This window comes from Zalophus californianus, chromosome 7 (assembly GCF_009762305.2).
Source record: "Zalophus californianus isolate mZalCal1 chromosome 7, mZalCal1.pri.v2, whole genome shotgun sequence".
Lineage (NCBI taxonomy): Eukaryota > Metazoa > Chordata > Mammalia > Carnivora > Otariidae > Zalophus > Zalophus californianus.
Genome location: NC_045601.1, coordinates 79233552 through 79377730, shown reverse-complemented (window position 1 = coordinate 79377730; position 144179 = coordinate 79233552). Strand labels below are relative to the sequence as shown.

Genomic DNA, 144179 nt, shown 5'->3' with positions numbered 1-144179 from the left:
CTGGGTTTTAAAAGATTTTGTGTATTTTGTATAGCAGTCTTTTTTTTTTTTCTTTCAAGCTTTTATTTAAATTCTAGTTAGTGGGGCACCTGGATGACTCAGTTGAGTCTGACTCTTGATTTCAGCTCAGGTCATGATCTTAGGGTCCTGAGATTGAGCCCCACACCAGGCTCCCTGCTCGGCAGGGAGTCTGCTTCCCCTCTGCACCCCTCCCCACCCCCATTCACACGTACTCTCTCTCTCAAATAAATAAATCTTTTAAAAAAATTCCAGTTGGTTACCATAGAGTGTAGTATTAGTTTCAGAGGTAGAATTTGGTGATTCATCACTTGCATATAACACCCCATGCTCATTCCAGCAAGTGTCCTCCTTAATGCCTCACCCTTTACCCCATCCCTCCACTCTCCTCCCCTCCAGCAACTCTCTTTCTTCTCTATTGTTAAGAGTCTCTTATGGTTTGCCTCCCTCTCTGTTTTTGTTTTAATTTATTTTTCCTTCCCTTCCCCTATATTCATCTGTTTTGTTTCTTAAATTCCACAGCTGAGCGAAATCATGGTATTTGTCTTTCTCTGACTTACCTCGCTTAGCATAATACATTCTAGTTCCATCCACTCATTGCAAACGGCAAGATTTCATTTTTGGATGGCTGAGTAATATTCCATTATATATACATCTTTGAAGATGTGGTATATTTTGAATAATAGTCCTTTATCAGATGTCTTTTGCTAATATTTTCTCCTAGTCTGCAGCTTGCCATTTCATTCTCTTGACTTTGTCTCACAGAGCAATATTTTATTTTAATTAAATCCAGCTTATCAATTCTTTCTTTCATGGATCTTGCTTTTCGGCATTTTATCTAAAAAGGTATCACTAGTCCCAGGGCATCCATCTAGGTCTACACTTTTCTTACTCCATCTCTTAACAGCTTACAACATAGCTGGCCAGTTGCTCATGCCCTCTTTCTTGAAACACTCCCCTTTTCACTTCTTTGACACCACACTCATCTGTCACACTCACTACTCGCTCTAGTCACTTTGCTCACTTTCTCTACTTTGTTTGAGCTACAAGTGTTGGAGTGTATCTCTGGTTACCTCTAACTTTCCTCTCATCTGGTCCCATGGCTTTACATTTCATTTTTATTCCTGCTATTCTACATATGTATCGTGACCCCCTAGTTGAGCTCCAGACTACTAAAACCAGTTGCATACTTTACCTCTCCACACCAATATTCAATAGTCATGTAAAACATGGTCACATTAGAATTATTCATCTCCTAGATCCATTCCTATCCATTCAGCTGTATCTCAGTTAAATGGAAAACCACTCATTTAGTGACTTAAACCAAGAACTAAAGGTCTTGTGGCTCCTGGGTGGCTCAGTCAGTTAAGCATCCAACTCTTGATTTCGGCTTAGGTCATGATCTCTGGATAATGGGATCGAGCTCCACATAGGGCTCCATACTCAGAGCAGAGTCTGTTGTCCCTCTCCCTCTGCTCCTCCCCCTACCTACAAGCTCGCTCTCTCTTAAAAAAACAAAAACAAAAACAAAAAAAACTACTTGATTTTTCACTTTTCCTCATATCATCCATCCAATCTATAGAATCCTATAATTCTACATCTAAAATCTATCCTCAATCCATCTACTTTTTTCATTTGCAATGCTAATACCCCAGTTTTGCCACCATAATCTCTTTATTGAACTACCGTGATCATCTCCAAACTTCTTCCTATCTCCCTCCCTATAATCCATTACCCACACAATAGCCTACATGATCTTATAAAATGTAAACCAGATTATGCTGAAACCTCCAATGGTTTCCTTTTGTACATAGTAAAAAATCCAAATCCTTCAGTATGTCTCACAAGGCCCTTTATCATTTAAATCCTGACTCCTCCTTGGATGTCCCACCTTGCCACTGTACTTCTTACTCACATGATACAGTTATCTTTATCATCTTTTATTTCCTTAGATGTGCCCAACCTTAATCCTGTTTTAGTTTCCTAATTCTTGCTCTTCTACCAGAAATGCTCTGAACGATATTTTCTCACAGCTGTTTCTTTGTTATTAAACTCTGATTTCAAATGTAATCTCCTCAGAGAAGTCTCCCCCATCACCCACCCTACCTAGGGCCACATTTTTTTTACATAAACTTTGTTTTTTTCATAGCTCTTACAACAATCTGAAATTATCTTAATTAGTGCTATTGTTACTGTTTATTGTGTGTCTCTATGTCTCTACTAGAATGTGAGTTCCAGGAGGACAAGTACTTCATCTGACTTGTCTCATTATTACTGTTTCCTCAGCTTCGGGAACAGTGTTTGGCACATTATGGGGATTCAATATATTTTTTAAATGAATGAATGAATTCACTGAATAAGCAAATTGATAAAGGGCCATAAAAACTACGATCCTTGTTTTTGTAGTGAAGCAGATCTAGTTGAGTTGCATAGGGTCATAGATCAAAGCATCTGAAAGATCTTTATGTCTGTTTGCACACACAATTGATTTTTTATAGAATTTACAGCCTTAATTACAATGTTAGACAACAGATACTAGGAGATTGTATTTACTTGATTTTGCAAATGAGCATATTGACATATATAGAGAGAAGAGTCAATTCTTTAATGAAGTTAGATCTCTGTAGTGCTAACAATGTTGTGCTATTATGCTTTTTCTAGAAATGTGGCCATCTTCCACTGAATGACACCCATCTTAGTGCAATATCCAGGAAATATACCCAAGAGTTAAATTACTGATACAGAAGATAGTCCAGGAGATAGCCCAAATCAGAAGAAGGTTATATCATTATTTCTAAAATACTGCTTTGATTTTATTATTCCCTGCTCCTCAACCCACAGCAGCATCTACTGGCCACTCTGACTTTGTCAATTGGCATATGCTGGAAGTAAGGTTTATCAAAAGTAATTATTTCATAGATATTTGTAAAAGATTATGGCAACATTTATAATTCTCCAAATCTGACTCTATCTTCAGTACCAAACACAAGGTGAAAATTAAAGTAAAAACTTTGAACAAATTAATTTTGGCTTGGCAATACTTTTCAATGACTGAAATAATTCTGAACTGTAAGTAAGTGTTTTACATGTCTTATTTTTTTCTAACTGGAACACATTTCAAAAAAATTATTACTGTTCTCCACACATTCCTAGAGCGTGCTATATAGAGTTGATCACCTCAGAAACAACCCGGTGAATATTAGCATCTAGAAATCCATTATCTGCCCTTGAGACTTATTAATCATGGTGACACAGGCGCTTGCTAGGAAATGCAAACAATTGGAAAAAAGAAAAGGGTAGTTCTAGAGAATTAGTTGTATCACAGGGAGAAAACAGAGTGTGCTTTAGTGCCCTCACTTGAAAATGTTGAGGGAGTGACATCTGGTGCTTACCACCAGGAGCAACAGTCCCAGGATGTCAGCCCACTGCAGGTTTTGCTAGTGTTGGGGTCACCAAGAAGACATGACTCACACAGGCAATGGGTGGAGCACCACTTTTCTCACACAGAGAAGAGGCAGAGGAAGATCAACTTCAATAGTGAGCATCGGTTACCCCATAGTCAGCAGATCTCATCCCACAGCTGATGTAGGGAGAAGGTCTGCATGCATCCTTCTTGTCCTGCAGGTGAAGGACCCCTACCCTCCCCAAAAGAACTGAGAGAACAACCATATGAGCACATACTTAAACTGAACAGAAAAAGTACACATCAGACCTGGAACAGGGAAAAATAATTCCAAACAGAGAGAAATATCCAGCTTATGCTATAAGGGTTTTTTATCTTTCTGCAAGGAAATGTTCCAGGCCCAAGGCTACTCTTAGGCAGCTGTGTAGGGATTGAAAGACACTCACTCATGAGTTCCCAAAAGAAAATTTACTGACTATATTCAATGTTATTTTATGATAACTGAGAACCAGATAATTAACTGAAGCTTCTTTCTCAAACTCTACCCCCCATATATCTTTTTCCCTACTATTCTTCTCCCTCACCATTTAGGAAGCAATAATACCTTTCTATACATCTGTTCCTTAGGAGGATGGTTGATATAGTTATGGAAAAATATATTGGATTAATGTTCTAAATATGCTTTTTAGAGTTATAGCAAAGAAAACAGTCTTAAATGACAAACTATATTTAGTCTATAGAATCCAGATGGTTAAGACAGAAAACTCATTTTGTTTGTGACATTTCTGAAACCCGATTTTAAATATGAAGAGAAAAATACTAAAAGCAGTAGAACTTAGGTAGAACTCTCTAAAAATAAATGTATTAGTTTCAGTAATACTAGCTGCTATAACAAACAAGCTAGGTCTTTTAATATCACCATGGGTGTTGACATCTGACCAGAAAGTGTTGAGATTATACACTTGTTCCTTAACTGCCTTAAGGGTCTGGAAAGAAAATGAATGTCTTCCATTTACCTTTCTGCAAGAATCAGTCACATGGCCCTAGCTAGACAGAAGGGGTGCTAGTGAATGGTCATTTCCCAGGGGACAGTTCTATTCTCTGGAAGCATTTTGAAATAAGAAGTCCACAAAATGAGCCAGTGGTGGTTGTTTCCTAGAAAAGCAAACAACCCCACCCCTGTTAATTCTTTATGTTTTTTTAAGATTTTATCTGTTTATTTGAGAGAGAGAAAGCATGGGGGGGGGCACAAGCAGGGAGGAGGGGCAGAGGGAGAGGGAGAATCAGACTCCCCACTGAGCAGGGAGTCCAATACAGGGCTTGATCCTAGGATCCTGGGACCATGCCCTGAGCCGAATGCAAGAAGCTTAACCGACTGAGCCACCTAGGCACCCATCCTCTGTTAATTCTTAATACTGAAACTTCAATAGGAAAGGCCAGGAGAAACTGATAGATTTAGGGTTCAGAGAGCAGAGGGTGTTTGTGCCCAACTTCCTGTATGGAACTCAGAGGTGATATAATATCATGAAACACTCAGTACTAAAATGGGTAGCATCAGTGGAATTGAAATGGTGGTAAAGTACTTCTAATCAGACATACAGCTTGAAATAACACTCATGTCCAAACTATCAGAGGTCTATAAAGGTACAGGAGAGCATCTAAAGGTAGTTTGTTCTACTCCACATTGATGTAAGGTAGGCTAGAGATGCCTTTCAGTTATGAAAAGAATAACACAGAATAAACAGCAGGGGTCTAATGACTGGAGAATGGGGCCCAGCAGACTTTGGCAGCAGGTTTCAGCAGGGATGGATGCGAAAAAATCAAAGGAATGTTTGCATTGGTGGGTTTACATTTCCTTCTTCTGAGAAAAGAGCTCAGTTAAATAAAGGTACAGAAAAATTAATAATGTCGTTTGATTGTAGTTTGGTAGCTCAAAATACATGCCTCATACATCTAAATACTGAATATTAAAGCATTAGTGACCATCTCAAAAACTCTGGAATTTTAATAATTTTCTCCAGTGATACTTGACAATTAGAAAAGTATATGGTTTTAGATTCATCTTTCCATTTCAGAATTTTATTTAGTAAGATATCTTAGTCATTAAATCAATATTAGATTCTGTAGCATAATCAAGTTGAGGCTTACATATTTGAGATCACTGTTTTCTTTTCCTCTTCCATAACATCTTAATACATTTGGTGTTTTTCTTCCAGTTGGCAGCCAAGTATTCTTCCCACTAGACATTCCTTTTAGCTGATTATGAAAGAGCATTTCTCTCATGGTTGGTAACCATGTGGACCTCTCACGAAACTGTAGTGTCAGTGGCTCTCAAAGATACCTGTCTGTCTTCAGGTGCCCAAGCCTTTCTCAGTTGCTTTTGAGAGAGCTTGCGTCTCCCTTTCTACCTCTAAATGGACAACCTTTGGTTCTGTCCATGACACTGCTTTTCTCTTTTTCTTTTGGAGTTGCCTCCAAACAGTTGTCTCTGCCATATTCCCACAGCCCTTCTAAAGTGTATACTTTAAAAAGGTTTTATTTTAAGTCAGACCCTCATATATAGACGCTACAAAGTTGGTGAAAATATGTATGGAAGTTTTCCCATGGTGGCAAGATAGATAGGAACTTATTTCTCAACAGATTCACTCAAGTTAATATCCACATGGCCTCCCCCACACAATAGCCCACTCCATTTGTATACCTTGAAAATTTTGGGTCTTTTCTCTGACCAAAGCGATCTTTATTATCCTTTCCAAACTGCACTTTCCTCAACATTGAGCCTTCCTACCCCAGTGATAGGTTTCATTCCCAAACTGACCTGTCTTTTATAGAAAATGTTATTTTATTATAAGAAACACCATTTAATAGACTTCATCATTTCCATGGGATTTGATTATAAATCTTTACTAAATATCCTTGAGGGTGAGAGCATTTTACATATCTTTTTTTTAAATCTTCCAAAACAATTGGTATAGTGCTAAGTTCATATCATCCTGTAGATTAATCAAGCCACACAAAAAAGTGAAACTGAGTGTGACTATGTCAGTATGTTACTGTGGCTCTTTTTGAAGAATAAGGATGGATCTCTGAAATAGGAACATAAAACTCATCAATGCAATTATGACATTTCAAGCTTCTGTGCCAAACTGTGGAAGGAGCCGAGATGCCCTTCAACAGACAAATGGATAAAGAAGATGTGGTCCATATATACAATGGAATGTTATTCAGCCCTCAGAAAGGATGAATACCCACCATTTGCATCGACCTGGATGGAACTGTAGGGGATTATGCTAAGTGAAGTCAAGCAGACAAAAACAATTATCATAGTTTCATTCATATGTGGAACATAAGCAATAGCACAGAGGACCATAGGGAAAGGGAGGGAAATCCAAAGGGGGAGAGATCAGAGAGGGAGATGAACCATGAGAGACTATGGACCCCAGGAAACAAACTGAGGGCTTCGGTGGGGGGGGAGGGTAACAGGGTGATGGATATTAAGGAGTGCACATGCTGTGATGAGCACTGGGTGTTATACGTAACTAATGAATCATTGAACACTACATCAAAAACTAATGATGTACTTATACAGTGGCTAACTGAACATAATAAAAAATAAATTAAAAAAATAAAATAAAGAAAAATAGTCCTGCTAATCATGGAGAAATAATCTTTAATATCTAATTATATGCCTCCTTGATAAGAAAAAAAGTATGATCTCCAATTTTATGATTTTTCACTTTCTAATAAATTTAGTGTAAAAAAGAGATCAATGCAATACCAGGCCTTTATTCCCTATCCCAATGAGTAGAACTTGAAATTTCATAGTTCCTTATTGTAAAAAGGATATTTTCAGCCACAACTTACTTTTTACACTTAGACTATTGACAATAACTTCATAGCACTTGTAAGATGATCATGCATCTTGTCTTGTAAAGGGGGACATCTTTTCTTCAGTTTGTACTGAGTTCCAAATTTCATAGTAAATGTCACTAAGACTTACTGTTTCTCACAGATATTTTATGAGCTAGCTCCTATGTTTATCATCATCATTGCTTTCCAACAAATTTCTGCCAGTGGTTACTTCAAAGGAATAGCCCCTCTTCAAGGACAGGTAACTTGGCACCAACTCAGCCACCAAGGTATTGATTAAAAAGACTTAACCAATCAGTGTAAACACCCTTCTCTTCACTGAGATGTACATTGTTAGAGAATAAAATTAGAATCCAGAAAGAGTTAGGGATCATTTGGTTACAAATGTCAAAACTCAAACTTCTTAGGTGGAAGAATTTACTGGTTCTTTAATTTAGTAGGAGGAGAAGGGATAAAATTCAGACACTGAAACCAAGGAATCCGAGGCAAACTGGACTCAATCTCCAATTCTCATCTCTGCTTCTTGCTAGATCTTGCCTTCATTCTCTCTGTTACCACAAGAAAATGGCTGAAGCTCACTTTTGTACCAAGGTGAAAAATTCTAATTAAGTGCTCTTACTGACCATGGAATCATGGATTAAATACTCTCTTGTTGCTGATCAAAGGATGACTGGGATGGCTGCAGTAGGCCAATGGCAGCACCCCTCACAAACACATCATTAGACTTGGAATAGGGGTGGGTGAGCTTTATTTGACATTACAAATAATAGACAGTCACTGTCAGAACTTACAAAAACTTGCAATCAGCAATAAAAGGGCATTTATATATTGACACAAATGATAAAATGGTAGTTTTGCTTTGGTTTAGTATTCTACTTTTTTTTTAAAGATTTTATTTACTTATTTGACAGAGACACAGTGAGAGAGAACACAAGCAGGGGGAGTAGGAGAGGGAGAAGCAGGCTTCCCACTGAGCAGGGAGCCTGATGCGGAGCTCGATCCCAGGACCCTGGGATCATGACCTGAGCCTAAGGCAGACACTTAATGACTGAGCCACCCAGGCGTCCCTGGTTTAGTATTCTAAAAATGTATTACTTAATTATTGAGTAGCATAGTTTTATAATTATGTAATTCAAGGAACCAAGAATGAAAGAAGATCACCTCAAATCTATATAGTGTGATGGCTGCATTTCTGTCTTCATGCTGTAAAGTCACTGATGAATAAAACAAAATCACTTAGAATTTTGTCTATTAAAAAAACTATTGAGCTTAATAAAGAATTCATATCCTTTGATAGAAAGGTAATGTTAAGCAAAAATAGGCTCATATAGATAGCTATTTAGGAGATCAATAAAACAATGATCCTATCTCAGTAAAAAGTCAGCAAAAAAACAATATTCATATTACAATTTTCATTGATGTTGAATTTACTTCAAAATTATTTTTCTGTTAAGGCCAGAATATACTTTCAATCTGGACAATTATAAACAGATTATCTTAAAATATTAATATAATGAATCACTGAACAATATCTAGTAATGATCACTAATGTAAGGGAATAAAGTATTTATCTACATTACACTATAATATTTTTCTCCTTCACCTAACCAGAAAGAGATTTATTTCCCCATGAGAATTTTCATCAGTGCTTTCTCGGCTGTCTTTTCACCAAACAAACACCACATTATTCACTAGTGCTGATTACACATATTTGCAAACATTTAATTTTAGAATGTAGTAGACACTTAATGAACATTTTTTGCCATAAAATGTATTACGATTAACCTTCTTTATAGGATTTATTCATCAAGAAACATTGCTGAACTCTTAATACGTGAAGTCTTGCTCCAACTGGCTATAGAGGGATGAATATGAAATAATCAGGAAAGACAAGCAGTGTTCAGAGAAATAGGCTTACTAGACTTACTCTGCCTGAAAAGTGAGGAACTGCCCCTTAATGGTAAGCCCTTGCTGTGACTCACACTTAGCTGGGGCCACCAGAGAACAGCTGACAAAGGCCCTGCTGTGGGTGCTCTAGTCTGCAGCCTTGAGAGACCTATGAACAGCTCAGTAATGTGCTTTAAAAAAAGTGTGGACAATGAGGCTTATCATCTGTCTGCACCATCTGATAAACAATTACCAAATTTCTCCTTTGAGTTGTCAGGAACTCACATAATGCCATGGGACAGGCAGACCATTACAATGAGAAACTGGAATCTGGGGTGTCCCTACCTCAATTTTGCCAGAGTTAGGGAGTTTCTCTAGAGTCATCAGCTTTCCCATACTCTTTTTGAGAACTTTTGCCATGAAGGGCAAGCAGAGAAATGGAGGATGACCTTGTAGGAATACAGAACTTAGATTCACATATTTGCCTTTTTTCTTTTCTTTCAGTTTCTTTTCTTTTGCAGTTGAGAGATAATACAGCATGTTTGCAGGGTTCATGGGAATTATACAGAGAAAGATATCATGCTGGTGAGGAAAGGGAAAATTGCAGAGTGAATCTCTGAGAAGGTAGGAAAGGACAAGGGGTTCTGAAGCACAGGCGAAAGGTGAGGATGCAGGGGAGGAAGGGACTTCTTCCACCTGAACAGGGAGGGAGGGGCAGTGACAGGGAAGGTGCTGGTGCAGTTCTCAACATGGCAATGAGAAGGTGAGAGAGCTCCCTTCCAATAGTTCCTATTTTCTTTTTCACTGACATAGAAGACAGTTGTATCTTCTGCAACACAATGAGGAAGGTAAAGAGAGGTTTTAGAAGAGAGGAGAAGGTATGAAATAATCATCCAGGATAGTGTTTCTCAAATTATCCAAGGTAATAGACCATTTATTTTTAATTTCCCATCCACCATGGACAAATACTTTTATAAAATAAAAATGAAATACCCAAAAATTTAATTTTTAAAAAGTCAAACAAAACTGAAACAAGACTTGTTTAACATTAGATTCAAGAGAATTAAACTTATTCCTTGACATTGCTCTAAAAGTTTGCAAATCCTTACTATCAACAGTTAAAATTCACTTGTCATGGACCACTAATAAATACTTTATAAAAGAGCAACAGTTTCTGGAAAACACTTTAAGGAGCACAGGTCTGGGAGAGAGAGACTTGAAGCTTACTAGGAATGCATTGTAGACTCTCCTTCCAGTGTTACACAAAGATTTAAACCAGCTATCCTGAATTATGTAATTTTTCTGTGCAAAATTCAGCTGTTTAGGGTACAGACTAGAATAAGCTGGATGATTGGATTCAATAGGAGTTGGACTACCTCTGGTGGAGAACAAACATGACAGGGCTTTTGCAAGGGCTAAATAGACCATGGAATATAAACTGAGCAAAGAGTAGAATGAGATGTGAAGAGGAATGATAGTAAGAAAATTATGGGGTTAGTAGAGTAGCAGCTTCAATATTAAGGAATCCTATCAGTGGAACTGGATGATAGAGGATGTTGGGATGGAAAGCGAGATGTCTGAAATCACACTTTCAGAGTTTCTAGGAATAGCAATGGCTAAGAGGACATTTTAGCAAGTAAAAAAGAGAACTGGGATAAAATACCATTGGAGAGACTCAAATGACAGAAAGAGTGGGGTGGAGAAAGGGATTTTGAGTCAAGAACTGAAGACTCTACTGAAAGGAAAATTCACGGAGAAAGGGAAGAGACTAAATAGTCAAATATCACGAATATCAAAAGAATAGCAATGACCACTTGCTAAGAAAATAGCAAGTATCAATAAATTTCCAAGAATGAAGTCATAAAGGTTCATTCTCTGACTACAGCTGAATTAAGCTCAAATCAATACAACATAGCTAGAAAGCAGCCAATAATTTAGAATTTTAAAAGTACATCTAAATACCCAGAAATGGAAAAAAAAAAAACAGATCACAAATGGAAATTGGGAAATTTAAAAATCGAATCAAAACCTGTAGATGCAGCTAAATCTGTGCTTAGAGGAAATTTATAGCTCTAAGCATATTTGTAAGTAAAGATGAAAGGCTGTTCTGAGTATCACAGGAAACTGAAAATATAATAGCAAATTAAAGTCAAAGAAAATAGAAGGAAGAAAATAAGAAGTAAAATAAATGAATTATTAACAAACACAAGAGAAAGAATCAGAGTAAAAAGTTGATTCTTTGAAGATTCAAAACTGATATACTCCTGGTAAAACTAATCAAGAAAACAGAGAATCAAATAACCAAATATAGGTGTTTCAATATTTAAAAGTCGTAAGATATTACAGACAACTTCACTTTAATAAATTTTAAATATTAAATAAAATGGATAAAGCCCTTGGGTAGCCAAAAGAGATGGTTTCTTTTTCTTTCTTTTTTTTTTTAAGATTTATTTATATGAGAGAGAGAGGGAGAGAGAGAGCACGAGCAGGGGAAGGGGCCAAAAGAGAGGGAGAGAGAGAATCTCAAGTAGACTCTGGGCTGAGTGCGGAGCCTCACACAGGGCTGGATCCAACGAACCTGAGATCACGACCCCAGCTGAATCCTAGAGTCAGACGCTCAGCCAACTGAGCCACCCAGGTGCCCCCAAAAAGGATAGTTTCTAATGCATTGGTGATGGCACTGGCTTTAGACTTTATCAATTGTAATAGGTGAAAAAATAGAATATGTGAATATAGATTTCGGCGTTAGTTTTTGTCCTGTTCTGGTTTATTGTCCTAGACTTGTTACACATCCAATGATTGCTGTGTCCTCTTTGCCTGTACTAGGACCTTCATTTCTTTATGTGTTCTTGTTACTGAGTTTCCAATTTTGCTTTAAGAAATAAAAAATAACAAACAAACAAACAAACAAACAAACAAAAAGAATAGTGAAGTTTTGGCAAGATAGAGTAGAAGACAAATGATCTGGAATTAGCAATGTGAAGAAAAAAAGAAACCAACTCCACTTCCTGGCCACAGGTACCTAAAGAGTGAAACCAAAACAAAACAGAACACGTCTTCATTCTGCAGACACAGCTTGGTCCTCAGAACCTTGTTAATGACAGAGCAAGAGTTCCAGAGGGCACCCTGGAAGGGTTTATATGTGCTTAGACCCACAATCATGGCCAGCTAGATCCAAACACCCCTCCTTCTTTTTTGCAATAAAATCAGAGATAAAGCAAAATATACTGCAGATATATATCTTTTAAAAACCGATGTCATGATATATGAGACTATTCTCCTAAAATGAAACATCTCAATAAAATGTTTGGATGCTAATAGACTAGAAATATTTTATGTAAGTTGAATTTCAATAACAAAGTAACTGAAAAAGTTTAATCAAATAAATTATGGTTGAAGGTTGACATAGGAATTATATATGCACTCAAAAAGAGAGTTTCAGCCAAATAAACTATGTGCTTATGCTCACAAAATGGTAAGAAGAACCTTAACTACATCATCAGGTTTTTGTTTATTACTTTACAAATGTTTTTTGTTAACAATAAAACATGATAAATATGATGTCCTTTGTTTTATTATTTTAATCATTCTTTCTCCCTTGAACTATAGAAATAAAATAGAATAATACCTATATATATAAATGTTACTGGAACTTTACAAATGTACCTATAAAATTTAACAATGATGAATCTCAAGTCCAATATAGTAAGTTAAAAGAATTTTCCAAATATATGTTTGAGCAGAGTAGTTTCCTGATATGTAAAGTGGGATAATAAAAGCATCAAACCTATAAGATACAATGAGATTGAAATGAGACAATTATTGTTGTGTTACTGAATATTTGTGTTCCCAATCCCCTCAAATTCATATTCATATATCTCCAATGTGATATTTTTGGAAGGGGGATTTTGGGAGGTAATTAGGTCTAGATGAGGTCCTGAGAGTGAGGGGCCCCCATGATGGGACTAGTATCCTTATAAGATAAAAAAAGCCCAGATCTCTCCCATTCTCTTTTCCATGTGATGAAAAAGCCAAAAGACAGCCATCTAAGATCAGGAAGAATCCCCTCACAGCAAATGAATTTGCCAGCACCTTGATCTTGGACTTCCCAGCCTCCAAAACTAGAAGAAATAAATGTCAGTTGTTTAAGCCACTCAATCTATGGAATTTTGTTATGGAATCCCAAGCAGATTAAGACAATCATGTAAAGAATGCAATGGCATGACTAGCATCCATTGGCCTATAAAATGTTACCATTGCATAAAAATTCAAAACTTTACAAAACACCATAAACCCAATTATTTGCACTATATAGTAATAATAGGAGGTTACTGTACACTGGACATTGTTAGAATAATCATGATAATAAAGTAAAAATATTAATAACACTTGTAGTTACATAGCAGTGACCAAATGCCAAACAACATTCAGATCACTTTACATATATAAAAGCAGTTAGTCTCATAATAGCGCTATGAAATGGCATGATGATTATCCTCATTTCATGCAAGAGGAAATTTAGGAACAAAGTTTCTAAATATTTTACATGTATTAAGCCTTTAACTTTGCTAGTAATAATAAGATATGGGTAGTATTACTGTCCTCATTTTATAGATGAGAAAAGTGAGGAAGTGTTAATAAAATTGGTCCATGTTTTTCAACAAATGGATGGTGGAGTTGGAATTTGAGCTTACACTATCAGGCTCAGACCTATGTATCTAGTTATTACATGATATTATCAAGGGGCTGATGGTCTGTTCAAATCTCTTACAAACAAATAAGAGGACGTTAATACTTCTGGAAAATGGGCAATGAATTTGAATAGATAATTCACAAGTGCACATATCTCTTCTCTTCTTTGAAACTCTCATCACATCTATGGTTGGTTGCCCGGATAGCTTTTTGTGCAGAAGCCTAACCCATTAAATACAGAAAAAAAATACAGTACTGTAAAAATCTGGGTGAAAATAGTCATCTCCAAGGTGGGCAAAAGTATTAAAGGGAGTGTTAAAATCTCAGATCGCTTATTAAACTGAATGGAAATTTTAATTTATCAGAAATACATACCATTTATAAAATTTTTATTCTTTTAAAATGTTTGTTTATTGTACAAAACTCATGTCAAACACTTGAAAATGACTGTGCAGATCACTCTGTACATCACTGGTTAAAAATGACTGAAATGGAGAAGTTGAAATCTACCTTTTCCACCTTTTTATCCAGATCATTGATCTTCCATTATGCTGGCAAAATAAATGATTAATACATCATGGAAGCATCACATAGTTTACATAGAGTAAAAGACAAAGTTTAAATGTTATCTATTTTAATATCACTCCTTTGAATTTTTATTTCATAATTACTAAAGTGGATATTCACTATATTCTTCCATTACTTTCAAAGTTATCTCTTACTGATGGGAAGGCATCAATATAAAAATATTTTAACATATGATTCTCTGCTCCTCTCCTTTTGACAGACAGCTGCATCTTCTGCTGCAGGGCACCCATGTCCCTGAGACATGAAGGTGAGGGTTGGAGTAAATGGATTTGGCTATATTGAGTGCCTGGTCACCAGGGCTATTTTAACTCTGGCATAGTGGATACTGTCAGCATCAATGACCCCACCCACGGCAAATTCTACAGCACAGTCAAGGCTGAGAACAGAAAACTTGTCATCAATGGAAAGCCCATCTCTATCTTCCAGGAGCAAGATCCCACCAACATCAAATGGTGGTGATACTGGTGCTAAGTATGTTGTGGAGTCCACTGGGGTTTTCACCACCATGGAGAAGGCTGGGGCTCACTTGAGCCCCTTCTGGTGATGCACCCATGCATGTGATAGGTGTGAGCCATGAGAAGTATGACAACTCCCACAAGATTGTCAGCAATGCCTCCTGCACTACCAACTGTTTGGCCCCTCTGGCCGAGGTCATCCATGACAACTCTGGTATGGTAAAGGGACTCATGACCACAGTCCATGCCTTCACTGTCACCCAGAAGACCATGGACAAGCCTTCTAGAAAGTTGTGGTGTGATGGCTAAGAGGCTGCCCAGAACATCATCCCTGCTTCTGCTGGAGCCACCAAGGCTGTAGGCAAGGTCATCCCTCAGCTGAATGGGAAGCTCACTGGCATGAACTTCCATGTCCTCACCCTCAATTTTAATTTATTAGAAACACAGGCCATTTATATTTTTTATTCTTTTAAAATTTTTGCTTATTATACAAATAATACAGGTCAGTCGCAGATCTAACCTGCTACCTCTCAAAGACTATTTTGTCAAGTTCATTTCCTGGTATGACAATAAATTTGGCTACAGCAACCAGGTGGTGGACCTTATGGTCCATGTGGCCTTCAAGGAATAAGAGCCCACTGGAACACCAGCCCAAGCGAGAGCAAGAGGAAGACAGATGCCCTCAGCTGCTGGGAAGTCCCTGCCCCAACTTATCCCCCAACACACTGAGAATCTCATGACCTCTACACAGTTTCCATCCCAGAACCCCTGAAGAAGGAAAAGGGTTTGGGGAGCCATACCTCGTCATGTACCAGCAATAAAGTGTACTGTACCCAGCCAATAAATGAATAAATAATAAAAAATATAAATATAATGAAATTTTACCTACACAGTAAATTGGAAAATTAGGAAGTAAATCAGGGAGAGCATTTTAATTCCTGTTCAAATACAATTAACTTAGAGTCATCTATAGAGTAAGAAAATGAGGATTTCTGATATTAATTACATAAAATCAATATATCTGGAAAAAATAAACCAGAACACAAAGTCTATTATCAGGTAACAATTTACTCAGTTGAACTGGAAATACCTTAGTTTACTGTTTAACAGTAGAGCTAACCAAGAATTTAACAAATATCAGAAAAATCATTTGTCCATCACTACATACCCACATATTTACTGAAAAGAAAATTTATTTTTGCAGTGTACTTCTGGTATTATTTAAGAACCTCTTAGTGCAAGGTATAAATATACAAATGTATTGAAAGTAGTTTGTTCAAGCATAAAATACATGAAGCAGTGAAATCTTCAAGGGATGCCCAATCTCAGTTTAAGAGATTTTCTCAATTCCCAACTGAACCTAAAATCCAGGTAAGCTTTTTTTTAATCACATATCTATAAAGAAATTTTTATTCAGAATATGTAAACAACTCTGAATACTTAATCATAAAAAGACAATAAACCAATTAAAAATAAGTAAAGAATTTAAATAGACATTTCTCCAAAGAAGAATAAAAAACAGTCCTTAAGAATATGAAATGATGCTGGAGGGGGGAAAAGATGGCGGAGGACCAGAATTGAGCTGGATATCTACCAGACCACTCTGAACACACACAAAATCAGCCTGAGATGTAAGAAGAAAGATCTGGGTCTCCACAAACAGAACATCGCGGGCGGTTGGTTTCAAGGTACGAAGAGGGGAGCCCTGATTCCACAGGCAGATATTGGAGTATACACGGCAGTGGGAGGGAACCTGGCCGTGGGGATCCTGCACCGCCAGTGAGCATAGCCTCCCGCGCTGGAGATGGGGCACAGACTCACAGACCGGTAGCAGTGGGGAAAGGACTTTAGATGGAAACCGGAGCCACAGGGCCATGCCTGCAAACTGGGGGTGGCTGGCGGTTTTAGAAGCACAAAGGGCAGAGAGGAGCCCAGACCTGGAGGCGAGGACTAGGAGCATGGCTGAGGGGCGCACAACCCAGGAAGCTGCAGTTTATAGCAGCACAGACAGAAACAGAGATAGTGTGGCCTAGAGAGCTCACTGAAGAACAGACTGCAATCTCTATGCTCTGAGGCAGAGGGTTGGAAATGGTCTCTTCTGCTCTGACTTGAAAGTGATGCGGAAAGCCACCAGGGAAAGCCGCCACAGAACAAAAGCCCCCCAAAACCAGTTTTCACTGAGCCCATTCCCCCCACCCCACAGGGGCAGGGCAACTCTGCCCAAACAGGGATGCCTGAGTAGCAGCCCAGCAGGCCCCTCCCCCAGAAGACAGGCTGGGGAAACAAGAGACCAGCAATCCTAAACTCCCTATAAAACAGGTGCATCTTGCTTGGGTTGTGGTCAATAATTTGGACTTTATACATTCCCTCAACCACCCCTCAATAGAATGACTAGGAGGAGGAATCCCCAAAATAGGAAAGACTCAGAGATTATGACTTATGCCGCAGATTTACAAATGGATTCAGATATAACCAAAATGTCGGAGATGGAATTCAGGCTAGCAATTGGGAACACAACGGCTAGAATGGAGAAATCAATTAATGGTAACATAGAGTCTCTAAGGGCGAGAAATGAAAGCTGGATTGGCAGAACTTAAAAATGCTATCAATGAGATCCAATTTAATCTAGATAATCTAACAGCTCTGTAAGCAAGGCGGAAATGAATTAATGACCGAAAAGACCAATTAATAGATAAAAAGGCAAAAGAGGAGGCCAGGGAAAAATAACTCAAAATCCATGAAAACAGAATAAGAGAAATAATGACATCATGAAACGTTCCAATGTCAGAATTATTGGAATCCCGGAGGGGGTGGAGAGAGAGAGAGAGGACTAGAAGATATATTTGAGCAAATCATAGCTGAGAACGTCCCTAATATGGTGAATGAAACAAACATTCACGTCCTAGAGTCAGAGAGGACCCCTCCCAAGATAAAGAAAACAGGCCAACACCCCGGCATGTATTAGTAAAACTTGCAAATCTTAGAACCAAGGAAACCATCTTAAGGGCAATTAGGGGGAAGAGATTCCTTACGTAGAGAGGAAGGAACATCAGAATAATGTCAGACCTATCCACAGAGACCTGGCAAGCCAGAAAGGCCTGGCAAGACATATTCAGGTACTAACTGAGAGGAACATGAAGCCAAGAATATTTTATCTGGCAAGGCTGTCATTTAGAATGGATGGAGAGATGCAGAGCTTCCAGAACTGGCAGAAACTGAAAGAATATGTGATCACTAAGCCGGCCCTGCAAGAAATATTAATGGGGGTTCTATAAAAGGAGAAAGACCCCAAGAGTGATAAACAACAGAAATTTACAGGGACGATCTATAAAAACAAGGTCTTCACAGGCAACATGATGATAATTAATTCATATCTTTCAATAATCACTCTCAAAGTGAACGGTCTAAATGCTCGCATAAAATGGCACAGGGTTGCAGATTGCATAAAAGACAGGACCCATCCATATGCTGCCTACAAGAGACTCATTTTGAACCTAAAGATACATCCAGACTGAAACTGAAGGGATGGAGATCCATCTTTCATGCCAGTGGACCTCAAAAGAAACCTGGGGTAGCAATTCTCATATCAGACAAATTAGATTTTAAACTAAAGACTGTAGTTAAAGACACAGAAGGACACTATATCATTCTTAAAGTGTCTATCCAACAAGAAGATCAAATAATTGTAAATATCTATGCCCCCAACATGGGAGCAGCCATCTACATAAGCCAAATGTTAACCAAAATAAAGAGTCATATTGATAACAATATGTTAATTGTAGGAGACCTCAATACTCCACTCTCAGCAACAGACGATCATCTAAACAGAAAATCAACAAGGAAACCAGAGCTTTGAATGACACACTGGACCAGATGGACCTCATAGATATTTACAGAACATTCCACCCTAAAACAACAGAATACTCATTCTTCTCAAGCGTACATGGAACTTTCTCCAGAATAGACCACATACTGGGTCACAAATCAGGTCTCAACCTATACCACAAGATTGAGATTAGTCCCTGCATCTTCTCAGACCATAATGCTTTAAAACTGGAACTTACTTAATCACAAGAAAAAATTTGGAAGAAATTCAAACACTTGGAAGCTAAAGGCCACTCTGCTCAAGAATGTTTGGGTCAACCAGAAAATCAAAGAAGAACTTAAACAATTCATGGAAACCAATGAGAATGAAAACACATCGGTCCAAAACCTATGGGATACTGCAAAGGCAGTCCTAAGGGGGAAATACATAGCTATCCAAGCCTCACTCAAAAAAAAAACAGAAAAATCCTGAATTCACCAACTAACTCTACACCTTAAAGAACTAGAGAAAAAGCAACAAACAATACCTAAGCATTAGAAGAGAAATAATTAAGATTAGAGCAGAGATCAATGAATTAGAAACAAGAAATACAGATCAATGAAACTAGAAGCTTGTTCTTTGAAAAAATTAATAAGATCGATAAACCACTGGCCAGACTTATCCAAAAGAAAAGAGAAAGGACCCAAATTAATAAAATTATCAATGAAAGGGGAGAGATCATGACCAACACCAAGGAAATAGAAACAATTATTAGAAATTATTATCAAAACTACATGCCAATAAATTGAGCAACCTGGAAGAAATGGATGCCTTCCGGGAAACCTATAAATTGCCAAGACTGAAACAGGAAGAAATTGACAACATGAATAGACCAATAACCAGTAACGAGATTGAAGCAGTGATCAAAAACCTCCTAAAAAACAAGAGTCCAGGGCCTGATAGATTCCCTGGGGAATTCTATCAAACATTCAAAGAAGAAATAATACCTATTCTCCTGAAGCTGTTACAAAAAATAGAACAGAAGGAAAGCTTCCAGACTCATTCTATGAGGCCAGCATTACCTTAATCCCCAAACCAGGCAAAGACCCCATCAAAAAGGAGAATTTCAGACTGACATCCCTGATGAATATGGATTCCAAAATCCTAGCTAATAGGATCCAACAATACATTAAAAGGATCATCCACCATGACCAAGTGGGATTTATCCCCGGGATGCAAGCGTGGCTCAACATTCTCAAATCAATCACTGTGATAGAACACATTAATAAGAGGAGAAAGAAGAACCATATGGTCCTCTCAATTGAGGCAGAAAAAGCATTTGACAAAATACAGCATCCTTTCCTGATTAAAACTCTTCAGAGTATAGGGATAGAAGGAATATTCCTCAAGTTCATAAAATCCATCTGTGAAAAACCCAGAGTGAATATCATCCTCAATGGGGAAAAGCTGAGAGCCTTTCCCTTAAGATCAGGAACACATCAAGGATGCCCACTCTCACCACTATTGTTCAACATAGTACTGGAAGTCCTAGCAACAGCAGTCAGACAACAAAAAGAAATAAAATGTACTCAAATTGGCAAAGAAGTCAAACTCTCTCTTTTCACAGATGACATGATACTTTATGTGGAAAACCCAAAAGACTCCACCCCCAAATTACTAGAACTCGTACAGCAATTCAGTAATGTGGCAGGATACAAAATCAATGCACAGAAATCAGTTGCTTTCTTATACACTAACAATGCAACCCGTAGAAAGACAAGTTAGAGAAACGATTCCATTTACAATAGCACCAAAAAGCAGAAGATACCTCGGAATAAGCCTAACCAAAGAGGTAAAGGATCTATACTCTAGGAACTACAGAACACTCATGAAAGAAATTGAAGAAGACACAAAAAGATGGAAAAACATTCCATGCTCATGGATTGGAAGAATAAACATTGTTAAAATGTCTGTGCTACCCAGAGCAATCTATACCTTCAATACCATCCTGATCGAAATTCCAATGACACTTTTCAAAGTGCTGGAACAAACAATCCTAAAATTTGTATGGAATCAGAAAAGACCCCGAATCACCAAGGAAATGTTGAAAAAGAAAAACAAAGTTGGGGGCATCACGTTGCCCGATTTCTAGCTATATTACAAAACACTGATCACCAAGACAGCATGGTACTGGCACAAAAACAGACATATAGACCAATGGAACAGACTAGAGAGCGCAGATATGGACCCTCAACTCTACTGTCAAATAATCTTTGACAAAGCAGGAAAAGATATGCAATGGAAAAAAGACAGTCTCTTTAATAAATGGTACTGGGAAAATTGGAAAGCCATATGCAGAAGAATGAAACTCGACCATTCTCTAACACCATACACAAAGATAAACTCAAAATGGATGAAAGACCTCAATGTGAGATAGGAATCCATCAAAATCCTAGAGGGGAACATAGGCAATAACCTCTTTGACATTGGCCACAGCAACTTCTTTCTTTCTTTCTTTTTTAAAGATTTTATTCATTTATTTGACAGAGAGAGACACAGTGAGAGCAGGAACACAAGCAGGGGGAGTGGGAGAGGGAGAAGCAGGCTTCCGCGGAGCAGGGAGCCCGATGCGGGGCTCAATCCCAGGACCCTGGGATCATGACTTGACCTGAAGACAGATGCTTAACGACTGAGCCACCCAGGCGCCCCCAGCAACTTCTTTCAAGATACATCTCCAAAGGCTAGTGAAACAAAAGCAAAAATGAACTTTGGGGACTTCATCAAGATAAAAAGCTTCTGCACAGCAAAGGAAACAGTCAACAAAACAAAGAGGCAACCCACAGAATGGGAGAAGATAATTGCAAATGACACTACAGATAAAGGGCTGGTATCCAAGATCTATAAAGAACTTCTCAAACTCAACACCCAAAAAACAAATTATCAAGTCAAAAAATGGTCAGAAGACGTGGACACTTCTCTGAAGAAGACATACAAATGACACACGAAAAAATGTTCATCATCATTAGCCATCAGGGAAATTCAAACCAAAACCACACTGAGATACCACCTTACACCAGTTAGAATGGCAAAAATGGACAAGGCAAGAAACAACAAATGTTGGAGAGGTTGTGGAGAAAGGTGAACCCTCTTACACTGTTGGTGGGAATGCAAGTTGGTACAGCCACTTTGGAAAACAGTGTGGAGATGCCTCAAAAATTAAAAATAGAACTACCCTATGACCTAACAATTGCACTCCTGGGTATTTACCCCAAAGACACAGATGCAGTGAAAAGAAGGGCCATATGCAATGTTCATAGCAGCAATGTCTGCAATAGCCAAACTGTGGAAAGAGCTGAGATGCCCTTCAACAGATGAATGGATAAAGAAGATGTGGTCCATATATACAATGGACTATTACTCAGCCATCAGAAAGGATGAATACCCAACTTTTGCATCAACATGGATGGGACTGGAGGAGAGTACGCTAAGTGAAATAAGTCAAGCAGAGAAAGTCAATTATCATATGGTTTCACTTATTTGTGGAACATTAGGAATAGCATGGAGGACATTAGGAGAAGGAAGGGAAAAATGAAGGGGGGGAAATTGGAGGGAGAGATGAGCCATGAGAGACTATGGACTCTGGGAAACAAACGGAGGGTTTTATAAGGGAGGGGGAGGGGGGATGGGTTAGCCCGGTGATGAGTATTAAGGAGGGCACGTACTGCATGGAGCACTGGGTGTTATACGAAAACAATGAATCATGGATCACCACATCAAAACTAATGATGTATTGCATGGTGATTAACGTAACATAATAAAATTAAATTTAAAAAAAGAATATGAAATGATTCTCAACATCATTGGCCATTTAGGAAAATACAAATCAAAATCAAATAGATACCACTTCACACATAGTAGAATGACTATAAAAGGGCAGATAATATTAAGTGTTGGTGAGGATATGGAAAATTCAGAAATTTATGCCCTTGTTAAAATCATTTTCTACACTGATTCACTCATCCTCTGCAATAATCACTGGCAAAAGACCAGTACTTCTTAAGTTCAACTTCTTCTTTATACTACTGCTGGAGAAATTTGAAAAAACTGTGCTGAATGATGTCACTTAAATATTATGATCATGAATCTTTGACAGGCACTCACCATTCACCATATAATCTTGTAAATTTTTTAAAATATACTTTTCCTTGTGTTTTGGACTAAATTGTGCCCCCCACCATCCCTACTTTATATGTTGAAGCCCTAATTCCTAGAATGACTATGTTTGGAGATAGGGCCCATAAGAAGGAAATAGAGGTTAGGCTAGGTTAGGTTAGGTCATAAGAGTAAGTCCTTGTAAGAAGAGGAAGAGACAGGAGAACACTCTCTTTACAGAAAAGGCCATATTGAGGACACAGCAAGAAGCTGGCTGCCTATAAGCCAGGAAGAGAAATCTCACCAGAAACCCACCCTGAGGGCACCTTGATCTTTGATTTTTAGCTTCCAGAACTGTGAGAAAATAAATTTCTGTTAGGTAAGTGTGAAAGAATAAGAAATACATATATTGGTCTCTATGCTTGCTTGGTTCCTGGCACAGAGCTCCAAAAGTCCCTTGTAAATATGGGTGCTAGGAGAATCTTTTATTCTACAATTTAGTCTTTTACCCCAGTTCCTGATACAGAGATCCTAAATCCTTTGGAACTTTTTGGGTGATAGCAGTGTCTTTGTTCTAAAGAGGTAGTTCTTGGATGGGGCTGGTCACCATAAAGACCAAGCCATGATTGGAAGCTTGTGATTTTCAGTTCCACACCCCATTCTTCAAAGATGGGAGAGGGACTAGGATTGGATTTAATAATTGATCATGCCTGTGTGATTAAGCCTCCATAAAAATCATAATATATCTTTCATCCTTACCTTACCAGCCAATAAAATTGTTTTTATCAATGTAACCAGTTACCTTCATCTTTTTAGATGTAATGGTCAGTTTATTGCCTTTTTAAATCTTATAAGAGTTAAGATATGATTTTCTTCTTTTTAAAAAAATCTTTATTAAAATATACATACCAAAAATCCAGCCTTTTAAAGCATATAATTCAATTATTTTAGCATATTCACAATGTTATATAACCATCACCACAGTCAACATTAGAATATTTTCATTATTTCCAAATTAATCCCCCACCTATTAGCAGTCATACCCCACCCCCCACCCCCGGCCCTAGATAAGCACTAATCATTAATCTCCTTTTTGTTACTATAAATTTGTTTATTCTTAACATTTAATATAAGAGAATCAGGGATGCCTGGGTGGCTCAATTGGTTAAGCGTCTGCCTTCTGCTCAGGTCATGATCCCAGGGTCCTGGGATCAAGCCCCGTGTCCAGCTCCCTGCTCAGTGGGGAGCCTGCTTCTCCCTCTCCCTACACCCCACCCCCCCAAACTCGTTTTCTCTCTCTCTCTCACAAATAGATAAAATCTTTAAAAAATATGTAAAGAGAATCATACAATATGGGAAATTTGCAACTTGCTTTTTTAACTTAAAGTTTTCAAGAATTATTGATGTTGTGGCATGTATCAATATGTCATTCCTTTCTTGGCCTAGTAATATTCCATTGAACAGGTTAGGTTTTTACACAAAATCCACTAATTTTACCTCCAAAGTCATTTGTCTCTTTTTGCTAACAATGGAAAAGAAAAGACAAATGTTAAGGAAAAAGCACATGGAAATAGATTAACTGGACAATCAGCTTCGAAAAATTGATTCTAATTGACATCTTTAGGCTCTAGGTAAGTTCACATCTGGAATAGACCATTGAAACACTTTGGAAATCCCCCCGCCCTTTTTTTTTACCTTTGTACATATTCACAACTATAAGGAAATAATATTTATTCATTTTTTAGTCACAACTGGTAACTTTAGATTGTTGAATAATTAAATATATTTCTCTACCACTAAAAAAATTAGTTTTCGATCTTGTTTACTTACCCAACATATAAAAATTCCTTCTCCTTTATCATTTTATGCATAGGAACTCAGCTTCTCTGATAATAGAGTTCTGGTTTTGTCTTTTCACAGAAGTATCTATTTTCTAATTCATAACATAACTACTTCAATTTTCTCACTCTATATTTGGTTATAAATTAGCTAATATTTCAACAGGGATAAATACCTCTCCTCCAATTTCCTTTCTAACTTTCTAATTTACTTTTACCTTAGATTTTGCATTGTTCTTTGATGACTACAAATTTAAAAAAGGAATCACTGAATACTGAACTGAATTTGAAATTACAACATAGTTAGCAATATTTCACCGGAATATTCACTGAGTATATTATTCAATCTAACATATATAGACATTTACAAAGACACTATTTCCAGAGCAAAACATAATTAAGTTGGTACTGAGACATTCACATAAAGTTACCTGATTTGGGGACCCCAAATGAAAATTCTATTGTGAGAATTATTTGAATAATACGTTTAGCATCTACTTCACAGTTAATAGCTAATTCTTAATACCAGTGATTGACTAATAACCCATTACACTGATATTCATGTTCCTTTCGAAATCAATACAAAAAATACACTATTTTATAAATTGGTACTTTTATAATTAACTGTCAATGAAAAAGATCATTTTTTTCTATCAAGTCTAAAAAGTTCTATGAGTTATATTAAAAACCTCAAGGAAATTATCTTTTCTACTAATTCCATCTTAAAAAATTGAGAACTATTATTTAATATACTGCAGTGAAGATTTTCACCTCATTTTTCCTCACACTTGGAGAAAAGCTAACATTTCATATGCCCCAAATTATATTCTTTTGTTCTTACTTTAAAATGTATTTAGGGGCACCCGGGTGGCTCAGTCAGTTAAGCAGCTGTCTTTGCCTCAGTTCATAATCTGGGGTCCTAGGATCGAGCCCTGATTCTGGCTCCCCGCCCAGTGGGGAGCCTGCTTCTCCTTCTCTCCCTGTCCCCCCTCCCACTCATGCTCTCTCTCTCTTGCTCTTTCTTACTCTCTCAAATAAACAAATAAAATCTTTTATTTTTTTTATTTTTATTTTTTTTTAAATATTTTATTTATTTGCTTTTCTAACCCTGGGATCATAGCCTGAGCTGAAGGCAGACGCTTAACCGACTAAGCCACCCAGGTGCCCCATAAATAAAATCTTTTTAAAAAAGTATTTATTTTCCTCTTGGAGAGGAAAATTTTATAGCTACCTTCTTTTAAAAGTATTCTAAAGATTTTATCTCATTTGAGTTACATTATATTCTGTACTTATTTTAAAACAGAGTATTTCTAAAATATGTTTTTAACTCTTTCAACTATATTTCTTTGTTCTAATGCAATAAGAACCCAATTCCAAGCACCTGGTAATGTGTGTTGCTGTAAATTCACTTAGTGCCTTGTGTTTATCTGCTTCAACTGCCTTCCTCAGTCATGAATCCTGTAACATAAACATCAATCTTTCTTTCCAAAGTTGCCTACAAACTACCAAATAGATCTAAGAATTGCACAAACTGACCCTACTGACTGTATCCACAAAGCTGGATATTTGAAAATTATTTATAGTATCAATTATATTATATTACCTGATGTTTAATATCACAGCTAGCAAGAATTGGTGCTGCCAGAAATGAAATGTGACTGTTCTAAAGATTAATGGTTGTTAGCCATCTATTTGGGGCCTCTATATTTTGGAATTGGGTATCTATGTTTAAGTGACAGCTATAAAATTCCCTTTTAATTATCCTATGTGTACCTTGAATTCACTTAAGTAGAATCAAATATCTAGATAAACAACATTCAAATACCTCCATTAACCTAGCTAAGAGAAGATAGTCAGTAAGAATGGGGGGGGGAAGGAAATTAGAACCTCAAGTCTGTGTTCCAGGGACTTCTTTGACTTTCAAGAGTGGGTCAGCCTTGGGCAAGTCACATGATTCTGAGATTTTCATTTCTTCCTCCGCACAACAAGGACAGTGAACAAGAAAGTCTTTGAGGTCCCTTTAAATTTAAATTATCTTTAACTGTACTGTGAAATTGAATAAAGGAAAAGTCATCATCAGTCTCAGACCCCAATAGGACGAGAGGTGTCTTGCATTCCCAACAAGAAACCTATACTTTATTGCTCCAGCAGGGGTTAGAAAGATTTCTTCCTTGACCAGCAATAGCCCATCCAATGACACACTGTCACAACTCAGTCAATGAAAAGCCACTACACTTTGAATTCCCAATTTACTCCAATGAATTTTTTGTTTGCAAGAGCCCCTCCCAACTCCTCCCTTTCCTCTATAAAAGAACACTCCTCTCCTTTGTTCTCCAGACTTGCCACGGTTTTGCCATAGCTTGCATGTCCTGAATTGCAATTTTTTGTTATCCCCAAATAGTCCATTTTGCTGATAATATAACTGGCTATTTTATTTTTAAGGTTAACAATACACTAAGTTAATTAAATAAGGAGGCCATTAGACTGATGTGACTCTAATGTCATGGTGGCCTACATAAGCATACCAAAATCTAATCCTGTAAATGCCTCCAGGTTATGAAACCAAAATGCTATTAGGACAACCATCATAAACAGCTAACTAGGCTTTAACCTAGAGCCAATCAACAATTTCCTTACTTTGCATCCATCTTCTCTCTATAAATGTCTCTGTGAAGGAGTGCTCCTAATCACTTCTAGTTTGGTGTTGCTCAATTCAAATCAATTTTTTTCTCAAATAAACCCTTACATTTTTAATATGCCTCAGTTTAATCTTTTAACAACACTCAGCTATCTGAGCAAGAAAGGCTTAAAGGGCAAAAATTTATCTCAACAGAGAAGAGCATTAATGTAACAGAGAAAATGAATACAAAATAATGATTTGTTGAATAGTGGGTGAAGATGAAGAAGAGTTCTAGAAGTCTTTCCCATCACCAAATAATTCAGTTTTTAATAAATCCTTTCACTGACATGATCAAAAGGGAAAAGAACCTATAAAAGAATTCACTGGCAACTTTTACAGCATTTTGCAAAACATACTGTCATAGCAAAGTCCCTGCTTCCTTAGGTTTCCACATTACCCAGTCTGTGTCACAGCTAATAGAAAAGACTATAGAAAAATAACGAATGAAGGCTCATTCTGAATCATGCAGAGGGTTTGGTCCTCTGCAGAAGGAGCAAATAAGAATTCTCTGCTTTTAGAATACAAAACCTAAGACAAGCAACAATTCCAGTGTTTCTCTCTGTGCAGTGTGGTCAGTCTAGCATGGGGTTTCTGCAGGGAGCCTATGGGCTATGTAGAGTCCAGTCTTATAACTGGATGAATTCACACACATGTAATTTAATCTTACGGGAGGATGGGAACTGGCAGGACCACACTCAGAGTATATATTTATATAAACAGTACTCAACAGTCTGAAATGTATACACATTTAATCTTATTCATCTATAAATAATAATAACTCACTCCATTAACCTTCTCCACTAAACTTTTTTTAAAGATTTTATTCATTTATTTATTTGAGAAATTGAGTGGGGGAAGGAATAGAGGGAGAGAGACAAGCAGACTCCGTGCTGAGCGCAGAGCCCGACAGGGGGCGCAGTCTCACCGCCCTGAGATCAGGACCTGAGCCGAAATCAAGAGTCGGATGCTTAACTGACTGCGCCACCCAGGCGCCCCTCAACTGTATTGTTAGGTTACTTAAATAAGAAGGCCATTAGACTGAGGTAGCTTTAATGCGTCGGCAGCCTATGTAAGCAAACCAAAATCTAAGCCTATAAATGCCTCAAGTTTACAAAATCAAAACACTAGGGACAACCAATCCCAAACAGCTAACTGGGCTTTGAGTCATAGCCAATCGAATAATTTCCTTTCCTTGCTTTTAAACATTCTCCATATGTCTTTCCCTAGAGCTCCTGTGAGCAAACACTCCTAAACACTTCAGGTTTGGCATTGCCCAGTTTGGATCTATTTTCACTCAAATAAACTTAAATTTTTAATATGCCTTGGTTTATATTTTAACGCTTCAATGTCTCCCAAAATTAAAATGGAACCTTTTGATTATTTTCAGAGCTGTGTGCATTAAGAAGCGGGACCTATCTTAGAACTACAATAAGGTTCAGTTTTCCAGAATGAGAAGACTGATGAACGGCCCCACCCCCAAAAGAATGCAGTCTGAGCAGGCTACATCCAAGAGATGAGTTTCTCTCCAAAGACCCGAGTATGTCAAAAATATAGAAGTCTGTATTTTTGTTTATATGGAAAATAAATGGCCTGTTAAGAGGCTTACAATTTTACATAGGACAATAATATACACATTGATATAAAAGCCTTGTTTATGTGGTAACTTAGGAACGTTTTTATTCTTTAAAGGACCAAACAAAAATAGCTTGTTTCACATCCACATCTCCCATGGCTCTCGGATAAAGGTTTTAGAGAAAAATGGTTGTTTGAATACAGAGAATTCATTTATTTCTCTTCTAGTATAATAATAAAAATTAATCATTTATTCATACATTTGGATCTTTTTAAACTAAAACCATCAGTTTGAAGCTTGCTTTCTCAGTTCAGATTAAAACTATGGAGTGTTTGAGGAATTCATGTAGTTTGTAAATATTTGCTTTTAGAGACAAATGATAGTAATTAAATAAACTGCTGTGTGTTTTACTGAATGAACAATGTAAGAATATTTAGGCATGTAGATCCAAAGGGTAAATCTCTTCATTTTAAAAGCATTTTACTATTTTACATCTTTAATGAAAGTCTTGATTATTGGTGATGTACTGTCACCAGTTTATACTCAGGTTAGTTAACCATATTTTCTTAACTAATCAAATTGTTAACAACTCTTAAGCATACTATGCCTGCTACATCTCTCATAAAGAAAAACTGCAGGAAGAATAATGAAGTTCTGAGTATAAAGTCAAATATCATTTGGCTTCGTGGGGTATAACCCACTACTGGATATTAATGGGTGTGCACGTATGTGTGTATCTTCTTTCCAGTGGAAAGATCACGGACTTTCTTTTCAGACATCTTTGGATCTGAATTTAAGAATAACCTTCCTTGGCTGTGTGAAATGGGGTGAGTTATCAGGCTCTTGAAACCTCAGTTTTGGTTTTGTTTTAATCTATAAAAAAAGGAACTACAGACATATAGTACATACAGTTCATAATCCTAAAGATGAAATGACAAATTCTCAAAGTTCCCTTTCTTTTTATGTCTTCTATTCATTTGTCAACATGTTTTCTTCCTCCTCACTGCTCTTCCACATTCTCCTTTACTATTGCTTGTCATTTCTCTTTGATGTGGCAGAGCCGGAAAGATCTTCCACCACAGAACTTTCCCATTTCCTGTTGAGCTCACAACTACACCTCTCAGCCCCCCTCCCCTGGGAGTTAGGTGCAGCCATGGAAGGGAGGCAGAGGTGAAAACACTACTTCCAGGTCTGACCCACAGACGCCTTGATGTCACTGCCTGCTCTCTTTTTCCACTCGCCGGCTGAATGTACACGACTCAGAGGACGAGGAGGGCAGATTCAAAACCATAGATGAAAGGTGCCTGAGTCCTTGCACACTTTGTGAACACCAGCATTGAACTGTAATCAAAACTAGAGTTCTTTTATATAAAGCCACCGAGAATAGGGATTATTTTTACATAAACGGGTTACTTTACTTTGTGCAGAAATCGGTACCTTGAACTAAGAAGCCGTGGTTGCACTGCCTTAGGGATCACGTGGCTGTTAGCAAGAAAATGGCTATGGAAGCAGGAACCTGGAGAGCCACACTATGCTGTGGGAAACATGTGGCAAAAATGCCACCTGAATTAACATAATAGGAAGCCCTAGGCCTGTAACTCTAGAGAAAAGAGGCTGAAAAACAAAATGCTAGGTTTTCTACCAGCTAGTATTAGCAATACAGAAGGAAGAGATAACCCCAGGCAAACAAGGAGCAGTCTGAAAGTTAAAAAATAAAAAAAAAGAAAAATTTTAAAAAGAAAAGAAACAATCCAGAAATCTGAGATCTCACAGTTAAAAAAAAAAAACAAAAAAACAGCTTTTATACCTCAGACAGTATAAAATAAGACTAAGAAAGGTTTTAGCAACAAAACTACGTAAACAATCAGCCATGTAGAAAAATTCAGACTAATGTTTCTCTACCTAAACACACTGAATCAGATAGCCCTGAAGTAGCCATCAATGACTTGAGAGAAACATGTGAAAGAAGGTTTTAAAAAAAAAAGTAATCAGTCTTAAGAATTACACTTAGTAAAGAATTTTGGGTATAGTTACTGGCACAGTAGCATATAGAATAGCTTAGAAGCCTATAAATTAAATATCTAATCAGACTATGGAAGGAATTTTTAAAGAAATTATATTGCCCATGAAACCATAAACCTGGATAAAAACAAACAAAATTTGGCTATGTGGATAGTTAAATAACATTCAGGCCTCCAAAAGGGCATGAACAGATAGTGGGCTGTTAAAAGTATAAAACCATAGAACAGACAAAACATAATTCCCATTACTTACTTTAGATTCGGCCAAGGAGGGGGATGAACATGAAAGTTGCTCTCAGAACACCAGAGAAGGGAGTGCCTCTCCGGAAAGCAGAATCAGGGTCTAGTCAGAGCTGATTAGGAAGGACTGTGCAGATGTAGAGGCAGGGAGAGCCAAAGGATCCTATTAAGTCCGAGTCTTGAACTCTTGAAGGTCACCTGCTGAATATCTTCAATAAACAGTTGCATGAACAAGAAATAAAAGTGGTACTCAATTTAAGGGTGTGTCAGCTCCCCCAGGGGGCTTGTTAAAACACAGATTGCTGTGCCACATCCCCTAAATTCTGATTCAGGCATTCTGGGTGGGGACCCAAGAATTTGCAAGTCTAACAAGCTCCCAGGTGCTACTGATGCTTCTGGTATGGAGACCTTTTAAAAACTACTGATGCAGATGTGGGTTTCTGAAAGAAATTTGAGATTTCTTGTCAGTCACACTAACTAGTCTCAGTGTAAGGGGTACACAACATACATTTTGCATTCCTTCAAATCCTCTGTCTCTTCACATTTGTGTTCTTACTTTTGCCTCTATTACTTTTACCCACACCCCGTTCCTCTTCCTTCTTTATCCATTCTCTGACTTTTTCATTTCTACTCTTTTTCCCTTTGACTATCTTCCTTAGAAAGATTTTCAGTCGACTGAATTAAAATGTATGTCTCAAAGTAAAAATTTCCAGGAATCTAGAAGTCTATTTTAAATACCCTTCTTAAAAGAAAATTATCACTAGCTACTTAAAGCAGGCATGTACTCTTATAAAGTGGTGCTCTACTTCCTACTAGATACGTCACCAGAAGCAAGGAAAACAAAAGCAAAAATGAACTATTGGGATTTCATCATGATAAAAAGCTTCTGCACAGTGAAGAAAACAATCAACAAAACTAAAAGGCAGCCTACAGAATGTGAGAAGATATTTGCAAATAGCATATCTGATAAAGGGTTAATATCCAAAATCTACAAAGAATTTATCAAAGTCAACACCCAAAAAACAAATAATCCAGTTAAGAAATGGGCAGAAGACATGATTAGACACTTTTCCAAAGACACACAGATGGCTAACAGACACATGAAAAGATGCTCAACATCACTCACCATCAGGGAAATACAAATCAAAACCACGAGGAGATACCACCTCACACCTATCAGAATGGCTAAAATTAACAACACAAGAAACAACAGGTGTTGTTGAGCATGCAGAGAAAGGGGAACTGTCTTGCCTTGTTGGTGGGAATGCAAGCTGGTGCAACCACTCTGGAGAACAGTATGGAGGTTCCTCAAAATTTAAAAATAGAACTACCCTAGAATCCAGCAATTGCACTACTAGGTATTTACCCAAAGGATACAAAAATGCAGATTCAAAGGGGTCCATGCGCCCCAATGTTTATAGCAGCACTATCAACAATAGCCAAAGTAAGAAGAGAACCCAAGTGTCCATCAACTGATGAATGGATAAAGAAGATGTGGTATATATATATTTATATATATAGGTAAGCTTTTTATCATAATGAAATCCCAATAGTTCATTTTTGCTTTTGTTTTCCTTACTTCTGGCGATGTATCTAGTAGGAAGTAGAACACCACTTTAAAAGAGTACATACCTGCTTTAAGTAGCTAGTGATAATTTTCTTTTAAGAAGGGTATTTAAAATAGACTTCTAGATTCCTGGAAATTTTTACTTTAAGACATACATTTTAATTCAGAAGATAGTCAAAGGGAAAAAGAGAGAACCCAAGTGTGTCCATCAACTGATGAATGGATAAAGAAGATGTGGTATACACACACACACACACACACACACACACACACACACAATGGAATATTACTCAGCCATCAAAAAAGGAAATCTTCCCATTTGCAACAACATGGATGGAGCTAGAGTATATTATGCTAAGTGAAATAAGTCAGTCAGAGAAAGAAAAATACCATATGATCTCGCTCAAAAGTGGAATTTAAGAGAGAAAACAGATGAACATATGGGAAGGGGGAATAGAAAAAAGAGAGGGAAACAAACCATGAGACTTAATGATAGAGAACAAACTGAGAGTTGATGGAGGGAGGTGGGTGGGGAATGGGCTAGTTCGGTGATAGGTATTAAAGAGGGCACTTGTGATGAGCACTGGGTGTTGTATGTAAGTGATGAGTCACTGAATTCTACTCCAGAAACCAATATTGCAATGTATGTTAACTAGAATTTGAATCATCTATTGCTTTACTAATCAAACTCCAAGAACTTTCAGTTTTCTTGGTAGGAGCTAGGATGAACTCTCAAACAAGAAATAAACAGTAAATAATTTTTCCTGCAAAATGATAGTTGCTTGTACTATTCTCTCTTGAAAATGGTAGTGATCAGGGAAACAAGGGCAAGAGAAATGTAGTTTAAATTAAATCTTAGATCTCAGGCTGGTGAGATCGAGACCCGATTCTGGCTCCACGTTCAGTGCAGAGTCGGCTTGAGTTTCTCTCTCCCTCTCCCTCTGCTCCTTCCGCTCACTCCCGTGTTCTCTCTCTTTCTCTCAATAAAATAAATAAATCTTCAAAGACTAAAAGTAACCTTAACATAAGAAGCTAGCCCCGCAAGGTTCTGAAAGCCTTGCTTCCAAAGTCCTTAGAGACTTAGGCTATCCCCTAACCACCACTAACTAAAAAGTATATAACCAGTCACTCCTCACAGCCCCAGTGCCACTCTTTCTGCCCATGGGTCCTGGCCCCCTGCTTTAATAAAATTACTTTTTTGCACCTTAAGGTGTCTCAAGAATTCTTTCTTGACTGTTGGGCTCGATAATCCAACATCAATAGGAGTAGCATTTTTTTAATTTTTTATTGTTATGTTAATCACCATACATTACATCATTAGTTCTTGATTGGAGTAGCATTTTTTTAACTACATATTGGAACATTTATATTAATTTTTAAAAACTTCCTCTTTGTGAGTCCAAGTAAATGTGTTTAGCAATCTCTAATGTGTGTAAGGTTCTTCTTGTATCCATCCCAAAGCTCTTCTATTTCAGTTGTCAACCTTAAAATAATAAAATAGCCAGTTATTATGTCAGCAAAATGAGTTTATTCAAGAATGACAGAGTAACTGCTGTTCAGGATATTAGGTAGAAGCTAGACCGGAGAGCAGAAGGAACGCCCAGAGGCAGAGTCCCAAGTCCTTGAAGGGGAATGGGAAAGACATGAGCTGGAGGTAAGGACAGTGATAAAAACAAAATAAAGTAAAAAAAAGAAGAAGAAGAAGAAGCAGAAGAAGCAGAAGAAGCAGAAGCAGAAGCAGAAGCAGAAGCAGAAGCAGAAGCAGAAGCAGAAGCAGAAGCAGAAGAAGAAGAAGAAGAAGAAGAAGAAGAAGAAGAAGAAGAAGAAGAAGAAAAGAGCTACATATTATAAGCCCCGGAGCTCAGCATCCTTACCCTGTGGCTTCCAAGACCTTGGTCCTGACAGACCGAGAGCCACAGGTGCAGAGCCTGCACTCTCCTTTTCCACCTCTGCCCCAGGGTAACCCCTACATTCATTACAAAGCCTTCGTGTTGCAAGAACAGCCAGCTGATGGAGAAAGGCTGCCATAATGGTTCTGATAGAAACCTTGCAGGGTTAAAAAGCTCCCCCAACCCACTTGTGGGAGGAGTCCCCCAAATGGTTGGAAACAGCCTCCATTAGAGACCACCCCACTACAGTCACAGCTCCTCCCAGCACAGAAAGACCTAATAATATCCAATCCCAAAACAACCTAGGGGCACCTACCCGCTCTCCCACCTTGAGAGTGTACTTTTCGCTTTAATAAACTGCTTTGTACTTGCTACTTTCCTTCTGGCTGTCTATTCTGAGGGCAGATCTTCACCTAAATCTTTTGGTGGAGAATCCAAGGACCTAGATCTTCATTCACACAACGCAGACTGTCTCTCTCTCCTAACAACCACAAGCAAACCATGGTGAAGCATAAGCAAGTCTAGAAAACAAAGGAAAAAAAAAAAACAGAGAAAAAAAGGGGAATTGGGACCGGTTTCTCAGAAGTCCAGCGGAGGAAAATGAGAGCTCCAAGTGGGGCGGCTTCTCATTGGCTGCAGGCAAGGGCACCTTGCTGTTGCTGCGCTGGGAAGAAATCTTCCTTCTTCCTGCTGAACTCCTCAAGCTGTAACCAGTGTGTGACAGTTCCCCTATCAGGGCTTCCCAACTGCATTTTAAGTGAGGTTTCTTTTATTCATTTTCACACAGTGAAGGCACATTTCTTTTCATTCTGTCTTCAGGATGTAGATTAGGAGGTTATCATCCTCTTCAGATATCTTTCAAACATATAAAGACAACACTTTTTTTTTTTAAGTAAGCTCCACACCCAGCATGGAGCCCCAGCAGGGCTTGAACTCAGGACCATGAGATCGAGAACTGAGCTGAGATCAAGAGTTGGATGCTTAACTGACTGAGCCACTCAGGTGCCTCTAAAGACAAACACTGCTGATGTATATCTTAAAATTTTCTCATGTTCAAAATATAACAATCTCACAAAGTTCTAGACTGTGATAATTTTTTAAGCTTTTAAACAAAACTATTTAAGGTCGAAGTTATTCATGCCAGCATGGGCATTTAACTAATGTTTTAAAGACTAAAATTGCTAGGCTCTAAAATGTTCTGTCTTCGTTAGAGATTGTTGAAGATGTTTTAATGCATTTCCAAGTTTTCACTGTAATTTAAAGCTTCTCATTTCATATTCCTATATAACTCAGATGCTTAAAAAATGTTCATTACATATCTTACTTGTAAATCATCTATTCTATTGTTGTTGAATGTCAATCTTTTTTTAAAAGTTTTTATTTAAATTCTAGTTAGTTAACATATAGTGTAATATTGGTTTCAGGAGTAGAATTTAATGATTCATCACTTACATATAACCCACCCAGTGCTCATCACAAGTGTCCTTCTGAATACCCCTCATCCATTTAGCCCCTCCCCCACCCATACTGTATGTCAGTCTACTGGGATAATGTAACTCCTACTTACGCAAAGCTTAATCATTCAGGTCTTCATTTCCCCAAATCCCTTTCCATGACTCATATCTCATTTACAATCCTCAGACCTCCTATTTTGTACCCTTAGATTATTTTTACTCCAGCCAAGCTACTCATTTTTTTTTTTTTGGAAGAAGTCTTTCTGCATTCCCTCTCACGCTATGTATCTCTTTTGAAAGGTCAATCAGTTTCCTGCTACTAGATTCAAGGAAATTTTATTTCAATAATAAATTCCAGTATTCTCTAACTTTGTTATTTGTAGGGACTTAGATTTAAATTTGGGGTTCTCCCAAGTATTTTCTAAAAAGGTGACAGTGACAAATGTGGCAGTTAAGTAAGATTTATGGAGAAAAGAGGAAAAAGGAACTACACTAAACTAGAGTTCTAGGATGACAGGAGTATTATCATGTTCACCATGTTATCAACAATGTCTGGCATAGAGTAAATATTTAACAAACAGTAAAACTTTTTTTTCTTAATCTGGCACACATACATTTAACCTATACCATACATTGTTTCTTTATGAATTTAATTTTAACAAATAATTATTGTATATTTGTTATGTGTTAAATATTGTACTAACCAGCTGGCAGAAAAGGACAAAATCATATCGTAGTTCAAGGACTTTGAGTTTCCATGGGAATCTGAACAAATAAGTTGACAATAACAATACAATTCTATTAGGGTTATGATGAAAGAGGTACAGTTTTTTAAGGGATCATTTAAGAGAGATAACCTTAGTTCTTAGCCTGGGACCATGGAAGAAAAGGAGGAATTTACAAGAAAAGTGAAAGGGATATCATTTCCAGGAAAGAAACAGCAGGAACAAAAGTCTACAGGCAAGAGAAGGTGTAAAGTGTGGGTAATGACAGAGTTTAAAATGGCAGCCTTCAGCACATGAGGAGAGTAATGATTAGAGATAAACTCAGAGAGCAAGGCAACACCACATCAAAAATTTCAAGAGTCAGGGTGCCTGGGTGGCTCAGTTGGTTAAGCGACTGCCTTCGGCTCAGGTCATGATCCCGGAGTCCCGGGATCGAGTCCCACATCGGGCTCCCTGCTCGGCAGGGAGTCTGCTCCTCCCTCTGACCCTCTTCCCTCTCGTGCTCTCTATCTCTCATTCTCTCTCTCTCAAATAAATAAATAAAATCTTTAAAAAAAAAAAAAGAGTTTGTTTCAAAAAAAAAAAAATTTCAAGAGTCAGTGTAAGAGGGTGTCGACTTCAAGAATATTGAGGGCATATTGAAAGGTTTTAAACTGAGAATTCAGATGACATCATTGTGGACATTCATTCTCTTATGAAAGGCACAGATTAAGTATGTTCCAGAAGAACATGGAGAAAGGAGGCAGGACAGTTTACTGACTGATTCACAGATGGGTTATGTGCATGTGGACTGAGTCATCACCTTACTTGTGTTAAATTTTCCCCATATGTGACAATTAACTCATCAATAAATTTTGCTATATGTGTTCCAAAGTAAGGTGAAGAGTGCAGGGAACCTCTCTCAGTGAGAGTGGATTGGAGGGAGATAAACAGACCCCAGCCAGCAGAACAAGTGAAAATGCTATTGCAATGATGATAAACTGGTAGCTGTGGGGATGAGAAACTAAAATATGAGAATTTACGATTAATTGGATGTTGGAGTGCAGAAAAGCAATGAGTCAAGGCTTATTTTAAAATTTAGTTGGTAAATGGCTGCCTCTTAGAGTATATTTTATCTTCACAAACTAACGTGTAAGATCCTGGAGGTCAGAGACTCTTTCCTTCCCATTGACTGTATCCAGTACAGAACTCTCCTAGAGGAGGTTCTAGTGAATGGCTGTGCACTGGCCAACTCAAGCTTAAGAGTGGAGATGCATTTGAAATTCTGTGTGTGTTGCCTTCTTCCTTCAGAATTTGTGCAGTTCGATGAGACGATCCTGAAGCAAAACTTTTAAAGATGAATACGAACAGAAAATACGTTGAGAGAGACTAGAATCCAGCATGTCAGAAATGAATAGCACAAGCTTCCTTTGCCTATAATTTGGAAGTGAAGGAATGCAGAAAGAGGTTTTGGTTACTTTATTAATGTCTACAGCCATACCACCCTGAACATGCCCGATCTCATCTGATTACTTTATTAATGTGTGGTATGATATATTTTGATGTCCTCAAAAATGACTACACATATGCAAATTTTGAGTTTCACTTAGTCATTTTATCTCGTGTGCGCAAACACTATTTTTGATATAACAGTGAAAAAGTAGCAAGTGACTCGCCAATGCAAGCGATACTCGTTTGAAAAAACACCAGCATCTGTGAAAAATGTGAATTATTTTATCATTATAATATTACTAGATTATAGCTTTGAGTGGATGTTTGGTGAGATGGCATTCAGAGCAAAATAGCAAGTGCCACAGAGAGGGTGGTACAAAAGAAAGTATGTTAAATGACTCCTTTAGCAACCTACAAGATGAAGTTCTGCTCCCTATCCTTCATGTAGATGATATTCACTAAAGCCCATGACACTGTAAATGCTTGTGGTCAGCATACAAATTGGTAACACGCCCACACCCTTCTGTTTCTATAAAATGAGATGTTGGCTTACCGAGTCAATTATTTCCCAAACAGAATGTTGATGTTGATCTTATTAATGATTTCACAGAGTTGAAATTTTTTATTTGTTAACATTACAGATTATTGTGGTTACTAACATTTTGAATAGACTCAGTTAATGAACACTTCGTAGAACAATTTTGAAAAATATCTCAAGATTCATAGAAAGTATATAATCTCTGTGGCAGAGATTAACATACACCAAATTTTAATTCCTGGTTCTTTTCACAGTAAAATTGCTGAAGCTGGGCTCATGGCTTCATAGCTAGGGACCACATTTCCTGGTGCCCTGGCAACCAGATTGGTTACAGGACTCCATTCTCTTAAGGAAATAGAGCAAAATTCATACATATACAATGTCTAGGTCAGTTCCAATTTAAAAGTCAAGTTGCTTGTCCTGAACTGCTGTTCTCCTTCCTTTAGGCTTCAAGGATTTGAGCAGTGGCACAGTTTTGATTATGAAGATGAGGGCAATGTCTGAACAAGAATGAGATGGAGGAAGCCTCCATCTCTAAAAGATTTCATGAGGCAGAGCTGTCCTGCTGGTTAGACTGTTTTCTGCGAGAGAAATAAAATTCTATTACATTCAAGCCATTGTATTTTGGAATTTTCTTTGTTACAGCAACTTAGCCTCTATCCTCCCTAAAACAAATTCTTTTTTTTAATTATGTTATGTTAATGACCATATATTACATCATTAGTTTTTGATGTAGTGTTTCATGATTCATTGTTTGCGTATAACATCCAGTGCTCCATTCAGTATGTCCCCTCTTTAATACCATCACCAGGCTAACCCATCCCCCAACGCCCCAGCCCTCTAGAACCCTCAGTTTGTTTCTCAGAGTCCATAGTCTCTCGTGGTTCATCTCCCCCTCCAATTCCCCCCCCTTCATTTTTCCCTTCCTGCTATTTTCTTTTTCTTTTTCTTTTTCTTTTAACATATAATGTATTATTTGTTTCAAAGGTACAGGTCTGTGATTCAACAGTCTTACACAATTCACAGTGCTCACCATAGCACATACCCTCCCCAATCAATGTCTATCACCCAGCCACCCCATCCCTCCCACCCACCCCCCACTCCAGCAACCCTCATTTTGTTTCCTGAGATTAAGAATTCCTCATATCAGTGAGGTCATATGATACATGTCTTTCTCTGATTGACTTATTTCGCTCAGCATAATACCCTCCAGTTCCATCCACGTCATTGTAAATGGCAAGATTTCATTCCTTTTGATGGCTGCATAATTATGCAGCCTAAAACAAATTCTTATCCAGCAATCCCTCTGCTAGGAATCTTATAGGCACCTAGGTGGCTCAGTTGGTTAGGCATCTGACTCTTGATTTTGGCTCAGGTCACAATCCTGGGATGGAGCCCTGCATTGGACTCTGTTCTGAGTGTGAAGCCTTCTTGGGATTCTCCCTCTCCCTCTGCCCCTTCCCCACTGGCTCTCATGCATGCACACATGTGTGCTTTCTCTCTAGAAAGAAAGAAAGAAAGAAAGAAAGAAAGAAAGAAAGAAAGAAAGAAAGAAAGAAAGAAAGAAAGAAAGAAAGAAAGAAAGAAAGAATCTTACACTGAAAAAAAAGATAACACTGCTGCATAACTTTATTTTCTGAGCCCAAAAAGGAGAATAGAGAAATTTGAGTAAATTAAAAACAAATGAAGTTTTTGCAATTTTTAAGATGGCCTATTCTTGTAAACAGGAGAAACTGAGAACATCACCACTTTGAACTCTCAAGAAAATTTAAAAGAAAAAGATTCTTATCACATCCCAAATATTGACGTAAGTTATTTCTCCTTTATTCACATAATAATTTCTTAATTATTCTATGAAATTTCCCAATTATACCAATAATGGAAACAGACAAATGAGCATATCCTGAATAAGGCTATCAGGAATTATGCCATATGAGAAAAAGAAGAAAAAATTGGGAATACTTAGCCTAAAGAAAAAATAATTTATGCAAAACTTGATAAATTTATCTAAGTATCTCAAAACTACTTAGTATAATCTGAATTACTTATTCTGAATTGATCAGGGACAGATTTAGAGTCAGTGATTGGAAGCTAAGACAAAACAAAGTCCCACAAATTTCACCTCTACAAAAAGATGACTTGTTTCTAATAATATGAACCTTTACTAGAACGAAGAGCTAATTATCATTAGTGGTGCCCAAAAGGAAGAGTAATTACCATTTGATGGAAAGTATTCAGATAGAAGGATGGTATCTAAGTTCCCTTTCAATCCTGAAATTCTATGATTTTTTGCGAATATGACAGGAAGTTTTTCATCAATATCAGTTACTACAACTTTTCATGATTTGAAAATATTGAATAGAAATTTTTCTTTTTGCAATTGTTTCAGCTTCTTTTGTATAGCAAGAACATGAATTCTGATAAGGCCGCTTTCTTCCAAATCCTAGATCCAATGTTTGGAAAAGTTACTTACACTGTGTAAGACTTGGTTCTTCCATTTCCAAAATGAGGTTAATAATAATGTCTAGTGCCTAGGTTTTTATGTATGCTAAATAAGAAAATTATTTTGCTTAGTATAATTCTATAAAAAAATCAAGAGTGTTAAGTGTTATTATGCCCTCACTGATTAAATTTTTCTATGTGTGATTTATTCTACTTTCAAAAATGTAAGTTGTCTATTTGCAGCGCAGCTACCCATTTTTTTTAAAAGATTTTATTTATTCATTGAAGAGAGAGAGAGCGTGAGAGAGAGCACAAGAGAGTAAGGGCACAAGCAGAGGGAGGAGCAGAGGAAGGGGCAGAGACAGAGGGAGAAGCAGGCTCCCCGCTGAGCAGGAAGCCCTATGTAGGGCTCGATCCCAGGACCCCCGGATCTTGACCTGACACGAAAGCAGACGCTTAACTAAGTCACCCAGGCACCTTGCAGCTACCCATTTAAAAAAAAAAACAAAAAACTTTATTTTTTTATAGCAGTTTTAGATTTGCCACAAAATTGAGAGGAAAGTACAGAGATTACCCAGATAACCCCTGCTCCCACATGTGCAGAGCCTTCTCCATTATCAACATCCCTCACCAGAGTGATACATTTGTTACCATTGATGAACCTGCACTGATACATCATCATCACCTAAAGTCCTTACTTTACATTACCATTCCCTCTTAGTGTGGTACATTCTATGGGTTTGGACAAATGTATAATGACATGTATCCATCATTATAATACCATATAGAGTATTTCTGCTGCCCTAAAAACTGTGCTTCTCTTATTCATTTCTCTCTTCCTCTAATTCTGGCAATCATTGGCCTTTTTACTGCCTTCACAGTTTTGCCTTTCCAGAACATCATATAGCTGGAATCATACAGTAAGTGGCCTTTCAGATTCGGTTTATTTTACTTAGTAATATGCATTTAATTTTCTTCTATGTATTTTCATGACTTGATAGCTCATTTCTTTTTAATGCTGAATAATATTCTATGGTCCAGATGTTCCACACTTCATTTATCTGTTCACCTACTGAAGGGCATCTCCGTTGATTCAAGCTTTAACAATTATGAATAAAGCAGCTATAAACAACTGTGTGTGGGTTTTTGTGAGTACTTAAGTTTTCAACTTCTAAGAGCCACCCTATTTCCTCTACTTTTTTTCCTATCCCCATTATGATCTCAGAACAAAGCATAAAAACTTTACTACATTTTTGTCTTTATGGACATTCATTTACTCCATTTTTTTTTGTCCCCTTAGACCTGCAAAACAATCAAAAGCTCTGTTTAGCTTCTCAGCTTCCATGGGAAAAAAAAAGTGGCTTTTTTTCCCCCTGAAATTAACAGACAATACAAGGTGAAAGCAGCCCCAAATGCCAAGTTTCCTTCTCTGTATTTCTTTCTTTTAAATGATCTTAGCCATATAATTCTTCACTGTATTATTGGTTCTCCAGTGCTTTCAGGCAGAATTTTTTAAATATAAATTTTTTCCAGAGTTTCTCTTTGTCCCCATCAGGATCATGGGCCTGAAAAATCTGATCAGCCTTTGCTGGACACTGAAGTTAAGGAATGCATGCTTTTTATTGCAGAATTCAAGTCTGTATTCTTTTATCTTAATACTAAAGTCCTTGGGAAATATCCAATCATATATATAATAGTAGCAGAGTTTTATACTTTTAAAACTTGCAAGGTTGAACAGAGTTCACACCTGTTTAGTGACTTAAAGCTTTCAAGGTACTTTTTTTTTTTTTAAGATTTTGGATTTGACACCGAAAGCAAATGTAACCAAAGCAAAAATAATAAGTGAGACTACATCACACTAAGAAGATTCTGCACAGCAAAACAAACCATCAACAAAATGAAAAGACGACCTATGGAATGGGAGAAAATATTTGCAATCAACATATTCAATAGGGTTAATACCAATAATACAAAAGGAATTCATATAACTCAATAGCAAAAAAACAAATAACCAATTTTAAAAATGAACAAGAAACCTGAATAGACATTTTTCCTGAATAGACATACAAATGGCCAACAGGTATATGAAAAGGTTTTAGACATCACTAAACATCAGGGAAATGCAAATTAAAACCACAATGAAATGTCACCTCACACCTGTTAGAATGGCTATTCTCAAAAACACTAGAAATAACAACAGTCAGTGAGAATGTGGAGAAAGGAAAACCCTTGTACACTAATGATGGGAACATAAATCAGTGCAACCACTGTGGAAAACAGTATGGAAACCTCTCAAAAGAATAAAAATAGAACTAAAAAAAAGAAGCAAAATAAATCCTTTTAACTCCCAAATTGGTATCACTGATATTAATTGCTCCCAATTGCTCCCTAACTTAAAACTTATATAACCAACTGACCACAGACAGGGCAGTAATCTTAAACTGTACATGTTCAAACCAGAATGTCTGGCACACCCCTTCCTCTTCCTTTTATAGCTTTCTCCATTTCAGCTAAGGGAAGCTCCTTATTTCCAATTATTCAGGTCACAGGCCTTTGAGTTTCACTTGCTCCTCTTTTTCTCCTGATGGTCAAGCTTTCAATAAATTCAATAGGTTCTATCTTCAGAATATTTCCAGAATCCACATGCTCTCACTGTTGCATTGCTTCTCCTATTAAAATACAAGTTCTATCATTCCTTTGTGGTGGTCAAGACCCCTACTATGGTTTGATCATTTAACCCTGAGAAAAAGTCATTCCTTGTAAGGACCTCTATCATCTGCCTGTTCTTCCTCATGCTCCTCTAGGACCCCCACTGCTCACTTCTATGACTCCTTTCCCTCTTGGTCACTCCAATCCTAGCCCAACGACATCCCACATGAGGTCCTCTCCCACCCAGAGTCTTCACGCTTGTTCTTCCCTCTGCTGAGTGCTCTTTCTACATGTCCACCTGTCACGCTTCTGGTCTTTTACCCTCATGTCTCCTTTGCAGTCAGGACTCTTCTGACCACATAAAATTGCTGTCTTTCCAGTTCCTATTTTCCTGTTCTTCTACATTCTTCTTTTTAGCATAAATCACTAACACATATTTTTAACTTGTTTATTAAGTTCACAAGGATTTCTTTTTTTTAAAGATTTTATTCATTTATTTGACAGAGATAGACACAGCAAAAGAGGGAACACAAGCAGGGGGAGTGGGAGAGGGAGAAGCAGACCCCCTGCAGAGCAGGGAGCCCGATGAGGCGCTCAATTCCAGGACCCTGGGATCATGACCTGAGCCGAAGGCAGACACTTAATGACTGAGCCACCCAGGTGCCCAAGTTCACAAGGATTTCTGACTGCTTTAGCCACTGATATATCCTTAACACTGTTTGGCATATTGTAGGTACACAATAAATGTGGTGAATAAAATGCCATATTAGAAGTCCTGAGGAAGAGCTAGGAGACTTGTGTAAAGTATAGGATCATTTCTTGTTGAAAATAGGAAAGGTTTCAAAGGACAAGCTGCATGTCAACCAAGATTAGATGATGAGTTAGGTTTGGGTGTGTGGACATGGGGGTGATACCTGCAGGTGGGGGTGACTGTGTATACAAATTCAAAATTCCTGGGAAATAATGGAGGCAACAAGATAGTTACTCAATTTGGCTGGAGTGCAGAATACATGAAAAGGACAGGGAGGTACTTTGAAGTGAGCAGTATAGCTCTTCCCTCCCTTGAAGAAACAGGTAGATCTCTGCCGTGTTGCATTTAGATATGAAACCTGCACTAAGAAGTTAGGTGGAGTAGTTGCAATACCTTCCTCTTCCAGAATTCGGCTGGTGGCAGTCTTTCTGTTCATCAGGCTGGCTGAGGGAAACTGAACCAATAAGCCTCATTTCTTATTGAGGTGGACCAAATATTTTTTCATGATTACCTCAGTTCCGGAATTTTCAAATTACATACATTTCTAAGTAAGCCAGAAAATAATTATAAGCATATAGAAATAAAATGTTTTACTCCAAAAGATTTACATATAAGTGTTTTACTAGAATTGCTCTTCTATACTTAGGACCTAAATTTGAGTTTGGGGAAAAGCAATCAGTTAACTTATATAATGAGGTTTAAGAGGAAACCGTGAAGCAAGAAATTCCTCTCATGGGCAAAAATCTCTCCACTTTCCAATCTTTACTTCTTTATTTCTGCTTGGCTCAAAACAGAAAAATTCTAGCCTTAATTCTCCAGGATCCCTGAAGGCATTCTTTTCTAACAAGATTACTTTTTCCTTTGTATTCATCTTTCTTAGCTGTTACAAAATCAGGGGATATACCTTCCATTGCTTCCTGAATTTACCCTCTCTCTTCATTTAAAAAAAATAATCAGTGATAAATAGTTAATAATAAAAACATAAGTAAAAAAAAACAAAACAAAAAAATAACCCAACCAACCAACAGACAAACAAAAGCCACTGGTAACATGGTCAAATAAAATGAGAATACCAAATGGCAGATGCTTCAAAATAACACTCAGGACCTATATATTTGATTAGCTGAAGCTTTTTTATTTCAGAATAATCTGTCCATAAAAAAGTAATTCACCTGGCATGTGTCGACAGATCATATAGATCATCAGATTAACAACCCTATATTAAAGATATAAATAGTAATGATTATTATAAAATATTACATATTTTTGAGCACAGCAGACATTTTGTATGAATTATCTGATGTAATATCCCCACAACAGCCCTCTGAGATAGGATACATTATAACCCCCAATTCACAGATGAGTGAAGCAAAGCAAGGTTAGGTTACTTAACTCAAGATCATAAAGCAAATGAGGTGACAGAGACAGAATTCAAAGACCATCTGATCAATACAGAGTACACACTTTTAACCATCCCACAATTCTGCTTACTTTCTGTAATATAAAGTTTCTCCAGTTATTAAAAAGTAAAAGTGACAGCTAGCATTAATTAACCACCTATATGTCAGATATTTCACATTATTCCCTCTAAGCTTTACAATAGTCATACAAATTGGACACTTTACAAGCTAGGGAAGGAAGGCTCAGGTCGGTTTACTTTTCATTCCAGAGACTGGAGTCCTATGTTCCTTAAAAAAAATATTGGAAGACTAGACCAGTAACATTCAGCAAGCTACTTCTGCAAAATCACAAAGCTCATTGTATTTTCTTGGTGAAAACCATGACCAAATTAAGAAAGAGATAATAAAAACATATTCTATTATCTCCCCCATTTTCCGGGTCCAGCTCAAATGCCAACCCCTTTATTAAGTTTTCCTCAGTTTCTTGATCCCCAAACCTAACTAACCTTATATTTCCATTCAATTAAGGAGAAGCAATTCTAACAGACTGGGGAACAGATATGCAAACTGTTAAACCACCATTGCTTACAGTGGGAGTCAGACCTATCACACCCTCATTTGTAAAACCCCTGCCCCTTAAAGTCTGACTCTTATGACACAGATTCTGCTTAGGAGTAGCATTGTCATTGGGCTTGCCTTAACCTCTCTTCCAGATTTTAAGCAATTAAGAGCAAAGGCTGTTTTATCTTCATCCACTTTTTTATCAACTACAATATTCAATCCAGTGTCTGGCATATTGTGTTTGCTTAATAGTGGTTGCAATCTTGGTTGTGATGAAGAATTCAATCACCTTATCTTTGATTATCAATTATTTAATAGTCTTTCAATCCCTGAATGAATAGCTCCAGTCTCTTAGCTTGTATAGCTCAATCATTTCTAGACACTTTCAATGACTTTCCCACTATCTCATGAAAGAAAAAAAAAGTTTCACAGAAGAGTAACAGATTTGCAAAATATTAAATATGCCATTGTCTGATGAGGGCATGAGATAAGCCCCTGATCTTATCTCTACCTTGCTCTAGAATTATCTGTGTAAGACCATAAGAATTAGCTTAGCCTATTCCAGAGACAGTTGTGTGATTGAAGTGTACATAGCAAGGGGAAGAGAGTGAAACGTGAGATCAGAAATTTAGAGCCAGAATAAAGAGTGTGGAATTTATTCTAATTACAACAAGAAGCAAGTGGAGGGTTTTAAGCAGTCAGACTTATGCTTTAAGAGCATTTCAGCCTTAAAAAAAGAAGAAACTCCTTTAATTCATGACCACATGGATGAATCTGTAGGACATTCTGCTAAATGAAATAAGTCAGACACAAAGACGAATACTGTATAATCTCACATGTGGAATCTAACATAGTCAAAATCACAGAAGCAAAGTGTAGAATGGTGGTTGCTAGGGACGGGGAGAGGGAAATGAAGAGAAGCATCAAAGGGTATACATTTTCCATTATGCAAGATGAATAAATTCTGGAGATCTAATGTTCAGCATGGTGATTATAGTTAACAGCAGTAATTTATATATTTGAAATTTGCTGAATGGGTAGATCTTAAGTGTTCTCACCACAATAAGGAAAGAAAAAAAGACAAGGAAAGGAAAGGAAAAGAGAAAGAAAGAGAGAGGGAAAGAGAGAGGGACAGATGGGGGAGGGGAAAAGAAAAGAAAAGAAAGAAGGAAAGAGGAAAAAAAGAAAAAGCAAGCAACTATGTGAGATGATGATATGTTACTTAGCTTGATTGTGGTGATCATTTCACGATGTATAAAATATATCAAGTTGTACTCCTTAAATATATACAATTCCTATTTGTCAATTATACCTCAATAAAGCTGAAAACAACAACAACAAGGATTACTTTGACTACTGCATAGAGAAGGTTCTTGAAGGACCAAATATGAAAGGACTTCCACTCTGTGGTGGGAGAGGGCCTGGAGCTGTTGCAAGAATCCAGGTGGTTGATGTTGCTACCTCAACTGAGGGCTGTAGTCATGAAGATGGCAAGGGGTGGTCTGATTCAGACTTGCCAATGCACTGGCCGTGGGTGTAAGTGAAAAACAGGAGATTCAAACTCATTTATCTTACTCTAAACTTCACAGAACTTCCACACCTTCATATTCTCTCCCTTGGTAGCTTATCATTAACTTTATTTTTTTTATTTAAATTCAGTTAGCCAACATATAAGTACATCATTAGTTTCAGATGTAGAGTTCCATAACTCATCAGTTGCATATAACACCCAGTACTCATCACATCACGTGCTTTTAAAAAAAAGACAATATAAAACATTTAAGCCTAGTTTTTCTTCTGGGTACTTCATTGCTTTATGATTTATCATTCTTATCTTCCTAGAATCTAAATGCAGTTTTAAAGAGTGTGATTATTTATTCAAAAAAATAACAAAAGAATGCATGGATGCATGGAAATTAGTAGGTACCCTAAGAGATTATCTATTCTCAAATTTGACCTTGGCAATGCAAGTAGGTATATAGAGTGGATGAGCCTTAAATAATACAGAAAGCATGTAACATTTTCCTTTTCTTTGTATAAATAACTTACAGCATTTGAGACTTATATCTCATTTCAAGTTTAATATAACCACAAAAGGATTTTGAATATCATTTCAAGGAACATTTGTTTGCCACCACGCTTTTCCAAGAAAATTATAATAAAGATAATGGTTAGAATAAATGCCTCAAGATATTCTCTTATCTTTGAGAAAGTATGCAAATTTTTAAAATTTACAAATGAAGCAATATGATAGAAAATTGTTCCAGCAAGTTGTGAGTAATAGAGGTACAGAAATCACTCTTACCAGTAGTGAAGTACATAGTCCATTAATAAGAGGAATTTATTAAACAGGAATTGTGATATTTAAGAAGTACTAGTACCTGGCTACACTTTGTAAGATTATGATTCAATTGGATTGAGATGAGGCTCATGAGTTGGTATTTAAAAAAAATTTTTTTTCAGATAGTTTTAATGTAAAAACAGGGTTGAGAACAGGGTCTAGGGGAAACAAAGTATTATTTCTTATTTTTCTATAATATCTTAAAAACAAACCCATCCCCATTTTCCAAGTTAAAAGAACTCTCTATTTTTTTTAAGATTTTATTTATTCATTTGCGAGAGAGATGGAGAGAGAGCAAGCAGGGGGAGAGGCAGAGGGAGAGGGAGAAGCAGACTCCCTGCTGAACAAGGAGCCCGATGTGGGACTCGATCACAGGACCCTGGTATCATGACCTGAGCTGAAGGCAGACGCTTAACCATCTGAGCCACCCAGGTGCCCAACAGAACTCTCTTTTAAATCTGGCAGAAGTCAGGAAGGAAGCACCACATGTGGAAAATACGAAGTTTTCATGTGTGTGCATATGCAAGAGCACACATGCCTACACACATGTAGTAATGGGTTGAAAGAGGACTTTTAGAAATCTACAGCCAGGTGGAGGCATACATCGAACAGAAGTAAAGCATAATTTTTGTCATAAGAGGGGGAAAGATTCAATTAAGAGTCAGCACACGTCTTTAAAAAGCAATACCAAATGGTTTAAAAAGAAGAAGTTTATGGAAATAGTGACTATGTACTAAGATTACCTTTATATTTCTATTTTAGTCCCATATTCCATTTTAAATTATTTACTAAAGCTGGAGCTTTTCATCACATTAAGAGGACCTTCCCCCAGGTCCTTCCCCAACTCTTTCTAGTCTCCTCTCCGGCATTTCTGCCCTGTTAGGTAATGAATGAAATTCATTAGTGCATTGAATTCAATTCATCCAAGAATTAGTGAAGACCTACTCTACAGACTCAAGTTAAATAGAAACCACACTAGGTAGTTTCCTTTAAACATGACGGCTAGCTTCATGAACAATTAATTTGTATTACGTTCTCTATCAAAGCCTGGTCCAGAGGGGAACACAGCATCTGGAAAGGAGGATATCTCAATGAGTGCTTCTGGGTGCAAAAGAGATCCTTCTTAAAAGTCCTCAAAGAACTGTTTCTTCTGCCTTATAATAGATGCAGAGTAGATTATTTTGTTGATCTAGAAGCACCTTTCATATCCTACCTGAAATACCTGGGAGAACACACAATCCAAAAAACAGAAATTCTAGAACCAAGAATGAATCGGGCTCTGTGGAGCAAAGGTGAATGCAATTAAGCAATGAATATTAACTTTTTTAACAGCAATATGATGATTCTTAGTTAAGAAATTTTATTTCTGGGTGCCTGGGTGGCTCAGTTGGTTAAGCGACTGCCTTTGGCTCAGGTCATGATCCCGGAGTCCCGGGATTGAGTCCCACATTGGGCTCCCTGCTCAGCAGCGAGTCTGCTCCTCCCTCTGACCCTACCCCCTCTTGTGTTCTCTTTCTCACTCTCTCTCTCAAATAAAAAAAAAAAATTATTTTTATAGTGAAAACCTTAAGACTGAGTCTCTCAAAAAATGAAATGAGGGCACCTGGGTGGTTCGGTTGGCTAAGCCTCTGACATCGGCTCAGGTCATAATCTCAGGATCCTGGGAAGGAGCCCTGCTTCAGGCTTAGCAGGGAGTCAGCGTCTCCCTCTCTCTCTGCCTCTCCCCCAGCCACCGCTCGTTCTCTCTCTCTCTCTCTCAAATAAATAAATAAAATCTTTTTTAAAAAATGAAATGTGTCATCATTTACGAATTTGTTCATCCTACATTGAGCACCTACTAATATCAGGTATTTGTTTACTTATTTATTTATGCAGCTTTATTTAAGTAAGAGGATACAAGCAAAAAAAAAAAAAAAAAACTAAACAGCCAAATAAGTAAGTGTGCCACATAGTTATAGGATGATAAATGCTATGAGAAAAATAGTTACAGAATAAATGTGATGAATGATGGGAGTGAGTGGCAACTTTAAACAGGTGTGATGAAGAAAAGCCTCTTTGAGAAGGTGATATTCCAGCAAAGGCTTGCAATTGATGAGAAAATTAGGTTATGCAGATGTTTAAGGAAGTGGGCACAGGGAAGGCAAATTTATGAGATAAAAGCAATAGTAATACATTTACACTAATGGGAAAGATCTAGCAGAAAAAGAAAAACATAATAACGAGAGAGGAAGGAATTGCTAAAACATCAAGCTGTGCAAAGTGATTCTGTGAACACATGGAGGGATGCTTTAGAGAGGAGCATGGACTCTGCTTGTATAATATATGGAGAAGCAGAGGACCATGGCATTCTTGTACCAGATTGGAATTGCACTGGAAGGCAGATCCCTCAGAGTGTGTACAACAGCAGTGTCAAATTTCTGTCTCTTACACTTTTCTTCTCTAAAAGTGGACATTTTAGTTCATGACCTATTGTGGCCACTGATTATTTTGGTGGAGAGTGATAAAACATTGAATAGTGGTAAGACAGGCTTGTATGCAGAAGGAACACTGAGAAAGAATAGAATAAATGTCCAAACATCATTTGTCTCTATATTACAAGCTTTCATGTTTCTTACCAACTGCACTTAGAGGTGGAGCCATTCACTGTATCCCATACTATTAAGGTTGTGTGATGAAGCAAGTGAATATCCATGCTATTTCAGAGAGGTGCTGCTCTAGGGATTTGCTTTGTTCCTGAGAGGCAGATGCCAGAGTCTCTGGCTGGAGCAATAAATTCAGTCCACTGGTTTATGGGAGCTTCATGTGCTGACAAGTTTGAATAAATGTGTGTCATAAAGCCCCTCCCTCACTCTGCTCCTGGCTCTGGCTTACTGCTGAGGCCAGCCCAAGACTTCTCTCTGTGCCACATCATTTCCTTCCTCAAAATTTGGCTCTCCTATCAAGTTTTGTTTCTTGCTTTGTTTTGTTTTGTTTTGTTTTTGTCTTTGGCAAAATAATAATTTTTTATTATTTCTGTGGCAAAAATTTCTCACAATAAATCTGAGAAACAAATTCACATGTATTCACCAGAGTATCCAAAAATGCTTACCTTCTCAAAAAGCATTTGCTTTATCAACAAAGAGGTTCGATTAATCAATAAAAAGGAGTAGCTGATGGGAAGCACCAGGAGCAGCTCTCAGGGAGAGATATTCTTGAATAGCTCTCAGAGATTGGTATATCTAGCATGTGATTCACTTTGCTCACTGCATTTTACTTCTTTTTTTTCTTACAACCTATTTAGTTATATACAAATAATGTTATTCAATTCATCTGATCAGCAAACAGTTACTGACTGGGTGCCAAGAACTATGCTTAGTTCTTAGTATAAGCTACTCAGATGACATGTTGCCTTATCCTCAAGGGAATGTGCCTAATTGGAGAGACAAGTCACAAACATCTACTACTCCTACAATAGGACAAGCACCATGGCAAATACATGCCCATGATGCTACTGACATACAGAGTAAAGTACTTAGCAGAGTCTGTGGACTTAGGGAATACTAGAGACTCCTGAAAGTTCAAGGGTGAGAAGTGAGCCAGGCCAAAAAGGGTGGGAAGGGCATTCCTGACAAATCACCAGAAGGTAAAGAGTAGGTGATGATAGATAGATAGATGGATAGATAGATAGATAGATAGATAGACAGATAGATAGATAGATGATAGATAATAGATCGATGATAGATACATGGATAGATAGATAGATAATGGATAGATAGATAGATGGATGGATAGATAGATAGATAGATAGATGATAGATGGATAGATAGTTAGACAGACAAACAGACTCTGGTTTCTGTTTTGTTTGGTTAAAATGGATGATCTGAAATTTAACCTTCAGTAATACCTAGCTGAATGGAACCACTCCTTCTAAGCTAGATAAATACTGCCTTGCATGTAACACTTCTACAAGACTATTCTATTCTCTAAGATACTGCCTTTGAAGAAATAGGCCTGGGATTTAGAGGAGAAAAAGCTATGGTTGGAAGACACTATTTTCCAGTCCAATTTGTTTGTAACAGAGGCAGAAAGCTATAGCAAAAGCCATTCCCTACAAGAATAAATTGAAAAGTTCTACAGAGTTCAAGTGTTGACTACATAGCGAAATGACTATGGAATTTTCAGGCGTGTTTTTGCTTTGAAGACATATTGACATGATGTCCCTTGAAAGAATAAAATCATTCTTTTGAAATCATTTTTAATATACCCTATGTGATAGACTGTATTTGTCTAAGACTATTTATTCTCTCTGAAGTTTCCAGTGAAAGTCAACCTTAGCTAGAAGCTGTGTCAAGTTGTAAAAATAAATATATCTGACAGCCCTGAGAATGTTCGAATTTGAAAAAAAAGTATAAAAATTGGATAATTCTACTTTATAAAAGCATAATTTGTATTTTAAGATCTCCAAATTTTCACTCCAATCTTAGTAATTATGCTTCATTATCAACTGAATGTGCTACACAAAAGAAATTGACCTACTGAATGAACAGATTTGTCACTCAGAATTTAATATTTCAAGGTTATTATGAAGAGATTTTGAAAAAGAATATCCCTTTTATACCTGAAGGTAAAACTCTACTGCTCTCATAAATGCAGTACCTAAAAGTGGTTTCAATGGTGCAATTATAAAATACAAAACCTCTGAACCTATTCTTATGTTGCACCAGTTGTATAGAATTGATGTTTTAGTTGCCTCTGTCCATACACCCTGCCAAGACAATCAAGCAAAAAAACAATAAGGAAATAGAAAAAAAAAAAAGAAAGAAAGAAAGAAAGATAAAAGAAACACTTCTAATAACATATTGAACTACATGAAGATAGTGGCTAATGCTTAGACCTACACCAATATGGGTCTTTGTCAGTGCCTATACCATTCACACATTGGCAGAATAAACTCTGAGGGTTGCTGTACAGACCATATTCCTGGGGTTTCATCTTTTAACAGAGGATGACACTACTCCGTATTCATTTACTATGATGTAAACAACTGAGATTTTCTTGGCCATCTCTCCCTTTATGTGATCTTATCTCTCTGGTGTTAACACATAGCTCCTTGAAGATCAGGTAGATGATTTTTTTAAATGCACATTTTTGTAGAATAATAACAAAAAGATTAAGTTATGACCTGTATTTCTGATATGTACTTACCCAAATCATTATGTGCAGTCCCATATTTTGGTGTAAAGACTGAAAGCATGCAAAGATACCTATCCGTGGTCTACAGATAAGGCCACTGTGTCCTCAAAAGTTTCTGGACACTTTCAATTATCTTGTGTTTCACTTTCAAGTTCTCAGAATTTGCCAACTCAGTGACAGTCCTTTCACTGGTTTTCACAAATATGATTTGTATTTTATAAATTTTTTATATGATTTATATAAGAAATGCCATACTGTATTGGATTCCTGATATATAACATGATGTATTAAAAAAAAGAGACCACTACACTAGAGGAGAAAATACATTGATTCAAAATCCAGTTACTGACCTTGCCTTGTTTCTCTGTCAGTGAGTGGCACTATTGTTTTGCCCATTGTCTGAAGCAAAACTTGAGTTTTACCTGAAACATCTCCCATCCCTCAACTTCCTCATCATATATCTTCCCAAGTCTACCTCTTAAATTTCTCTCAAATACATCTACTTCTCTTGATAACCCCACCATTATTTGGTCACAGTGACCTCTCATCTGAAATATTACAAATATTTTCCAACCTATAGCAGCACAAGATTGACTGTGGTGCTTTTTGTGGAAGGACTTTTGTCATCCTCATTATATTAGCAACACACATTTGTTATCTCATAGGGTCTATGAGTCAAAATCAGGTATGATTTAGCTGACTTCTAGGTTTCAGAGTCTTTTATAATATTGAAATAAAAATGTTTCATCTGAAAGTTCAATGGGGGGAAGATCTGTTTCCAAGCTCATGCAGCTGTTGGAGGGATTTCTTTTGAGTTGTTAGGTAGAGAGACTTAGATCCTTGTTAGCCACCAGCCAGTGGCTGCTCTCCATACCTTGCATGTAATCCACTCCATAAAGCAGCATGCAATATGGTGGCTTGTTGTGTCAGAACCAAAAAAGGATAGAGTCTGATAAAAGATGAAGGCCAGAATCTTATGTAACAGATTCGCAAAAGTGGCATCCCATCATCTTTGAGATATTCTATCGGCTAGAAGCAAGCCACAGGTCCTGCCCATGCTCAAGGGGAAGGGATTACACAAAATCATAAACCAAGAGGCAGGGATCATTGGAGGCTATCTTAGAGTCACTTGGCCACATTCATCATTTCCTTCAGTTTCTTACACTTCCCATAAAAACACATAATTTTAGGTAAAAGTTTCTGCAGTCCATACAAATGTAGCTTCAAAGGAAATCTCTGAGGATGCAGGTGTAGACAACGGGACCCTCTTATGATCTTCCTTACTTACCCTTTATTTCTCCTTTATTTCTCTTTACTAATCACACTATATTACTGTATTATTGTTGTCTCCTTTATATACCAAACAAAGACCTTGGCTGTCTTATTCATTTCCAGTGCCTAGCACAGACTCTGCTATATAGTAGGTGTTGAAAAATATTTCTTACATGAATAAAGAAATGACTTCATGTAATGCTCTGTGGGATGACCTGTTTGTTCTCTGTTATTTACCCTCATAAATTGATAAATCCCTCAAGCTAGATTACCTTAATACATCAATTCTGTCATTATCATCAATGAATGGATCAAAATCCCTCTAGAATTTATTTATTGTTTCTGCTTTTACCATGGATTAATGAGCACTATTATTTAATAACTATGTGCATTTGCCATAAAATTACCTATTTCTTGATTCAAAAAGACACTTTTATTTATGTCATTCCAATAGCTAATAATCAGTCCCATGTTCATACTCTCTAACCCCTCAGAAGGCTAAGGACTGCAGTCTAAACACTTCACCAACTTCCCCTTACCTCACTGAAGAATTCCAGCCTTATTGTTCTGTCTTCATATGAAAAATATCTGATTTTTTGACTAGTTGGTCTTGCCTGGATCTTCTCCAACTATATTATATCTGCTTTAGGGCAAATGAACAGAATTTTACACATGTACACAGTGGTTTTGTTCAAGGGAACACAAAGTTTTTATTGAAAAGTTAATGTATAAAAATAAAGATGGTGCATTTTCTGTAAGGTATTTTATAATGGCCTTGGTTCTAGGGTAAATTTGTTTCTGGGAAGGCTTTGGGGTTGAAATGTTGGCTTTTATTTAATTTAATTAAATTTAATTAAATTATTTAATTTAACTTAATAGCATTTAATTAAATGCTAAGGTTAAGAATTGCACCATACCCAGTCTGGGGATAAAGTCTGTCTTCTGTAAACTCCATAATAATTTTCTTAATCTCTATCTTTACATAAGACTGCTCCTCCCTGAGGTTTTGAGAAGTATTAAGTATTTTTTTAAAGTGGCTGATGCTTACCAGAAGAATGATAGAAAATTAAGTTGGAAAATTAGACTAGAACCAGTCACGATGGACCATAGATTCTTCCTATGGCATTTTGACTTAACGATACAGGAAGTATGAAGACATTGGAAGAATACCATGATGAGAACTGAGCTTCCAAAAGGATGGAAAGAACATTTTGAGGCTGTCACCATTATTGCAGGAAGTGGAGAGGCTGAAGAATGATGATGATGGGGTGATAGCAATTAAGAAAAAAAGCATAAATATGATACACTTCGTATGTAGTGAAAGAGAGGACATTTATATTAACTTTTAGATTTTGGGCCTGGATGACTGGAGGTGTGGTAATGCCATTGGAAGGAAAAAAGAGCACAAGAGGGAAGAAAGCAGATTCCAAAGGGCAGGGAATGGGATTCAGTTTGTAGTATACTGAGCCAGAGGGGCTGCCAGATATTCAAGGTATAAATGACTACTGGCTGTCAAAAATAAATATCTATTTATAAAGGGGTAAGGATTAAATGATTTGTTGCATTTACTGGAGTCTTTGGCACACAATAATATTAGATAAATGGTATTAAACAAAATTTCCAAAACTCATTATCAGTATTCAATGAGGAACAAGCATTTTGATATATAAATTTTCATCAAGGTGTGAAGAAACTGAAGCCCAGAATATTTAAATAACTTTGATAAGATCAAAGCCAATAACTACTGAATTGGACATTTTCTGAGCTCAATCACAAAACTATTACATAAGCAAGAAATAATAGTATTATAAAATTTAAATTATCTTGATATTTATAGGAAATATCACTCAACTAAATAGTGTCTGGTTTGATCCTGAGAAAAAAATTCATCAAGGTGAAACCCTAAATTTCAGAAAGATAAAATAGCTACCAATGATATTTTAATCATCTAAATTTTCTCCCAAGACCAGAACCTTACCATTTTATGAAACAATAAGAGCCACTATACATTTTTAAATTATTTATTTACAAATACAAAACATCTCCAAAAATTCATGAAGAAAGTAAAGTTTTATTTAAAAAAATGAATTTTGAAATTTTTAATTAACAGAAACGTTGGTTAGGGATGGTTCTGAAATAGTGAAAGAAAACTATTTAGAACTAAGAGTCTCCAAAGACAAAAATATTAACATTTACATATCAGAGGAAGACTTCCAGGGTTAAGGTGTCAGTGAAAACTTTCACTGCTCCCTTCTCCTAAGGTAAATCATACCAAAAGAATTAGAATAGTAAGAAACAGATAGATAAGACATTTTGGCAAAATTAGGAGATAAAATAATAAGTAGAATAAAATAGAGGCAAACTTCATCTTTGTCAAATCCAGCAGACACATAGACTCCTATAATAGAAAATTTGAGAAAAGGATTCCAGTTACAGTGAGGCACACACGGGGGTATAAGATCGTCCAGAGACTGTACTCTGGCATTTGCAGATCTCAAACAGCAGATTTTCAAAATTTAGACCACTCCGAGAGCAAAATCAACAGAAAAAAGTATATAAGTAAGGCTGAAGCAGATATTAATAAATTAGAAAAAAAGTGAAACTAAGAAATAAATCTAAAAATGTATCTATTGATTAGAAATAAAAGACAAAATACTGTTAATTTACTCACAGAAGTAAGGAGGAAAATGAGTACACAAAATAAGAAATGACAACAGGTAAATAATGTCAGACATAGAAAATTAGAATTATTTGAGATCACATTGCTCAAATCTATGCAAATGAAACTTAAAACATACGTGAAGATAATGATTTCCAGGAAAAAAAAAGTCTAAAATCATTCCCAGAAGATGTAAGAAACTCTAAATTATTTAATTAACTTAAAAAAAAAAGAGAACTTTTTCAGGGACCTACCCTACAAAAGGCTTTGCATATGGATTATTTTGCAACATAATTCTGGAAAAAAAAATAATTGAGAATTTGAGCTCAGATGATCTCTGAATTGCTCCAGTGGAGAGAAATGGGAAAAAAAGCACCCATTATAGATAATGTGTTTGATATGGAGAAATCATTCCTATTCAAGTAAAGAGCCAGGCAATGATGGTCACTACCACCAAAATGTTTGAACATTGTTCTGGAGGAAATAGCAAACAAAATTTGACAAAAAGGGAAATAAGAATTATAAAATTTAGAAAATAAAACTGTTGTCTGCAGTTGATAATAGTAGATATGTGAAAAGTTCAAGAGAATCAACTGGAACAATTCTGTAAGGGGATTAGTCACAAAATGATTATATACAACATAGTATTCCTACAGTCATCAACACCCAGATAAAAACGTATTATGGAAGAAAATATCCCCAAACAATAGTAATAAAACAACCACAAAGGGGAAGATTCCTAGAAATAAATATGTGGAATCTATACAAAGTAAAGTTTAAACCCAAACAAGAAACTCAAACAAGTCTTGAATAAATAGAAAGATATACCCCATTTCTCTATATGAATTTTTAACATCCTATAAATATCAGTTATCCCTAAATTAATCTATACATTTAATATGAATACAATAATATTACAAGAGGATATTTTTAGAAGTAAGCAAGCTGATCGTGAATTTCATTTGGAAAAACAGCTTGGGAAAAACCAGGCAAATTCAACTTGAAGAAAAATAATGAGGAATTAGTCTTCTGAGATGGAAAAAAAATATTTAATAAAACTGCCACAAAAAAGTGTAGTTCTGACACTTAAATAGGTAGACAATTAATGGAGCAAAATAGATGGCATGTTGATGAACTGAGCCTTTGTTCTGATATCCCCAAATCCCCACACTTGCTTTTCTCCTAAGTGAACGGCATAGAACTACATTTCCCAGACTCCTCTGTGTATATAGTCTTCTGTGCTCTGTGCCCTCCATCTTCAGGCTGGGTTCATGCAACAAAAGGCATTGGCAGAGACTGGCAGGGAGGAAGGGGGAAAAATCCCAGTTATATGTCAGGCACTCTCTCTCCCTCTCTCTCCATGGCTCCTGATCCTGCGGGACAGCCATTACTTCCATGATCTCAGTTCCCAATGAACATCCCTTGAAATGGCGGTCTCTCAGTGGGATCATTGACTTCCTGGCTCTGATCACTAACTTCTTGCTTTATCACTACAATAGCAGGAGTGGTATCAGCTTCCTGCTGTTGCTAATATCTGCCCTCTATTTTGTGCCCCTATTTCCTCCACCTGTGTAACACATTCCCTACATAAATGCTCTGTAATACCTAGAGTGATTTCTGTGTCCCTGCCTAGACCCCAGCTCTTCCTGCTGGCAATGTGTATCAGCAGAGAAAAAGGTACCAGTCAACTCTTGTGCTGAGAAAATTGGAGAGATATTTGGAAAAAAAAATACTATGGTCCATCTCACTCTTTATACCGAAACAAAATCCAGATGAGTCAACAATTAACATAGGAAAACATTCTATAAATGTGCTACAAGAAATCACAAGAGAATAAAACCTTACTAACTATGACACAAAACTCAGATGTGGAAGAAAAGATAGACAAATGAGACTACATAAGTATAAAAAGCAATCACAAAACAAAAGCAGTGTAAACAAAGTCAACCTATAAAATACATATAGACAACTTACATTATAGATAATGGGCTAATTAACCTGCTACAAATCTCCCAAAACAATGGACAGTATAAGAAAAAATGAGCAAAAGCATGACTGGACAGTTCACAGAAGGAAAAAACATGAAGATCTGAAATATCTTAAATACATATTAACATTTGATTACACATTAACATTTAAGATGTTAAGTCTCACTCACAATAAAAGAAAAGCAAATTTAAACTATAATGACATACCTATCTGGTGGGAAATGGATAAGGCTTTGTAGGAAAGAGGTACTTCATACATTGCTAGTAGAAAGGACAGATCTCTTCAGAAAGCAACTGGGCACTAACTAACTACCAATATAAAAATGCACGCTCAAGTCCTAGCAATTGTATTTCAAGAAATTTACTCTTCCACTACAGTTGTGTATTTGCAAATTGAAATACTTAGTAGGATTTTATTGTGGCATTGGTAAGTATAGTAGAAGATTGAAAAACCAGATCTGGCTCATGGAAGCCAGCGTTCTTCCCACCACTCTTGGTCTCCACATATTAGATTCCAATACACATTATTTTATTTCCAGAATCCCCAATTCATGTTCACTAAGTAAACAGTTCCTCTCAGGACATTCTTTTCCTGTGCCAACCTAAGTCCTCACAGACATTCTGGAAAACAGGCACTCTTCTCTGGATCAGTAAAAATAAAAAAATTACTAACCCCAAGTAGTAGGTTCCTTAATTAGCTCCTCTCTCTTCATATATCTTTCTTAACACAAAATACACACACACACACACACACACACACACACACACACACACACACACCAATCCACCCATCCTAAGCTCCATTTTATGTACAAAGCCGAAGCATAGGACTCTAGATTATAAAATTAGTTACTTAACCTTCATATTGTCTGTGCTCATACCCCCACTGATTCAAATCCCTGCCTTCTGCTCAAGTGACTACTGCCCTTCCTTTCATCAAAACTCACTCTCATACCTTTCATTCACAATCAAGTAAAAATAATCCACAGTAACATATATCAGAGTTTTTCTATTTGAGTTCCATAGGATTTCAATAGATATGATAGGATAAGTGGTTTGGTTAATATGTTGGGCTAAACAAAATATAATGCTTCTCAGAGTCTTTAAATTGCTAATGTGCATGCAAAGAGGAGCCTATACCACGAAGCAGATTCCAAGCTTAATAGATTCCAAAGATAAACATTCTGAGAAAGAATTAGAATTGAGTCCTCTAAAGTGGTCTTCAAAGTGATCTTCAAAGTGAGATGCTAACAACACACAATCTGACTTCAGAATATCCTTTGGAAATTATTTGCCTATAGCATCTGCTAAGGTATATTTGCAAATATACATATCTTAAGACAAATGAGAAACTTGAGACATGAGTCTAACATATTGGGTAGGAAAATATTTGAGGAAATGACGTCTTCCCTACAACTTTGAAATCAGCAGAGTAAGCAACCGCACTTAAAAGATCCGCATACTCTTTCTCTTTTTTTTCTTTCAAGTTTTCCTCAATTCACTCTGTGTTTACTCAGTATAATTACCTATGCTTCCTACGCCCAAGCAAGAAAAAAAGAATCGAACTCTTAAAAAAAAAAAAGAAGAAAAAAAAGTTAAAATTCTATTAAGATACATTCAAAATAAGTTTCAAAGGTAAATAATTCAAGCTACAAGTTAAGTAAAAATCAGAAAAATAAATTCTATAAAATATTCTAATATATTTCTAAACGCTGAGGCATAACCCTGAATATTTTAAACAAGTAAACTGGTAAGGTACATAAATTAATTAGAGAAAAGCCTTATTGACATTAGGGCAGTACTTCTCAAATTAATATGCATAAGCATCAGTCAATATAAGGGAAAATCTTGGAAAATGCTGATTCACTAAGTCTGAGGCCTAAGATTTTGCATTTCTTGCATTCCTTTGCATTTCTCTTCTAGATGATGCCAACGTGCTAATCTGTAGACACATTTGAATAGTGAAGATTTAGAATATATTATTAATTCTACCCCTTGCTCAGAATGGTTATCTCATGGAAGCTTACTGATATGAATACACTGTCTGTTAATTAGGAATAGGCTGTGTTAACAAACCCAAAAAATGCACACCAAGAATCAACACAGGATTCTTTTGCCCAAAAAGTAGACCTAGCATTTTAGGAAAATAATTCAAGCCAAAAACAGCAGCATTTTTGCTTTACACACTGAACTAATTTTTAATCCACATGTCAGGGAAAGACTGAGTATCCTCAGAGGGCTTCTGTTAATTAAGAACTGCGGACTGTTGAGTGACGTCCCCTCTGCTCTTAGCCACCTGTTAGGGCCACCAGCCAAGAACTGAAGTTACAGGAAAGATGCCAAGCAGCAAGAACTGACTTAAGGTAATGCCAGATTTGATAATGTGAATATCCTTCCTGTTGGTTATCAGAAGACGCTTTCATTATCATAGCAAATATATTCAATTCTACCCTCTCAGTTGGACTTTCTTTTCCTCTGCCTTTCTCCTAAATTATCACCAGTGGAGGTTGACTATAGCAATTTTTCAAGTAGATTGCATAATGTTTTCAAGTTGCTAACTTACTCCCTCATCCCCTATTTGAATCTATCTTTTTTATTCTCTTGATGAATACACTTGATTTTATAAGTGTGTTGCCCTAAAGCTAGGTTATACATGTCTTGAAAAATGCTTGCTCAAGACTATCGATTTCTGAAATTGTTGGGCTATAGCCAACAGCATACGTTTTTAACACCATTGTGATTTCAGTGACTTACAATGTCATGTTATCAAAACCCTTTACTCATATTTGCAAAATTTGTACCTGAATGACACTGATTAAGCATCTGGTCGATTGAGCTCTTCTAAATGAAGGCAGCTACTTTCTCTCTTGCTGCCAAGGAAATTGCAGCCTCCATCTCTCACTTCACTATTTCATCATTGCTTTTCCACCATTTTCATTTTAAATTATGCAGCAAAATGTAGCTCAATCCCTCAATCCTATTACCACAAACTCCAAGAGAGATCTTACTCCCTTGTTGCTGCTCCTTTGTCGACGAATTGCAATAAGAGTGATATTACCTGGCTCCAGTCTTTTGGTTATTCAGATGTTTTTGTTACAATGGGATTTGCTCTTACAAGATTTAACCTGGAGGGATACCAAGAGTGGTGGCCCCGGTGTCCAAGTGCGCGTTGGTGAATAACATCAGTTGTGCAGTATTGGATCTCTAATCCTCTTGGTTCCACTAAGTGAATTGGCTGAGAAGCTAACCTTTAATCTTCAAAAGGAAGAATGTTTACTTGCCAGAGACACTGTACTAGATTTACAGAATTACACCAATTACTTCTGCCTTTAGAGCATGAATAATTTGACAACATTAATTAACTCAAATTTTCCTGTACCCCCTTTATTCCCTAGACTAATAGAGTTTTTAAAAAACTCTCAGGATTCTGAAAATAAGAAAATTGGAACTTCCAAAGTAGAGATAGTTCTAGACATGAAGGAACACAACTATGAAAAGACAGCTTATCTCGCTTAACTTTTTAAAATTGTTTTTCCATGTACTGTCATTTTTAAGCAGCTTTTTCCACTCCTTATTTCACAATACTGCTTTTCACTAACAGGGCCAGAATAATGTATTTCTTACAATCAAGAAAAGATACTAAGGAACAATATTATTTCATTCTTTTAAGATTTGGTAAATAATGAAAACAAGTACAAGAATGGAAATGTGAATTGATCTATTAATTCCTACGTTGTGCATGTTTCTTGCTTTGATTTGCCCCTCCTTCTTTATGCTAGAAAACTTCTCTGGGACACCAAGTAGTAGCATTAAGGACAATAATGTTCATATCCACAGTGTTTATTGAATGCTAACTATATGCTAGGCATTTTACGTACTTTAATATTTACAGTGTCTCTATGAGTATGAATATTGTTGCTGTTTTACAAATGAGAAAACTAAAGTGTAAAGAGGTTAAGTTGCTTTCCAAAAGTCATTGACACAGTCAGACTTTGAATTCAGTCTGAGCCTGACTTCAGGCTCTTATCCACAACATTTTCTGTCCATCTGATCATTGATGCTGGTTAGAGAACTACAGTAGAGAGACAGCTAGATTGCATGTGTTACTCAGTCGCCTTCTACTGATCCTGGCCCTTCCCCAAGTGTGTCTCCTTGGATTTGGTTATTTCATTAGAAGCCAAGTACAGACACTTGCTGTTTCCTGACTAACGCAGGTGCGTCCCTTTATTGCCAGAGCCCAGAATCAAGACTGAAGATATTGTACCAGACCCAGACTTCAATGCCCTGCATCACAGAGTTCTGCTCAAGGAGAATCACAGAAGGGCTCAAAAAGGTTTAGGACGCCTGACAGAATATTAATGTTCTTCAGAATTTAAACTATAATCATTATTTATAGAAAACTGATTGTAAATCAACACGTTTTTACTAATTTGTCAAAATATGTTTATAAATCTGTAATATTCCTCTCAAGATTGGTTTGCTGGAAACCACAGATTTCATTTTAGCTGAGTCACCTCCCTGTCTGATTCCAGTTCTATCCCCCACCCCTGCTACCCCCAACACTCCAGCGAAATGAGGAGGTACACTGGGTCATGTTTACAGCTTTTTCCAGCATGAATCTTGTATTCCACCTTTTTCCACATGGAGCAGGTTTCATCACCCAGGAAGATGGGAAGGTGGCAGTTCCCTTAGAAGCTATAGGGAAAGGATGAGAAAACTAAATTCCTCCCTGCTTTGTCATAGAGCTTGGAATGTCCACTGCTGGGGTGGAGAAGCGGTTACTCACACCCTCAAGCTTAAAATTAGGAGTTCTACTTTCAAGCGGCTTTCTGAGTGGCTACCAGAGTTCTGACAAGAGTGGGTTTCCTTTAGTGTCTTCCCCTTCTCATAAAGTACAATTGATTCTCCGACCCCTTCATCTGACTATTTTTTTCACCATCTGTTGACTTATGATTCTGGTTCTCTTCTGTTTCTTCCACATACAGTTATCAGCAGCAAACAAACCTTAGAGAATTTATAAAGAACTAAATAATAAACATTATAAATAAATGACTTTGCAAATAAAGAAACAAATTAAAAAGCAAATGAGGGTCAAAATGCACAAAGAGTAGAAATGTACCTGAGAGTGATGACTGCACATTTTGAAAACTGGCAGGAAGAGGGCATTGATACATGACAGGAAAACTAATGGATCCATTCAACACATATTAAGTGACCACCTACAAAGCAGTGTTCTGTGAACACAGTGGGATGTGAGATGATGAATAGGATATGGAGCCCACCTTCAAAATTCTTGCAGTCTGGTGGTAAAAATAAGGTGCATGCATAATGGAAGTAATATGAGACAGAAAGCAATAAACATTACAAGCTTCCCTCCCTAAGCTTAGCTACTCCTCTTTCTGTAAGCACCTTCACCAGAAACACAGGTTCATAAACATAGTATGGCCATACATTTGGAGGCATGCCAGGATAGTCCCAGGTCATGCTTATTGTCAAAGCTAATTATTAATTTTCCCTTTCACTCTCAAAAATGACCCAGATTGGGCAATTAATTATATGTCACCTTAATTTTAGTACAAGCCATTTTATTGTATTTTTTGGTTTATGTATCTCTTTCTCCACTAACATGCAATTTCTTAGAGGGAAGAGACCACATTTTCAATTTTTTAAAAGATCCTTTGCCTCTAGCACATGCCTGCCATATAGTAAACATTTAATTTAAAATACTGAAAGAAAAGGGCACCCGGGTGGCTCAGTCAGTTAAGCATCTGACTTCAGCTCAGGTCATGATCTCAGGGCCCTGGGATGGAGCTCCATGTCAGGCTCTGTGCTCAGCAGGGAATCTGCTTGTCCCTCTCTCTCTCCCTCTCCCAATGCTCATGCTCTCTCTCTCTTAAATAAATAAATAATAATAAATAAATAAAATCTTTTAAAAAATAAACAAAATACTGAAAGAAGTACTAATTCTCTATTTGGGGAAGAGGCGAGCTTACATTTATTTAAGGGAAAGGGGGAATTTGAATGGTGAAAGTGGTATCTAAAATGGACCTTGAATATGTTGGCTAATTGAACATAATAAAAAAAATAAAAAAATAAAATGGACCTTGAAGGAAGGGTAAGACACACTTCCAAAGAGATAAGGAGAATAGTACTCTAGGTGAAGGGAATGTCAGTGATGTCAGGGCAAAGGGTAGAAATTTAGACAGTGAGAACAATTATTAAACTACCGTTAAAAAAACTAAAAATGCAGTGTTGCTTCCAGTATCATATAGAGGCAATAAGGTCTATCCTGTATGAGACAAACTGAATATTCTGATAGGGTCATCAGGATCCCACAAATTTCCCTGCTACTTACTAAGACAAAGATACATATTTCTAATTGGAACCCCAGTTTTTCATTTTTTAATTTTTAAAACTGCTGCCAGAGTAATAGAAAGAGTAGAGCAATACAAAGTATTTGTATTGTCAATGTTTTATTGGGACCTAGTTTCAAGACAAGTTTGACACTTACTGTCTGTGACCCTAGGCAAGTGCTAAACCTGTGGAAACCCCAGTTTTATCATCTGTAATATAGAGAGAAACACTGCATCCGGTTAGCAACAGAAAACAAGGGCTGATACAAAGTAAGCAATCAACTAATGTAGCTATTATCAGCAGTTCAGCAATAAACAAACAAAATTTGTGTTCAGTGTGTATAGCTAATGATTAAAGAAATAATCCCAGATCATTTCTGCAGTGGAAACAGTAGATGAATGGGTTGACTGCATGTCAGTATATACCTATATTCTAAATGGGAATTTTTTCCTCTAGATTGCTTCACTGATTGTAGCCATTAAATTTTATTTCATTTTACTTTTGGTTTGCAACGTTTAATGCATGAGAATATTATTTTTGCTGTTTTTGCTTTTTATTTTTTTTAAGATTTTATTTATTTGTTTGTCAGAGAGAGAGCTCGAGCACAAGCTGGCGGAACGTCAGGCAGAGGGAGAAGCAGGCTCCCCGCTGAGCAGGGAGCCCGACGTGGGGCTCGATCCCAGGACCCTGGGATCATGATCTGAGCCCGGCTCAATGACTGAGCCACCCAGGCGACTCTTTACTGTGTTTTCTTAAATAAGAAGCTCTCTGATGGTATTATCGTGCTTTGTTTTGCATAATCAAATACATCTAACTGTGAATTTTATATAGAATTACATTATATAACATATGCATGTATTTACTTACTGTGTTTATTCTCTGTTCAAAATTAACAGATCATGCTGAAAACTGTTCACATGATTTTATTTTTTTGTTATAAGAAATAAAACATTATCCTGAATAATAAAGTATATTATAAAGTTTTTATATTTCAAAAAAAATTTAGTATTCTCAGTTATCACAAAGATTGAGTCCCAAGACAAAGAAAAAAGTTGTTCTGCAAGTTCTAGTTGACTTTTACCTCCTTTAATTGGCATTTGCTAATAATGTCCTTTCAATTACAAATGTGCATTCATGTACTATGACTTCTTATTTGTCAAACAAATTAGTACACTATGCTTTACAATCCATGTATTCTACATTTACTCCACTCCATACGTATTTCTACCAATCACCTCATATAATTATATAAATATGACATGTATATTTATGTATATATCATGCAACTATACATTTTATAAATGACTTCCAGTCCTCACTACAGAAGGTGGCCTGGCCTGTTTCCATGCCAGAAGAAGGAAGAAAATGACATTAAAGTAACCAATTATTTAGGAAAAATCTTGAGTTTTTACATCAGCAGCTCCTGCTCTTGTCTCATTATTACAAAGTTAGCATTTGAATTTAGTGTCCAACTTTTGACTTTCATTTCTTTCTCAAAGACTAGCATGAACACACCTGAATTGCTTTTCCTGTATTCTGCTCTTTGGAACAGGAAACCTTGATCTTGTTAGTCCCTTTGGACAATTCTCTGAACTACTCTAACCATATAGCTGGTGTCTTGGCTAGTTATTCAGACTACTTTTTTAGGGATTAGTGATACATGGTAATTCTTTTTATCAAAGAGAGAAAAGGACATGCAGGCATTAATCATATAACATAATACACTATAGCATTAAGGAAAAGAATATGATTTCTTCATCAGTCTGCTCACAGAAAAGAAAAATTCTGGCCCAAACAGTCTCAAAGAATTGAATTAAAGGGGGCGCCTGGGCGGCTCAGTCATTAAGCATCTGCCTTCCGCTCAGGTCATGATCCCAGGGTCCTGGGATTGGGCCCCGCATCGGGCTCCCCGCTCCATGGGAAGCCTGCTTCTCCCTCTCCCACTCCCCCTGCTATGTTCCTTCTCTCGCTGCTTTGTCTCTCTCTGTCAAATAAATAAATAAAATCTTTAAAAAAAAAAAAGAATTGAATTAAGGTCCTGGCCTCAGACACAATCCAGGAAAGAAATAACTGATAAGCTGGACTTCATTAAAATTAAAAACTTCACAATCTACGAGACCATACAGCTATGTTCTGATGTATTCCCTTGGGACTCCCTTATTGCTCACTGGTCTCCACACTGTCGGAACACTCTAGGTGCAGCAGATGGACAGGGATTTATTTACTTGCAATAGTTTTCTAGCAAACTCTCCCATTGTAAATGTTAAAGATTTTATTTATTTATTTCAGAGAGAAAGAGAGTGAGCAGGGGCAGAGGAAGAGGGAGACAGAATCTCAAGTAGCCTCTGTGCTGAGCGCAGAGCCTGATGTGAGTCTCCATCTCAAGACCCTGAGATCATGACCTGAGCCGAAATCAAGAGTTGGACGCTTAACTGACTGAGCCACCCAGCTGCCCCTCCCACTGTAAATTTTAAATATCAAAACTAATTTCGAGTTCTTCAAGTCCTACATTTTGTCCCTCATCATAGCAGTGCGGAGCTAGGCTCATGGGAGCTTTGTTTCAGAGATTTGGAATATACGTTACATACCATCAATATCTGAAACTGTAAATATCTCAAATTCCCTAAAAAGTTTTTCCAAGAAAACAGGATGTTAATAAAGAAGAGAAAATAGAAAATTAAAATTAGCACATAAAAGAATAAAGAGGAGGTGGGTATGAGGAAAGAGAAGAAAAAGAAGGCAGAAGAAGAGGAATGGGGAGAAGAAGAGAGAGCTGCCAAACAAGTCAATGTGTCTGAGGAACAACATTTAACATGTTTCTTTACTAAGAAAATCTTAGTATTCCACTACATACACTACATAATTTCTTTACTTATTTGATCATGGAAACTTTTATTTCCCTTTCAGTGCATCATATTACTTTGAATATTCTGTGGAAAATGAATTACTGATCAAGTTCAATCTCTTTCACCTTGCAATTAAGGAAACTGAGGCAGCAGTGCTTAACTGACTCTCCCATCTCCCTGCAGTTATCTATCACAGAAACAGACTTGCATTCCTATATTCTCTACAAAGTCACAGTTAATAAATTGTTAACAGATAAATTCCTTGTTGATACTAAGAAGCACTTGTCTATCACAGTACTGTGAATCAATACATTAACAACATGAACTTATTCCCTTTTATCTTGGCAAGAACATATTTCCCCTACTTTCCTGTTTGCATCCACATATATTGAATGTGTCATGTGGCTTTAGTGCCTGTGAATCATCATACTTATGATTGGTGTACCCTGGGCTGGTTCCATTTTTGCAATTTTCTCCCAACATCCAATGTTCAGCTCTTGATGGATCTGTTGTAGTTTTCTTCTCAATTAAATATTCCTGATATTTAGATTATCACTGAAATTGGAATATCACTAATTGGATACTCTTGTGTATACTCTGGGTGTAGGTCTGCAGACTAAGTGGTTTTGAGGTTTGTTTAAATGATGGGTCACAGGGTACCTGGGTGGCTCAGTCATTAAGTGTCTGCCTTTGGCTCAGGTCGTGAACCTGGGATCGGGCCCCACATCAGGCTCCCTGCTTCACGGAGAGCCTGCTTTTCCCTCTCCCACTCCCCCTGCTTGTGTTCCCTCTCTCTCTGTCTCTGTCTCTGTCTCTGTCTGTCTCTCTCTCCCTCTCTCTCTCTGTCAAATAAATAAAATCTTAAAAAAAAAATGATGGGTCACAGTTGTGCCATATAAGCTTTTAATCTTCTTCACAGATACTCAACTAGCTCCAAACAACAATCTCTAACCAACAACTTCAGTTTAATTTATACTGCACTCTTAAAGCATAAAGGAATGACACAAAATTATGAAGCCATTTATTGATTCTTGAACTATTAGAATTAGAATGGGCTTTGGAGTCATTTAGTTGAATGTCTCATTCATTGACTGCAGGAATTACCCTATCAGCCTGATAAGCCATCCATCCTCAAATAAAAATATCCAGTGATAGGGACTTAGACATTATAAAATTATTCCATTATTAGAAAGTTATGTTAGAATTTTCATTTTCATGTTGGGTTGAATGTATATTCCTTTAGTCCCTCCTTTCTTCTCTGAACAACAACAACAAAAAACTCTCCCTGATTCTTCTAATTGACATGTATTGAGCTTATAAAAGTTAAATATAAAAACTCTAGTGAAGCATTAGGGGGATGATTTTTAATCCCAATTACTGTATCTGAGGTGGTTTTTTTAAGTGAAAGATAAAAAGTAAGCATAAAGAGGAGAGTTTCAAGTAATGGAAGAAGTGATCTCAGTTTCTTTAAAAGTCTTAAACACAGGGTGCAAGACCTTCCAAGATCTATAACACAGGCCAGTGCAAACATCTGTGGCATACAAGGATTTTTTTTTCCTCTGCTCCTGCTTTTAACCTTTGCCTTCACTAAACTAAAATCCCATAATAGAATTAAGTCCTTTCTTCCCTCTTCCACATCTAAAGTTCTTGTATTGTGGAAGAAGAATCTAAAGAGACATAGAGGGAAGTATAGAATGGTGGCATAACTCTGAATGACTGCAAGGGTAATTTCAGAAGATTTAGAAGATGGCCAGGTAATTATCCACCTAATATAATGCCTGTGTCTCTGAGTTATAGGGCCAGTTGTAGACAGCTTCATATTTTGCTTAACTTTTTGCCAAGTCATTCACCCTACTTAGGTTAAAAGATTAAGAGTATATGTTTTTTGGAGTCCAAGATTGTGCTTTGAAATCCATCTACATTGCTAATTCAGTCAGTGGACTATCCCCGGATTTTGTGTATAATATTCATTTCATGCAGTTTCCAAGTTCTCTTGCTATTTTCTTTGTGTGTATTTGTATGTGTATTTTAGCAAAAATTTGGAAGACTATGCTTGTCTAGTCTGGCACCACACTAACCCAGAAATTCCCCATCACCCACCCACGTGCCTTTCTAAGTGCACACACACTCACACAAACACAGGCTCCATCTGTTTAAAAATTTACCATAATTCTTGCCAGGAACTTACAGAAATTTTAGAAACATAAAAACATAAAATGTCAGTCCTGGGAGAAACTCTAGAAATCATTTAGAATAATTACTTCATTTCATAGTTAGTGCCAAGAGAGGTTAAGTGACTTATACAATGTCATTTTCTTAAATTCACTTATTGGTTGTTTCCAACCACTTCTCGTCTCTTATATTTTTCATGATTTTTCAAAACTTTCTGATACTGGCACCAAGACTCTATCCCAAAATTCTTTTAAAGTCCCAGGATTTACTTCTTTTAAAGTCTATGTTCTTTAAAAACTTCTTAATTTTCCTGGATCTTCCATTTCCTCCTGTAGGTAATGTATGGAAGATCAACCCTTACTAGCAGGAGTGATAAAATATGAGTATTACTGTCACTTAATATTCACTGCCTGCCCCAGAAAGTAGACCCATCCCTCCCTTGTTATTATTCCTACTCTGTGTAATACGGTTAAAGCAGCAGGTTACGTTGTTACACATGTATATGCTGTGACCATCTTAACACCATTCTTATATATTCATGTTAGTCTTGTATGGTCATACTAAGGCAGCATTCCCCAAAGTGGACCACTGATCTGTGAAAATGATCTGACAATAAGATCTCCAATGTGAAATAAGTATGAGGATTACTACATACTATATACTGCTCTGAGAAAGTTACACTGCATATTAGCATATGAGAGGATCCATTAAGTCCTGTTCTAAAATACCCAGGTATGAAAATGAATATACTTCCAACCTTCATGAAAACTGCTATAGGAAATACTATAGCAAATATTCTGTCCACATTTTGCTTCTTTTTCCTTTATATATGAATTTATTAGAGAACTGACTTTTTAAACTTGCCTGTTTCTTCTAATATCTGGACTTTCTAAGTTTTGGAAGTTAGTTTACAAAATTTTGAATCCTTATTTAGTTATATTTTTCCTTTAAAATATCTAAGACTAAAATTACATACATGTCTTTTTTCTCAATTTTATGAAATATACTTCATGATAACCTAGAGATTATGTCTGACTCTATACAGAATAGATTTCTTTTACTAGTCAATATTAAATTTTTAAAAATGTTTAAATATTATGGAGACCCCCTCTGCATATTGAATTCTGGCAGAATAATGTCACTCTTTTTTTTTTTAAGATTTTATTTATTTATTTTAGAGGGAGGGGGAGAGAAAGAGTGAGCCTGAGCAGGGGGAGGGGGAGGTAGAGGGATAGAGAGAGAAGCAGACTCCCCGCTGAGCAGGAAACCCCACTTGGTGCTCAATCCCAGGTCCCTGGGATCATGACCTGAGCCGCAGGCAGACGCTCGACTGACTGAGCCACCCAGGTGCCCCATCTTTTTCTTTTTTTTGAGAGAGAGAGAGAGCAAGCATGTGTGTGGCACATGCAAGCCCCTGGGGGAGGGGCAGAAAGAGAGGGAGAGAAAGAATTTTAAGCAGATTCTACTCCCAGCCCAGAGCAGAGGTGGGGCTCATTCTCACCACCCTAAAATCATGACCTGATCCTAAATCAAGAGTTGGACGCTTAACTAAGTCACCCAGGTGCCCCTACTGTTATGTTTTTAAAAAGCATTCCAACTACTAAGTTAAGATAAACTTTTATATGACCAAAAATCAGATGTGGTCCCAAACAAAATTAATACAGTTAATTGTTCTTATAGCAAAGCATTGTACAATAGGCTATGAGAACTACAAAAACATTTAAAACCTCTGTTCCCAGTTCTCCACATCCTTTTTGTCTATTTGAAAAGATGCTGACTAAACATACATTATTGAATAGGAATACAGGATTTAACAATTCCATAAAAATAAATGGAAGAAATGCTATTGTCTACACTGTAATTGTTAAATGAATTGAACAATGGAAATTATTATAAAATTGCCTTCAAATACCTAATAAAAATAACATAAAGGTGACAATGTTTAATTTTTAATATACATGACAAAATCACCGGAATGTCATCAATCTGTTAGCAGTACCCACATCCAGAGAAGTGCTGTCACTATTGCAGTATTTATCAAGATAAGTCTATTTCATTCTAATTGGAATTTTCAGTCAGTCTCAGGAATCTCTAGAAGATTTGTTTCCAGTGGTGTCTTTCTGAATGGTTTATTTAAAATATTGGCACTAACTAAATGGAACCTCTACTTTTTATTTTTTCCTATAAAGATTTTAAGAATAAGTAAATTAGAAACTACCTCCAAAATTTAGAACTACAAAATAGAGAAAAGGTGTAGTATTATGATGGTGGTCACTTTAAGCTGCACAAAATTATGATTTGAGATTTTTACTTATCAATTAATTTTTTGATACAATTGTTATTCTGGCAACATTCTTTGGAGTCAAAAGGATCCAGGGGCTGAACTACTATAGACAAAGCACTAAACCTCTTTATCTCCAGTTTCCTTATGTATAAAATGAATATAATAGCAGTAACTAATTTCTAAACATATGATGACAATTAAATGAGATAATTTAAGTAAAGTGCTCAGCAAGCTCCTTATCAAAGGGTAACTATTATGATTGTTTTAATGCAGCAAAAGAAATGCTGTAGACATAGTATCTCTCCATTTCAGCAATGCGTTTGACAAACTCTCTTATGATACCCTGTAGACAAAATAAATGTGAGCTGAATGACAGAATAATTATGTGGATCAAGCTGGTTGAGGAACTGCAGCCCGAAAGTATTGATTAATGGATTTTTATCACTGTGAAGGAGGTGAACTGCAGGGTTCTGCCCCTGGCCTTTTCCTGTTCAACAGTATCATCAATGAAAATGGAGAAAAGCATAGGTGAATGTACCTAATTTATATATTACCCAAAGTTGAGAGAAACAGGTAACACATGAAATGACAAAATAAATGTTTTCATATAATCTCAATGATAGATGGTAAGTAAATGCTAAATATGATAAAAGGAAATGGACCAAAAGTCATAAAATTATTTATATTTAAAATATGTATTATACACATACATCAAGGGGTAGAACCTGATAGGAAAAAGCTCTTATGAAAGAGACTCAAAATATTTCTTTTTTAGTTTACAATTTGTATTAATTAGCATAAGGTTACCTATTGTAACAAACTGAACCAAAAACATATAATGATTCAAATATCATCCAAAATAGGTATTCCTGATCAGTAGGTAACTCTAAGATAAGTCCTGAATCAGGGACTATTTTTAAAATAATTGATCTAAAATAATTAGTACTAATTAGCACAATTTTATAGATAGTCTTTTCCATTGGCATATGCAAACAAGATACAATGTCATATCTAAAGTCAAAATCATATAATATGTCAAATCAGTGGTTCCTAAACTAGACAACACATTGAAATCACATCAAGAGCTATCTACGAAAATGCTTCCAGATAGCAATGAGGATAACATTGTCAAATATTAGAGGCCAGTTGGGTGTGTTTAAGCATTGCAAGTAAGGTAGATGCAATTATCTTAATGAGCAGCAAGTTTGGAATAGCAACCAGGGTGCAGACCCACTTAAAACTATGGTGATAGTATACAGAGCACAGTGCTCCAGGGGTAAAGTAGACAAGGGATCAACTAGAAAATTCTTAACCTATACAATGAATGGAAATCAAGAATAAACAATTAGAAGTCTGAGAGTAGCTGCTCCAACAAGATGTCATATTCCTTGCCCAGTTTCTAGACTTAGGCCAGTTTTTAGACCTCAAAGCCACTAACTAAAGGACAGTACAAGTCCTCAGGAAAGATGACTCTAGACTACCAGAGAAATTTTACATGATGATTCTCCCAGGCCTTCCACAAAGGATAGTATGGTCATTTCCTTGGGTGAACATACACTGTAGAATGGAGAATATCCAGACATTTCAAAAACTGTTGGAGATATGGTCCAAGTTGACCAAAGGATCCAAAATGTCAATCATGGCCCTTTGTTAGAGTAGTGGAAGAGGTGACAAAAAGGGTTTATATGGAAATCTGTAAATTCCTGGTATTGACCCAACCCATGGTGGGTCTTTTAGGTCCACAGACGTACTTGGTGGTTATTGTAGTTTCCAAATATATGTCTGCAATGAAAACACTTAATCATTGGCGAAATTCCCACATTGGATTCTTACTCTGAACAGTAAGAGTTTGCAGGAAAGTGAAGTGGAAACTTCTGAAACCTCACCCCTTGGCCAAGATACTAAATCAAACACAATATTATATCTCAAAGGAAACGGCAGAAATTAACACCACTCCTAAACACATAAGGGACACTGGGATGGCGTGCCCCACAGTCATCACATCCAATTTACCATTCTTTGCCTCTACAATACCTAGACGGATCCCAGAGGGTGAGTGCCAGCCAGCTACTACAAACTCAAACAAATTGCAACCTCAACTACAACTGTTGTGCTGATGTGGTATCTTTGTTAAAGCAGATTAACACAGCCTTAGGAATGTAACATGAGGCATTTGTTTTTCTATATGCTTTATTTTCCAGTTACCAGGAAAGAAAACCAGAGTTCATACATTCAATGGAAAAAACAACAGTATACATCTGAAGTCTTGTCCCAAAGCTATGTTAATGCTCCTATCCTCTGCCATTAAATAGTCCAAAGTTACCTAGACCATCTATCTTGGACCTTCTGCAGAACATCACACTGACATCATTTTCATCTGAAAAGAAGAATAATAAATGAGAGGTATCTTGGAGGCCTTGGTAACATAAATGCATGCCACAAGGTATAAGATAAATTCTACCAAGATTCAGATGCCTATCTCATCAATGAATATTTAATGGTCCCATCATCAGGGAGCATACCATAACCTCCCTTCTCAAAGTAAAGTTCAAATTATCGCATTTGGTATCTTCCACCACTAGAAGACCTGGTAGGCCTCTTCACATAGTGAAGGCAGCATAATTTACACTTGGGAATATGGTTCTAACATATTTACCAAGTGACCTGGAAGGCTGCTAACTTTTAATGGGATCCAAAGCAAGGAGATACTCTGCAACAGGTCCATGCTGTAATGTAAGCAGCCTTTTCTGATGAGCCATATGAATGAGAAGACCCTATGGTCTTAGAGGTACTAGAGATAGAAAATTTTGCATAGAATTTATGGAAATAAATGGGAGAATCACATGTGAGGCCCAAGGGCTCTTGAGCAAGACCATGCCATCTTCAACAGAAATTATACACCACTGAATAAACCATTACTGCTATACTACTGGATCATGGTAGACAGATCAAGCAGCCAGAACTGTATCCATTGAGCTTTTTTCAGGCCTATCAAGTCATATGGGTTGGGCAGGGCAGTAGTGACCCATCATAAAATGGAAATGGTACATAAAGAATTGGGCATACTAGGACCAGAGAGTATGAGTAAACTGCAGAGACCCCTATGTCATCTACTGTATCCATGGTTTCTCTCCCTCAGTTCACAACTGATGGAGAAGGAAAAAGGCCAAAGCTGGTTCACAAATGGTTTAATAAGCCAAAAGTTAAGTACTGCCAAAAATTAAGTACTGCTGCATTATAGTCCTACTCAGTTGTGTCCCTGAAAGACAGCAGTGGGGGCAATTTTCCCAAAGGGCAGTGCTTTGGGCAGTGCATTTGGTCATCAATTTTGTGTATAGAAAAGTGGCCTGAAATAAGAGTATATATATGGATTTATGGACAATAGAGAAGAGCTTGGCTTGTTGGCCAGGGACTGGAAGAAAAAAAAAAATTGAAAGCCTGGGGACAAGAGGCATCTGAATAAGCAATGAGAGTAAGCAAGGTGTGAAGATCTTTGTGTCATATGTAATTACCTGCCAGAGAACATCCACCATCAGAAAAACCACTAAATAACCAAGTAGACATAATGATTCAAACATCTGATGTTAGTCAACCTCTGTCATCATCCACTCTAATACTCATACAATATGAACATCAGTGGAATAATCATGAGAGTGGGGTTGGAGGATTTATACTTGGACCCAAAAACATGAACTTCCACTCACCAAGACATATAGCTGCTGACTGCTAAATGTGCCATCTGCCATCTGGAGAGACCAACACAGAATTCCCAAAATGGCACCATCTCTCTAGTAGGTCAATAGCCCTTCAGTGTCCATTTGATTACACTGAACGTCTTCCACTTTGGAAGAGGGAGTGATTCATTACCATATAGTCACTGAGGCAGCTCCACTATCTCAGGGCTTAGAGAGTGTTTGGTTTTCTGATATTCTATCCCATCTAACACTGACCAAGTAATCCACTTTACAGAACAAAAGGTCCACACTGGGCATATGAGCATGAGATCAACTAGTCCCATAACAGGCCTCCTCACCTGACAGTAATGCAATGGCCTTTCAAAGGCACAGCTGAGGGTCCAGCTTGAAGATACCATGCAAACACAGAGAAATACCCTCCAAGATACAGTATGTATCCTAAATCAACAACTGTTTTTGTTTTGTTTGGTTTGGTTTTTACCATCAGGTATAATACAAAGGTCCAGGATCCAAGAGGTGAAGGCTGGAGGGACCCGGCTTAGCCTCACTCTCTGCAGCCTACTTAGAAAATTTGGACTCCGAACCTCGCAACTCTATGTTCTACAGGTGTGAAGGACCTGACTCACCAAAGGGAACGTTTCTACCATGGGCACAGCAACAGTCCAGCAGTCAAGGGGACAACATACAAGGAACAGTAACATTCTGACAGAAAACTGACCCAATCATGAGGAGGATGTAGAGCTACTATTATATATAATGGGGACAGGAAAAACTATTTTTGACATTAAGATGATTCATTGGACATCTCTTGGTAACCTTTTCCTAACTTTGATAGTATGTTGATAATTGTACTAAAAAGTTCATTACAAAATTTTTTTATTAACAACACAGTTACATCAGTATGAATCTTGCTCACTTCTTGGATATTTTTATAAGCCAAACTCTGCCCTTCCTTGGCCACAGACTACAGTTGATCTCATCTGGGGACTTCAGTCATGCCACTGTTGCCTCTGCTGTTTGTGTTTATGAAAGACAAAGTGAAAAATGGGCAGGTCTGAGCTTCATCAGAGGAAGCCATCTTTGCACTATAAAATTCTGGTAGAACAAGGATCCCAGAGTGAATGTGAAGCAGAGGAGTCTCCTCCCACTGAATAACTTTTCTCTTTCATTTTTCTTTAATGATTCATTTATTTATTTTGAGAGAGACAAAGAGAGAGTGAGCACACAGGTGAGGAGGGGGGCCAGAGGAAGAAGGAGAGAGAGAATCTCCACCAGACTCTCCCCTGAGCACAGAGCCCAACACGGGGATTGATCCCACGATCCCAAGATCATGACCGCAGCCAAAATCAAGAGTCTGACACTCAGCCAGATGCCCCAACTCTTTCTCTTTTAAACCCAGAGCAACAAGGTGCCTCTAAATGCAGTAAAATTAGATAATACACCATAGGAAGAAAGGTCATACTGACAAGAGAATTCTAAAGGAAAGAATATTTTCATTTTTAAATTTTCATGAAATATTCTTGTTTTTCTGATATTTAATGTGCTTTAAAGAAAACTGCGTCCTGCTCAGAGAGGCAGAAACCTATCACAGTATGCTCACCACTGGAACTAATCTCTTTGTGCCCTTTGATCCTATTTATGTTGCTACAAAAAAATCCGCAGACTCTCAAAGTCACCCTCATCACTTCTTCTCTATACAAAAAAAGGCTGCACCATCTCTCCCTTTCTCCAGTTTTTCCTCAAATCTTAAAATTCTTTCACTGAGCCCACTGGAATTCATAATTTATTACCAGAAAAACTTGTTTTCTTAATCTCTAATCAAAACCTACCTTTTCCCTGAAGATCTTAATTCCCTCTCACATGAAGGCTGTTTCTCATGATTTTGTAACACCGAGCCTAAAACTATTTGTATTTACCCACTTGCTCTCATGGGTAATGCTACCCTAACATTGCTGCTCTCTCTCTGAATTGTTTGTTGGCTGTTTACTTTTACGTCTTTCCCAGTAGAATGTGAACTCCTAGATGTAAGAGATAGTATCATATTCAGGGATGTATTCCTAGAATTGAGCATACTATCTTGTACATCAGAAGACCTGATACATGTCTATTGAAAGAAACAAAAAATACATGAATAAATACAGTAGTAAAAATATTTCAAATCAGAAGAGTTTCAAAATGTGTATTGGTGATATTTAGAAATGTTTGTACTTTTATATCTAGTCATCCCACTTCAAAAATGTATCCTAATGAAACCCTAAGAAAATTTATTCAGACATATTCAAGAAGGTTAGGTAAAAAGACAGTTATTATAGCAAAGTAGAATATGGGGAAAAAGCTAAATTTATGACAAAAAGTGACTCATTTGGTAAATCACTGTACATCTATAAAATGGGACACTGGGAAACCATTAAAGTCAGGTTTGTGAAGAACAATAGGAAATATTTATTATGAACTCAATTAAAAAGTAGATTATTGTTAAATACAAGAGGCCATTTCCCAATTTTAAAAAATGTCCAAGATGCTAATGAAGCCTAACTTCATGTAGTAGAATTATGAATGCTTTTCCTCATTAAATACATTTTCCAAAATTTCCACAATGGGCAAGCCTCTTTATTATTCTGAAACTCAAGTTCCTTTAGCAGTTAGCTAAGAAGAAGTCTCCCCACAATATTTTTTTCATTACATAAAGAACAGCTCCATATTTTCAATGTGGAGGTAGGTGATTACTACTACTTCCTGCTCACAGTGCTGGATCTTGTTGAGTAGCAGTAAGAGGATGAGGTAAAGTTAGGGCAAAGAAATACTACCAAACAGAAATGCCAATAACATGCACACTACACTATTGTACTCTATTTCACTCGTTTCATGTAGCCTGAAATTACATTAATATTACATTTCCTTAGTGAAAAATGAATGAAAGCTTTGGGAACCAGCCAGAAGGTCTAGAACCACTTACAGATGTCGGCTGATTTCTGAAGCAGAGAAGATAGATATCTCCCTCAGGAACCAGGCATTTAACATGGCGAAAGAGCCCTGATTCCCTATCAAACAGGTTTCTATGGAAGTTCTCATTCAATTGAGATTTGAGCCCTTCATAGTGAAAACTAAAGTAAGATGAATGATTGTTCTTTCTCAACATGCGAGAATTATATTCTCTTTTTCAGTGTTTGGATTCAGGCTATGACTTTATAGTAGCTATGTCTCATGCCAGTCATATTCCATTTCAAAATATGCCATTACAACAGAAATCTCTGTACAACAAAAATACTTTTCTAGCCTGAAATTTCTAAATTTTTAATCATTTCTATAAGAAACCCCAATTACTATGCCAATAATATGTGAAATTCTTTAGAGAAGGCTAGAGTCGGAACATTTTATAATATTTTTGTGTTCGTTCACAGTATGCAGTATGTGTATTATTTTTAAAAAATTTTGGTTACAAATTTTTCAGTTACCCACCTTTATATGTAGCCATTAGCAGTAGCACCATCTACAAATATAAAATAGAAAAATACCAATAATTTTTCAACATATATTTAATGATTTGTTTATCCTAATAATACTCTTTCTGAAGTAAAGAAATGGCAAAATATCACTCCCATTTTGGGGGCTGAGAAGACATCTCTGCAGATAGATTCCACTCTATTATGTGGAAAACCATCCATAAAGGGATTTGGTTCTTGTCCTTGCTGGGGCCCTGGCTCCACAGCCTCTTAATCTCGATCACTGTCATTTAAAGAACATTTTGGTTGGCTGCTTTGGGGACAGATTCATCTTTCAAGTCTTCTACCTGTCCCTGTTTCTCAGGTTTTGTCATCACACTGTGGCTGTTTGGGTGTTGTTTTGGAAGTCATTTTTTTCTGCAATAATAAATGAGTCACTGAAGAAAGCACACATTAGCCTGCACCTGGGTCTCATTTTGGACTGGGTGAGGGCTCTTTCCTCTGTGAGAGATTTCATGCAACACTCAGAAGCTCTGGTCTTTTCCTTCTCCCTTCATTGGCAAAGCAGCCTTTTGTATCAGTTCAAAGTGTAATTGGCCTTGTCCTTGCGTTTCACACTGTGGCCAGCTTCCTTCTCAGTGCCCAAATCAGTATTTTAATTCTTGCCTTTACATCTCTGATTCACTTCTAATACTTCCCAAACATATTTTTGCTGACTTAAAAGAGCAGATAAACCCCACAGATAGGAGAGATAGACATAAAAATATACCTCTGTATCCTTGAAGTTTATTGAGCACACCCTTTCTTTACCTTACCCACTACTGATAACACAACTTTTGCCTCAAATAAGTGTTGCACAGTTTTGCCCTACTGTTTTGATTCTTGCTTTAAAACTCTTGGTAAGCACTGGTAATTGAAGAACACTCAAAATCCACCGTAATAAAAATGTTCAATGCTATTTTCATCAATCATTTCTATTTTGGTGAGGCGCACACTGAAGAGTTCTAAGGGAAGTGCAATAGTGAATACAAAGCAAAACAGGATAAGAAATAGACTCTACCCACATGGAAATCATCACCTATAAAGGCGACCGTCATGACAGACTGGAAAGAACACTGGTTTGGGAACATGGAGAGTGATTTCAAGGTCCAGTTCATAAAAAAGACCTTAGACAAGTCACTTCATTTCTAGGATACTTTGCTGCCTATGTTTCCAGATGCCATATGGATCGGGTAACTGTCAAAATACTTTACAGACTGTGCTTTACCTACCAAATGGAAGAAGGTATTGCTGAGGGAAGGAGATATTATTTGATAACACTGCTACTACAGGTTTCAGCTGGGATTTGAACCCAAGTCTCACTGCCACCAGAATCTGTGCAGAGGTATGCAGCCGGTGCTCTTCCTGGCTCTGTAATCTCATCTTTCCTCTTTGTGACCTCTCTCCAACCTCCCTTCCCTTTCTTTTACATTCTTCCTCTCTCCTGTACACATTTTTTCTATAATATAAACATGCATTAACAAATGCTTAGACATATAAAAATGGTACAGAGACTAATAAAATAAACATCCATATACACACCATGCCACTGAGGCAATAAAAGATTACCAAAACAGTTGAACATTACCCCTCCCTGATGGCTTTCTTTTCCCTTCCTACATCTGTGTTTATTCAGCTTCCTGTCTATAATTTCCATGCATTCCTTTATATACTTATTTAATACGGATATATCCTTAAACAATATGTAATGTTGTTCTGCCTATTTTAAAATTTTCTATAAATGGAATCACAACTCAAAGATTTATTTTCATTCATATTATATTGGAAAGATTTATCAATATATATTTGGCTCTCCATTTATATTTTGATGCTACATAATATTCAATTACATGAGTATCCTAAAAGTTATTCATTCTCCAGTTTATGAATATTTACACTTAGATCATTTCTAATTTGTTGCTATTGAAAAATAATGCTAACATAAGCACCCTATACATATTCCTGTTAGTAGCTCTGCTTAATGGTGGGGTACACACGATATCAACTTCCTGGATATAGCTAGATTGTTCTCCAAGGCAACTTAACTAACTTATACGAACCAAGGAGTAGGTAAGAATTCTAACTGCTTCTCCATCTTTCTGGACCATATACTATCATTCTACTTAAATTTTTACTAATTATTAACATGATGGGCATGAAATGGTTATGTCATTGTGACTACAGTTTATAGTTCCCTAATTATTGGTGATATTGGATTCTTTTCTTATTTTTGTGCATTTTCACTTCCTAGTCTATAAACCGCCCATTTTTCTATTTGGTTTTTGTTGTTCCCATATTGTCTTACAGAAATTAAAGATGTTTTCAGGATTCTGTTTGACATAATTTTGATTTTAATTGTTAAAATATAGACCAATTTATGGAAAACTGATGGTTTTGCTATAGTATTTCTAACCATGATTATGGTATAACTTTTATTCATTTATATCTTTTTATAATAGAATTTTGCATTTCCTCCATAAAGATCATTCACAACTTGGTTAAGTGTATTCCAATTAATTTTTTATGTCATTGATATTTTAAATACTTTTTTAAACTACATTTCCTAAAAGTTTATTGCTGGAATATATGAACATAGTTGGTGGGTGTATATGTATATATAGTTTCATGTGTATGTATATGTAGATCTTATATGTGCAAATTTCTTGAATTTTTATCAAGTGCAAAGACTGTACTGGGCTTACTATATAATACTCATATTGTCCTTGAATAAGGTCTGTTTGCCTTTTTTTTTTCCTAATATGCTGTCTAGAACAACTGTGATGGTAAGGGGAAAAAAATCTTTCATTTTTATACATTTTAAGTATTATATCACCATTTTAATATAAATATAAATTACTTGGAATTTCATGTTAGAATATTCTTGTACTCCTGAAGAAAATCATTCCACAATAATGTGTGTTATCAGTATTTTTTCAAATACGTTACATGATTCAGATTACCAACATTTTTATAAAATACATTTCTATTTATTATTGTAAACAAAATTTACCTATAACCTTTAATTTTTATACAAATCCATGTATGATTTTGCAAGGTTATAACTAGCATCATAAAATGAGTTGAGAAGTATTTCACTTTACTTATCTCTGGAATAGTCTATATAAAATGAGAACCATCTGGAGTGAGTGGACTTAGTGAGTAGACTTTAATCCACTGATACAATTTCCTTAATTGTCACAGAATTGCACAATTTTGCCTTTTTCTTGAATTAGCAATGATAAATTTTCATTTTGGGGGGAAAAATGTCAATTCTATCTGTTTTCAAATTTGCTGACATAAAGTTATTCATAGTATTTTCTTGTTTTTAATATCTGCTGTATCTGTTATGATCACTTATGCAATGACAATATTATTTTTTTTAAGATTTTATTTATTTATTTCACAGAGAGAGAGAGAGATAGTGAGAGCAGGAACACAAGCAGGGGGAGTGGGAGATGGAGAAGCAGGCTTCCCGCAGAGCAAGGAACCCGATGCAGGGGCTCAATCCCAGGACCCTGGGACCATGAACTGAGCTGAAGGCAGACGCTTAACGACTGAGCCACCCAGGTGCCCAACAATATTTATTTGTTACTTCTTTTGGAGATCAATTTTGCCAAAGTTTGTCTATTTTGTTAGTCTTTTCTAATCCTCAGCATTTGTCTTTGTTGATTCTTTCTATTCTACATTTATATTTTATGAGCTTCTGATCTTATCAATATTGTTGTTTTCTCTTTCATTTCTTCAGCATCAGTATTCACTGTTTGGATGCTTAGTTCCTTGTTCTTATCCTTTTAAAATTTATTATACGTGCACTAAGGCCTTCAGTAGATGCATGCTACCACTTCGATATTTTGTACTTTTGTATCATTCAGTTCTAAGTGTTTCATAGTTCACATCATAATTTCTTTATCACTTATTTAGAAATGTGTTTATACTTTTAGGATCTTTTTGGTTTTTATTTGTAAGTGAGATGCTTTGTGATCAGTGATAACTGATTGTTTGGAATTCATTTCTTGAAATGCATTGAAATTTGTTTTAAGGAGTATTCATAGTTTTCATAAATGATTCATGTACGCATGAGAAAAGTGTTTTTCTCTAATTTTGGTTGCATTAATAATATTGTTCATGCAAAAAACCTCAATAAAATATTAGCAAGCCAAATTCAACAATACATTAAAAGGATCATATACCATGATCAAGTGGAATATATTCAAGGGACGCAAGGGTGGTTGAACATGTACAAATCAATGTGATTCACCACATTAACAAAATGAAGGATAAAAATCATATCATCTTGATAGATGCAGAAAAAGCATTTAACAAAAATCAACATTCATTTACAATAAACTTCCCAATAAAGTGGGTAAGAAGGAATGTACTTCAATATAATAAAGTCTATATATGACAGGCTCTCAGCTAACATCATAGTCAATGGGGAAAAGTTGAAAACTTTTCCAGTTAGGAACAAGATAAGATGCTTGCTCTCACCACCTTTATTCAACATAGCATTGGAAGTCTAGACAGAGCTTTAGACAAGAAAAAGAATTAAAAGGCTTCCATACTGGAAAAGAAATAAAACTGTCACTATACATAGAAACCCCTAATGATGCCACCAAAAAACTGTTAGAACTAATAAGAAAATTCAGTAAAGTTGCAGGATACAAATTCGATACATGAAATCTAATGCACTTCTACACATTAACAATGAACAATCAGAAAGAGAAATTAAGAAAACAATCCCATTTACAATTGCATCAAAAAGAAGAAACTATCTAGGAATAAATTTAACCAAGGAGTGAAAGACCAGTACACTGAAAACTATAAGACATGGGTGAAAGAAATTGAAGACACAAATAAATGGAAAGATATTCCATGCTCATGTATTAGAATAATTAATATTGTTAAAATGTCCACACTGCCAAAGAAATCCACAGATTCAATGCAATCCTTATCAAAATTCAATGGCACTTTTCCAAAAAACAGAAAAAGCAGCCCTAAAAGTTGTATGAAACCACAAAAGACCCTGAGTAGCCAAAACAACCTAGAGAAAGAACAATGCCAGAGGCACCACACCTCCAAATTTCAAACTATATTTCAAAGCTATAGTAATCAAAACAGCATGGTAAGCTCCTTAATATTGGTCTAGATAATGATATTTTGGATCTGACTCCAGAAGCAAAAGTAATAAAAGCAAAATTAAACAAAAAGGGCTAACCAAACTAAAAAGCTTCTGCACAGCAAAGGAAACCATTAACAAAATGAAAAGGCAACCTACTGAATTGGAGAAATTTTTTCCAAACCACATATTCAATAAGGGGTTAATATCCAAAATATATAAAAAATTCATACAACTCAATAGCAAATAATAATAATAAACAATCCAATTTAAAAAATAGGTAGAGAAACTGAACATTTTTCCAAAAAAGACGTCCAAATGGCCCATAGGCACGTGAAAAGATGTTCAATATCATTAATCATCAGGGAAATACAAATCAAAACCACAATAAGGTATCACTTCATACCCAATAGAATGGTTATTATCAAAAAGACAAGAAATAACAAGTGTTAGCAAGGATGTGGGAAAACAGAACCCTTGTCACTGTTGGTGAGAATGTAAATCAGTACAGTCTTCATGGAAAACAGTATGGAAGTTTCTCAAAAAATTCAAAATAGAACCTACCATATGATCCAGGAATTCCACTTTTGGTATTTAACCAAGGAAAATGAAAACAGTATCTCAAAAAGATATATGCACCCCTATGCTTATTGCAGCATTATTTACAATAGCCAAGATATGGAAACAATCCAAATGTCCATTAATGGATGTATGGGTATAGATATCACATTTTCTTATATATATATATATATATATATATATATATATATATATATATATATATAATAGAATACTATTCAGCCATCAAAAAAGAATGAAATCTTGCCATTTGAGACAACATGGATGGACTCTGAGGAGATTATGTGAAGAAAAATAAGAACAGAGAAAGACAAATACTATATGATCTCATTTATATGTGGAATCTAAAAAAAATCAAACTCATAGATACAGAAAACGGATTGATGGTTGTCAGACAGGGAATGGGGGGGGTTGGTGGAATGGGTGAAGGGAATCAAAGGGTACAAACTTCCAGTTATAAAATAAATAGGTCCTGGGATGTAATGTACAGCATGGTGACTACAGTTAACAATACTGTACTGTATATTTGAAAGGTCTAAGTTCTAAGAGAGCAGATCTTAAAAGTTCTCATCACAAGAAAAAAAACGTCTGTAACTGTGTGTGATGATGGATTATAACCAAGACTTATTGAGGTGATCATTTCCCAATACATACAAATATCAAATCATTATACTACATACCAGAAACCAATATAATGTTACATGTCTATTATACTTCAATAAAAAATAAGTAAAATAAAAGTGTTTATAGGAAAAAAAGACTTAATGGCTTCCCGATGCTCTCTGACCTTAAATCAAAGTCTACTTTGCTGAAGAAAAATATATTTACTTTCTTTTCTCCATGATTTGAAAAACTCTGCTATAGATAATTAAATCTAACTGCACCTAATATTTTTAGCAAATTAACTTGCCATACTGCACAGTTTTTCTGAAATAAAAATGGTACACAGTGCTTAGCATAATTAAGTCAGTTGTGGAACCGAATGAGTAGATGTAGTATGATCATATCTACAGTCATTTTTCTACTAAAGTAAAAAATGCATATTTTTGTTCCAATTTAAAAGAAAAAGCAACATCTATTGAAAATATTGTTAAACCATAACAATTTCTGGATCATAATTTTAACAGAAATTGTACTTATTTGCCCAAGAAATATTTAATCACTTACCTACTTTGGGTCAATCATTGTACTAGGCAAAAAGTAGTCAACAGGATAGACATACTGTTACCACAGCATGTGAGCCTTATGATTCTTACAAACACAGGAGTATCAAGCAGGTTGATCATTCTATCTCCTTCCAGCTATTATATTATTTCTCTGCTGCCTTTGAAAGTTCTAAAAAAAAAATTCTCCAAAAAGTTGTTCATATGGTCCCTAAAATATGTTTTTCCCTTCTTCTTAAAACACTCATTTACTTGGTTTCTCATCACTGCTCTCGTTTGGTTTTCCTCCCTGGCTAGTGCTTCGTCATCCTCTGGGTTCCTAGATGTTGGAATTACCCACAGCTGAATCATCCAACTTCATGTTTTTGTTTTTCTTTTTTCTTCCTGCAGATGGCTTTAAATACCATCTATATATTGGTAATTCCCCTATTTGTATATCCATCCTGGACTTTTCCCTTTGGTTCCAGAATTTTATATACAGGCTCCAACTCAAACTCTTCATTTCGGTGTCTGATATTTCAACACGTCCAAAATCCGTATTCTGCCTGGACACAGCCCCGCTCCCTCCCTACACTCCTCTATAGTTTTCCCAGTCTCAGTCAAGTGAAGCTTCATCTTTTCCCATACTCCCGCCAGACCCCTGATTCATCATTGACTGCTTTCTCTCTCACATCCTGTATTCAATCTCTCATCAAATCCTGCTGCCAGAGTGCTCAGTCCGGCTCCACAAAACACGTCCACATGGTCTTCCAGAAGGTGGCGGAGATGGCCCTCAGCAGCTGCAGTTATAGCTTCCGACTGCAGAACTTTGGTGTGGTGACCTGCTTGAGGGCCCCCCTGCTCTGGCCCCCCAGCAGCACAGAAAGGAGCTAAGTGACCTTCTGCTGAGTTGGCTAGGCTGCCCCCCCAAGTCCCTGAGCTGTGGCCATTGAACTGCACCCAGAACAGATGGGCACCACCGAGGCCAGGGCCCGGACCATGGGACGGGGATCCTTGGACTGTAGCAAAACCCCTCTGGGCTTTGAAGAAGGGGGTTTCCGGTCCCACCAGCCTTGTGGGGAGGGAGTTCCCTGGGATCACTTAGACTCCCAGCTCCCAACCCTGAATATCCTGGAGCGGCCTGGGCAGCTTGGTCCCACCTCGCGGCTATTCTTGAGGCTGCACCTTCAGAATCCGGCGTTCCTATGAATAGCTCCCCTTCCCCTCCCCCATCCCAGTGATAACTCTAGGAACTTAAATGACATCACTTGTCAAAGAAGTCCAAAAAAAGTCTCTCTTTTACTTCATCTCTTACTAACCCTTACCTTGTTGGTTCTGCTCCAGCCACACTGGGCTCATTGCTGTTCCTAGAACACTTTAAGAACATTATTGCCTCAAGGTGTTACCACTTGCTGTTCCCTCTGATCTGGTCACTTTTCCCCTGCTTATGCTCAGAGCCAATCTTATATTTCCTTACAGATTCTCTTCTAAAACATCTAATGCATGAAGACTTACCTGGACCTCTATATAAAAGAGACACGTCTACTATTTTCTTGGCTCTCTCATCTCCCTAATCCTGCTTCATTTTTCCTCACACTACTTATAATTGTATGAAGTACTATGTACTTACCTATTTCCTTCTTGTTTGCCCTCCAACCCCACCACGTTAGATATAAACTTCACAAGAGTTGAGATTATGTCTGTTGTGTTCACTACCGCATCCCTAAGGTCTAAAACAGGGACTGGAACATACTTGGTGCTCAAATAATTGTTGAGCAAATGGTTGAGTGAATTTACAAAAGGGCATTATAAAGTGTTATAGAAGTATAAAACAGAGGGATCTAACCTAGGCTGGGGAAGCAAGACAAGATTTCTTGAGGAATCTGAAAGCTGAACGCTAAGAAGACAAGTAGGAGTTTACCCATAAAGAGAACAACATTGCCAAGACCTCGAGTCTGTTTATTCAACAAACATTTATTGAACACCTACAAGGTACCAGGCTGTGTACTAGGCATGTGGAACATAAGAAGTAAAGGGGAAAGGACATATGCAAATAAATACTGGCATATGGTCATTTAATAAAAAAGCAATAAAAACAAATTAACCTAGGATAGAGAATAAAGAGTGATGGGAATAAGGAAGGAAGACTAGATATGCTGGATAACACTTTTCAGGAGGTACAATTTGAGTAGAGACTGAAGGAAATCCAAGATAAGTTATTATCTGAGGGAAAAAAGCAAAAAAAATATTGTTCAAATCTATTATATCCTCATATATTATTACCTTATTAATCTATCAGTTACTGAGAATTTTGTTTTAAAAATCTCTTACTCTTGGTGGATTTATCAACTTGGTAGTTCTGTCAATTTTTGCTTTCTATATTTTGAGGCTATTTTAGGTACATTTAAGTTTATGAATGGTTTATATTCCTGATGAATTTAATCTTCTCTTTGTACATATGCTCTTTTTTTATGCTTAGTTGATTTTAGATTTTTAAATTCTTTTACCACTCCCCTTTTTTACTTCCATAATAGAAATGCTATATGCTACTTCTCTTCTTTCAGCCATTTCTTGACTTTTAATATGTACGTATTTTACCTAAAGCCCAAAGTTAATGAATATCTCAGTTTTCTGCTCAGCAACACAAGGGCTTTAATTACAAATTTGCCTTACTATTCAAATGATTTAGTTCTCTAGTTTTTATCCCTTATGTTGTACAACAATATTATTTTTATACAAAAATATCTATTTAGAAATAACCACATTTGTCAGTTTTTTGTTTACCATTCCTTTTTGCTCTCAGTGCTATAACTTCCAGATTTCTCTTTTTCCTGAAGTACAATCTTGAAAGTTCCTTCAGCAAGAGTCTAGTAGAAACAAACTCTCTTCACATTTTTATGAAAATATATTTATTTCATCCTTATTATTAACTGAAACTGTTGATGCAAAATGAACAGGCCTCTTTTGAAATTTTAAAGAGAAAGGAAAAGAGTTTTATTTGAACTCAAGTTAGAAGAGCTGCTGGGATACATATTCTTCACAAAGAAAAGAGTGCTCCACAGAAGCAATGTTTAATACAGGCTTATATGTGTTTTTTGTTACATCAAAAGTTACAAATCATCATGACATAAAACATTCCAGAAAATTACAAACTTTATCTTGTACATTTAGTATGTGCAAGGTTACAGGCTACACACAGAGGTGTGGGAACTTAAGATTTTTACTCTTTTAGTTTGAAATGTTTCTTTCAGGTTATTTGCTAATGAAGCAGATGTACAATGTGTGCTCCAGGCGGAAATGGAACCCTGCTTTGAAGTTTGGTTAAGTCATTCTCATCTTGGCAAAAGTTAAAGTATAGCTTTAAAAGTTGAAATTTTCCTTTATTGAAAGTTCAGTTAGGTATAGGATTAAGACGAAATTATTTCTATTCTCAGTGATTTGGTTATATTATTCTACTTTTTGTGACATATTTTATTGTTAAAAATCAAATATCATTCTAATTGCTGTTCCTTTGTAACTGATTTGTCTTTTCTCTTTTTCTTCTTAAAATAAATAAATACTTGCATGAAACATCTCTTTGATTTTGATATACATCAACATGTGTCCAAGTGTCCATTATTTTATATGTATCTTACCATAGGTTTTATAAGGTTTCCTGAATCTGGGTACTCTGTGTCTTCTATTGATTATGGATAATTCTCAGCATTTATGTATGTAACCATTGGCTTTTTCCACTTCTGTAACTGATAAGACATTAGCATTGGCCTTTTTATTCTGCCCACTATGTCTCTTAACCCTTATTCTACAATAATCCACTTCATATCTCTTCTTTGTTTCTAGAGAATTTCTTCATCTAAGATCCAGTTTACTAGTTTTCTCTTACTTGTGTCTAATTTACTGCTTATTAATTCTGCTGAGTTTTTACTTTGCATTATTTTTATTTCTGAACAACGCATTTAGTTCAATAAAATCAATTCCAGATAAGTTTTATTAGTCTCACCCTCCTTGATCATATTTTCAATTCTCTTCTATTTGTTTACATTTTAATCATAGTTATTTTATACTTTAAATTTGATAAGTCCCAATTATTTAAGTTATTTTTTTCCAGTTCTGCTATTTATTGTTTCTACTAACATTTACAGTGTATTATTTTCTCATCTGCTTTGTAATTTGAAGTATAAAACTGATATTTGTATGACATCAATGTATGAGAACCAAGAGAGGCCTGAGTTGAGTGTAGATTTCTCCAATGGGGAGTTGAGTTAGCTTTGGGCAGGCCTAACAGAGCTTTACCGAAGTAGGACCACTCTGAGTTTATTTCTCAGAGTGGGATTTTCTGGGTCACATAGGAAAAAATTTTGTCTTGGTTACATGAGGGAAAGCATGTGGTTTGCTGGCAAAGACAAGTTCCATTAGCATCTCCCTTTGTTATTTGGCAAATGTCTTTTCAGTTTCACTAAGTTGTAGACTTTGGATATAAGCATCATTAAGTAAGGGTCCCCTTCCTCTCCTCTGCTTGGGCCAAAGATTATTTTTTCATGTACTATTCAAAGACTTTTTTTTTTAAAGATTTTATTTGTTTGAGAGAGAGAGAGAGAGAGCATGGTGGGGGGTGGTGCAGAGGGAGAGGGAGAAGCCGACTCCCCACGAAGCAGGGAGCCAGACACAGGCTCCATCCCAGGACCCTGAGATCATGACCTGAGCTGGAGGGTGCCCAGGTGCCCCACTCTTCAAAGACTTTAAAACCCAAAGATCAAAGATCCTGGTATAGCCAAATGTCCCCAAGACAGCCCGTTGTTCGCTTGTGATTTTTAAACTATTTTGTAGTTGCCTACTTCTTTTTTACTAAGGATTATCTTCCATTCTCACAGGCACAAGTTTGTAATTTAAAAGTTGTGCGTTGCAATTTTTCAGCCTGTTGGTGTTTTACAATGGGAAAATTTTTAACTGAATTGTGGCAAGCATAAATCTATAACCCTGTCTATATATGATACAAAGATACAGATTGAAAATACTTACAATGACATCATGGAAATCTATTCCTTTCCAGCACAAAATAGAAGAAAGATTGTGCTCCTATGCTTGACTGTGTACCCTCTTCTTCTTTTTTCTCTCTTGGCATAAAGGATAAGGAACAAAGTAATTATATTACTAAATTATTTTACAACAAATTTTTATATAATCCATGTGTTACACATATATCAATCAACAGAACTAGGACATAAATATTATGCATTTTTAACATATTTGATTTGAAAAATAAGCAAACAAATGTAAATTAAAGCCAGTTTTACTTCTGTTTTGGATTCAAGAAATCAAGTTCCCAGCAGAATAACTCCATAGGGACTCTCCTCCATGCAAAATTCATAAACTTTAAAAGAAACCAACTCTTCCCTTTGTTATTTTCAGTTAAGATATCTCAATACTTTGCCAAGATAAATGATGACAAGTATTTTTCCCTTGATTACAGGGACAAATCATTTTTATCATTTTTCTTCAAGAGAAAGAAAGTATTTCCATCAAACAAGTTTTGTTACCTTTAATCAAAGTGACAGGATGAACACTCTTGACAGCTAATGATCGACAAGTCTCAGATATGACAGGGATCTGCTACTCTAAATTACTTTTGATGCACATCTCAATGTAAGGTCATTTCTCTTCAGCAGATAGGGATTACAATTGCATTACCTATTAAAACAAAGCAAAAATCATTCAAAACATCTTGCTACTCTTCTGTTTGCATTAATGACAAAATAAAACATTAAAAGAGTTTGCATTTTTTGTTTAGATAGTAAAAAATATGTACAATATAACCAAGTGAAGTGTTTTCTGTTTTTCTAGTGTAAAGAGAAGTGAAATTTGATCTATCTTAACCTGTGTTACAGTAATCAACATGACATAGCATGATGAAATAGAAATGTAATAGACTTAGATATTCACGTCCTGGCTCTGCTAGTCACTAGTTAGGTGACCTGGGAAAATATTGAACCTGTTCCAACCTCAAGTTCCTCAATTATAAATATTATTTTTAAAATTTAAAATACCTAACTGATAGAATTGTGGTAAGAGTAGTAAACTCACCTGGAAAGTAGGCTTTTATCAAATACATTTCTCTATGAAGGGTGCTTATGGAGGAGAAAATATAAACACATACACCATATACACACGTATATGTATTTATGTATATAGATTTATGTATACATATGTTTATGTATACATCTTTGTGGATGTGTTTGTGTATGTATATATCCTTTTAGGAGGCATTTCACAAAAAATGTTCAGTGACTTATGACATAATTAATGAACAAAAAATTGGAATAACTTGTTAGCCCCTGAATAAATCTTTCCTTGGGAAGGGAATACTCACCCTGTTGAGAAGGATAAGATGTTAACCAGAGTTTGGAAGAAATGATTTGTTGTTTTTTATTTATTTTTTAATATTATTTATTTATTTATTTGAGAGAGAGAGATAGCACAGAGGGAGGGTGAGAGGGAGAAGCAGACTCCCTGCTGAGCAGAGAGCCAGAGGTGGGGCCCCATCCTAGGACCCTGGGATCATGACCTGAGCCAAAGGCAGATGCTTAACCAACTGAGCCACACAGGCGCCCCAAAATGACTTCAGTTCTTTTTTTTTAAGATTTTATTTATTTATCTGACAGAGAGAGAGACACGCAGCGAGAGAAGGAACACAAGCAGGGGGAGTGGGAGAGGGAGAAGCAGGCTTTCCGCGGAGCAGGGAGGGGCTCGATCCCAGGACCATGGGCAGACGCTTAACCCAAGGCAGACGCTTAAGGACTGAGCCACCCAGGCGCCCCAAAATGACTTCAGTTCTGATGAAAAATAGGAAACACACTGGTGACAGGGCAAAAGCTGGACTCAAAAAAGAATGGGGGACAAAGGGAAACAAGAAGACCACAGGTGTTACTTTCTGCAGTATAATGAAGCCTTTACAAATCATAGTTGAGATGGCATTTTGTAATTGAGGATTATTTAAAAGCATCACAACTGCAATGATCATTAAGGTATACCCAATTCATATATGTGTGTGTGTGTGTGTGTGTGTGTGTGTTATATGTATATATAACATATATATGTTATATATAAAACAATCAATATCTGAAAGGGTTTTTAACTGGAGACTTTATAAAATAACAGAAGTCTGTATTTTAAAAATGCCTGTGTAATAAGAACTATACACCATTCACTATAAATTTGATGAACAAAGCATAATTACATAGAACAAACTACAAACCATATCAACGATGATTTTATATAAGTATCTCACTTCTCCTCTCAAGGAACATACAAAAATACCTTCTTGGGTCACAAGTTCAAATGTACATAGGAGCCATGCAGTCACCATAAGAGTATAAATGGGACGAACATGTGATCATAGAAGGTGACATAATAAACTGGGAGTATAAGTGCCACATTAAAGCATTTATATTCACGTTTTTAAAATCTATGCTAACCAAACAAAGCACACCTTTGGGTGAGATCAGGCAGAGGACCACCAATTGTTAGCCTGACTTACTCAAACAGGGCTAGATTCTTCTGTTCAATTGATCTTCCCACACCTGACCCTATTCTTGCCACAAGCTATCCTCTTTTGAAATGGTCACTCCTTTTATCTAAATCATTTGTAACTAGTCGCAAAGTGGTGTGCTTCTGTTTGCAGTTGAATGCAGTTTGCTATTATGTAGAATCTTTCTTTTAACACCCAGGGCTATTTACTAATTTTGCACAATTTCTATCTCTTAATGCAGTGTTTTTCTGGAGACACTTGATTGGCTGTCTCTATGTGTCCTTTCTGACTTGGTTCAGCACCAGGAACACTAGAGCCATTTTCTTTATAAGAGAAACAAAGAATCATCCTGATTTGCTAACAGTTCTGCCCATATAAGTCCTTTTACCCCCAGTTTTTGCACAGAACGGTTCATAATGCAGTGCTTTGGTTTACCACCAATATGCATTCCTGCTGATCCTAGCAGTGGATCAAAGTTTAATAATAGATATAGGCCTGGGTCTTCTAGGGAAGGCTCCTCTTGCTAATAATATATATAGTCCTATATGAAAGCTAAGTATTTTCTCAGACATATGAGAAAATGATAACTTGATTTGACAGTGGAGGACTGGACAGTGGAGGACCTGGGTATAAAAGTTTGTCAGAGTTTGTAAGGCAAATAGGAAATATTGCTGTGGGTTTTCATAGGATTTAAAAAAAAAAAAAAACTAACATTCTGGACTTCTGCAAAAAGGCAGCATAGGAAGATCCTGAAATTACCTCCTCCCATGGATACACCAAATCCATAGCTACCTATGAATCACGTCCCTCTGAAAAAGATACGAAAACTAGATGCACAGCTCCTCCACAATAAAGGAGGAAAAACCACATGGAGAAAAACACCAAAAACCCCACCCCTGATACACAATACAGAGGGATTTCACCAGTCCGGTGCTTCTACTGGAGAAGCAAGAGGTTGTTGCCCCACACAGGGCATCCCAACCCTTGGGATATGTACAAGAGAAAAGAATCCCCAGAATGTCTGGCTTGAAAAACTAATGGAGCTGATGTCCAAGTGATCCAACTTGCTATAGAGAACCGAGGCTCCTCTTTCAAAGGGCTCTTGCGCAGTCTCACTTGTCCAAGAACCAGTGAAGAAACAGCAGTTTGAAAAGTGCCTAGACTATTTGTGAAGGAGACTCATTTGCTAATCTAAAATTGTCTTCTGGAGGGGCAGGGACAGTTGAAGCTCCCCGGAGACGGAGATGCTGGTGGACGTCATGTTTGTGCTCTCCACCTATACTACTAGCAGAGGTGGGTGAACTTGGACACGGCACCCTCCTGCCGCCTTACTAACAATGTGAGGGGTGGAGTGCTCGTGCCACTGGGATGTCAAAGGATGAGCTTTCTCTTAGACTCTGAGTAGCAAGACGAGAGTGTTAGGCTAAGGGATGAGGAAGACCCCCCACAAAATAATCAGAGCTGTTTATCGGTGCCATGAGCTTTTCTAATGCCAGTTTGTCTGCAAGGTATGTCTCTGAAGTTATTTTACTCATATTTTAAAAGTTCCTTTTTCTAATACAAACAGCAAAACAACTCAAGGAATTCTCTCACAAACTGACACTGATTTATATGTAGCTAGTAATACCATGCAGCTGGAAGAAACAGTAACCCCCCGGACCAAAAGAACTTAAGGATGTCTTGTCTAAATGCCAGTTAGTTTTTGATGTTGAGCTAACATCTAGAGACTAAGTCAGAACCAAAGGTAACATCTCAAGTACAATCTCAGTAATTTTTCCATCTTTTTCATTGTTTCCATATTTTTAGTGTTATTTGGAGATATACACAGCTGAAATTGCCCTCAAATTGAAAAAAAATCTTTTCAAAAGTTTTACTTTTTTTCAAAAAGGGTGCAATTTAAATGTGTATTTCTTCATTTTGGCATAATCATAACAAGGTTATACACACACAGATTAAATTGGAAATGAAAATCTAACTTCAGATGGAAACAGCCCCCAAAGTCACATATAACATAGCTTTGTCTATTTTTCATAGGAACTGAAGTTATTTCAAATTCACAGCTTCCAACAATGGTGTACGTTCTCCAAGGTTTCTTCTTGAAAGGTGCCTGATTTTTTCAGATTGTATTTCTTTTAGACAGACTAAATAGCAACATAGTTGTTCATTCATTCATTTACTCTTTCCTATTTTCTACAAACATTTTTCAAGCCTTCACTAAATGCCAGACACAGTGCTGGAGATACCAGTATAAAAAAGGCAAAGAACCTACTTCTTGGAGTTGAAAACCTCTCCTTTCTCATTTCTCTTTTATGCCATACCTTGAAAAAGAAGCACGATTTTTTTTCCTTCTTCCTTTCTTCTTTCCTTTCCTTCCTTCTTTCTTTCCCTTATCTTTCTTTCTTTTTTTCCCTCTTTTTCTTATTCACTCATATTTTGTCATTCAACAAATATTAGAAGCCCACAATGTGTTAGACACTATCCTAGGCACTGGGTCACCTGAGGCATAAAATCAAGTTCCAGCTTTCTTAGGAGCTTTGGGTTCAGGAAGATACTACAAATACACAGGTGATCAAATGGCTAGCATAATTACATACTAGATTATCATTATAAAAGTAAGCAGACAGCTCTATTAAGAGAATAATGAGGGTACTAATTTGAATAATTTGGTGAAGTTCTGTCTGATGAGATATTTAGGCTGAGGTGTGTGTGTTTATTGAAGTACCATTGACACACAATGTTACATTAGTTTCAGGTGTACAACATAGTGATGTTATGCTATGTTATACTATGCTCACCATTAAGTGTGGTTACTTACTATCTGTAGGTAAAGATTTAAAGAAAGAGACAGAACCAGCCCTGGAAAGGATTTAGGAATAACTAGTCAAATTTTCCATACACAAGAACAGGCAGCTGCAAAGGCACTAGGTGGAAATAATTTGGCATGTTCCAGAACCTAAAAGGGGAGAAGAGTTGAAGCATGGTGGCCCAATAGGCAGTTTCAGAAGGAGGCAAAGACCAGATCATGTAGAGAGATATGGGGGCTACTGTAAGAAAGTCAGACCTTATTCTAATCAATGTGAAGCCACTAAATGGGTTCAAGCATGGAGTTAATTATAGTTATTAATAAGAATACCAAAATAATAATAGCTCACATTTTCATAGCTCTTCTCACATAGTGGTAAGGCAAAGAAAGGCAATACACTGCTGATCCGCTTCTTTAGATAATATATAACCATAATATTAACCCAAAAGGTAATGTTTTGAGAAAGTGGAAAAAGCTTTCAACACATTTATTTTATTTTATTATTTTTTTGTTTCAAGTTTTTATTTAAATACTTTTTAGTTAACATACAGGGTAATACTGGTTTCAGCAATAGAATTCAGTGATTCATAACTTAATACAATACCCAGGGCTCATCACAAGTGCCCTTCTTAATACCCATCACCCATTTAGCCCATCTCCTGCCCACCTCCTCTCCATCAACCCTCAGTTTTTTCTCTTAGTTAAGAGTCTCTTATGGTTTGTTTCCTTTCTTTTTATTTTTTCCCTTCCCCTATGTTCATTCTTAAATTCTACATATGAGTGAAATCATATTGTATCTGTCTTTCCCTGACTGACTTATTCCCTTAGCAGAACACACTCTAGGCTCCACCTGCATCATTACAAATGTCAAGATTCCATTCCTTTTTATGGCTGAGTAATATTTCATTGTACATATATATACCACATTTCTTTATCCCCTCATTTGTCGATGGACATTTGTGCTCTTTGCATAATTTAACTATTGCTGATAATGCTGCTATAAACATTGGGTGTGTGTATCCTTTTGAATTGGTATTTTTGTATCCTTTGGGTAAATACCTAGTAGCGCAATTGCTGGATCGAAGGAACCTCCATGTTTTCTAGAGTGGTTGCACCAGCTTGCATTCCCACCAACAGTGCAAGAGGGTTCCCCTTTCTCCACATCCCCGCCAACATCTGTCGTTTCCTGACTTGTTAATTTTAGCCATTCTGACTGGTGTGAGGTGGTATCTAATCATGGTTCTGATTTGTATTTCCCTGATAATGAGTGGTTCAACAAATTTCTTTTATTTTTTTATATTTTTTTAAAGATTTTATTTATTTATTTGACAGAGAGAGATACAGCGAGAGAGGGAACACAAGCAGGGGGAGCGGGAGAGGGAGAAGCAGGCTTCCCGTGGAGCAGGGAGCCCGACGCGGGACTCGATCCCAGGACCCTGGGATCATGACCTGAGCCGAAGGCAGACACTTAACGACTGAGCCACCCAGGCGCCCCAACACATTTCTTTTAATATTTACAAATATATTGACTGGTTTTAATCCTTTCTAAATAGGCAGAGCTCACTGCTGGTCCACGGTGTCCAAGATGACAATACTTGTAAGTGTAATTGTCCTGTGACTACAAGGAGACTGGAAATGTCATAGGAACTTAGGCTCAGGGCTCTCACTTCTTAAAGCCTCCCCCTACAACGACTTGCTCACAATGGAGCTATGCACATGAAGGAGCCTGCTGATTGACAGGTGTGAGTTGCCTCTTCATTCAGAAAACAACATCAATAGGAAGACCAGTGGCTGCTACCCTCACTTCCTCAGAAAGTACAGCACACAGCATTTGATCAATTTTGCCTTTGAATGAAGCTAGTGTGGAGACAGCCTATCACACTGTACTGTTAATTCTGTCAGTTATAAAAAGTATACATTAGAAGAGAGGAATGTAGGAATATGAGCTAAGGAAATGGCCTGCTGGAGTTTAAAAGAACAGAGACTGAATGTCATATGAGTGGGTACAAGTGACGACTTAAACTCCTTTGGGACCTCCGGTCACAATTGTACATTAACCGTCCTGAGAAGCTTAGAGTTTTTATTTTGCTGCTATGATCTCTGTGGAATTACTCTTCTCCATCGACAAATACATCAAAATATAACCCATTCAGACAAGAATTTCAATGTAGGGAGAACCTTACTGGACATGGTATTTGAATGGAAATGAAAACAGTGTATGTTTTCTGACATTCTGCTTTTCTCAAGTTATCAAAACAATCTAAAACCAATATAATGACTTCAGACCTGCAGGACATGGAATATGTTCCATTTTAACTTTCTGGGAGCAATGTAGAAAGGTTATAGCAGAACGTGGGTCTTTGGAATCAGGGACCTCTCCATTGCAGTGGTTACCTGGAACTCTGCTTTCCCTACTCAACAAAAGCCCAGGTAGCTCATAAGATGAGACCTCCCATTAAATTCTTTGGTAGCCATGTATGTTCTACTGACCAATAAATAACCCTGAAAAATCAAACCACAAACTACAAATGAAAACAAAAAACTAATAGGTTACCTCTACTTTTGAAATAAACATACACAATGAGAAGCTTTATCGAAGTATTCACCTTACCTCTTTGATTATCTCTAGAAAAGTAAATATTGAATTTAGACTATATTCTTGACCATATCCTCATATGGGCTGTTCTGCAGATTTGCTATGTGGTGTTAGATAAGTAAACCGAGATTAAAATCTTTCATGCAGCTAATGCTAGAAACATATAAAGTCACCCAAGAGGTCTGATGGCTGTATTACAATTTAACAACTAGCCTTACGTTCAAGTCTATGATGTGTCACGGACAAAGCATTAAAGTAAAAGTCAGAAATTCAGGTTCTTACCTGAATTCTCACTTGCTTGCAGCATAACATTTGGCAAATTATATAACATCGTTTTTAATGCAATAGGTAAGAATCAAAGTCCTTGGATTTATATGGTTATGAAGTATAATTTTACGTATTTGTTTATTGTAAGTTAGTTTAATTTCTATTTCACTGGATTAGTGGAAACTTAGTCTTAATATAATTGTATATTCCCCTCTCAATTTGCCCCAGGTTGCACCTAAACTTCAAAAGTCTTACAGAGGTCCAGTCATGGAGTGTGTGTGTGTGTGTCTGTTTGTCTGTCTTTCTGTCTGTGTCTGTGTCTGTGTGTGCATGTGATTTGGGGCAAAGCATGATGTGGGGCCATGGCCAAACGTGGTCCATTTGGGCTGCTATGACACAATACCTGAATGGGTGACTTGCAAATAATAGAAATTTATTTCTAACAGTTCTGAAGGCAGGAAAGTCTAAGATCAAGGCTCCAGCAGATTTGGTGTCTGGTGAAAATCTGCTTTCTGGTTTACACATGGCTGTCTTCTGACATAACAGAAGAGGTATGGGAGCTTTCTTGGATCTCTTTCATAAGGCCACTCATCCTAACAATGACTGCTCTGCCTTCACGACCTAATCACCTCCCAAAGGCCCCACTTCCAAACACCATCACATGGGGATAGAGGTCTCAAAATACAAATGCAGTAGGGACACCAACATTCAACAGATAGCGGGATACATCAGAATCTTGATGTAAGGTGACCAAAAATTGACTTTAATTACTCTCACTCTCTTCCAAATGTACAACTCTTTTAGCTACCTCTCCTAGCTTGCTGTAAGACCTCACTTGTTCATATCCATGAGATTATCTCTAGTCCAGAGGCTGCTGACCACTTCTATGCCCTTCAAGGTTGGAGTGACATCATTGCTATGTTGCCAGGCCACACTGGACCAGTGTGCTTCATGATACAGGTCTTTTCTTGTTGACGCCTCATAGCCAGTTTCTGGGAGATCTACCCAGAGACATGGAGATCAGGTATTCATTGCTAGCAGCAACCTCAAATCCAATCTGCCATTTGGCCTTCTTTGGAAGTTGGCCCAGGTGGCAGAGCACAGAAAACTCCCCATAGAGCCACCTGATTCTTCTGCAGAAAAAGAAATTTTGCCTAGGTTAGGTTTGAGGAAGTTCTCTTTTTACTCATGATGCTTACTTCTTATTTGTTTATTCTTTAGGTTATTTCCATTTCCACTGGCTAGTGAAACAGCCTGAAAGACACTTTCTTCCCTTTCCTTTTTGGTCTTGTGTGCCTTTCCTGAAACAATGAGTACATAATGGCCAAACATGAAGGGACTAAGTGATCTCTAAGGATCTTCAGAGTTTGTATTCAAAGTATGAGCAATCTCTTCTTGCTAAATCTGGATGAACTGAAGATAGAATTTTGGATGAATAAGAAAAGCCATTAAGATGAAACAATGATACTACTTAAAAAAATACTCAGAGTAAATTCTGTTATCCTATATAGTTAGCAAATAGTTATGCTACTTAGGTTTCCTCCTCTATCCAAAAGTAGAGCATTCCTCTGAAAACTCTATGAAGCCAAAATCTCTATGAAAACTATGAAGCCAAAATCATGTAAAGTGAATTAGTTACTATTTCATAAAAGTGAAAATACTCTTCAGATTTCTTTCAGTTAGTGAAAACAGGTACCAAGGTAGGTCTTCCATAAAGGCAGAGTGGAATAAAGTGAACTTCTGGACAGTGGGGGAAACCTGTATATAATTTTATTAATCCAGAGTTCACATAGCATTCATAATACATGGCTCTCTAATTCTGACAAAATAGATGCAATACAGACACAATAAATATTGGTTATGCAAAGCTTATATTTCTTTAGTCACTCAGAGGCAATACAGATCCATCTATGACCTTTAATAATTATGATTAATATGTTACCTGAGACACAAAGAAGTATTAGTTAAGGTTAACTTCAAATAGAATGACAGAATGTTTATTCTATATATAAATGAAGTAATCCAACAACAACAATATATATACATGAGATATGAGCAGTTTGATTGAACAGCATGCTATAATTGAATGGATCCACTATGCATTGCTTGACACTTTAACATAAATAAAACAAGTCAGCCAACCTAAAATCCCCTGTGTAAGAAAATGAAGATGCAAATTTGGAAAAAATAACTGAAAGTATAGCAAATATGAACAGAAATAGACTTATTAACTCTAAGGACAGAAAAGTTATACCCAAATCCAGGGTTGAATTAATAATAAAGTAGAAGCTTAAGCCTATAAATCCTCTAGGTAACTTGAGTTTAAATTCATGAACTCTAACTAAACATTCAAAATGTTTAATTTATAACTGTATTCATTAACATAAAATCAACAATTGATGACAGTTAACTTACTAGTTGATTATTCCATGAAAAAGCAAGTGTTTTTTTGTTGCACTCAATCAATCAGTAAACTTTTATTGAACCACTACAGATGTTAAACAGGCATTAGAGACACAGACACTTAGGACAAAATCACTTTCTTGAAAAGGCTGATTCAGGAAATGTAGTGGTGGAATTCTGGAAAAGATGACAGAGCAGGGGGATCCTAAGTTCAACTTTTCCCATAAATACACCAAGATAACACCCACATCAGTGTAAATAAACCAGAAAATGACCTGAAGACTGACAGAACAGACTCCCCATAGCTAAACATAGAGAAGAGGCCATATTAAAAATGGTAGGAAGGGCAGAGACAAAATGACATGTGAGACTGTCCGTGGGAAGGAGGGACACTATAAGCATGGCAAAGGGAGAGGAGCAGATTCCACACCAGGTACTCCAGGCACAGGAGATCCACACTGGGAAGACAAACCCCCATAATATTTGGCTTTGAACACCAGAGGAGCTTAACTTGTGAGTTTTTACAATCAGTGAGGCTCAACACTGGGAAATTTAAAAAATCAGCAGCTCAGCTCTGGGAGAACCAGAGGGTGATAAGAAATTGAGTCCCCACCCTTAAAGAGACAACAGAAGAGCAACCCTGATGAGATACAGCATAGAAGCAGCAATTTGAAAAATGCCTGAGGTATAAAGGAGATTTATTTACTAATCTCAGAGCATGTGCAGGAAGGTGCAGAGATCTTTAGGAGACTTCAAAAACAAAAGAACTGGTGGGTGTCACTTCCCTCCCCTGCCCTCCCCCCCAGATGCATGAACACCTGCAGGAACCAGCTTGAACACTCTCTATCTAACCTGTTAACAAAACTCCCTACCCACATGCTCTCCTATGGACCAGCCCTCTCCACCTCAGCTGGAGTCCATCCAAAGCACCACCATAAGGGTGGCAATGTGCAAACAGCCCCAACAAGGGTCAGCACCACTCTAATGTGATACCTGCCCCAGAGAAATGGGCAAATAACCACACACAACGGTCCCACTGTGACCCAGCAGTGGGAAAGGGGAAGACAGATGGTCTGACTGTAGGCCCCACCCACCAACAAAAGTGTCTCAGGAGACAACCCAGGGAGGGGCACCTGGGTGGCTCAGTCCATTAAGGGACTGCCTTTCACTCAGGTTATGATTTCAGGTCCTGGGATTGAGTCCTGCATCAGGCTCCCTGCTCAGCGAAGAGCCTGTTTCTCCCTCTCCCACTCCTCCTGCTTGTGCTCTCTCTCTGTCAAATAAGTAAATAAAATCTTTAAATTAAAAAAAAAAAGGAGACAACCCAGGGAGAGCATCATGCAGTTTAGTGCCACCACAATTCTAGCAAATGCCTGGTCTGATTCCACTCAAGCCCAAGGTGGCCCCAGACTGACCCATTAACAGCACAGGGACCAAAACCTGCCCTTAATAGGCAAAGAGAGTCATTGTAGATGACTGAACTGAAGGTAAATGTAGCTCAGCCACATGAGTAGGGCACATGCAACACATATAGGAGACACCTCTGAAGAGCCAGGATCTGGTGAATAGGAGACCTTGCACTGCAGGGCACTACAGGACCTCTTCCTCTAAGGCCACCACTATCAAGACCAGGAGACCTAGCTGACCTTCCTAAAACATAGAAACAGATGCAGAGAGTTAGACAAAATGAGGAGATGGAGGAATATATCTCAAATGAAAGAACATGACAAAATCACATCAAGAGACCTAAGTGAAATGGAGACAATTAATATGCCCAATAGGAAATTAAAAATAATAGTCATTAAGATACACACTGGAGTTAAGAAAAAAAATGGAGGAACTCAGGGAGATGCTCAAGAAAGATAGAAAAGATAAAAAAAAGAACCAATCATAGATGAAAGATGAAAGAACCCAAAACTGAAATTAAAAATATACTAGATGGAATAAATAGCAAACTAGAGGAAGAAGAAGAATGGATCAGTTACCAGGAAGACAGAAAATGGAAAACAATCAAGCTGAACAGGAGAAAGAGAAAACAATAAAAATAAACTTAGGAAACTCAGTGACACCATCAAGCATAACAACGCTTGCATGATAAGGATCTAAAAAGGAGAAGAGAGAGAAAAGGAGGCAGAAAGTTTATTTGAAGAAATAATAGCTGAAAACCTCCTTAATCTGGGGAAGAAAACAGAAATCCAATTTAGGAGGCACAGAGAGCTCCCAACAAAATCAACCAAAGGAGGTCTACACCAAGACACATAGTAATTTAAATGGCAAAGGGTAGTGATAAAGCAACAAGAAAAAAAGAAAAGAAAACAGTTTCATACAAGGAAAAATTCATGCTGATCTTTCAGCAGAAACTTTGCAGGCCAAAAGAGAGTGGCATAATATAGTCAAAGTGCTCAAAAATAAAAACCCTCCAACCAAGAATACACTCTCCAGCAATTGATAAAACATTAGCCAGACTCATCAAAAAGATGGGGGGGGGGGGGGGGCTCAAAAAAAAAAAAAAAAAAAAAATCAGAAATGAAAGAGGAGAAAGGTCAGACTACCTAAAAGAAATAGATAAATTCCTAGAAACATAGAACCTTCCAAAATTGAATCAGGAAGAAATAGAAAATTTGAACAGACCAAGTTGTAGCAATGAAATTGAATCAGTAATCAAAAAGATCCCAACAGACAAAAGTCCAAGACCAGATGGCTTCACAGATGAATTCTACTAAACATTTAAAGAAGAGTTAATAACTATTCCTGCCAAACTATTCCAAAAAGTAGAAGAAGGAGGAAATCTTCCAAATTCATTCTATGAGGCCAGCACTACTCTGATAAGAAAACCAGATAAAGACATTACAAAAAAGGAGAGCTATAGGCCAATATCTCTGATGAACATAGCTCCAAAATCCTCAACAAAATATTAGCTAACCAAATCCAACAATACATTTAAAAAATCATTCACCATGATCAAGTGGGATTTATTCCTGAGATGTAAGGCTGGTTAAATATTCACAATTCAGCCAACATGATACATCACATCAATAAGAGGAAGGATAAAAACCATATGATCATTTCAATAGGTGCAGAAAAAGCATTTGACAAAGTACAACATCCATTCATGGTAAAAACCCTCAACGAAGTAGGGTTAGATGGAACATACCTCAACATAATAAATGCCAAATGTGAGAAACCTACTGCTAATATCATCCTCAATGGGGAAAAACTGAGAGCTTTTCCCTCTACAGTTAGAACAAGACAAGGATGTTCACTCTCACCACTGTTATTTAACAAAGTGCTGGAACTCCTACCCACAGCAATCAGACAACAACAACAAAAATAAAAGGCATCTAAACTGGTAAGAAAGAAATAAAACTTCCACTATTTGCAAATGACATGATACTATTCATAGAAAACCCTAAAGACTCCATCAGAAATCTACTAGAACTGATAAATGAATTCAGTAAGGTTGCAGGATACAAAATCAACGTACAGAAATCTTTTGCATTTCTATACATTAATAATGAAGCAGCAGAAAGAGAAATCAAGAAAGTAATTCCACCTACAAACTGCACCAGAAATAATAAAATACATAGGAATAAATTTAGCTAAGGAGGTTAAAGACCTATACTCTGAAAACTATAATACACTGAGAGAAATTGAAAATAACACAAACAAATGGAAAGATATTCCATGCTCATGGGTTGAAAGAACAAATATTATTAAAACGTCCACACTACCCAGAACAATCTACAGATTTAATGCAATCCCTATTAAATACCAACAGCATTTTTCACAGAACTAGAACAAACAATCCTAAAACTTGTATGGAACAACAAATGAACCTGAATAGCCAAAACTTGAAAAAGAACAAAACTGGAGGTATCATAATCCCAGATTTCAAGATAGACTACAAAGCTATAGTAATCAAAACGGTATGGTACTGGCACAAAAATAGACATGTAGATCAATAGAACAGAATAGAGAGTCCAGAAATAAACCCAGGCTTTTATTGTGAATTAATCTATGACAAAAGAGACAAGAATATATAATAATAAAAGAATCTCTTCAACAAATGGTGTTGGGAAAACTGGACTGCTTACATGCAAAAGAATGAAACTGGACCACTTTCTTATGCTATACACAAAAATTAAAAAATGGATTAAAGACCTAAATATGAGACCTGAAACCATAATAATCCTACAAAGTATCACAGGCAGCAATTTCTCTGACATCAGCAGTAGCAACATTTTCCTAGTTATGTCCCCTAACACAAGGGAAACAAAAGTAAAAATAAACTATTGGAACTACATCAAAATAAAAAGCTTTTGCACAGCAAAGGAAACATAAAACTAAAAGACAACCTACAGAATGGGAGAAGATATTTGCAAATGATATATCCAATAAAGGGTTAGTAACCAAAATAAAGAAAGAACTTATACAACTCAACACCAAAAAAACCCAAACAATTAAAAATGGGGAGAAGACATGAATAGACATTCCTCCAAAGAAGACATCCAGATGGCTAACAGACACATGAAAAGATGCTCAACATCACTCATCATCAGGCAAGTGTGTATCAAAACCACAATGAGATATCACCTCACACCTGTCAGAATGGATAAAATTAAAATGACAAGAAACAAGTGTTGGTGAGGATGTGGGAAAAAAAGAACCCCTGTGCACTGTTGGTGGGAATGCAAACTAGAGAAGCCACTGTAGAAAACAGTATGGAGATTCCTTAAAAAATTAAAAATAGACCTACCATATGATCCAGTAATTCCATTACTAGGTATTTATCCAAAGAATATGTAAACACTAATTTGAAAAGATATAGGCACCCCTATGTTTATTGCAGCATTATTTACAATAGCCAAACTATGGAAGCAGCCCAAGTGTCCACTGACAGATGAACTGATAAAGAAGCCATGAGATAGATATATATAAATAAAATGAAATATTACTCAGCCATAAAAGAGAATGAAATCCTGCCATTTACAACAACCATGACAGAGCTGACTTCAACTAACAAGCTGAATGAGCTTGGAAATGGATTCTTTCCAAAGCCTCCAGGTAAGAGCCTAGGATGACTAACACTTTGATTTCCATCTTGTGAAACCCAGAGCAGAGAAACTAATTGAGCCAACCTGGATTTCAGATCTGCAGATAATAAATCTGTCAGATTTATTAATATTTATTAATAAAACTGTGAGATAATAAATCCATGTTGTTTTCAGAAAACTATTACAAGGTTAAAGAGGTAAGTAAAGACCAAACTATATAGGCTCTCATATGCCTGCTAGGCTATTAGAGAAGTTTTCTTCAAAACATAAAAATTAGTGGATTTTGCATGAAAAGTAAATTTTTTCAGCAATGCTCTGGTCTTGTGTCTAGAATAGACACTAGAAAGTGAAATCCTCCACTTACAACTTAAGTTCCTTGAAGGTGGGGATTATTGTCTATACCATGCTACATATCTGCTCCCTAGAACTGGAAAATATTTATTGTACTCAAAAAATATTTGTGGTTGAATGAATCATACTATCCAGCAGTAGAAAGGGTCAGTAAATTCTTGGTCAAATTTTGCCTATTGCAGTTATGGGCCTACTTGGGGAAAAGTGGTCAAAGTCTTCTTTATCTTTACTTTTTTCACCCACATTTCTTTTCATGTTCACTAAAGGAATATTTAGTCAAGAAAATCAAAATAGGTTTAGAAAATGGCCCTAAGGTGACAGTGAGTGCTGAAATTGAATCTGCCATCCTGTAAAGGCTAAGAAGGACAAAAGATACGTGGCAAGGATATGACGTGGCAGGAGGCCCATCTGGAATTAGGAGTAAATATACCGTGAAGCTCTCCTAGTGGGTGTTTCTTTTTATTCCCCTTCTGCATCATAGCTACATGTTCTAGATTTCTCACTCACTGAATGTAGTGGAAACAAAACTACATTTCCAAGTTAGTTTTTAGAGTGAACCATTCCAAACAGATACCATAAAATGCCTTGGGCAAACAAAAATAAAATAAAAACCGAGGGAAAACGACTATTTAGACTTACTGGTTTGGGCCTTGGCAGTAAAACAAATTCAGTTTTTGGAAAATTATGTTTATCTTGTGTATTTTTCATGGTTTTGATCCTGGCCATTATTTGGATTGTCATTTCCTCAAAGGAAAAGATAGAGTAAATCCTCACGCTTCTGTACAAACATAATTCAATACTTTGCATATAATGAATACTTAATAAATAGTAATGCCTCTCCTATTTACTTAAAAAGTAGAAAACTAAAAACTAATCCCTCAGAAACTGGAAAGTATACTTTCTCATAGTAATCTTATTTCTAGCTCTTCATTGTTCCATACTCAAAGACAGATAAGAATACAGTTCATTCTTTTGATCATTTGACAATTACTGAGTACCTACCATGTGATAAGCACAATGCCACAGGGACACAGTGATAATCAAATCAAATTTAGTGGGACCTTCAAAACACAAAGCCCACATTCTACTTGGGGAAATGGTCTTGAGCCAAGTAATCACACTAGTAAATATATATCAATAAATTGAGTAAATGTCCTTAATATAAAGAACATTTTCCTTAGACAAAAAAAAAATAAAAAAGACTGAAAATAATGCCAGGCAGACATTATTATGGAGTTCCTATGTAGTGTGACATTTTGGAGGAACTGCAAGCTATTTAGTAATGCTAGCACACAAGGCTGGACATGGTGAGAGCTGAAGATGGAGTTGGGGAGGTAGGCGAGCCAGAACATGTCCTGCTGAGTTATCTGCACTTTATTCTGTGGATGAGGAGAGCAGGCACACTGTCCTGAGCCTTCCCTTTAATAAAGTAATCATTCCAATTTGCCATATAAATTACAAACTATACACATAAATTTCTATATTTAAAAAATACTTACCTAAATAAATAATAGTATTAATAATAATAATTGTGTCTGATTCCCAGAAGAAATTATTGCACTTATATTTGTTCTAATTTATTTAAAATGGAATGTTTTTTGCTTGTAGGTACTATTTCAGTTATATACACAGACACACACACACACACACACACACACACACACACACAATCAATCAATCAATCTGGAAATTGCCCCCTTTGTTTCAGAACCCAAATTGTACAAATTGCATAAACATTTAAAGGGAAGTTTCTGTTCCTTCCCCTTTTATCCCCACTTTTAAACTAAACCAAAAGTAAAAAATTTATCATCATAAGAAATAAAAACTAAATACAGTTAAAGACACCAGCTAGAGAATACAAAATATTTTTCCATTCTGTAGAAAAACACAAAATGTCACATTTTAAGTGACAAAAGAAAACTGTTCTTTTACATCAGCATAACACTAGAAAATAGAAATAAAGATTTAAATTAGCCTTTGTTATAACAATGATAATCAGTCTTACTGTTTCCTCAAAATAAATAATTTTTTTTAAAGATTTTATTTATTTATTTGACAGAGAGAGACACAGCGAGAGAGGGAACACAAGCAGGGGCAGTGGGAGAGGGAGAAGCAGGCTTCCTGCCGAGCAGGGAGCCCGATGTGGGGCTCGATCCCAGGACCCTGGGATCATGACCTGAGCCGAAGGCAGACGCTTAACGACTGAGCCACCCAGGCGCCCCAAAATAAATAATTTTGATTAAAATATAAACACAACCCAGAGTTTGAATGAAGAAATTTTAGTCCCTGCATTCATAAAAACTCTAGTATATTAGTTGTTACTTAGCTTTTTTTTTTAAGTGGGGAAAAATTGCTGGCCATTTTGTTTCATTTGCTTTTACTCTAACCTGCTTTATTGTCCATGGAAGCAACACAAAAGTGCTCCCTAAATATTTTCTAACAAAAAAAGTGACTGCTCAAATAACATAACAGAAATATGTGGAACTTTTTGGAAGGGGGAGTGGTGGAGAGAGAACTTTTCATTGCTCTAAAATGGAATAGGTAGGGGTGCCTGGGTGGCTCAGTCAGTTAAGCGTCTGCGTTTGGCTCAGACCATGATCCTAGGGTCCTGGGATAGAGTCCCACATGGGGCTCCCTGCTCAGTGGGAAGCCTGCTTCTCCCTCTCCCTCAGCCCCTCCCCCCTGCTCATGCTCTCTCTCTCTCTCTGCCTTCTCTGTCTCTCAAATAAATAAATAAAATCTTTTTTAAAAAATGGAATAGGTAATCTGTATTGGACAGATCATGTTTCTTCTAATATTCTGAAGATATTATCTATAAGGAAACTGTTAAAGCATAGATTATTGTTTAAGCACAGATTCATAAAAATTTGGAGTTAAGAGGACCTAAAAGTTGATCTCATCTACATTCTTATTATTTTATGTGCTTCTCAATTTTTCCCAGACTCCTCGCACTTGGGTTGGAGACTTGTGACCAGTTATAGTCAGTGGACTATGAATGAAAGTGATGCATTACTTCTCAGCTGAGCTCTTAAGATGAGGGCACCCCCTCCATCTCTCTCTTCTCTTCCTGTAGCTACCTACTAAAACATGGTTCCTCACACAACCTGGGTCCCTGAGTGACTTGCAGAGTGACTTCTCTGGCCATCTTGCACATTGGAAAATAAACATGAGTAAGAAAAAAATTGTTCTGTTGAACCACTGAGATTCTGGGGTTTGTTTGCTGTGGTAATTAACATTATTTAATCCAAAAGATATAGCATGAAATGTGCTGTAGTGTAACAAAGCTTAAAATATTTGACATTAACCTATGGTCACAAGGCAAGGGAACTGATATCAGCAGGAAAGATGGAGATACGATTATGTGATTCGGTATAGGCTCTATATTTGTTAATGCTAATAAAGTAGAAGAAAGACCATGTATTACTTAACCTGTAATTCATAGAGGAGGTCATCGAGAGGACATGATCTCCAGTTGACCTGTGAGTTATACCTGAGCACCGCCTTCCCTGTCCTTGAAATATACATTCTGCTCACTGTTGCCACAGTGGGAGCTATTCCAAAGACATAGCCTCAAGAGAAAGGTGTTGTTGAAGCCATCTTCATGATGTATGTGACTGAACCCAATTTAGGCCTGTATAAACTTTGAAGATTCTGCCAAGGTGAGGAAATCTGGTCATTTTGTAGCCACTTGAGACAAGCCATGTACACAAGTTTCCTTGCTTATTAAAACTGCCACCTACCAATCTGGAGTGGTCCGCCTCTCTCTTTGGTCTCTTCTTGCCCTCTGCATACCAGGGGCCAATTTACAAACCAACAGTAGTCCCAGGGGAAGGATGTATATTAACTGATATTGGCTATGTTTCATAATAAATTATGAGAAAGTGATTAGCACAGGAAGAATTAGCCAGTTTACAAACAGAAATTTGGGCCTTGCATGATTGGAAAAACAGAGTTTTCAGATTCTGACAATAAGCGAATAGAATGAAATTGACTTTGAGAGACCAAAACCAGTATACATTTTCTATTGAATAAAAACAAATAGGGAAAAGATCAGATTATAGGTATAGCTGACATATATGTTCCAGAGAATTTCAAGTTAGCTTCCAATATTTGGGGGAGTTGCATGGAATAAGAAAACAAAAAAAGTAAAGAAGACTTCAAAATCATAACTCATGGAACTGACTGGAAGCAAATAAATCAGAAGTCTACTGAATTTTCAAAGGAATGCTTATAAGCTTGGACCATAGAATCCCAAATAAACAAACAAGAAAATACCATGGGCTTTCAAAGTTATGGGGGAAAAAACTGGTTGAGAAAGCTTTTTATTGAGCATAGTTTCCAATTCCTCTTTCAGATGAACCAAATATAAGAGAAAAGGAGAAACATCCCAGAAGGCAGAGCCAAAGAATAGGTAGAACAATAGATATAGGAAGTCTTCCAGAGCAGAACAAGAAACTTAATCAAGGAACCCCTGCCACCTCAGGATAAAAGTTCTTAGGATGTCTGTTCAATGGGATTCCAGAATTGCTTACAGACAAGTGACTACTACGTGCCACCCAGTTTTCCTTTTTCCCTGTGGGATTTGTTACAGATATCCTGTTCTTCTTCCATTGTTTATATACAAAATGAGAAATTAATTCATATTTAATTGACCCAGGAGGATTATTTTTGTCATCAACTATATGTAATATTAAAATAAATATATATATTTTGTAAAATATTAGCAGGTATTAGCAGGTAAACCTTTCTGAGGTTTCAACAAAGGCATTCTATTTAAAAGTCAAAATTTGGGAAGCCCTGCATGGCTCAGTTGGTTGAGTGTCCAATTCTTGATCTCAGCTCAGGTCTTGATCTCAGGGTCATGAGTTCAAGCCCAGTGTTGGGCCCCACAATGGGTGTGCAGCCTACTTTATTGTTTTTTTAAAGATTTTATTTATTTATTCATGAGAGACAGAGAGAGACAGAGAGAGACAGAGAGAGAGAGGCTGAGGGAGAAGCAGGCTCCCAAGGAGCAGGGAGCCTGATGCAGGACTCGATCCCAGGACCCTGGGATCATGACCTGAGCCGAAGGCAGACGCTTAACCATCTGAGCCACCCAGGCGCCCTGCAGCCTACTTTAAAAAAAAAAAGTCAAAATTTCTCCTTCAGAACATGCCAAAGACACTGACATCTTCAGAATATAAGTCAGCATGTATGCCCCAGAAATCTTTCTTGGTTTTACTGAATTTAAAGGCCATCCACCTGAAATCAGGATGTTAGAATTGAAATCTAAGGCAGGATAGCATAGTGAGCTGATGATATTCACTGAACATAGTTTTTGGACTCTAACGGTGTTAGTTCAAATTCTGTCTCTGACAGTAACTGGTACAATCAAAGTTCTTCATGTCCCATTTTCCTCCATTTCTTAATAAGGAGCTATGGGATTGTAAGGATTAAATATGATAATATATGACACATGGTCAGTGCTCAATTGTTGGCTTGGTATAAACAAAGGTATACACAATAAACTCTCCTATTGAAAAAGAAAGACAGTGGGAGGTTTATAGGCATCACTGGTCCTCAGCAATTCTGAAATCCCACAAGGCACATGTTGCTAGTTCTTTCATTAAGACTAAAAGCCAGGTCATGGTTCTTTGCTCTACACTCCGGGCCCTTAGTTCTGCCCTTCCAGTCCTTCTTTCTTTGTCAGGCAATGTAACCTTTATTTATAGCTGAGTAATTTTATCAGTTTGCTTCCTGTATGTAAAATGGGGATCCAACTTCCTCTTTTTATTCTGCACTGTTTCTGTCCCTGTCCAATCAAGCTAGCAGTGTTTTTGTCTGTATAATTCTCTTAAATTTTCTTTGGTCCCTTACAAATCATATCGGGGTTCACTTTGTTAGATAAAAGCCACACTCAGAGGCATCTTCAAGATATTTTCTACCTTTGGGCTAAGCTGAGGCTATGAGAACAAAGCCCCATTGTTTAACTGAATAGTTCTCTGAGTTACAACTTTATATCTTTCTGAGGTTTCAACAAAGGATTTAATTATCACATTTGTGATTTGTTTTTAAATCATAATTTCCTGGCTTAAAAAAATAAGTATTTATTATCTCTCATAGTTTCTGAGAATCAAATATTCATGGGCAACTCACCTAGGTGATTTGGGTTAAGTGTCTCTTATGAGGTTGTAGTCAAATGGGGGCCAGAGATAGTTACCTAAAGGCATGACTAGGGTTGGAAAATCTACTTTTGAGGTGGATCACTCACTTGGCTGGCAAATTGTTTGTCGTTGGCAGGGAGCCTCAGTTCATTCTCATGTGTCCCTTTCCACAAGACTACTTGAGTGTCCTTATGATATGACAGATGACTTTACCCAGGTAAATGATCCAAAAGAGGACAAAGTAGAAACTGAAATATTCTTTATGACCTAGTTTTGAGAATCATACAAAACTGCTTCTACAGAATTCTATTTTTCACATTGACTATCCGTGACTCAAAGTGGGTGAGTACCACATAAAGACACAAACACTAAGAGAAATGGTACATAGGGGGCCATCTTGGAAGCTAGCTCCCATACTGCCTCCTAGTGATAGAAAATAGATATTAAACAATAAATATCATAAGTAAAGTATACGGTATGATCAAAGATGTTAAGTGCTATAAATGAGAAGAAAGAAAAGGTAGACCAGGGTTAGGGATTGGGGAGAGCAGTTTGCAGTAATAAGTTAGTCAGTGTAGGCCTCATTGAATAGATGATAGTTTTGTAAAGACTTGAAGAAAGTAATTTTATAATACCAATATTCTAATGATATACTGACATATTTTATTTATTTCAAAGACTATAATATTTTTCAATCAGAATCACTTTAATGTATTAAGAAAACATATTTCTTGTTATGTCTAAGGCTACATACAAAGCTTATAAAAGCTTCTTTCCAAGGATTTGGTGTTCACAGGCCTTGTATAAGAGGATTACAAATTAGTAGTAAAAGGATTTACAGTAATTCTTAGTGATCTGTTATTTATTTGTGAATTCTTAACCGTTTTTAAAAGTCATTGAGCTATTCTTCTTACTTAAAAATCAGCCTCTAATATTTGATGCATACAAAAGAATGTATGTAACTAATGAAGTATAATAATAAAATGAACACACATGAACCCCCATCCAAATTAAAAGCTAGAATATTGTCTCTTCATTGGAAGTTTCTTATTCTTTCCCAATCCTATTCTCCATTTTACCATCCCCAAGGTAATTGTTATCATTAATTCGAGTTGATTATTTTATTTTTTTAAAACACTTTTACCATGTATGTGAATAGTGCTAAAACATTATATATTCAATTTGTTTATTTTTGAGCTTATAAAAATTATGTGTTGCATATAGCTCTCTGAATTTTTTTAAGTAGCATTTTCTGTCTAAGCTTTACTTGTATTAGTGTATATACTGTCTTTCATTCAAATTTAACTTATGTACCATATTCCAATGTATGGATAGAGCACAATTTATTTATACTTTCTCTGGTCAATAAATACATAGTTCCAGTCATCCTTGCAATTAAAAATAATGATCCGGGAAAAATTCTTAGACAGCCTTTTCTAAGGTAGAAGTGATCACTTCTCAGCCTCTTGGCTAAGATCATGTGACTAAGGTAGAAGTGAAGTAAGCCAAAACACCATTTACAGTAATAACAATAACAATAATAAAAATAGAAACCTAGGAATAAATTTAACAAAAATTTTATACCTTTCTGGTTTTTTTTTGTAAAGATTTTATTTATCTGTTTGACAGAGAGAGACACAGCGAGAGAGGGAACACAAGCAGGGGGAGTGGGACAGGGAGAGGCAGGCTTCCTGTGGAGCAGGGAGCCCGATGCAGGGCTCGATCCCAGGACCCTGGAATCATGACCTGAGCCAAAGGCAGATGCTTAACGATTGACCCACCCAGGTGTCCCCAGAATTTTATACCTTTCTGTAGACAAATCTAAACCTTTATTGAGACAAATAGGAGTCAAATAGAGGTGTATACCATATTCATCGATTGACACAAAATTTCAATTCTCCTTAAATTAATCTATAGATTAATTGCAATTTCAATAAAATCTTACATAGTTTCAAAGAAATTTCACCAACTGATTATAAAATTAATTTGAATTTACAAAAACCTAAGAAAAACCAAAATACTCTTAACAAAGAAGACAAATAGGTTTTGGGAGCTTGTCCTATCCAGATATAGTAAAGTCAAAAACACCTGATTTTTATTATGTGTAATGATTACTTTTTTCCTTAGGCAGATATATCCTGGGAAAAACAATCAATATCAAATGCATGTAGACATCTTAGCCTTACTGTGTATCAAAATTGCAACAAAAAACTATTAAAATACACTGTTAGCATGTAAATAAATTTTCTCTTAATGGGACTCAATAACTACAAAGTAAAATTATTAAATTAATTATATGTATAGGTTTTCATGATTTTTATCAGGGATATTTGTTTAACTTACAATAATAATTGATTGATGGTTTTCTGATAATGTCCCCATAGACTCTTCAGAATCTTTTATCTGGGGTGACAGTGCGTTTCAAACTGTGTGGCCTGAGAGATCTAAATGCCTTTGATCATATTCCAAAAGAATGTGGGAATAAGAACAAAGTCTAAACTTTCTATAATATGATGCCAGGCCCAACAGGAGCTCTATCACTTCACCTGACTAAATGCTTTGATCTTTTCCCACTATAATAGATCAGAGTTTGTACTGAAAGATTTCAATTTCTCCTCTGGCCAGGCAAAATTTCAGTATGGTTGCTGAATAAAATCAATGATACACACCAGTTTGTAATAAAATTTTCAATCAGAATACAGCTTTTGAATATGTATAAATAGACATGAATATGACACATGTTCCATTGGCTTATCAGAAGAACACAAAAACCAATGCTCCACCTTCATGCATTGCCCACTTTTAATTTTAAAATTTCTGGTAGTAATATTTGCTTTTTTTCCTCAAAAATGTTGCATTTTTGGTTTGATTTAATGACTTTCTCTAAGAACCCTTAATTGACCCCATAAGGAACTCACCACCATCTCTTTGCATGAGGCTAGTATCCAGTATACACATATAGCATAGCTTTTGTAGTCTCTTATTCCACCAAACTGTTCACATGACTGTTTTTCCATACAGATTGGAATCTTTTAAGAACACAGATGGCATTCTATTCATCTGTGTACCATACCTACGGGAAAGTAAACAGTATTCCTCTCAAAGAATCTTTGAGCTGTTATCTCCACTGCCACATCAACCATAATATGTTTACTTTCATAATCAATTCTTTCACAGCTTCCTTTAGTTTTACTTAAAGAACTTTTGAGTGTTGTTTTTCAGAAAATCATTATGTGACCTTTTCACACCAATTTATGATGTCATTGATCCATGCTACATTTACTTAATGTTTCCCATGTGTTAAGCACAGTGCTAGGTACTAGGTATATAAATATGAAGAAGACACAGCCTGCCCTTAAAGAATTCAAAGACCAGTCAGAATACAAAAACTAATAATTACAATGCAATGTAAGTGCTATAACATAGACAGGAACAGAGTGATCTAAAAACATACATTTAGTGACTGGTTCTGGCTACTTGAGAAAAGATTCAAAGAGGTTAACCATTTTGGCTGATTTTGTCAGATAAACAAGAAGGAAGCAAGTTTTAGGAAGAATGTGTGCAAAGATATGCAGTCAAGAAAGGATCAGGCAGATCTAGTGAATACGGAGCTGCTCTGTGTTTAGAGCACAGAGTATCTGATTTGGAGAGGAGAAAGGCTGGGAAGTTAGCCAGAAGACGAGAACAGATCTCAGGCAATGTTATCCTTACACAGGGGCCATGATAATCTTCTCTGTATTGTTCCAATTTTAGTATATGTGCTGCTGAAATGAGCACTTAGAGGCAATGTTAAGAAATGTATATTTTATCTGTGGCAACTTAAACATAGAAGAAATTGTTAAACAAGGCAGAGACTTAATCAGATTTAGCTTTAGGAATGTCATGCTGGTGGCAGGATGAGGACAGGTTTGGAGGTGAGGAAAGTTTGTGGTATAAGGACCAATTAGGAGGCTTTTAAATCTTCTAGGAAAAAGATGAGGTGAACTTTCAAATGGTGGAGGGATTGTGCAGTGCAAAGATTAATGTGTTTGATATTAATGAAATAAACTCAACTGAGCAAAGTAGAAAGAAGAATCAATAGGATGGGAGAGGTAAGGGTGATTCCTCGTTTCTTCTATGAGACACTGACATGAGAAGAATCTCTCTGGGTTTAAATAATGTTTGGGGTGCCTGGAAAACAGACAAGCAGACATGTCTAGTAGATAAATGTATCTGGAATTCAAGAGTAAAGTTGAGACTCACTGATTAGAAGTTGTCCACTCGTAACTGGTAATGAAAACCATGAAAGTAGATCAGGTCATCCAAAGTTTATATGGAAAGTAAAAATGAAAGAGAAAAGAGTAGAACTTGAATCATACACCAACATATAAATAGTGGTCAGAAGATGGGGGGGGAAGCCTGTGAAGAATCCCAGATAGACTAATCAAAATGATAACAGAAACCATGAGAGAATAGGCAATTACTGTCAAAAACTGCAAATCCCTCAGGTGAGACAAAACCTTGGTTAAATTTGTCAAATAAGAAGAAACTGCCATGGAGGTTGGAAAAGCCATTCAGGGCAGGGCAGGAGTCAGAGAATAGATTACCAAGGTTTGAGGGGCAGGCATAGAAGATGTAAACTATTTTTTAATAAGAATGATGCTGAAAGGAAGGAGACATATAAGTGCAATAGTTTGAGCAAAAGGTTAATGGAAGGCTTCTTTTTTTGCAACAGTGAAAAGAAAGAGCTAAAAGAACCGGCAAATTGTTGGTAGAGAAAATAGAAAAGATAATGGGATAAAATTTCTGTATAAATGATGGAAACTGAGATACTGGTATACTAGTTTCCTACTGCTGCTGTAGTTTGGTAGCTTACAGTTCTGGAGGTCAGAAGTCCAAAATGGGTTTTACAGAGCTAAAAAATCAGGATGTCAGTAGGTCTGTGCTCCTTTCTGGAGGCTACAGAGGACAATCCATTTACTTGCCTTTTCAAGCTTCTAGAGGCTACCTGCATTCCTTGGTTTGTGGCCTCATCCTCCATCTTTAAAGCCATGGCATCTTCAAATTTCTCTCTCAATCTCCCTCTCTCTCTCTCTTTCATATCTCAGCTTCCACTGTCATATATCTCATATCTCCTCTCAGTCTGACCTTGATTTTCCTTTTACAAGGATCTTGTGAGGAAATTGGGCCAACTCAGATAATCCAGGATAATCTCCTTATCTCAAGACCCTATACTTAATCACGTCTGCAAAGTCTCTTTTGCCATGTAAAGGAAAATACTTTACAAAGGCCAGAGATTAAGATATTGACATTTTGAGGGGACCATTATTCTGTTTACCACACTGAGTAAGGGTGGAATAATTAAACTAGGAAAGGACAATCAACTCTTCTTCTTTTAACAGGAGAGAAGGAGACCAGAGTGTATGATGCCATATGCAAGTAGAGAAGCAGAGGTGGGAACTGGTCCTGTCTGGTGGCCATATTTTCTTCTTGGCAGCATTGGGAAGGTGAAGTATGCCATTGACAAGAGGAAGAAGTTTTCTGAAGACCCAGTAAAGTTGGTTGCAGAGAACATAACAAGAAAAGGTGAAGAGACCATGAAGAAGCATGTGGGAGCTCCAATGAAGCTAGAAAGCATAAGGCCTATGTGAAGCTTATTGACTTAGCATGGAGATTTGTCCAGCAACACTTTGAAGTCTGGGAACAGAATCAAAGAAAATGAATAGTTGGATTCATCAAGTGATGGATGTCTGAAGGGTGGATACAGCTGGGAAAATAAGGAGGAACGTAAGCAAGGATCCTGTTGAATATACATTATCATTGAAGCCACTGATCCTAGCATTAGGCTTGGTCAGGTTCACGCTTCCCTGATTTTGAAATTTTGTAAAAATTTATTTAATGTACAAGATGTGTGTGTGTGTGTGTGTGTGTGTGTGTGTGCATGAGCTACTGAGAGGGAGACACACAGAGAGAGAGAGAGTTTCCTGAGCCTTGGAAATGTAAAATTCTTGGCTATGGCACTGACAGATCAATATCCTTATGTGACAAAATCATGTCAGTAACCAAGGTAACTTGGTGGAAGTTGAAACATAAAAGTAGATTAGGATGATTAAGAAATCCATCCTCATTCTTCCAGCACATAATATTAATTTAAATTTTTCTGAAATCTGTTTTTGACAGGCTGATTAATTTTACTGTAAGTTTATTTAACGAAGTTTAAAGTGAATCAGCAAATAAAGGAAGTTTTCCCACTGGTAGAGATAAAAAATATCATTTACTACATAATTATTTGGTAATTACTTTGTCATCAGATATTTTTTATGAGAAATTTAACTCTATCTCCCATGTAATCTGTTCCATTTAGTTTAACTCTGGGTCTCATTATTCTCGTTTTATCAGTTACAATTCATTAAAATATTATGCCAATTTCATTAGCAGGTCAAAAATTATCAGTCAACATTCTAGAAAGCCACAATCATTTCATTATTGAACATTTTACTTCTCAATTTCCCTAACTAGGAGTATACTGGCAAGCTTTTCATCAAATATGAAATGTTCTCATAATAATTTGTTTTTTTCCGTAAAGTATTACATTATGTTTTGTTTATTTAGATACCCTACTACTTTCCTATTGTTCTTTTCTTGGCCTCATTCACACAGACAACCAAGTGGATCTAATGAATTTTGAATATTTTAAACCACTTAGAAAATCAGGTACATGTTAAAGTCACATAAAGAACTTTGCAAAAATACATAGGGATGAGATTAATAAATGTTTTGGAAGAAAAGGAATGTCATATTCAGTGCCCTGGATTAAGATGACTTTTATAGCAGTTGGCAGTAGGGATAGATCAGAGGCAGGGGCTCCAGAAAGGAGCACATTCCTGCTCATAATCCTGAGCTAAGATTATGGCCATAAACATGGCAAGATTATTAGAAATGGAAGAGAAATATGTAAAATAGGCTTCTTTTAGAAGCTACCCTAGCCATCTCACAGAGTTGTTCTGGAAACAATGTGAAATTTCAGAGGGAAAATTTAGAAAAGTCAGAATTCTTTATATGTCTAAATCTTCACATTATTCATTATGTAAGAGCCCATTCCTCTCTGAGGGCTCTGTGTTTCCCTTGAAAGATTTTGTGAGAGGAGTTCATGCCTGCCACCACAAACTTCTGCAGTCAGTACTCACAGTCTGCTTTTGCAATGGGCTATGAAAGTAGATTTTTATTAGTTACTTCCTTAAAAAGTATTATCTACATATCATCTTTTAAAAATGAAAGCTGTTTGAGAAAGATATTTATATTGTTTAAATATTTACATATACAACATCCAATATTATGCTCTGAGGCCATTGTCTCTTTTGGAATAAAATTACATGCCAGTACTCATAAATTTTGATAAATGAGAAAAGTGGTGTTTCTCATTTTTTCTGCCATTGTATCCAAGTGAATTAATAATAAATTAAAGTTAATAAAATTTAAAAATGCAGTGAAATAATAAAATTATTCAATATTTAAATGTGACATAGATTTTTACTATTAAAAAATAAAGAAATGAAAATATACCAAAATTAGTTGTATCTATTGTTCATTTTAGTTTTTCATCAAGTTTTCATGCCATGGAATTCTTCATCTTATCCCTTGTTAGTGCTTACATCTGAGAGTAATCTACTGACTATGACTTTAGGAGTTTGAAACTGAATGAGGGATAGTTAAAAAACAAGGTATTAAATTTTTTGAACCATTAGTCAACAAATAATTAGTCATATTGGCAAACAACTGCATTTGCAAGGTATAACTGCTGAAATAAGCATGTTTCAGAAAACGTCAGCTGTAGGGCAATCATTGTTACTACAGTAAACAAGAAAAACAAACCTTATCACAATGAAATGCTTATTGAATGAAACTTATTCAGCAAGAAGGTGCCACTGCAACTTTAATGTACAAAATAAAGTATTTCCTCACCCATGCATACTATTATTTTCAAATTTTGATAAATTATCATAATGAAATAGTATGGCTCATTTTAAGTTAATTTATATTAAAAAAGATAAACTAGATAAATTCAGAAAGTAATTTTCATAACTCAAATTTCTTATTTTAGTAAGGGATCACTATTGCTTTCCTTTGATTAGCTTCTCTATTAGTGCATTTAAAATATAACAAACAAAAAATAAATAAATACAATAAACAAAATTTTGACTAATATTTTCAGAAGCCTCTATTCTAAAATGAGTTTATTTGTATTCTATTTATTGTGCATGTCCATTTTAAAATGTGGAACTGAAGAATGTTTCACTAAGACATTTTTTGCTGATTTTTCCCAGTCTATTTTCATTAAGATTGTGTTATATTGCCAAGATGCCTTACTTCAACATATTTCAAAATGGATACCACAAACAATAGTCCTGTTGGATTACTACATCTGCTTATACTTTTGAGATTATCTCATCACTCTGAAGTTGAGGTAAACCTGTGTAATATAAACCTCACACTTAAAAATTGGTGATTCAATAATAAATGTCCTAATTCTCCTGATTTTCATTTTGCTGAGTTTACTACCGAATTCACAAATAGCATTACATTAAATATTTAACACAACTACTTCTATAAAATATTTCAGCCTAAAGTAAAGAAATTAATTTACAATTCCAACTTCATCTTAGACTTGATATTTGAGAATCTGAATTATTTTAAAAACTTTTTCTTAAATCCGTTTGGTTTCATTGTAGATAACAAGGGAACAGAAGTTAAATTCCTTATATTTCTACTTTCCTCATTCTCTCTCTTTAGGTACAAATCTCTCTTTCTCTCTTGAGAAAGTCCTAGAAATGATACAGAGATGAGATAATAATAGAGTTTTCTTTCTATTCCCATAGGTTGTTATATTCTGACCCCAGAGAAACAGGAGAGCTTTCAGAGTAATTCTGAGTTTTTCCAAACTTCTTTTAAACTCTGAAGAGAATTACCAATAATAAACTCAACAACTACAGCAGCCAAATTAATTTACCTAATCTTCAATTATCAACTTGACAAATGGTATTTTCAATAAATATAATTGTAAAATTATGGTACCTTTTTTTTTCACTTACAAGTCAATGCATTCAGTGAGCATTTGCATTTTTCTTTCCAAGATGTTTAGTTACTCCAAAGGGGAAAAAAAGGACTAATTAGTGTATGAATTCCCTTTGAACTTTTTATTGCCTTTCCCATTACTCTTCTTAGTTATAGCTCCAAGTATGAAATTATCTACTCATCAATATATTAGGCAAAATTCAACCTAACTGGTACATTGAGAATGATTTACAATCTGTTGGATTAAATAACTGAAACTTGTTGAGTACAAATAATAGTTTATCCTCTTGCTACAAAGAGGAACAAAACACACTCTCCATTATAAACATAATGGAAAGAAGGTGGTTTTAGAGCTAGCTAGACTTTGGGCAGTGACTTTGGGCAGTTTACCTGATTTTTTTGAACAACAGTTTTTTCATTTTTAAAATGGGGATAAAATGCCTACTCATAGGACTAGATAAGAATACACCTAGTGTTTGACACATAATCATCAATAAATGAGACCAGAGGAGGAGGGAGAGATAATTATTATGCTGTAGCCATTACTATCTGAAGCCAGGCATTCCCATTCCCTCCCCTCAACTTCTTCATTCACTCCTCTATCACTAAAATTACCTACTTTCCTCAAGCTTGGCCCTTCCCTACGTAACTGTAGATTTCTCAAAACTAGTGGAATCTCTCTGGATTTGTAGACTCTTGACTTAGCCTGATGGGTGGTCCAGAATTTGGTAGATTCTAAGTCTATTTTTATTTAGAGATGTAGGTTACATTAATAGAGTCAAGCTGGCTTCACCTCCTTCCTTTCCACATCTGATTTAGGCCAGGTATTTGTGGTGCAATGGCTAAAAAAGACTGGCCATGTGAACCAAGTCTAGTTCCCTAGAAAAGGTCAAGAGTCTATGTGCATTGTAATGTTTTATTTTCTCTGGCTTCTCCCTAGACTCAGAGAAGTAGAAAGTCTTTGTTTTCAGCAAGGATTAAATTCCCTCTACAAAAGTATTTTGGTTGCTGCACTTTAGATGGATGTTAATCACTTTTACATGTTTTGACTACAGATATTTCCCTCAATAGACTCAGGCAAATACAAACTCAGCTTTACAAGGCCCATTCTTTTCCATGCTTGTGGACACCATGCAGGCCTTCTCAAAATTACTAAGAAAAAAACATTCTTCTCAAAAATACTATGGCCTAAGTCAGATCCATCAGGAAACAGTGAATGAGACACAGAGGTGTGTGAAAGAAAGTTATAGAGCAGGGCTCTTGAGACTAATACCTTTGAGAAGAAATTCAGGAAGCCACAGAGAGTAGAGGGAGAGGCTAAATCACAATGAACTTCCAGTAAAGGACTCAGCTGAATTCACAGGGAGATTTGGAGGTAGACTAGCCTTTTGGAGTCAGAATTAAGGTAGAGGCCTGGCCTTCTATCCTGCATTACTGGTTGCTTCCTTGGGAGAGGCTGCTCCCTGTTGCTGAGGGCAATTGATGTGAGGCACTCAGCTGTGAACAGTTTGTAGCAAACACACATGGCAATTTGGAGAATGAGTCTTTCATCCTAAGAGGAGGTATGGGTGGTGCACTGCAAAATTCACTACCTACTATCTAAATATTTTATAGGAATTGAGAAAAAAAGCATATGTATTAAGGTGAAACAGTCTTTGTCATAGTGACATTTCAGTAACTTCACCAGGTGAAAATATAACAATCCTTTAGAAGGCATTTGTTCCTTTATCCACACCACAAACTAGGGTTTCAGGGGCCAACTTGCAAATATAACAATCAATGATCATGGGACTCCTGGTGGCTCAGTCGACTGTCTGCCTTCGGCTCAGGTCATGATCTCAGGGTCCTGGGATCGAGTCCTGTATAGGGCTCCTTGCTCAGTGGGGAGCCTGCTTCTCCCTCTCCCACTCCCCCTGCTTGTGCTCTCTCTTTCTTTCTCTTTCTCTCTGACAAATAAATAAAATCTTTAAAAAAAAAAACTGATGATCACAAGCCTTGCTATTCTATAGCATTAAGGATAGCAGAGAGAATACTGACTGTCTAACAGCAGTAAGAAAGCTGAGAATGGCGGATCTTAGTGAGTTGAAGACGGGGAATAAATCAGGCCAGAGTGCCTAAAAAACTGCAGGCACTCTAGATTTCAGAAACCAATAAACCTAAATAAAGGTCATAGTATAAACTGGGCCATATCTTGGTACTTACGTTGCTATCTGCAATCCTTATTCACCAACAGCTGTTTCTACACCAGTGTTTCCCACTGGACTCTTCCTGCACATCAGTCCAATAGGATGCTCGTGAAAGGAAGTTCTAGGTCAAATGTGATTGGGAAACTCAACATTCCAAAATCCTCCTTAAAGATTGCAGTGCTTGTTAGGATATTAAAGTCTCAAGTCAGTCTGTCTACTTTTTTCTTTTAACCTCATTTTTCCCATTCATACAATTATACCATCCTGTTTCATGCAACCTTTATTATCATTCTAAAGAAATCATGTCCTGGAGAAATGAAGCTGGGTCATCCTTCCCCATGTGATGCTAAAATGTCTTATGGGAAAAAAATAAATACTTCAATTAATCAACAGGCTGCTTTGCCAGGACAGAATCCAAATATACTCTTGTGGATATCTTTTACTGAAATTCCTCTGGGAAATTTAAGCAAAAAAGCAATTGCAACCTTAATGTCAACAAAATAGTTTTTCTGCCAGTGAGTCACATGTGTCTACAAACTTTTTTTCTTACCTATTCAAAATAATCCACTAAAACACTATTCACTTTTTCATATATACCAACATTTGAATTTTCAGAATGTCTATGTGTGTATCACTACAGGAAAAGCCAGAAGGGCTTTTCTGAATTGAAATGGGATGCAGGCATAATAAATTGACAAACCCTTTCTATATAACATGATACAGGCAGAGAAAATGTGTCACATGGTAGAAGGAGGGCTTTGCAGTGACATATAAAAGGGATCCAATTCCGGCTTCATTCCCTAGTTGAGTAACCTTACCCAACTGCTTCCCTCCTTTGACTTCAGGTTATACATATGTAACATGAAGATGACATCATCTCTCTTGAAAGTTACCTTGGAGATTAAATGAAATAACATTTGTATAAGGAAATAAATTCAATGGGACCTTGCTTAACAAACAGTACTGTTTCTTACCTACCCCCTTATCTTATTCCTTCTAGATGATCCAGAGGAAATGAGGGGTAGATTTTCCAATAATTATTTTCTTCATAATCTCCCTTTTTTCCCCAAATTTTTTAAACTCATTATCTTATTGATTGTATAGGCAAGAATCAGAAAGGACATTGAAAGGGAAAATATCAGGATAGCTTGAATCAGAAATATGATAATGGAAAGCTTAGAGACTAGACAAGACAAAAGCATGAAGATTTCCCTTATCCAAGGTTGTCCTTTACCTTCTGTCTCTTGAAGGTTTTTGTAAAAGGAGAAAGTCCTTTAACCCTTTATAAATTTGACATTTTTCCTAATACAATTTGGACATTTTAATCATAGAAAACTATTTCTACCTGGCAATTAACAATAAATACATTGTAGAGTTTGAGTGTCTGTTCACTGACAGCATGAGTGCTCATAATATAAAATGCAAATTAAAAGTTAAAAGTTACTACTCTTCACTTATCACATAGGCAAAAATCAGAAAGTTTGATAACATGCTGTTTGCAAAGGTTTATGTAAGCCAAAATTGGTACAACATAGGGAAGACAATTTGGTAACAGCTGACAAAATTTGAAATGCATCCTTTTTGACTCAGCAATACCATTTATAGCAATTTATTCAGTAAATATTCTCTTGTGTGCAAAATGAAGCATGTTTCAATGTACAGCACTATTGGTTACAGCAAAAGCCTAAAAACAGCCTAAATTTCTATCATTTAAGAACTATTTAAATAGTTTAGGATATCTATAAGATAGAGTAATATCTATAATTAACTGTGTACCATTTATAATAATACTGGTCTTCAAGATATAAAGTGAATAAAGCAAATTAAAGAATACTGAAAAATGTAAACTGTATCTACATTCAATAGGCATAGATTATCTCTGGAAAGACAGCTAAGAACCTGAAAACAGTTGCCTTCAGGGAGGGTAAGGGTGACTAAAAAGGCCTGACTACACCTTAGACAGGCTAATTCCCGACTCTAGACTCCTGACCACCTTTTTCTTATAGCATTTACTTTAGAAAATTTATACTTGTAAATTCTTTCTCTATCCCTTTGAGATATAAATCTTTTAAAAATCCCTTTGCCTGTTTTATAACCCAGAACTATCTTTCTCAAGGACCTGGGGGCCATCTCTTTGAAATGTAACCATCAAGGAAGACAGCCCCTATCTCCTAGTTTCTATGGAAAAGTAGGATCTTTCCTACCACCTAGGGAGGTGACTTGCTTCAAGTTATAAAACTACCTCCTTTCATAAAGAACAAGTTTTATTTTCCCTTGGGTAAGGCCAATTAGCAAACATAGGTGGCCTATGATTTCCCCAACCCAGATCTTAAAAACCCTCCTTCCTACTCACCCACTCCCCGACTTTTTTTGTAGAGTTGAGCTCAGAGTTTTAGATCTTTCCCTGTTGCAATAGCCTTGAATAAAGTCTTCTTTGCATGTTTAATGTTATCTGATGCAATTTTTGCTTTGACATTGGGATATAGAGTAACCTGATCAAGAGGGAGACCTATTTTCTACTTAATATCTTTTTGTATATTTTTATATTTTTAATGCGTGCATGGATTATCTACCTATTCAAAATGTTTCCATTAAACAACCTAACAAAATCCTTAATGTGGTCTAGAGCCTCTGGAATTATAGGCTAATCCTGAAGAGATTCATCCAGCCACCTTCAGCTTTGAAATACTCTGCAAAATATTTTAAAGGGAAAAGAAAACTTCCAATTAAACAATGTGAACTGAAACTAAAATGCGAACATGTCCTTAATTCCCTCAAATAGTGCTGTTTAATACAAAGAAAATGTTTTAGTTTAGTTGCATGAAAATTAAAACAATCTCTTCTAATATTTTCCAGAGATGCTAGGTGGATGATTATTCCATATATCTATCATATTTGGTTCACCCTAAGCTCAACATATACTTTAACTATTGAACCATTTGAGCTACAGGTCTATATTCAATCCAGCCATTTACTTTGTGATGATTTATTTTCAAGCAAAATAAGAAGGGATAAGCACTCATATTTATAAAGTCAGTATAATCCATTTTTCAGTGACATATTCTTCTTTCAAAGGCAATTTCTGTCTGAAATCTACAGACAGAAATAATACTATCAACTTTTATGGTCCATTATGTTAGTCATGGCTTTAAAAGTCAGGTTTTTTTCTTTAAGAGGTAAACTTCAAACTCAGAGAACTTAGTAAGTAATTAGTTTGTCAATATTAAGGATGTGTTCCCATAATTAAACTTCTACAAGGTAGAAGAAATTTAATTTTTATTTATTATGTAAGAGCATTTTAACACTACTCTCATAGGAAGATGGCTTTTTTTTTTTCTTGACTCTGTGTTATCATTATCTCTGTGTTGTGGGGTAGCTCTCCTTCCCACTATACTTAATTTTTTTTTTTAAAGAAAGGGGATAGGATAATTGGAAAAGACTTTTAAATATAATTCAAGATAAGGAAAGAGACAGATTCCCTTTGAATATAACTTTAATGTTTGATGTGAATAGCTTGGAAACCCTTCACAGTGAGAGACATTTGATTTTTTTACACTATCTGGAATTGACCAAAACTAGAAGTAAAGTAAGCTGCTACCTGGAGTCTGCACTACCTCTGGGGCTTCATCCTCTACAACTTCCTCTGAATCCATAGTCCATGAAGCATGTTCAGTGGTGGAACAGCATTGGCATTACCTGGGAGCTTGTTAAAAAAGAAGAATCTCAGGTCCTACCCCAAACTTCTTAATCAAAATCTGCACTTCAAACTAAACTTCCAGGTGACTTGTATGCACATTAAAGAGTGAGAAGTAATACTCTATATCTGAAAGTCCTCTCCCCTCCTACTCAGCAAACATTAACTGTGACAGAGGCTTGAAGAATTCTTACAACAAAGAGGAAAACATCCTATAGTCTCCCAGCCCATAGCCTCACCCTTCCATTCCAACTGGCATGTCGTTACCAAAATGGTCTTCTCAAAATATTGTTTGTGATATGCTCCTCATAATGACTATAATAACATACTCATCTGCAGTATTTTTTTCAACTTACAAGTGCTTTCAGGTAAGTTAAGTTAGTTCCCATAACAATACTGTGAAATAGGTTGTATTAATTCCAGGTGAAATGCATTCTCAAAAATGTGCCTAAAATCAATCATGAAATAAACAATGGAGTCAGGCCTTACTGTTTTAATTGCTAATATTAAATATCACACTTTCTCCCTCATTTCATGCTGGACCATTCCCCTGCCCAACATTCAATGATTCTCAATTCCATACTAAAGAAAATTCAACCTGCTGACCCAATCTGGCCCCCCTGACCTCTCCTACCAACTACGTCAAAACCAACTCTTTAAGATGGCCTCACAACCCAGATGTACTCAATTAGCCCTCCTTGTTCACACATGTCCCTTTCTAAGAAATCAACACCATTCCAATTTGTTGAAATGCAGTTAATAATCATTATTATACAAGAAGGAATATAAATCATAAAGTGTTCTGGAACACTACAAACTTAACAGGAGACTGAAGAAAAGAATAGCAGCAACTCTCTGAACAGAAAAGCGACCACTTTCTGGAAGGTAGGACATGCGGAGAAGTGAATCCGAGGTGATATTTGGGAAGATAGACCACAGGGAGAGGGATACTCTGTCAAGTGGCTACCGGCAAGTGATAGAGCAGCGGAGCACAAAATTGGAACTTTCAGAAGTCTGCTCCAATGAGGGACGTCACTCAAGTGGCTAAGCAGGGGGGTGGAACCCTCACTGGGACAGTATAGTCTCAGGACTCTCAGGGTCACAGAAAGACGGGGGGTGCCTGAGTGTGGCAGAGCTCCCAGGTATTGGAGCAGGGAAGCCAGCAGCAAAGACGGAGCTGAGGAGTGGTCTCTGAGCTCAGGGTTGCCATAAATGTGATCCGCAGCACAGTCGGGCCACTGCTTTTCAAGCAGGGACCCAACAAATGGCAGATATGGGGAGACTCCTCTTCCTCCCTTGAGAGGAACAGCATGGGAGCCTGCTGCAGGAATATGCTGGGTTTGAGACAGGTTGTGTGCCAGAGATAGAAATGCTCAGTCACAGGCCAGGTGAGCTCGGAGTGCGGCCAGAGACCAGGGAGACAGGAGTGATTGACTGATTTTCTCTGAGGGCTCACTGAGGAGTGGGGCCCTGAGTTCTTGGCTCCTCAGGGCCAGAGATTGGGAGTCCTCCATTTTCACTCTCATCCTCCAAAGCTGTACAGAAAGCTTTCAGGGAACAAAAGCTACCGAGAGCAAACCCGAGCAGATTACTTAGCCTGGCCCCTGGCAAGGGCAGGGCAATTCCGCCTCAGGCAAAGACACTGGAGAATCACTGCAACAGGACCCTCCCCCAGAAGATCAGCAAGAACATCCAGCCAAGTCCAATCAATGAGAACTGCAAAATTCCAGCACTAAGGGAATACAGCACTAGAATTCATGGCTTTTTTCCCATGATTCTTTAGTCTTTCAAAGTTAATCTTTAAAATTTTCTTTATTTTTCTTTTTTTTGGTTGAATTTTTCTTCTTTCCTTTTTAACCAACATCTTATCAATTCCTTTTTTAAAATCTTTTTTAATTTTCATTTTTACATTCTATCTCTTCATTGTATTTAACCTAATTTTTTGTATATATATGTTTTTCTTTCTTTAAAATTTTGGGATACAGTTTCTTCTAACAGACTAAAATATACCCTCAATCTCGTGTATGACATTGTCCTAGTCCCCCACCTGATCACATTCTCTTTTTTTTAATTTTTTTCATTATTTTTTTAACCAACTTCTTATTTTATCAATTCCTTTTTTAAAATGTTTTTTTTTAGTCTTCATCTTTACAGTCATATTCCATCCCTTCATCATATTTACTCTTATTTTTGTACACATATGTAAGTTTTGCCTTCTTTAAAATTTTGGGAGGCAATTTCTTCTAACAGACCAAAATTCACCCCAAATCTAGTGTGTGGCTCTGTTCTATTCACCAGCTTGATCATATTCTTTTTTTTTTTCTTTTCTTTTACCCCCAGTTTTAGGTCTCTTCTGATTTGTTTAGTGTATATTTTTCTGGGGCCGTTGTTACACTTTTAGCATTTTGTTCTCTCATTCGTCTATTCTCTGGACAAAATGATGAAATGGAAAAACTCACCTCAAAAAAAAGAGCAAGAGGCAATACTGACTGCCAGGGACTTAATCAATACAGACATTAGTAAGATGTTGCAACTAGAGTTCAGAATGACGATTATAAAGATATTAGCTGGGCTTGAAAAAAACATAGAAGATACTACAGAATCCCTTTCTGGAGAAATAAAAGAACTAAAATCTAACCAAGTCAAAATCAAAAAGGGTATTAGTGAGGTGCAATCAAAAATGGAGGCTCTAACTGCTAGGATAAATGAGGCAGAAGAGAGAATTACTGATATAGCAGACCAAATGATGGAGAATAAAGAAGCTGAGAAAAAGAGAGATAAACCACTACTGGATCACGAGGGGAGAATTCGAGATATAAGTGATACCATAAAGCAAAACAACATTAGAATAATTGGTATCCCAGAAGAAGAAGAAAGAGAGACGGGGCAGAAGGTATATTGGAGCAAATTACAGCAGAGTACTTCCCTAATTTGGGGAGGGAAACAGGCATCAAAATCCAGGAGGCACAGAGAACCCTCCTCAAAATCAATAAAAATAGGTCAACACCCCAACATCTAATAGTAAAACTTACAAGTCTCAGAGACAAAAAGAAAATCCAGAAAGCAGCTCGGGACAAGAGGTCTGTAACCTACAATGGTAGAAACATTAGATTGGCAGCAGGCCTATCCACAGAGACCTGGCAGGCCAGAAAGGACTGACATGATATATTCAGAGCACTAAATGAGAAAAATTTGCAGCCAAGAATACTGTATCCAGCTAGGCTGTTATTGAAAATAGAAGGAGAGATAAAAAGCTTCCAGGACAAACAAAAACTAAAAGAATTTGCAAACACCAAACCAGCCCTATAAGAAATATTGAAAGGGGTCCTCTAAGCAAAAAAAGAGCCTAAAAGTAACATAGACCAGAAAGGAACAGAGATAATATACAGTAACAGTTACCTTACAGGCAATACAATGGCACCAAATTCATATCTTTCAATAGTTACCCTGAATGTAAATGGGTTAAATGCCCCAATCAAAAGACACAGGCTATCAGATTGGATAAAAAAAACAAGACCCATTGATATGCTGTCTGCAAGAGACCCATTTTAGACCCAAAGCCACCTCCAGATTTAAAGTGAGGGAGTGGAAAGCCATTTACCATGCTAATGGACATCAGAAGAAAGCTAGGTTGGCAATCCTTATATAAGACAAATTAGATTGTAAACCAAAGACTATAATACAAGATGAGGAAGGACACTACATCATACTTAAAGGGTCTATCCAACAAGAAGATCTAACAATTTTAAATATCTATGCCCCTAACATGGGAGCGGCCAATTATATAAGGCAATTAATAACAAATACAAAGAAACACATCGACAATAATACAATAACAGTAGGGGACTTTAATACCCCCTCACTGAAATGGACAGATCATCTAAGCAAAAGATCAACAAGGAAATAAAGGCTTTAAATGACACACTGGACCAGATGGACTTCACAAATATATTCAGAACATTCCATCCCAAAGCAACAGAATACACATTCTTCTTTGGTGCCCATGGAACATTCTCCAGAAGAGATCACATCTTGGGTCATAAATCAGGTCTCAATAGGTACCAAAAGACTGGGATCATTCCCTGCATATTTTCAGACCACAATGCTTTGAAACTAGAACTCAATCACAGGAGGAAAGTCGGAAAGAACTCAAATACATGGAGGCTAAAGAGCATCTTACTAAAGAATGAATGGGTCAACCAGGAAATTAAAGAAGAATTTTAAAAATTCATGGAAACAAATGAAAATAAAAACACAACTGTTCAAAATCTTTGGGATGCAGCAAAGGCAGTCCTAAGAGGAAAATATATAGCAATACAAGCCTTTCTCAAGAAAGAAGAAAGGTCTCAAATACACAACCTAACCCTACACCTAAAGGAACTGGAGAAAGAATAGCAAATAAACCCAGCAGGAGAAGAGAAATAATAAAGATCAGAGCAGAAATCAATGAAATAGAAACCAAAAGAACAGTAGAACAGATCAACGAAACTAGAAACTGGTTCTTTGAAAGAATTAACAAGATTGATAAACCCCTGTCCACACTTATCAAAAAGAAAAGAGAAAGGACCCAAATAAATAAAATCATGAATGAAAGAGGAGAGATCACAACCAACACCAAAGAAATACAAACGATTATAAGAACATATTATGAGCAACTATATGCCAGCAAATTAGATAATCTGGAAGAAATGGACGCATTCTTAGAGATATATAAACTACCAAAACTGAACCAGGAAGAAATAGAAAACCTGAACAGACAATAACCACTAAGGAAATTGAAACAGTAATCAAAAATCTCCCAACAAACAAGAGCCCAGGGCCAGATGGCTTCCCAGGGGAATCCTACAAAACATTTAAAGAATTAATACCTATTCTTCTGAAACTGTTCCAAAAAATAGAAATGGAAGGCAAACTTCCAAACTCATTTTATGAGGCCAGCATTACCTTGATCCCAAAACCAGACAAAGACCCCATCAAAAAGGAGAACTACAGACCAATATCCCTGATGAACATGGATGCAAAAATTCTCACCAAAATACTAGCCAGTAATATCCAACATTACATTAAAAGGATTATTCACCACGACCAAGTGGGATTTATTCCTGGGCTGAAAGGTTGGTTCAACATCCACAAGTCAATCAATGTGATACAATACATTAATAAAAGAAAACAAGAACCATATGATCCTCTCAATAGATGCAGAAAAAGCATTTGACAAAGTACAGCATCCTTTCTTAATTAAAACTCTTCACAGTGTAGGGATAGAGGGTACATACCTCAGTATCATTAAAGCCATCTATGAAAAACCCACAGCAAATATCATACTCAATGGGGAAAAGTTGAAAACTTTTCCCCTAAGGTCAGGAACGTGTCAGGGATGGATGTCCACTATCACCACTGCCATTCAACATAGTACTAGAAGTCCTAGCCACAGCAATCAGACAACAAAAAGAAATAAAAGGCATCTGAATCAGTAAAGAAGTGAAACTCTCACTTTTTGCAGATAATATGATACTTTATGTGGAAAATCCAAAAGACTCCACCCCGAAATTGGTAGAACTCATACAGGAATTCTGTAGAGTGGCAGGATATAAAATCAATGCACAGAAATCAGTGGCATTTCTATACACCAACAACAAGACAGAAGAAAAAGAAATTAAGGAGTCGATCCCATTTACAATTGCACCCAAAGCCATAAGATACCTAGGAATAAATCTAACCAAAGAGGCAAAGGATCTGTACTCAGAAAACTATAGAATACTCATGAAAGAAAGTGAGGAAGACACAAAGAAATGGAAAAACGTTCTGTGCTCATGGATTGGAAGAAAAATTTGTGAAAATGTCTATGCTACCTAGAGCAATCTACACATTTAATGCAATCCCTTCCAAAATGCCATCAAAATTTTTTCAAAGGAACGGAACAAATAATCCTAAAATTTGTATGGAACCAGAAGAGACCCCGAATAGCCAGAGGAATGTTGAAAAAGAAAAGCAAAGCTGGTGGCATCACAATTCCAGACTTCCAGCTCTATTACAAAGCTGTAGTCATCAAGACAGTATGGTACTGGCACAAAAACACACAGAGATCAATGGAACAGAATAGAGAGCCCAGAAATGGACCCTCAACTCTATGGTCAACTCATCTTTGACAAACCAGGAAAGAATGTCCAATGGAAAAAAGACAATCTCTTCAAAAAATGGTGTTGGGGGAATTGGACAGCCACATGCAGAAGAATGAAACTGGACCATTTCTTTAAACCATACACAAAAATAGACTCAAAATGGATGAAAGACCTAACAGTGAGACAGGAATCCATCAAAATCCTTGAGGAGAACACAGGCAGCAACCTCTTCGACCTCAGCTGCAGCAACTTCTTCCTAGACACATTGCCAAAGGCAAGGGGAGCAAGGGCAAAAATTAATGATTGGGACTTCATCAAGATAAAAAGCTTTTGCACATCAAAGGAAACAGTCCACAAAACCAAAAGTAACCAACAGAATGGGAGAAGATATTTGCAAATGACATATCAGATAAAGGGCTAGTATCCAAATTCTATAAAGAACTTATCAAACTCAACATCCAAAGAACAAATAATCCAATCAAGAAATGGGCAGAAGACATGAACAGACATTTCTGCAAAGAAGACATCCAAATGGCCAACAGACACATGAAAAAGTACTCAACATCACTAGGCATCAGGGAAATCTAAATCCAAACCTCAATGAGATACCACCTCACACTAGTCAGAATGGCTAAAATTAGCAAGTCAGGAAACAACAGATGTTGGCGAGGATGCAGAGAAAGGGGAACCCTCCTATACTCTTGGTGGGAATGCAAGCTGGTGCAGCCACTCTGGAAAACAGTATGGAGGTTCATCAAAAAGTTGAAAATAGAGCTATCCTATGACCCAGCAAATGCACTACTGGGTATTTACCCCAAAGATACAAATGTAGTGATCCAAAAGGGCACATGCACCCCAATGTTTATAGCAGCAATGTCCACAATAGCCAAACTATGGAAAGGGCCTAGATGTCCATCAATAGATGAATGGACAAAGAAGAGGTGGTATATATACACAATGGAATATTATGCAACCATCAAAAGGAATGAGATCTTGCCATTTGCAATGACGTGGATGGAACTAGAGGGTATTATGTTAAGTGAAATAAGTCAATCAGAGAAATATAAGTATCATATGGTCTCACTGATACGAGGATTTTGAGAAACAAGACTGAGGATCGTAGGGGAAAGGAGGGAAAAATGAAACAAGATGAAATCAGAGAGGGAGACAAACCATAAGAGACTCTTAATCTCAGGAAACAAACTGAGGGTTGCTGAAGGGATGGGAGGTGGGAGGAATGGGGTGGCTGGGTGATAGACATTGGGGAGGGTATGTACTATGGTGAGTGCTGTGAATTGTGTAAGACTGATGAATCACAGACCTATACCCCTGAAACAAATAATACATTTTATGTTAATAAAAAAATTTTTAAAAAGTAGGAAAAAACAAAAACAAAAGCAAATCATAAAGTGTTCTGAGTTACCATAAACATTTTCAGGTCTTCAACATTTAGGAAATCTGGATACGAATTAAGAAAATTAAATATAGCACCTTAATACTTCCTTTGGAACTAGAAAAGACTCAGGTCCTCCTTTCCTTAAGAGGTAAACTTCAAATTCACAGAACTTAATAGGTAATTAGTTTGTCAATATTAATAAATATTTAATTTGTTTATTTATTTATTAAGGTTTTATTTATTTATTTGACAGAGAGAGAGAGAGAGCAAGAGAGGGAACACAAGCAGGGAGAGTGTGAGATGGAGAAGCAGGCTTCTTGCCAAGCAGGGAGTCCAATGCGGGGCTTGATTCCAGGACCCTGGGATCATGACCTGAGCCAAAGGCAGCTGCTTAACTGCTGAGCCACCCAGGTGCCCCAGTTAATTTGTTTATATTAAGACTATGTGTCTTAATCTCTTCCAGCTGCTATAACAAAATAGCACAGACTGAGTGGTTTACAAACAGAAAGTTATTTCTCACAGCACTGGAGGCTGGAAGTTCAAGAACAGAGTTTCAGCATGGTTGAGTAAGGGCCCTCTTCAGGGTCACAGACTTCTCATTTTATCCTCACACAGTGAAAGGGGTTAGGGAGCTCTGTGGAGTCTCATTTGTAAGGACATTCATGTCATTCATGAGGGCTCTGCCTTCATGACCTAATCAACTCCCAAAGACTCCCCATCTCTTAATGCCATCACCTTTGGGGGTTAGGATTTCAATGTTCTGGGGGGATACAAACATTCAGACCATAGAAAATACCAAATAAATTAATTATCAATTATTTGAAAAAGACATTTACCATTCTCTGTGATCATGACTGTTGTCTGCTACTTATAAGCCAAGTGTAAAAATGACAGAATTAACAGATCTTCTTGTTGGATAGACCCCCTTATTATGATATAGTGTCCTTCTTCATCTATTATAGTCTTTGGTTTAAAATCTAGTTTGTCTAATATAAGGATGGCTACTCCAGCTTTTATTTATTTATTTATTTATTTATTTATTTATGTCCACTAGCATGATAAATGGTTCTCCACCTCCTTACTTTCAATCTGGAGGTGACTTTGGGTCTAAAATGAGTCTCTCTTTTTTTTTCTAAGATTTTATTTAAGAGAGAGAGAATGAGAGAGAAAGAGAGCATGAGATGGGGGAGGATCAGAGGGAGAAGCAGACTCCCTGCTGAGCAGGGGGTCTGATGTGGGACTTGATCCTGGGACTCCGGGATCATGACCTGAGCTGAAGGCAGTCACTTAAGCAACTGAGCCACCCAGGTGCCCTAAAATGAGTCTCTTATAAGCAGCATATTGTTGGGTCTTTTTTTTTTTAATCCATTCTGATACCCTATCTCTTTTGATTGGGGCATTAAGTCCATTTACACATCAGAGTAATTATTGAAAGACATTAATTTAGTGCCATTGTATTACCTGTTAACTTGCTGTTCCTGGAGCTTGTCTCTTCCTTTTCTGGTCTTTGTTACTTTTGGGCTCTCTCTTGCTCAAAGAATCCCCTTTAATATTTCTTGCAGGACTGGTTTAGTGTTCACAAATTCCTCTTACACTGTTGGTGGGAATGCAAACTGGTGCAGGCACTCTGGAAAACAGTATGGAGGGTCCTCAAAAAGTTAAAAATAAAACTACCCTATGATCCAGCAATTGCACTACTAGGTATTTACCCAAAGGATATAAAAATACTAATTCAAAGGGATACATGCACCCAATGTTTATAGCAGCATTATCAGCAATAGCTAAATTATGGAAAGAGCCCAAATGTCCATCAACAGATGAATGGATAAAGAAGATGTGGTGTATATGTGATGGAATAATACTCAGCCATCAAAAAGAATGAAATCTTGCCATTTGTAACACCATGGAGCTAGAGAGTACTATGCTAAGTGAAATAAGTCAGTCAGAGGAAGACAAATACAGATGAACATAGGGGAAGGGACAGAAAATAAAATAAGACAAAATCAGAGAGGGAGACAAACCATAAGAGACTTTTAACTCTAGGAAACAAACTGAGGGTTGCTGGAAGGGAGGTGAGAGGGGGATGGGGTAATTGGGTGATGGGCATCAAGGAGGCACTTGATATAATGAGCATTGGGTATTATATGCAACTGATGAATCACTAAATTCTACCCCCACAAATAATACACTATGTTAACTAAATCGAATTTAAATTAAAAAAATTTTTAAATAAAAAAAAGACAGAACTAAAACACTACAATATAAATAGAAAATTCAAAATTATTAAAATAGTAAAAAATAGATAAAAGGCATTTCTCTAACTATGACAGTAATAGAGTCTGGATTAACTTACCTCTCCATCATAAACAACTACACAACTGGATACACTATATGAAACAACTGACTTTAGACAAAGGGCAGCATAGAACAGTGATCCATGAATAAGAGGGGAAAAGAGGTATACCGTATAACCATTCCACCTTTCTTCCTTGAGGCACAGTCTGGGCTCGAGTGCAAGGAAGAGAAACTGAAGAGAGAATAGTCTCACTGAGTTGAGGAGGAGACAGAAAAAATTTTTTAAAGAAATAACGGCTAAGAAGTTTTGAGTTTTGATGAAAACTACATTCGTAGATTCAAGAATCTCAATGAATCCCAGGCAGAAAGACACAAAGAAAATCACACTGAAACATATAATTATCAAATTGATGAAAACCAGTGAAGCAGCTAAAGAAAAGAAAATTATACACAGAAATATAAAATTAAGAAAGGCTAGGAGGAGCTAAGATGACAGTGTAGTAGAATTCTAGGTTCATCTCATCCCTCGAACACAACTAGATAACTATCAAATCATTCCAAATACCCCGGAAATCAACCTGAAGACTAAAAGAACAAACTCCACAAAAGCTACATTAAAGAAGATAGGAAGGGCAAAGATGTGGTTTGGGAGAGAAAGGATCATGGGTGCTGCAGAGGGGTGGAAGCTGTGGTTAAGGAGAAAGTCCAAAGAGAGAGGAGCACACAGGGGAATGCACAAGGAAAACACTTCCCCAAAGCCACTGGCTGGGAAAATGAGAGGGACTGCAACCAGTGGGGCTTAAAGACTGGAGTTTTACAGGTGGTGGCTGGGATAGAGGTCTGAGGGCAGTACCCTGCTCCTGGAGAGAAGGCCGGCAAACAACTTGGGGGCAGATGGTGTGGAAATAATGATCTGAAGAACACATGGGGCACACAGGGAAGAGACTATTCACTCTTCTTGGAGCACGTCCTTGAGAGGTAGCATTCACAAAGACACCTCTCTAGAGATAAAGGAGCCAGCAGCCACCATTTCCCTCCTCCACCCCTCAGGATAAATGCAGAGCCACCCACAGGAAGCAGCTTAGCCCCAATACTGGCTGCCTAACCTACTTACACCAAGTCCCACACCCCTGCACTCGGGCATGACTATCCTTCTAGGTCAAACCTACCTCAGTCCAGTATAGTGAGACCCTCCCACAGAAGATCAGTGCAGGCCCCTGCCCCCACCATATCCCTAAAGCCTGGAGTTTTAAAAATCAGAAGGCTTGGCTGGGATAGAGCCCAGAGAGCACCGTGCTGCTCCTGGAAAGAAGGCCAGCAAACAACCGAGAGGCAGTGTGGAAACACTAATCTGAAAAATGCCTGGGACACAGAGTGGGGAGACTATTCACTCTTCTTGGAGTGCTTCCCTGAAAGTAGAAAGCACAAAGACCCCTCTCAGGGACAAAGGAGCTGGCTGGAGCAATTTCTCTCTCTGCCCCACCCCCCAGCATAAAAACAGAGCCATCTGTGATAAACAGCCCACTGTGAACACTAGCTGCCTAACCTGCTTACACCAAGTCCCACACCACTGGGCTCTCATGGGAATGGCCTTCTTGGTCAAGTTTGTCTCAGTCCCAGGATGATGGGCACTTCCCAGAAGACCAGAAGATACCCCTGCCCACACCACGATCCCCGACCACAGAGTTCTACAGGGCTTCAGTTGTACTGGAAGTAGTATCAGGTCTCAGAGAAGAAGAAAAAGACAGACAAAATACCAAGATGGAGGAATTCATCCCAAATGGAAGAATGACATAAGGTCACAGCCAGAGATAGCAAAACAGATAAATAACAAGTCTGATGGTGAATTTAAAGCAATAATCATAAGGATACTCAGCAGACTTGAGAAAAGAATAGAAGACTTCAAGGAGTCTCTTACTGCCAAGATAAAAGAGTGGGAAAAAAAACAGTCAGAAATGAAAAACAAAATAACTGAAATTTGAAACAGATTTGATGCAATGAACACAAGGATGGAAGAAGCAGAGGAACAAATAAGTGATATAGAAGATAAAATAATGGAAAATAATGAAACTGAACAAATGAGAGAAAGAAGAATTATGGAACACAACAATAGACTTAGCCAACTCAGTGACGGCATCAAACATAATAACATTCATATTATAGGAGTCACAGAAGAAGGAGAGAAAAGGGGGCAGGAAATTTATTTGAGGAGATAATACCTGAAAACTTCCCTAATCTGGGGAAGGAAACAGACATCCAGATCCAGGAGACACAGAGAACTCCCATCAAAATCAACAAAAGCAGGCTAACACCAAAACATATTATAATTAAATTTGCAAAACATAGTGATAAAGAAAAAAACTCTTAAAATAAACAAGACAAAAGTAGTTCCTAACTTACAAGGGAAGACCCATAAGGCAAGCTGCAGATCTCTAAACAGAAATTTGGCATGTCAGAAGAGAGTGGCATGAAATACTCAAAGTGATGAAATGGAAAAATCTGCAGCCAAGAATACTCTATCCAGCAAGGCTGTCACTCAGCATAGGAGAGATAAAGAGTTTCCCAGGCAAATAAAAAATAAGGGAGTTCATGACCAGTAAACCAGGCCTTCAAGAAATATTTAAGGGGACTCTAAGTGGAAAAGAAAGACTAAAAGTGACAAAAACAAGAAAGGAACAGAAAATCTCCAGAAACAATAACAAGTAATAAAATGGCACTAAATACATATCTACATATCTATCAATAATTACTCTGAGTGTAAATGAACTAAATGCTCCAATCAAAAGACATAGGGTATCAGAATGAATAAAAAAACAAGACCCATTTATTTATATGCTGCCTACAAGAGACTCATTTTAGACCTAAAGACACCTGCAGATTGAAAGTGAGGGGATGGAGAAATATTTATCATGCAGATGGATGTCAAAAGAAAGCTGGAGTAGCAATACTTATAACAGACAAATTAGATTTTAAGCCAAGGACTGTAACAAGAGAAGAAGGACACTTCTTGTGTGTTCCATAATTCTTCTTTCTCTCTTTCTCTCTCATCATAAGGGGGATTATTCAACAAGCTCTAACAATTGTAAATATTTACGCACCCAACATGGGAGCACCCATATATATATAAAAAAATTAATAACAAAAATAAAGGAACTCATTGATAATAATAAAATAATAGTAGGGGACATTAACACCCCACTTACACCAATGGATAGATGATCAAAACAGAAAATCAACAAGGAAACAATGGCTTTGAAAGACACACTGGACTAGATGGCATGTATATACAGGCCTACCTCAAGAAGCAAGAAAAATCCCAAATAAACAACCTAAATTTACACCTAGAAAAAGAACAACAAATGAAGCCTAAAGCCAGCAGAAGGAGGGAAATAATGAAGATTAGAGCAGAAATAAATTATATAGAAACTAAAAATACAATAGAACAGATCAATGAAACCAGGAGCTTGTTCTTTGAAAAGATTAATAAAATTGATAAACCCCAAGCCAGACTTATCAAAAAGAAAAGAGAAAGGACCCAAATAAATAAAATTACAAATGAGGGAGAAGAAATAACCAACACCACAGAAATACAAATAATTACAAGACAATATTATGAAAACCTATATGCCAACAAACTGGACAACGTGGAAGAAATGGATAAATCTAGAAACACACAAACTACTAAAACTGAAACAGGAAGAAATAGAAAATTTGAACAGCCCACAACCAGCAAAGAAATTGATAAGAACGATATGATACGTTCAATAGATGCAGAAAAAACATTTGACAAAGTACAACATGCATTCATGATAAAAACCCTCAACAAAGTAGGGTTAGATGGAACATACCTTAACATAGTAAAGGCCATATACGAAAAACCCACAGCTAATATCATCCTCAATGGGGAATAATTAAGAGTTTTTCCTCTATGGTCAGCAACAAGTCAGGGATGTCTACTCTCACCACTGTTATTTAACATAGTACTGGAAGCCCAAGCCACAGCAAACAGACAACACAAAAAAAATAAAAGACATCTAAACTGGTAAGGAAGAAGTCAATCTTTCACTGTTTGCAGAGGACATGATACTCTACATAGAAAACCCAAAAGACTCTACCAAAAAATTGCTAGAACTGATACACAAATTCAGTAAAGTTGTAGGATACAAAATAAACATGCAGAAATCTTTTGCATTTCTATACACCAATAATGAAGCAACAGAAAAAGAAATCAAGGAATTGATCCCATTTATAATTGCACCAAAAATAATAAGATACCTAAGAATAAACCTAACTAAAGAGGTAAAATATCTGTACTCTGATCTAGTGATCAAGACAGTATGGTACCAGCACAAAAACAGACACTTAGATCAATGGAACAGAATAGAGAACCCAGAAATGGACCCACAACTGTATGGTCAACTAATCTTCAACAAAGCAGGAAAGAATATCTAATGGAAAAAAGACAGTCTCTTCGACAAATGGCGTTGGGAAATCTGGACAGCCACATGCAGAAGAATGAAACTGGACCACTTTCTTACACCATACACAAAAATAAACTCCAA

General features: G+C 36.8%; 1 long non-coding RNA gene and 1 other non-coding gene across 2 annotated transcripts; both read right to left on the bottom strand.

Moving 5' to 3' along the window:
- Positions 1 to 38660: 38660 nt before the first annotated feature.
- LOC113927274 lies at positions 38661 to 138895 on the bottom strand. Its single transcript, XR_003521567.2, has 5 exons — positions 138784 to 138895; positions 93269 to 93419; positions 92751 to 92845; positions 80872 to 80902; positions 38661 to 39407 (listed from the first exon to the last, which is right to left on the bottom strand). It is a non-coding gene; the product is annotated as an uncharacterized LOC113927274 (long non-coding RNA).
- Positions 118547 to 118650, bottom strand: LOC113928132. Its single transcript, XR_003521813.1, has one exon. It is a non-coding gene; the product is annotated as a U6 spliceosomal RNA (small nuclear RNA).
- Positions 138896 to 144179: the final 5284 nt, after the last annotated feature.